This window comes from Oreochromis aureus, linkage group 10 (assembly GCF_013358895.1).
Source record: "Oreochromis aureus strain Israel breed Guangdong linkage group 10, ZZ_aureus, whole genome shotgun sequence".
In the NCBI taxonomy this organism is placed as follows: Eukaryota; Metazoa; Chordata; class Actinopteri; order Cichliformes; family Cichlidae; genus Oreochromis; species Oreochromis aureus.
The window spans coordinates 3,983,561-4,105,456 of NC_052951.1; the positions used below are offsets into that span (position 1 = coordinate 3,983,561).

A 121,896-nucleotide genomic window follows, 5' to 3' on the forward strand; every position below is an offset into this window, starting at 1 on the left:
TACCTGCAAGAACTGACGTGGTAGGCTAGCTTGTTTAGCCTGTAGAGGTCCGTGGATATGCCTCCCCAGGCCATCACAGACCTAAGACCAAACCAGTCATGCTGAACAACAGGCATGCTACCTGGGCTCTGTAGTGCCAGGCAATGAGCACAGGGCCCTCAAAAGGATGTCAGTCCAAGCTCATCTGTCTGTTTCTGAGTGTTTGGTCAGAGACATGCACACCAGTGGCCTGCTAGAGGTTAGTTTGTAGTCCTGGCAGTGCTCATCCTGTGGCCCTGTCCAGCTCTCTGCTCTTAAGACTGTCCTGGCAATGACACGTATCAATGTGCCATCCTGGAGGAGTTGGACTCCCTGTGCAGTCTCTGTAGGCTCCAGGTATCGCCTCATGCTACGAGTAGTGACACTGACCCTCGCCAAATGCAAAACCAGATCAATAACCCAGACTTGATGCTATACTCTGATTGAAAAGTGTTATGAAGTATGCAGTAATTATATATTTTAGCACAACCTATGAAAACAGATACTTTAGAACAGACTTGTTTAATCTGGCAAAATCTAACAAACAGACTTCTTTGGTGACCTTAAAACGAACTAAAGGTGGACTTCAATGGAATACAATCAACATGTTCTGGTGTCACATTATACAGTCACTTACACTTTATGTATACTCATATTTACAGGCACCATTATAAGCAAACCACGTGTCCAACATGGCTCCTCAGAGCAGACCTTAAAAAACGCAGACTAATTATTTGCAAACCCACACAAATGCAAGCTGCACTGATGTGGCTGGCTGTAGCTCAGGAGGTAGAGCAGGTCACCTACTGATCGGAAGGTTGGTGGTTCGATCCCTGGCTCCTCCAGTCTGCATGTCAAGTATCCTTGGGCAAGATACTAACCCCAACTTGCTCTCCGATGCGTCCATCGGAGTATGAATGTGTGTGAATGTACTTAGTAAGCACTACGTGTAGATAAAGTGCTTGTGAGAATGGGTGTGATTGGGTGAATGCGATATGTTGTATAGAGCGCTTTGAGTACTCTGTGAGAGTAGAAAAGCGCTATATAAGAATCAGTCCATTTACCATGACACCAGGCCTGCTCTCTCTTTTTGGGTTTACACTGCAGCTCTTTACAAAAACACCATTTATTTTTTCATGTTTGCATGACATGCGTGTGCTGGCTAAATGGGAAATGTTGTAAGGTCAGGTTGTATGTCTGTGGTGATGCACGATAAATCTGCTGGAAGCTGGTGGGTACAGTTCGGTCTCACAGCATTTACAGCTGTAAGCAAGCTGTGGAGCAGGAGATGGAAGGAAGGAGGGGGAATTCAGTAGTTGCATATACACAAACTCTGTAGGCTTCTGCAGTATACATGAGAGTCAGCTTTGGGGAGAGCAGGGTAGCTAATAGCAAACTGTTTCCACACACAGTGGTTACATGGCATCAATAAGCTCACCTTCCTTAGCCAACAGGAGTAAAGATTGCTTAGATAAGAATCAGTGTGGCGTCAGCAGAGCCATGAATGCTTTAGAATACGGATGTGAAGGGAAACCGTTCAAACACTCCTTTGCTCCTGTACTGTATTAGGTAGTGGCAGACAAAAGCTGAACTGGAGAGTTTTCTGCCCACATATTGAGCTGTAACATTAAATATGCTGTTCATATCTCATAAGCTGTTAGATCTCTCCATGAGACCTTTTTAAAAATAAACCTGAAGCTGTGTGCTTTCTTCCAGCAGTAATAATAGATCATTGTCTATAAATGGTTTATTTCTTCTGACACATTTCTTTATTTTGTTTAACTCAAAACATATTTAGTGCTGTTATTAATGTAACTTATTAAATACTTGTGAAGTTCTAGCACTTGGTTTCTTTCCCTGGCACAGGATAAATCACAGCATCGTTGTCTTGCCTCCATCTAGTGTTCAGAAGTGAAACTGCTAGCTGCTCCAAACCAGTGAGTAAATGCTGCTTAACATTTTATTTGGTTTTATAATAATAGTAAAGAAATCTTTGTAATCCAACAGCTTTTTTCTTCTTTGGAACTTTATACATAAATTATATGTTTCTTCTTGTAAAATGTACTGTGACAGGACAACAAGTCATTGTATCCATAGTGCCGGTCCCACACCAGGACAAATGGGGAGATTTGCATGAGAAAGGGCATGTGGCCTTTGTCAAATCAAACATGTGGACCATTAATAATTTCCATAGTGGATGTGCTGGGGCCCAGGCAGGGCTGGACTGGGACAAAAAATCGGCCCGGGCATTTTGACTAGAGACCGGCCCACCAGGTATTATAGGAAAAACCATAAAGCCTTTGAATGAAAACAAACTCTGTTGTCACAGTGATGTACACCGTCTTGTTGGTATATATGTATCAGTCTAATGAACTTAAAACCACACCATCCTCCCTATTCTGGTATTCTAAACAGTACCCGAAAGTAGACTGCTTGGTCGAGTTAACCTCCTGAACTATCTACAACACATGGTGAGAACCCGAAATTAAGACAGAGAAGACTAGAGGTGAGACATGATCATTACTGATTACTGATGACAGATTTAGATATATTTTCATAAACCATTCATTTGCCACATCAATAAACAGCATGGCAGGGCAAAATATTTTTTCTAACATGGCAACCTTTAAAAAGTGAAAGGAGACAGAAAGAGGTGAGAAAGAATAAAACTTCATCGACTTTTTGATGGCATTTTACACACAGTACTGGTACAGAATCTAGAAAATGTGGGAAAATAGTGGCATCATATACAGTACTTAGCTACTTCTGAAGAAATTATGATGGGACCCTGAAAAAAAATTACTACGTACAAAAATGGATTTCTATACATTTTACATCAGATGAAAACGTTTGTTGTAAGATTCAGATAATTATTTAATAAAAGCTAGACATTTTAAATGAGAATAAGAAAGAAAAGTATTTCTTTGTGCCCTCCTTTCCCTGTTAATGGAGGGGGAGAGAATGAGAGGAGAAGAGGCAGCTGTGCAGCAAAGACAGAATAACTCCAGCTTTGTGTCTTTTTCATTGTAGCTGAAGTCCGGGACAAACTGTGTTCCTTTTCCCCTCAATACGAAACGCGCAATATTTTCTCTGAATACGAGACGATTCCGTTTTTACGGGACGGTTGGAAACTCTAATAACTAACCTTATAAATAAGATAAAACAAGTTCAGCATCAATAAAATCATAGTACCCGCCCAGCAGTATATAAACTCCGTCATGCTAGCTAGCACGCAGTACGAGTTATTGTGACTGACTGTAAAAAGTCAGCATAACGAAAATAAACTCCACCTAAACTTGGTTTATATCTGACCCAGATAGACTGCAGGTCATAACTTCTTACCTGAAGTTCAGTTCACCGCCTCGTGTTTCTGCTCCTCCTGCCAATTGAGTTATTTTTACACGTCTCCCAGCATCTGGCCAATCCACCACCTTTCAGTGTTTATACCGTTACGGGGAAAAAAAAAAAAAAAAAAAACATCAGCCCATAAAAACGAAAAATCACCATCAGGATGGTGATGCCCGATGGCCAGTCCAGCTATGTGGCCAGTCCAGCTATGCTTCCAGGCACGTTAGTCACACATTGAAACAGACTGACGTGCAGAGGTACAAGGCAGCCCAGGCAGAGAAATGTTGCTTTTAGACTTTGCGACTCGTTTTATTTCTCTATCTGATAAGAAAACTATTCAATCAGATAGTTATTTGTGGTGAATGAAATACGGTTACAGTTTCACGAAGTTTTAAGCACCAAATCCGAAATCCACGAACTACAATATTAAAATCCAAGATTTTTCATTACTTTATACAGAAAAGCTTGACATGGTATGCAGAAAACAACAACAAAAACCCCCAAATACAAATAAACGAACAAAAAGTTTTGTAACTGTCAGTTTCCTTTTAAAATTCTTAGTGTGAACAACATTACACAAACAACCACGTGTGTGCGCATGCGCGCACATATTCGAACGTCTCGATCCCTTGTGATGCGGTAACTTTGCTTTGATCCTTCCAGACGTGGCAACTTTGCTTTGATCCCAAAACCCATAAATAGGAGCGCTCAACTATTATACTTTATGGCTTGACATTGACCTGACAGCAACTAAAACTCTTTCGAGAAGTTTTGAGAGCATTTTCTGACAGAAACCAAAACAAGTTCAGTTTTGTTTCTAAACCAATTCAGAAAACAAACAGACACATTACACCATGTCAGCCAACCCATCCTTCGGCTCAGATGAGCGTAAAATATCTGAAGGGACCATTTTGGGAGATCACCACATGGTAGAGTCTTTCCTTGGAGAAGGAGGCTTCGTGTTGTAACCAGGTGTCGCTAATACAAAAACAACCAAATTGTGGCTATTAAAGTCAACAAGAGCGACCCTGAAATTCTGCAACAGGCAAAACAGGAAATTTTCATCCTGGAGCAGCTGCAACGCTTGGATCCAGACAGGTGCAACATTGTTGAATGGAACGGCTATTTCCTCGATGGAGAGCGTATTTGCTTAAATTTTGAACTCCTCGATCAAAGCCTGTGGGACTACATAGGGGACCGGAATAACCAGGGTCTCCCAATAAGAGAACTGAGGCCAATTTTGCATCAGCTCGCAAATGCTCTGTTCCACCTGGGTTCTGTGGGAATAGTGCATGGTGACCTCAAACCTGCCAACATAATGGTTGTGAATCGCCATGAGTCTCCTGTTAAAGTCAAACTTATAGACTTTGGCATCGCATGTAACACTTCTGCAGTGATTACTGGTGGGACTGTGGGGACAATTGGTTATTGTGCACCTGAGATTATGCTTGGCACTCCATATGATGAAGCAATTGACATGTGGTCTCTGGGGCTGGTAGCTGTGGAGCTTGCTACAGGGTGCCTCTCTATCCTGGGGAAGACGATTATGATGTTTTGAAATTCATAATTGAAACCCAGGGTCAGCTACCAGATCATCTTCTAGAGTCTGGCTTGTACACTAATTGCTACTTCATCGAAGATAACTACAACGAACAGCGCTGGACATTTAAGACCAAAGAACAATTTCAATACGAGACAAATTATCAATCCAAGGAAACTCGATATATAAAACTTAAAGCCTCTCGATGACCTCGAACAACTACTGAAGGTAAGGCGAGGACCTGAAAATGGCCAACCATTATTTGTCAGGCTAATCAAACAGATGTTGGCCTTGGATGCAAATCAGCGCATAACACCCTTGGAGGTTCTGAAGCATCCCTTTTTCAACACTGGCCTCTCAAGGAGTGCCCCTGTACTGACATGAATAGCACAGGGGAGAAACCTTGTGGTCTCTCAGCAGCCTTCAAGCTGGAAAAGTCAAGGATCGCAAAATTCAACTCCAGTTTCCAAAACTCAGTTGAATATCCTCAAAAGGACATGTCAACACCTCAGCCAACCCATCTTCCTCTGAAGATGATCTTGAAATATCTGAAGGGACCATTTTGGGAGATCACCACATGGTAGAGTCTTTCCTTGGAGAAGGAGGCTTCGTGTTGTAACCAGGTGTCGCAATACAAAAACAACCAAATTGTGGCTATTAAAGTCAACAAGAGCGACCCTGAAATTCTGCAACAGGCAAAACAGGAAATTTTCATCCTGGAGCAGCTGCAACACTTGGATCCAGACAGGTGCAACATTGTTGAATGGAACGGCTATTTCCTCGATGGAGAGCGTATTTGCTTAAATTTTGAACTCCTCGATCAAAGCCTGTGGGACTACATAGGGGCTGGAATAACCAGGGTCTCCCAATAAGAGAACTCAGGCCAATTTTGCATCAGATTGCAAATGCTCTGTTCCACCTGGGTTCTGTGGGAATAGTGCATGCTGACCTCAAACCTGCCAACATAATGGTTGTGAATCGCCATGAGTCTCCCATCAAAGTCAAACTTATAGACTTTGGCCTCGCATGTCGCGCTTCTGCAGTGATTCCTGGTGACCGTGTTGGGGACGGTTGGTTATTGTGCACCCGAGGTTATGCTTGGCATTCCATATGATGAAGCAATTGACATGTGGGCTCTGGGGCTGGTAGCTGTGGAGCTTGCTACGGGGTGCTCTCTATCCTGGGAAGACGATTATGATGTTTTGAAATTCATAATTGAAACTCAGGGTCAGCTACCAGATCATCTTCTAGAGTCTGGCTTGTACACTGATTGCTATTTCATCGAAGATAACTACTACGAACAGCGCTGGACATTTAAGACCAAAGAACAATTTCAATACGAGACAAATTATCAATCCAAGGAAACTCGATATATAAAACTTAAGCGTCTCGATGACCTCGAACAACTACTGAAGGTAAGGCGAGGACCTGAAAATGGCCAACCATTATTTGTCAGGCTAATCAAACAGATGTTGGCCTTGGATGCAAATCAGCGCATAACACCCTCGGAGGTTCTGAAGCATCCCTTTTCAACACTGGCCTCTCAAGGAGTGCCCCTGTACTGACATGAATAGCACAGGGGGAGAAAACCTTGTGGTCTCTCAGCAGCCTTCAAGCTGGAAAAGTCAAGGATCGCAAAAATTCAACTCCAGTTTCCAAAACTCAGTTGAATATCCTCAAAAAGGACACGTCAACACCTCAGCCAACCCATCTTCCTCTGAAGATGATCTTGAAATATCTGAAGGGACCATTTTGGGAGATCACCACATGGTAGAGTCTTTCCTTGGAGAAGGAGGCTTCGTGTTGTAACCAGGTGTCGCAATACAAAAACAACCAAATTGTGGCTATTAAAGTCAACAAGAGCGACCCTGAAATTCTGCAACAGGCAAAACAGGAAATTTTCATCCTGGAGCAGCTGCAACACTTGGATCCAGACAGGTGCAACATTGTTGAATGGAACGGCTATTTCCTCGATGGAGAGCGTATTTGCTTAAATTTTGAACTCCTCGATCAAAGCCTGTGGGACTACATAGGGGGCTGGAATAACCAGGGTCTCCCAATAAGAGAACTCAGGCCAATTTTGCATCAGATTGCAAATGCTCTGTTCCACCTGGGTTCTGTGGGAATAGTGCATGCTGACCTCAAACCTGCCAACATAATGGTTGTGAATCGCCATGAGTCTCCCATCAAAGTCAAACTTATAGACTTTGGCCTCGCATGTCGCGCTTCTGCAGTGATTCCTGGTTACCGTGTTGGGACGGTTGGTTATTGTGCACCCGAGGTTATGCTTGGCATTCCATATGATGAAGCAATTGACATGTGGGCTCTGGGGCTGGTAGCTGTGGAGCTTGCTACGGGGGTGCCTCTCTATCCTGGGGAAGACGATTATGATGTTTTGAAATTCATAATTGAAACTCAGGGTCAGCTACCAGATCATCTTCTAGAGTCTGGCTTGTACACTGATTGCTATTTCATCGAAGATAACTACTACGAACAGCGCTGGACATTTAAGACCAAAGAACAATTTCAATACGAGACAAATTATCAATCCAAGGAAACTCGATATATAAAACTTAAGCGCCTCGATGACCTCGAACAACTACTGAAGGTAAGGCGAGGACCTGAAAATGGCCAACCATTATTTGTCAGGCTAATCAAACAGATGTTGGCCTTGGATGCAAATCAGCGCGATAACACCCTCGGAGGTTCTGAAGCATCCCTTTTTCAACACTGGCCTCTCAAGGAGTGCCCCCTGTACTGACATGAATAGCACAGGGGGAGAAAACCGTGTGGTCTCTCAGCAGCCTTCAAGCTGGAAAAGTCAAGGATCGCAAAAATTCAACTCCAGTTTCCAAAACTCAGTTGAATATCCTCAAAAGGACACGTCAACACCTCAGCCAACCCATCTTCCTCTGAAGATGATCTTGAAATATCTGAAGGGACCATTTTGGGAGATCACCACATGGTAGAGTCTTTCCTTGGAGAAGGAGGCTTCGTGTTGTAACCAGGTGTCGCAATACAAAAACAACCAAATTGTGGCTATTAAAGTCAACAAGAGCGACCCTGAAATTCTGCAACAGGCAAAACAGGAAATTTTCATCCTGGAGCAGCTGCAACACTTGGATCCAGACAGGTGCAACATTGTTGAATGGCACGGCTATTTCCTCGATGGAGAGCGTATTTGCTTAAATTTTGAACTCCTCGATCAAAGCCTGTGGGACTACATAGGGGCTGGAATAACCAGGGTCTCCCAATAAGAGAACTCAGGCCAATTTTGCATCAGATCGCAAATGCTCTGTTCCACCTGGGTTCTGTGGGAATAGTGCATGCTGACCTCAAACCTGCCAACATAATGGTTGTGAATCGCCATGAGTCTCCCATCAAAGTCAAACTTATAGACTTTGGCCTCGCATGTCGCGCTTCTGCAGTGATTCCTGGTGACCGTGTGGGGACGGTTGGTTATTGTGCACCCGAGGTTATGCTTGGCATTCCATATGATGAAGCAATTGACATGTGGGCTCTGGGGCTGGTAGCTGTGGAGCTTGCTATAGGGGTGCCTCTCTATCCTGGGGAAGACGATTATGATGTTTTGAAATTCATAATTGAAACTCAGGGTCAGCTACCAGATCATCTTCTAGAGTCTGGCTTGTACACTGATTGCTATTTCATCGAAGATAACTACTACGAACAGCGCTGGACATTTAAGACCAAAGAACAATTTCAATACGAGACAAATTATCAATCCAAGGAAACTCGATATATAAAACTTAAGCGCCTCGATGACCTCGAACAACTACTGAAGGTAAGGCGAGGACCTGAAAATGGCCAACCATTATTTGTCAGGCTAATCAAACAGATGTTGGCCTTGGATGCAAATCAGCGCGATAACACCCTCGGAGGTTCTGAAGCATCCCTTTTCAACACTGGCCTCTCAAGGAGTGCCCCTGTACTGACATGAATAGCACAGGGGAGAAAACCTTGTGGTCTCTCAGCAGCCTTCAAGCTGGAAAAGTCAAGGATCGCAAAAATTCAACTGCAGTTTCCAAAACTCAGTTGAATATCCTCAAAAAGGACACGTCAACACCTCAGCCAACCCATCTTCCTCTGAAGATGATCTTGAAATATTTGAAGGGACCATTTTGGGAGATCACCACATGGTAGAGTCTTTCCTTGGAGAAGGAGGCTTCGTGTTGTAACCAGGTGTCGCAATACAAAAACAACCAAATTGTGGCTATTAAAGTCAACAAGAGCGACCCTGAAATTCTGCAACAGGCAAAACAGGAAATTTTCATCCTGGAGCAGCTGCAACGCTTGGATCCAGACAGGTGCAACATTGTTGAATGGCACGGCTATTTCCTCGATGGAGAACGATTTGCTTAAATTTTGAACTCCTCGATCAAAGCCTGTGGGACTACATAGGGGCTGGAATAACCAGGGTCTCCCAATAAGAGAACTCAGGCCAATTTTGCATCAGATCGCAAATGCTCTGTTCCACCTGGGTTCTGTGGGAATAGTGCATGCTGACCTCAAACCTGCCAACATAATGGTTGTGAATCGCCATGAGTCTCCCATCAAAGTCAAACTTATAGACTTTGGCCTCGCATGTCGCGCTTCTGCAGTGATTCCTGGTGACCGTGTGGGGACGGTTGGTTATTGTGCACCCGAGGTTATGCTTGGCATTCCATATGATGAAGCAATTGACATGTGGGCTCTGGGGCTGGTAGCTGTGGAGCTTGCTACAGGGGTGCCTCTCTATCCTGGGGAAGACGATTATGATGTTTTGAAATTCATAATTGAAACTCAGGGTCAGCTACCAGATCATCTTCTAGAGTCTGGCTTGTACACTGATTGCTATTTCATCGAAGATAACTACTACGAACAGCGCTGGACATTTAAGACCAAAGAACAATTTCAATACGAGACAAATTATCAATCCAAGGAAACTCGATATATAAAACTTAAGCGTCTCGATGACCTCGAACAACTACTGAAGGTAAGGCGAGGACCTGAAAATGGCCAACCATTATTTGTCAGGCTAATCAAACAGATGTTGGCCTTGGATGCAAATCAGCGCATAACACCCTCGGAGGTTCTGAAGCATCCCTTTTTTCAACCCTGGCCTCTCAAGGAGACCATCCTGCACTGACATGAATAGCACAGGGGTATGAAACCTTGTGCTTTCTCAGCAATCATCTGATTGTTTGGGTTGCCACAACTCTAGGGAAGCTAGCAATTCTTTTGAAAAAAAGCCCAAAATAATAACAACAACAAAAACAACCAATGAATATGGTCTTAAACTTAGGCACAATTTGGCTTAAATTCCATTGATTAATCTCATGGAGCAGCAGTCAACTTACCATCACATCAGTCCTTCAATCAGACCTACAACAACTGTCTTCCTTCTCTCACCCCAACCGGTCGCAGCAGATGGCCGCCCCTCCCTGAGCCTGGTTCTGCTGGAGGTCTCTTCCTGTTAAAAGGGAGTTTTTCCTCCCCACTATCGCCAACGTGCTTGCTCATAGGGGGTCATATGATTGTTGGGTTCTCTGTATGTATTATTGTAGGGTCTACCTTACAATAATACATACGGGGGTCATATGATTGTTGGGTTCTCTGTATGTATTATTGTAGGGTCTACCTTACAATAATACATACGGGGTCATATGATTGTTGTTTTCTGTATGTATTATTGTAGGGTCTACCTTACAATAATACATACAGCCTTGAAGTGACTGGTGGTGTGATTTGCTGCTATATCAATAAAATTGAATTGAATTGAATTCAAGATGAATTCGGAACTAATTGGAAATAAATTGGATATTAATTAATTAATTTGAGCATTGTTGTTTGTAATTCTTTATAAATATATATAAATATAGTGCTACTCTTCTGCTGTTTAAATTGCTACTGTTTAAAACTGACTCGTTTATTCATACACTCGAGCATAAAAACACACACACACACACACACACACACACACACTGTACAGTACCAGTCAGTGCTTACATACTAGTTCTTTCCCCTACTTTTTCATGCTCACTGGTACAAATGCCTGTTACTAGAGCTAAATGCTATCAATGTACTCTCACAGTTATCGAACTGTACAAATGCATACAAAATAACGCTCATGTAAACATAACTGTGCACTAGTTTGCCCTTATTGCTGCAGTGTGTTTCAAATCACTTTGAATAAAGCTCAGCTTCTCTCAAGCTCTCTCTCTGCTCTCTCTCTTACACACACACACACATACACAGTATGTAACGTTTCAGCATCTTGTCTTGTAAGCTTTTAACTTTCTTCTGTCCAGCAATGCATATTCCAAACTTAAAGTCTGAATTGCTCCTCCTCTTTCTAGGTTCTAACAATATCTCTTCTTAAGATCTTGATTAAGACCAGAGTAAACTAAATGGATGAATGGAAACTAGGAACAATGTTCAGAGAGTAAAGTATCTCTTATTTTAAGTCTCATCTATTTAAACGACGTGGTGTCTGTTTTGTAAATCATCAACCTTTTACAGCTGAGAGGAAACAGTCAGCTGGAGGCTTCAGAAAGAGTCATCCCTAGAGCTGCAACCATAGCTGGACTGGCCATTGGGCATACGGGGCATTCGCCCGGTGGGCCGATGGTTTTTTGTTTGTTAGTTTTTTTGTAACGGTATAAACAATGAAAAATGGTGGATTGGCCAATTGGTCATGATCGACTCTGGGCTGGACCAATTACAGCCGATGAGGTCGAACTTTAAAGTTCCGTATTTAGGTGTAAAGGAACGTGATTTGTCCCGAACTTCAGCAAAACTAATAAAAAAAAAGACACAAAGCTGGAGTTCAGCCCGGGCATTTTGACTAGAGACTGGCCCACCAGGTATTAAGGGAAAAACCATAAAGCCTTTGAATGAAAACAAACGTCGTTGTGACAGTGATGTACACTGTCTTGTTGGTATATATGTATCAATCTAGAACTTAACTTAAACCTACACCATCCTCCCTATTCTGGTATTCTAAACAGTACTTAGCCGAAACCCAAAGACTGCTTGGTTTACCTCCTGAACTATCTACAACATATCGTGGAAACTTGAAATTAAGACAGAGAAGACTAGAGGTGAGACATGACCATTACTGAATATTAAAAATAATACATGACAGATTTAGTGATATTTTCATAAACTATTTATTTACTACATCAATAAACAGCATGGCAGGGCAAAATATTTTTTCTAACATGGCAACCTTTAAAAAGTGAAAGGAGACAGAAAGAAAGGTGAGAAAGAATAAAACTTCCTCACTCAAAACTTACCATCAAAACTTAATTTTGATGGTATTTTACACACAGTACTGGTACAGTATCTAGAAAATGTGGGAAAATACTGGCATCATATACAGTACTTACTCCTGAAGAAATTATGTTGGGACCCTGAAAAAAATTACTATGTACAATAATGGATTTCTATACATTTGACATCAGATGAAAACTTTGGTTGTATGATTCAGATAATTATTTGTTAAAAGCTAGAAATTTTAAATGAGATTAAGAAAGAAACGTGTTTTTTGTGCCCCCCTTTCCCTGTTAATGCCCTACCTGGCCCCCTGGCAAAACTTTGCAAGACCCGCCCCTGCACAGTTACCAGCTGTCAGCTACTTAGAAAAGGATCCTGCTGTTATTTGTCTCCCAGAAACAGTTCATAACTTCCCGTCAACCCTTCATCCCTCCAGCAAACATCAGCTGATACTAGAAATTAATATTAAATAAATTCTAACAACAGCTCATCAAATTTAAAGGTGCTTCTGTTGTTTAACGCGACCTCCGCTGGTTTGCTCTTTCTGACGCAGAGAGAAAAGCCGATCAGCTGATCATTGATCATTGATCAGCTGATCAGGACAAATCGCGTTGCTTTTCACCTCAACTTTAAAGTTCGACCTCCTCGGCTGTAATTGGTCCAGCCCAATCCATGATGACCAACTGGCCAATACACCACTATTCATTTATACCGTTGAAAAAAAAAAGAAAGAAAGAAAACCCCATTGGCCCATAAAAACAAAAAATCACGAGCGGCCCACCGGGCAAATGCCCAGTATGCCCGATGGCCAGTCCAGCTATGGGCCCAGGGTAACAATGACCGCCCCTGGGGTTTTGTGACATGTGGACATATGGAAGGTTTGTGTGAAGTAGTATTTTGATTTTGATTTGATATACCTTTATTAGTCCCACAAGGGGAAATGTCATAAGGCTGCCGACCTATTGCACGCAATGGCGGCGCCATCCTACCCTCCGACCATACATACATTACACAAAAACATCACATGGGGAAGACAGGTCAGAGAGGTATAACAATGGAAAATGCACCACATGAGGAAAGATAAGGAGAAAAAAAATAACTCCTCCCAGACTGAGCTCCAACAGGGAGATCAGTTTGAGAACAGAAAAAAAACACCTGCACATAGCACATGAAAAAAAAAGCACCTTGAGCAGAATCAGCCCATTTACCATAACTGCAGTCAAGTGTTTGGAATAACAATGAGTCATTATTCAGTATATGTTATCGTCAGTGGCCATTTTCTTTATTATTAGAAGTATAAAGCAATGTTGACTTTGAATGGAGAGACCAGCCTCTCTCACTTGTCTGCTGTGACTCTCCTTCCTTTGGGCTAATTTTCTCCCAAACCCTTTGCCCTACAAACGGATGCTTTTCACTGTACCTTCTATGGTTTTTCAAGTACTTTCAAAAATGTCACAAAAAAATTCTCTCAAATCCCTCCCTATTTATGTGTATTGGAGAGGTGGAGTGAGGTTAGAGTGAGACATGCTGAAAACCTTGCCTAAAATAATTCTCTTTAACCTGCTGCTGTGACCACAATTTTCACCCTACGGCCTTCATTTTACCCTCAAAATGTAGCTTCGCTTGCCTACAGATGTATACATTGTTAACTTGAAGCCATTTGCATCATGTGCTTCTACTCACTCCCTGTTCAATTTTTCCAACCGGTTTTGGAGAGAAAGAAAATAACCTCAGATTTTAACTCAAGCTCCTGACCTCGGTTTAAACACCACACACACCAAAATCCGCACATGTGAAGAGCAACTTGTCTGGATGCTCACAGTTTTTAAAGCACATCAATATCACATTCGGTTCTCATTTTATAAGGCATTTTGTGAGTGGAGTGCAATGCACTTGTCTCACTGGCATGACAGAGAAAACGCCTCCCTCATTTGAATATCATTTGTGGATTTGTTGGCCTGTGTCTGGCCATAGTCCCGCTCCCTCCTCCTAACGGTCTGTTCATGCTGTTTGAGATGTTTCAGAATGACCTTCATCGGCTTTAAGTCTATTTATACTAGGCCACTCAAAAACATCCATTTTGTTTTTGTTTCTTTCAGCTATTCAGAGGTGGAGTTCTTGGTATGATTCACATCGTTGTCCTGCTGCATAGCGCAAGTGTGTTTGAGCTTCAGGGCACAAACAGATGGCCAGACACTGTCTGTCAGGATTTGATGTTAGACAGAAGAATTCATGTTTCCATCAATTATGTCCAAAGTAGCCCCAGACCATCAAAGTACAACCACCGTGTTTGAGATTTGATGTTCTTTTTCTGAAATGCTGAATTTTTTCTTTTCTTTTCTTTTCTTTTGTAAAAGAAAGGCACCACAAAACAGATGAATCTTTTGTATCTCTCCTTAGCACAAGGGGTTAGCAGACTCTCCAGTCCATTACTGAGCCCAGCACCAGAGGTTTGACATCAATGAGCCAACTCATCAGAAAGCACGAGCCCCTCCACATCAGAGCTTTCTTTTATAGCTCACCACAACACACAGCAAAGTGCAGACCCTCCAACTGCCCCTCAGATGCCCTTAGCTGAAGTGGTGGGCCCCAGTTAATCTGAGCCTCGACTACTTTTGACCTTGGTCAGAAACTCAGATTAAAGAGGTCATGACCTTTACAAGTTTTTTACCACACAAAAACTTCTGGTAAACATCCTACATGAGATGTCTGCAGATAAGATCATGAGTGGACATAGAGAGAGGCCATAACAGCCCCGTGTAAGGTCAGACAACAAGTCATTCATGTTGAAAACAACCTCAGGGCGAGAAAGAAGGAGGAGGAGAAAATGGGAAAAAAAGCTCTACATAGTTGCTCTGACCATGTACCAATGTTTCCAAGCTACTGTGACTGAATCAAGTTCCTGCCAGAGGAGGAGATGGCTCCAGAGTAGAGCAGTATGACCAAGACACCTGTCTCAAGTGCTATCAGAGGGAACATTGTTTGTGCTACAGACTGCTGTCTAGCAGTCTGAAGCACTAGTGTTGATGAACGTGGTGAGACAGCCTGAGGCTGAGGGAAGGCACAGGAGAGATGTGCAGCCTCTCTGACTCAGCAGACGCTCGGGGTCGACGGTGTAACACTTAGAGCACACACAGGATACAAGCTATTCCTCTACACTGATGAGAAATGGAGTTTCCATCTCCGCCGAGCGTTAGTGGTGAGTATGTTTACTCTGGACTGGTGAGGTAAATGTTCTGATGTGTTGTTTGGGTATGAGATTAGTTTCAACCCCTGAAGGCCTCAGAGTAGTTAAGCCCAAAGGGTTTGAGCCGGACATCCGTAGTTTCAGCCCTGATCAGCTGTTATCCATGAGCTGGTAAAATACTGACCTACTTCCGATTGCTTCCCATGATGCACTTCTTCTTCACTTACCTCTTTTCACTCTCTGCGATGACTAGTTATTATTAATCTCTGCCTCTCTTCCACAGAGTCTGTTGTCCTGTGTCCCTCCCCTCATCCCTATCCAGTCACAGCAGAGACTAACCCTAACCCCTGACTCCCTGAGGCTGGCTCTGCTGGAGGTTTCTTCCTGTTAAAAAGGAGTTTTTCATTCCCACTGTAACCAAGTGCAGGGATCATCTGATGGTTGGGGTTTTCTCTGTATTATTGTAGGTATAGGGTCTTTACCTTACAATACAAGTATTTCCCTTGACATGATGGTTGTTGTGATTTGGCGTTATATGAAATAATTTTTTAAACAATATATAGTTTTAGTATTTGTTAGTTTGGAAAACTGTGGGAGCACTCTTAATTACCCAAAGAGAACCCACACAGACACGGGGAGAACACGCTAACTCTACACAAAGATGACACTAACAGCAGTGCCAACATGTTGCCCAATACCTACACTGATTTTCCTAAATCTTGCCGGCGGCATGCACATTCTCTTGTCTTCTGGCACCTTCACTTCCTTCACCTTGTACCACTGATGTCATAGCGCTGTGTGCGTGTGTTGTGTGCGTGTGTTGTGTTTGTGTGCGCGCACCTGTTTGTGCTCAGGGAGCAGAGGTGTGCGCAGTATGTAGAGCATCAACATGTATCTTCTCTCCGAAGGCTGACTCATCCCTATATGTCACGCAAACACACCCTCAAGTCTTGGCATCATTTCTTCTGTGTTTGCTTGTTTTCCTTTCCATCAGTCTGGCAGCAGAAGGTATCACGGAGGTGGATCGGTCTTAAAAAAAGATGCATCACTGGCAGGCTCACATGGTGAAGAAGTGAGGTAAATGCACAGGTGAGTCACAAGTAAACATGAAATGCTAACTTGTTATTGCTTTTTTTTAAAGTCTGTTGGAGTCTGTTGTTTCCCACAAGACGTGTAACACTAGGCCACAGCGCGTGGTCACTTATACTGTTCATTATATGTTTAACTCTTTCATCCACAAACACGTCCTCAGAGTTTTCTGCCATTTCTGCCACAAAAGTACAAAGCAGATAAATATTTGGTTTGTTTTCATAACGAATAATAGCAACACTGATTGTTCATTTCCATTGGTAGAATATTCAATGATCATTTTCAGATCGTTTTTATGCAATTTTTGCATCGACAGCACCACATTGTAACATAGTTTTCCAGAGTAATTTGTACGGTGGCCCTGAGAGGTCAAACGCACTCCAATGTAAGAAAACAGCAGCAAACAGAAAATTGACGCTAAACACACAAAACACAATAGAAGTTGAAAATGAAAACTTACAGCAGGAATAGAAAAAAATTCACAATGGAAGTTGATAAAAACACAAAAAACACACAAAGTGTTTTTGAGGAGACATAAATGTTAGAGAACAGCAACAGAAACCAAAACATGCAAAGAATTTCACAGCGACAAAGATGCGAATGTTGTGTGTTTGTATCGCATGCATCATATACTACTGTAGATACATGTTTGCTATTAGCCATTCATGGTTAGCTTGCCACTTCTGCAGCTGTTTCATCAAGTTCGTGTCTCCACAGAAACACTTGTGTTTTGTGAGGTTTTTACCCCTCAGCTGTAAAAGATTGATAGGGTATTGTCGTCACCCTGCAGTGTGGACACCCAAGTTTGTGAATGCGATAAATTAATAACGAGGCAATGAAATTAGATATTCTTACCATAGATGCATCTACTAAAGCTCTTGGACTAGTACCAGGAATAATACCATTGATATTATCTATTAGAAGGCTGAGGGGGCTGCCAGTATTTTTTATGGCGGGGTTTTGTGAGTTTTGCTGTGTCCTTTTGTTGTTTACAGTTGTCTGTCGACAACACAAAAACTACTAAACTAAAATTTTATGAACATAGGCAAAAACAGAACCCATAACAATATAAAGCATTGACCTTAGCAGAGGATGTGCTGTCCCAGGCTTTGGCAAGATGAAAATCTATTTCGATCATCGCTCTTTTGAACAGCACTTTTATTTGCCTATCCGGATAATGACTTTCTGTGATTTTGATTCTGTAACGGATCAGTGACAAGCTGTGGTAAAGACTATCAGCCCACTTTCACTTGGTAGTCTCTTGAGGACCCAGACAAGTAGGTACCCTGGCAATGAGTTAAGCAAAGATCCGCATTTGTGCCAAAAAGGGAGGAGGAAGAGACATGCCGTCATCGAGTGCTATCAGCCACACTCGTCTCTCACTGGTGACTCAAGGTTTTCCAGTGATTCACGTCTGCACAGAAGCTGAACGACAGGCTCAAAGTGTAGTGACTCTCCCCCTTTTTCTCACCACCTATATCCTCCTCTTCCTATTATTTCACTCTCCATTCATCTCTTTGTCCACATTCCCTTTCCTTCCTGTCTGCTAATTGTTGCTGCACCACACCATTTATTTCTCCACCGAGCCCACAGTAGTTCTCCCCAGGCCACCAATTTTCAGCAGCGTCTCGAGGCTCCTGTTGGGAGACCTCCAGGACGTTCAAAAAAAACAGCCCTGAACACACCCAGCTGTACCTGCAGGCCGGTGCAGCCCAAAAGGGGATTTCACCTTGCTGATGACGGGGAACACTCTTCCTTCCTGAACCCATATAAATCTGTCGGTGGGCTTCGTCCTATGGTCTAACATTAAAGCTGTTTTCCATGATATGCTGCTCAGCAGGGGAGGGAAAGCTGTTATTGACTAATATGAGCCGGTATAGAAGGATGACTTGTGGTTACTATTCACTGTTTCTGATTTCAAAGAAGATCAGCTGACCTCTCAGTGTTTGAACTGAAAGGTACAATATAAGAAGCTAATTCTTTTCAAGAGGCAGTGCATACAGTTTTCACCCAGTATTGCCTGATTTTTATGTGCTTTTGTTGCTTCGCCATTCTTGCCTTCTACTCGTGTTTTTATTGTGCTGTGAGTAAATAACACAGTGAGTTCTCTCCTCCAAGAAGAATGGCAAGAATGGGCTTGTACGGACGTTTCTCATCTGAGTGAAGGACCTCTGTCATCTCACACTCTGAATGGCAGAGGCTAGCAGCCTTAGGCTGTAATCAAACACACTCCCACAGGCATGCATGCACACACTGATGCACACACTTAATGCAAGCTTTGTGTTAGTGCAGTGTTGTAGCCCTGGGAACCATATGCATTTCCTGTTTTGTTATGAAAGGAGCCATAAAAAGAGTCATATCATTTTAAACATTTAATTTTCAAGCTTAGAAAAAGCAAAGGAAAAGCAGCGTCTTTACAACACAAACAGACTGTAATTTTTTAAAGTCAGAGAATAAATACATTAGCGTGTTGAACTTTGGCACCAGATCTTAGTCACATTTTCTTTCAGAGCACTTTGTACTACTTGAAAGCTAGCACGCTGTATGCATAGTTACATAGCACTGTTTTTTACGCTAGTCTGTCTGTTTTGATTACCGACACACCCATTTTTATTATCTTACATTTACTAATGCAACTCCAATAATTCATCCTTTGCAGAAGGCCAAAAAAGGGGACAATTTAGCACAGCAAAAATATAATGATGTGAATTATCTCCTGTAGATCGCAAAACATTCTTTAGAATTAACATTTTCAAATTGAACAGCAAAACAAAATATCTAACATATGTAACATTCTGCAGTCTAGATTGCCATTACTCCTTTATTTATCTGCGTTCAGCTTGCAGGACTGTAGTTTGCTCTACAATGACAGTCTTCCTGTAAGTTTCAATAACAGCAACAGTAAGAGCACAAGGTTACTCCCTCGAACCCTTAAAAAGTCCATCAGGGTTCTTCAGTTTTCAGGACTTCACAGTACTTGTGCAGCTTGTTACAGTATATCAGAGCACAGGGGGAAGCTGCTCTCCGGCTCCTGCAGGTAGCTCACCTGCCATGGAAGTCCCAGAGTAGCAGATGGCTCTGCAAAGGTGTCCATGTATCCCTGAGTGCAGGAGACCCACATCCCCGGCTGGTATCCCAACCCCTCATCCACCTGAGGGTATCTCAGAGGGCTGGGTGGATGATCACAGGGGGTGCCACAGTGTCCGTGCGAGACATAAAACTGTCCCTCAGTGGGATAACAAGGGTAGTGTGGTGATGGGGGACATGATGGCACTGTGTTGTCTATGTAGGCATGAGGTCTGTGCATGTGAGGCGCTGGCTGTGGCTGCATCTGTTGAGAGATGGATGCGTGCCAGGGGATGTAGCTCTGATGCTCCGGACAAGGAACTGTTAACCTGGTCTGCTCAAGCCGTGACGCCCCCATCACTGCAGGTCCCACTGATGACCTGTTGCACTCACGGTGGGTGCAGGGCTTACTGGGTGGATGAGAGCTCAGGAATACTGAGAGAGCAGAGATGCGGTTGATGGCTCGCTGTAGTGTGGCAATCTTGGACAGCCGTTTGCCACTGAGGTCATGGTTCAGGGCAACACGGAGGGCATTGAACGCCTGGTTGTAGTCCATAATGCGTTTTCGCTCGCGGACATTAGCGGCCATTCTTCGAGCTTTTGAGCGAACCGGTCGGTTGCGCTTCTTGGTTTGGCCTTCTTCTGCTTCACTTGGGCTGCTGGTTGAACTCTCGTCTTGGAATGATGCCTTGGGACTTCCTTCATCTTCGCATTGGACCAGCCCGCCAAGTTCAAGCTCTTCCTCAGAGAACTCGGAGCTCGCAACGCTGCTGCAGCTCATTGTGTCGGTAGTGTGCACACCAGACGAGACAACGTAAAATCTTCCTTCTTGTAGTGCAATTGCAGCGAAGATCCTTTGTTGTTAAGATGTGGTCAGCACAACGGGCTGTGAGCGCAGGGTTCCAGCACTCCGCCGCGCGCTCGCTGAGGTGCCTCGGCTTCTTTTGTGGGGCTGTCGGTGTTCGCTGCTGTGCCGACAGCCCGTGTATTCTCCTGCTCTGAGTCCCCTGGTGCTGTGTGATAACTTGTGCCTCAACAAGACAGGTTTACCTGCTTTTTAAAGATCTTGAGGTCACATGGTACACTCACCTGTAAAGAATGATGCACTCTCTCTCCCTCTTCAGGTTTATGGGCACCCTCAAGGCAAATGGCACTGACACGTCCTCCTCCTTCTACTCTGACTCTCCCACACGGGAGAGTTTCAACACTTCTTTGTAAAATAAAAGCGAAATGCTGCAGTTTGGAAATGGAAGTTTGCTTCATACCAGAGTTGTTATAGTTTTGCATTTTCTGATTGTTTTTTATTTCAATTTTGACGTTTTGTTTTCAAGGCAGTTTAGTTTAAGTTTTACTGTTTGAAACTTTTAACTTTGTCTTAGTTTCTACCAGCTTCAGTATTACTCTTAGACTTTAAAATTTTTACTGTATGGAGCATATGTCAGAGGTTATATTTAGGAAAATTAGTACAATAAAAACACAGAACTTTGTGAAAGCAGTTGACTCACAGTCTTGTAGACATGCAGCGTCTCAATAAGCACGTCCATCGATGCCTCATCAGACAAACTGTCATAAAATTTTACCGAACTAATAAATAACTAACTTACTGACAATAAATTCATTTTCCAAGGTCGCAAAATAATTTCAGTTGGTTAAAAATGTTTTCAAGAGTCTAGTTTTTATTTTTACTTTATTTAATTAGTTCAGTATCAACATCCTGGCTCATTTCATTCAGCTGTAATTCACTCTTCTTTAATCACAGGCCTTCAGTCACTCGGTCTTTCACCTTTACAAACAACAGCACGCTCAGTCTGATTGTTCCCCACAATGACTTCTTTCTCTGCCCTGTACAATATGTAATTTTACATTATTTACTAATGAAGGCATATTCATTATTCATTTAAATACATCTTCTATCAAATTAGTCTCACAGACCTTCATGACAAATTGCACATTTACCTCTTATATGCGCTTCCCCTTGTGTCAAGCCTGGGAAGTAAGCAACCTTCTTATCTACCTTGGGTTAGATTCAAGCTTGCAATTAGCCGTCTCTAGAGTGGCGATTCTCCTTCTCTCTGTATCTCTCTGCTCAGGCTTAAGGGCCATGTAATTTAGAGTAGCTTCCCTGGAACTTGTCCTCATAAATCAGGCCTGGGCAGCACTGGAGGACAAGAGCAGAGAGAGCCTGAGACTTCAAAGACAGAGGGGGAAAAAGGGGGCAAATATTTTACAATCAGAACCTGCAATTGGTGCCGGCTTAGGCTATCGATCTTTCAGTCTTTTGTGAGTGAAGATGGGGATCCATTTAAAGTCAGATGCAATGCTGTAATGCAATTTAATATTAAATACGGCAATCTTACTGCAGTTTGCAAAATGATTATAATGTATGATTTATTGTTCGAGGTAATGGACAAAGACAGTGGTTTGTGTCTCGTTTCTGATTCCCTCTTGCTTTTCTTTCCCTGAGTATTTAAATAAAGAACATACATGCTTGTATGTTCAAAGGGGTGGATGTTCCCTCGCTGCAAATTAATACAACACAGTTATTCACAGTTATGCTGTGATGAAATGTTTCTATCATCAGTGGTGTTGTTCCATCCACTGGACATGAAGCCTCAGTGAATACTTTGCATTTCTCATTTTTACGCGGTCTGATTTAAAGCCAGTGTATTAGATACCAAATGAAAGAAAATCCTTTGAAAGAATAGTACTCCATTCCTTCAACATAGTAACAGAGACCTTGGCAATCAATCCTGAGGAGTACTGCAGATTTCCTGTTTTCCTTTCATTTCATTCTTTATGTCAGATTTTAGAGTGGATAGTAAGGTCATAGTTACGCTTTGAGCCAAGTGCAATGGGCCATGTAACTAAAGAATAGACCCTAGTAGCAAAACACTCACCGAGGGTCACTGGGAAGCTCTGAGGTAGCGACCTTTAAAACCATCACAGCACAGAAGAAGGACATCTAATTATAGTGCTGTAAAAAAGTATTTGCCCCATCTTGATTTATTTTACCTCAGATCGTCAAATAAATGTTAATATTTGACAAAGATAACCCAAAAGGCAGTTTTAGAATTAAAATGTAATTAATTAAGGGAAAGAAAGCGACCCAAACCCTTTGCTCCTAAACCCAGTACTTGGTTGTGATATCCTTGGCAGCAGGAATACAGTCAAGCGTTTATGTGATCATTAGCAGTGACTTTCACTCATTACTGAGTCTTTCAGTTTTGGCCCACTCTTCTTTGCAGAATTGTCTTAATTCAGATACACTGGAAGGTTTTTGAGCAGAAAAAAACCATTTAAGCTCATGCCAGAGGATCTCAATCAGATCCAGACTTTCCAGACTTGGAAATGACTTCGTCACATACAGTCACGTAGGTTTTGATACATTTTTTTCCCCACATTAATTTCCTTTACATAGACAGAAAACCCCAACAATCAGACGACCCACCTGTAAGAAAGCACTTGGTGATGGTAAGAAGGAAAAACGTCCTTTTAACAGGAAGAAACCAGCGTAACTGTGCTTGGGGAGGGGTGGTTTTCTGCCACTGCCAGTTGAAGATGAAGGAAAAGAGAAGAGCGCAGAGGGAAATAGGACAAAAAACATAGACGGGAGAGAGCTAGATTTTAAAAATTATTAGTGGTACAATAGCGACAGTGACAAAGTGGGTGAAGAAGAAACACTGCCCCCAGCAGCTTACCCCTATTGCAGCATAGCTAAGGGATGGTTCAGAGTCACCTGATCCAGAAGTTACTATGAGCTTTATCAAAGAGGAAGGTTTTAAATCTAATCCCAGACATGAGAGTATGTCTCCCAAATCCAAACTGGGAGCCTGTTCCACAAGTAAGCCTGCAGTCTGAGAGCTAAGAGCTCTACTGGGACACTATGGTACTATGAGGTATTTAATATATGATGGGGCCTGATTATTCAAGACATTTTATGTGAGCAGAAGGATTTCAAATTCAATTCTGGATTTAACACAGAATCAGTGAACAGAAGCAAATGAGGGAGAAATGTGCTCTGTCTTTCTAGCCCAACCAGTACTCTCGCTGGACCAATATGGATCAACGGAGGGCTTTTTAAGGAACGTTTAGAACAACCTAATGAATATGAATTACAATAGTCGAGCCTAGAAGTAATAAATGCATGAACTACTTTTTCAGCATTACTCTAAGGATGATCCTAGTTTTAGAGCTTTTGCAGAAATGCAAGACGGCAGTCCTGCATATTTGTTGAATGTGCACAGTGAGGAAAATATCCTGGTCAAAAGGATTCCTCACAGAGGCCAAGGTAATATAATCTAAAATAACTATCTGATAAGACACCATGTTTTTAAGATTTTTAGGGCAAAGCACAAAAACCTCAGTTTTGTCTTTATTTAGAAGTAGCAACTTAGAGGTCATCTAATATAAAAATATTAATTAAAATATCACTTAAAACAGTATTTTCTATTCAGCTGGGTTATGTTTGGTTAATATGTTTTTTTCACTGAATATAATTGATTACATAAACCTGCATGTATGGTAACATGAAAAAAGTTTTGATATACATTGATTACATTTTTTTCTGCACAATTTGCTAAAAACAAGTAAAACATAGACATTTTTAAAAGTCTCAAAAACACTGTTGAGTCTTTACACCAAACCCATTTTAAACTAAGTATGTGGAAAATAAGAATGCATTTTCTTTGACGACTTTAAAGTCAACTTACACAAATACATCCACTACCATCCGTTAAAGGGCTAAATCACTGGTTACTTTGGAATATACATACATACATAATTGCCAGTTAACAATATAATATTAAATCTCACATATTTTATACCCACGTATCACCACAAATCATTTCAATAACAGGGAAGAAGCATACAGTATGTACCATCTATCAATGTGAACAGTAACATGGATACAGACGTACTAGGAGCTGTGCAGTACATTACTGTATTACAGACTGTGTTACTTTATAATGTGCCCACACTGTGACTGTGCAATGCAAAATGAAAGCTCTCAGTCATCCAGGTCATCGTAGTCTAAGGAGAGGAAAGAAATGCGTCTTGACAGCAACTTAAAGAAGTCCAGAAGCTTTTCTTTGTACAGTTTGCATACATAGATGTTTTTATGTATAGTTTGCATTTCACATGTCCATGCTTCATTTTAAAAATCCTTCTCACTTGCATGTTTTAACAGCATTGTGTAGATCTTAAGATTTTTGCACAGCAGACTTGTAACTTTGCAAACTTTTTTCTACCTTGGTTTGCAATTGACCATTCCTGTGAAGTTATAAAGTAACCACTCAAACCACTGTACTTACCACACCTTTCAAATAACCCTGCATACCTCCATAGCTTAAATGGTTTGAAAAGTTCAGCCCATTACTGCTCAGCTCCAAAAAGCGCACAGGCTTTATCGCAGGCATTGATTTATGGCTTCACAAACATGTCAGATTTACTGCTGTGGTGTAAAGAGCATGAAGACTACAGCCTCGGACTCTCCCCGTCCATTCATTTTTGACAGGTGACAAGACACCAGTAATTATCAGCCGCCGAGAATAAATCACAAGATTTTATCACGCAGCTCGCCGTGCCCTTGATAGAATAACAATTTTCAAGCAGGGGGAACCAGTCCAACGCTGCTGAACCTGAGATTTGTAAATCTCTTGCTCAAACCCCCATAATGACTGGTTGTTAGCCATTTGTTATTAGAGGTCTGTGTGCCAAACATTATAGATGTATATTTCCTAAGGGATAGTTAGGGGTAATAAGTGAGTAAAGTCCAGGCTCGCTAACCTTGGCTTTGCAGTGGTATGTTAATGCATGTTTTTGGTGTCTGCCACGGAATTTTCTCACCTCAATAAAAAGCCTCCTCTCAGATAATAACTTTGTGGTTATCTCGGCCCCTCCGCTATTTCTCACACCACTATTCCTTTAAGGATACCTCATTTGTCTGAAAATCAGTGTGATCAGCTGTTTACTGCCAATCTGTGGTCATTCGTGGCGGTAATTTCATTTGCCACACACTAATCCCCTTTATTGCAAAAATGCTGCAATCCTTTGGATTCCTTTCCTTCCACAATTTGGTAAGGAAATATTAGAAATTGGAAACATTAATTTTAAATAACTGTACCAGAAATACACACCTATCAACTTATCCTTTGCAGTAACATCTCATTATATTTTAAACACAAATTAACCAAGTAATATAACTCATAATCCAAGCATATTGTTGTACAGGTGGGTTTTATTGGTTTGAACAATAGATTTTAGATGGAAGGAATATAGCAAAGTAACATGCACATAAAGGCTAAGAAGTCAGGTTCGCCAAAAGAACAGCACATTATAGCAAAGAGATCAATATTATTCACTTCACTTCTCAATGGTTTTCATGTTGTGCAGCTGCACAACATGAAAACCAGCAGCTCAGTTTTTAGAGTTTGCATGTTCTCCCCGTGTTTGCGTGGGTTCCCTCCGGGTACTCCAGCTTCCTCCCACCGTCCAAAGACATGCAATTTGTGGGGATAGGTTAATTGGATAATCCAAATTGCCACTGAGTGTGAATGGTTGTCTGTCCCTGTGTGTTGGCCCTGCGACAGACTGGCGACCTGTCCAGGGTGTACCCCGCCTCTCGCCCTATGACAGCTGAGATAGGCTCCAACGCCCCCCGCGACCCTGGAAAGGGTAAGCGGAAGCGAATGGATGGATGGATGGATGTATTTATATATATTTTTTTTATGCTGATCAGGATATCTTTGTCATTTTTGCCCACTGCTAAAGGAGATATTCAGCCTGCTTAGAGTCACAAAGTGACGTCTTTAAGAAAAAGAAAAGAGAAAAAAGAGCTGTAGTCCGAGCTCCAGCCTGACCTGTGGTATAATCTGTCGGCACACGCTGAAGAAACATACCTGCGTGAAACACACATCCTTTGCTGATGTGATGAGACGGGGGCCTGCATTAAAGACTTTTTTTTCAAATATGTTACAAACAGTAAACCAAATGACACAACAATTGTGAATCACTCTGTCTGAAATTACTGGCAGTTACGTGTAATGGGGTGCGGTAATCCCTTTCAGCATACACATCTGCTATAAAATCTCAGTCGTCGGGTTGAAACGGGTTCGGGTTCTGCGTATTTCAGCACGCACAGCTCACCATTGAAAGTGTTATTCACTGGATATCTGTCACAGTGTTGGCTATAAATCATAGAGCCATGTTGAAGTTTACTCTGCAACATTAGAGACGTTTCCAGTGGTTTATCTCTCTCTGAAAACTTGAAAGTGTTTTGATTTATGTGGCGGAAAAATAACCCTCATAAAATAGAAGGTTGCTTATGGAGAAGAGTGCGTAGTAACCGGGGTTAATAAATATGTTGTCATCACTTTTCAGTGCAGTTATTCATAACAGCTGAAAAATGAGTAAAAGATCTGAGCAGTTACTTACTTAGTTATCATCGTGCAGATATAGACGTGATCAAGTTCACATTTGGCGAGTGTTTGGCCTGCCTCTGAGAGACGAGCAGCAGCCGATTGAGTTGTTTTTGTTAGAGTCGGGTCAGAAAGGCAGGCTGGTTGCCATGCCAGCACGTGTAATGTTTGGGCCACTAAAAAACATGCACTCTCTAATTTAGCCATAAGCAGAACATTTCTATAACCTTCCCTCAGTGATTTATGTCATGTAACAAAACCTTGCAGATCTGTCAGTACTGATGTCATGACATGTCTAACAGTTTCCTTCGCACAGGAATGTAGGAACACTTCCTCCCCTTTTCCTTGAATCATAATATGAATCACCGGCCTCGGTGTAAAACACTGATTAAAAAACACAATGCAATGAAATCATTGGATTTTTTTTTCTGTTAACTTATTTTCATGAGAAAGTCCGCTGCATGTTGAGTTGCTGCTTCTTTGAAACGCACTCTTAAGTGTTTTTGAGCCGAGGAGACCAATTTGCTGTTTTTGCTTGCTTTAAGATTTCAGCTGCTCAACAGTACGATACGTTCTTTGTTGCATATTTCATATGTGCAAACTGTTGTCAGTGAGTGACAGGTCTGGACCAGGAATCTTTCACTCTTCTGCCATGCTGGTGAAATTTCTGCAGTGTTTTGTTTGGCAGGCATTGTCTTGCTGAAAGCCTTACTTCAAAGCCTGCATATGTTGCTCAGCAATAATGGGACCTTGACGGATGTAGAAGTTATTCATGGAGTACACACAAGTGTGCATTTCCATCATGAATGAATGACTGAACTGTGTGCTAATGCTTACTCTCCTCTTTAGCCTATTAAACACATCGTCCATGATTTCCAGAGTCATTTTCAAATTTGGATATGTCAAAACAAGTGATACTAACCACTTCACCACAGTCCATGATAGGTTTCAGCAGTGTTCCTGAGCTCATGCAATGATTTCTACTGTTGAATTTTGTCCGTTATTAGTGCAGGCCCCCGGTCTACAGGCCTGGAAATCACAGCAAAATTATCGATTTCTTTATACTGTTTTCATTGAAATAAAGATTGATTTGATTTACCTGATTTACCCTTCAGTTTGCTCAGTTTATGTTTTATGCAGCATGCCAGCTGCATTTGAAATGGAGCTGTAATACAAATTACATAAATTGCTACAAAAAATGTTATTTTACAGGACAGAGGGCACTAAACTCTACACTTAACCATGATTCATGTTCCTTAGTGTTAGTAGTTTTTTTTGCACAAAACAAAGATTCCAGGTTTAAAAAAAGAAAAAAGAAAAAGCAGCGGCGTATGTTCATAGAGCATTCCTTCTAACAAGAAGTCAGTCATTATGCTGGGTTATCATTATAGGGTCCACTTGGAGTGTTGGAACATGTGGTCAAAGTTAAGAGTCTGAAGGATAGTTCCCACACAACCCACAGCAGTTAAAGTGAGGCTCTCTGACCACAGAGCATTACTATAGCTAACGAGTTGAACTTTACAAGACTTGGATAAGAGTTCCCAGAGAGCATAGGTGAATTCACCAGACTGATAGTATGAATCATAATCAACCCAGTGATGAGGGGGCGCAAGCCAGTGTACTTCTACTGCCTGTCCCAAGCCCAGATGAAATGGGAAGGTTGCATCAGACAGCGCATCGGGTGAAAAAACTAAAAGCTAAATCAAACATGTGATTCACAAACAATAAGATTTCCATACTGGATAGGTCTGGGTTAACAATGACCCTCTCTAATGCTGTTGACTATACAGGGTGCTGGAAGAAAGCCGGTAGAAGACTGTTGCTTAGTTTTCAGGTAAGAGCTGAGAGTTGAGAAACAGCCAAAGTGCTTGGTGTATCCTCTGGGCAGGGAAAAGAAGACAGAAGAGAAGAGACTTGATGGTGGCATGGTAAGTACAAAAGTATGAAAGTATGCAAAGGAAGAAGTCAACAAAGAACTGAAGAGTTAGGGAAATGAAGAAAGTAGACAGGAGTGTTAGGATGCAAGGTGTATACCAAAGAGATGAGAGGCCAGATGAAAAGGTCTATAGTGAGTTGTATGCAGTGTTCAATTCAATTCAATTCAATTTTATTTATATAGCGCCAAATCACAACAAAAGTCGCCTCAAGGCGCTTTATATTGTACAGTAGATCGCACAATAATAAATACAGAGAAAACCCAACAATCATATGACCCCTATGAGCAAGCACTTTGGCGACAGTGGGAAGGAAAAACTCCCTTTAACAGGAAGAAACCTCCGCAGAACCAGGCTCAGGGAGGGCGGGCCATCTGCTGCGACCGGTTGGGGTGAAGAAGGAAAACAGGATGAAAGACATGCTGTGGAAGAGAGACAGAAATTAATAACAGATATGATTCGATGCAGAGAGGTCTATTAACACATAGTGAGTGGCTGGAAAGGAAAACTCAATGCATCATGGGAATCTCGCAGCCTCACGCTCTATTGCAGCATAACTAAGGGAGGATTCAGGGTCACCTGGTCCAGCCCTAACTATATGCTTTAGCAAAAAGGAAAGTTTTAAGCCTAATCTTGAAAGTAGAGATAGTGTCTGTCTCCGAATCCAAACTGGAAGCTGGTTCCACAGAAGAGGGGCCTGAAAACTGAAGGCTCTGCCTCCCATTCTACTTTTAAATACTCTAGGAACAACAAGTAGGCCTGCAGTGTGAGAGCTAAGTGCTCTAATAGGGTGATATGGTACTACAAGGTCATTAAGATATGATGGGGCCTGATTATTTAAGACCTTGTATGTGAGGAGCAGGATTTTGAATTCAATTCTGGATTTAACAGGAAGCCAATGAAGGGAAGCCAAAACAGGAGAAATATGTTTCTTTCTAGTCCCTGTCAGGACTCTTGCTGCAGCATTTTGGATCAGCTGAAGGCTTTTCAGCGAGTTTTTAGGACATCCTGATAATAAAGAATTACAGTAGTCCAGCCTGGAAGTAATAAATGCATGAACTAGTTTTTCAGCGTCACTCTGAGACAGGATATTTCTAATTTTAGAGATGTTGCACAAATGGAAGAAAGCAGTCTTACATATTTGTTTAATATGTGCGTTGAAGGACATGTCCTGGTCAAAATGACCCAAGGTTCCTCACAGTGTTACTGGAGGCCAAGGTAATGCCATCCAGAGTAAGAATCTGCTTAGATACCATATTTCTAAGATTTTCAGGGCCGAGTACAATAACCTCAGTTTGATCTGAATTAAGAAGCAGAAAGTTAGCGGCCATCCAGGTCTTTATGTCTTTAAGACATTCCTTCCTGTTGGGAAGGTTACTTTTAAAATGTATTCCACTACAGATTACAGAATACATGCCCCCAAAATGTAGCTTGGAATGTATTCTGTTAAGTTACTTAATGTGAGTAACGTATTCTGAATACTTTGGATTACTTGATATATTGTCATGCTTTGAACTATGTAATGTACTATTGCTGTGTAATTTATTACTATTACCTAGCTAACTTTGTTAGCTGGCATTAGCTGAGGTACTGTTAGACTCGATGGACAGCATTAACAACCTGCTGGCTGCAAACAATCATGTGCAGTTCTGAAAGCAAAACCAACTAGATTTTTAAATCTTAATATAAATGAGTAACAGTGGGTGGACATCAGCTATAGTACATCAAAGATATCGAAGTGGCAGATAACTCTGTAGCTGCCGCAACTAAAGCAAGGTAGTTGCAGTAGGCTAACGTTAGTTTTTAAAAAAGAATTTACTTCCAGGTGTTTCTTTAGGTTAAAGGTGGAATCTTTTGACGCTGAGAGTAGCTTGGTTGCACGGTCAGATTTGGCCCATCCCTTTCTTCTTTAAATGTTAAGTGGTGAAGAAATGCATTCCTGTGCATTGAAAGGATGTGCAGCAGGTTAAAGTGATTAAAGACAGAAATGGAAACAAGGAAATGTAATAACAAGCGAAGAAAATGGAATGAGAAGATGTGAGAGTATTCACCTCTATGAAGAGGAAGAGGACTGGAAAGATCGCTGGTCCAAATGACCTACCTGTTGAACTATGAAAATGTCTATGAGAGACGGGAGTGGCATTTTTTTGACCAGACTGTTTAAGAGTGCGAGTGTGTCTGAGGAATGAAGAATTATAGTGGTATGGCTCATCAATGTAATCAAGTGGTAAAGCTGACAAGGCACAGTATGAAAGCACAATAAGTTGTTGGAGCTAGGTTAAGAAGAGAGGTGACGATCAGTGAGCATTACAGATGTGATGTTTGCTTTGATTATAGAGGTCAGACAGAGGTGCACTGTGTCTTTGTGGCTCTAGAGAGAGTATATGGGTACCAAGAGAGGAACGGTGGTGCTGCATGAGGAAGTCAGGAGTGGCAGAGAAGTATGTGAGGGTGGTGCAGGACATGTATAAGGGCAGTGAGGCAGCGGTGTGGTAGGAGTGACAGATGGATTCAAAGTGGGGGTTAGATTACATCAGGGATCTTCTTGGTGATGGTGACGGACAGGTTGACGGATGAGGTCAAGTAGGAGTTTCCGCGGGCTATGATGTTTGCAGATGACAATGTGATCTACAGTGAGAGGAGAGAGTCTGGAGGTATGCTTTAGAGAGATAAGAAATATAAGCTGGTTGAAAAAAGACAGGGTGCACGTGAGGTATACAAGAGAGACGAAGAAGAGAGGGTAGGTAGGGTGGAGTGGGTGGGGAGAAGTGTCCAGGTGATTTGTGAAAGAGGGTCAACAGCAAGACTGAAAGTTCAGCTTTACAAGATGATAGTGACACCTGCTGTGATGTATGGTTAAGAAACCAGTGGCACTGACAAACAGACAGGAGGCCAAGCTGGGGTTGGCAGAGATGAAGACGATTAGATTGTCACTGGGAGTGAGCAGGATGGACAGGATTAGAAATGAGTACATCAGAGGGACAGCTCAGGTGGAGCAAAGTTAGAGATGGTTTGGACATGCGCAGAGGAGGGAGGGTGGATGTATTGAGCAAAAGATGCTGAATATGGAGTTCCTGGGCAGGAGGAAAAGAGAAAGATGTCAGAGGAGGTTCATGGATGTAGTTTAAGAAGACATGCAGTGGGTTGGTGTGAACGAAGAGGATGCTAGAGATAGAGCGGCAGATGATCTGTTATGGCAAAGTGAAAATAATTGACATACAAATCTAAAAACAAATGCACAACAGCTGTCTTGTTGGCAGAGATTGTGCGTGTTTAAGAGTAAAGGAAAGTTATCTAGACCTCAGAGTTTTGTCATTATGTGGTCACTGGTAATTGCAGCCTTGCGGCCCTGCCCTTCACTTCAGCCCTGCAGAGGTCATAACCTTGTCTCACCTCTGGCTGTAAATCACTCAGTGGAAAAAGACGCTACATACACTACAAGTCTCTCTTTTTTTTCCAATCTTGAAAACAAATTCTTACCAGTAGTTTAAAAGATTTCTTTAATGTAAGCAAATGAAACATTTTGGATCTTATAACAATAATCAGATGTTCATTTGAACATTCAAATAGAATCTGCTTGCTGTAAGTAATTGTGGCAAAAATCCACAGTGACACTAAAATGAAGTGGGGAGAAGTGAGAATTGTTTTCTAAAGGGTCACCAGGAAGGGATCATTAGTGAAAATGAAGAATAAATACACTTTCACCATGTTGTTAGAAAGAATGGGAAATTCTGTGTCACACACATATTTTGTTTATTTGCAAAAAATAAAGTCTGTCCAGCTGTTTCATGAGTTAAATATTAAGTAAATGGCCTGTATTTATATAGCGCTTTACTAGTCCCTAAGGACCCCAAAGCACTTTACATATCCAGTCATCCACCCATTCACACACCCATTCACACACTGGTGATGGCAAGCTACATTGTAGCCACAGCCACCCTGGGGCGCACTGACAGAGGCGAGGCTCCCGGACACTGGCGCCACCGGGCCCTCAAGTACCATGAATGTGTATATTAGATGTGGAGAGCACTTGTACTTGTCTACATACACCACATCCTTATATTTGACAGGAACAAGAGGTTTGAATTGGGAAGAGTATGAAGTTATCTCTACATTTATACATTTTTCTGTTTTCTGAAGTAAATGTCAAAACACAGAACCTTGACTTGTAACAGTCTACAGACCAGGCAACATCCCATATATGTCTGAAAATTTTACTTTAATATATAAATATCTACATGCAGTCAGGAGCTGAGATCCTTGTCATTGCAGACACTCCTCTCTTTTATATTGAACACTTCATTTACCCATTAACTTTTAAACAAAGTTTGCCCTCTAGTGGCAAAAAGACTGCACTGAGCATGAAGTCTTAGAATTATAGTTTGGTACCAACAACCAGGTAACAAACTAAAATCACTGCTTTGACCTACTTTACTTTACTTGGAATTACTCACTAAAAACAGTAACATGTACTATTCTAAATTCTGAAAAGAGAAATGCTCCCACATGTACTTTAAATAAAATAGTTGCTAATTTTCTGTCAACTAATCCTTTAACATCTTGTTTCTTTATGTGGTTTGTGTGCAAATCTAAATTAACTAAAGCTTTTTAGGTAAATCTAGTGAAGTCAAAATGACAATATTTCACTCTAAGATCGAGCAGAGTACAGAAGAAGAAAGTGGCATGAAAAGAAAGACACAAGTACTTCAAATACATAAGGAAAGTACTTGGATAAACATACTCAGTTACATTCTACCACTTGGGTTTTGATCTGCCTTGAAATTTCATCCCATTTTTAGATTAAACTCTAACACCTCTGTTTCTATATATATATATAAACACATTACTTTCCTTAAATGTAAATGAGTGTGCAAAGTCTATATCTCCTTTCCTGAAAAGCTGTGTTGCTGCACTGTTCCAGCATTTTCTTTCTCCTACACATGAATTAAAATGAGCAGATTGACAGTGAAGTGCGCAGGAAGAAAAAACGTGTTCACTTAATGTTATTTTTTCTTTCTATCCAGCAGCTGTTAAGATAACTTAAGAACCTTTATAACGCAAGTAACAACATATTTGTACCTGTAATGTAATTATACAATTTAGTATAGTAACGTATTGCAAACGTGTTACAAACTGCGAAGGAAACTGTCAGACTATCACTGAAAACTGTAATCTTACAGTAAGATGCTAGCGGGCAGCGCATACATGGAACGCCATAACCAAGTGGCATAGTATGCAGGAACATCTGTGATGACTATGGCCTAAGGTCAAAATGGGACACACCCCCTAGGGTCGATGAGAATGACCAGCCTAAGATTCATTGTAACTTCCAGATACAAACAGACAAACTGGCAAAGTTAAGCTGAGGAAGAAGGCCCCAGTGATGGGGAGCAATGTCAAGTGACAGCAACATCAGGAAGAAGGAAGAAAAGAAGCTTTACAAATACCAAGGGCTAAGAGAGTAGTTAGAGAAGATGTGGAGGGTGAAGGAAGTCCCTGAGGTAATCGAAGCACTCTGGGTCTCCCAAACTGGGCAGGTGGTTCCAGCAGATCCAAGCAACAACATCCAAGATCTCTGTCCAGAAGAGTGCCGTCCTAGGAACAGCAAAGATACTGCATGAGCCTCTTGGGCCTCTTGCTTAAAGGACAAACAAAAGACTATTTATTTATATTTTTATATTAGATATTTTCAGGTTCAGACATACTAACACAGTCACATTAACAGCTGTATTTTGATATATTTCAATATATGTCCCAGTTCAGTTTCACTCGATTTCAATAAATGAGACAAATCCCCTTTGGAGTTGCGTCAGGAAGGGCCTCCTATGTAAATCTCTGCCAAATCAAACATGCAGAGCTACCCACTGTGGTCAGCAGCTGAAAGTAGTTTATTACTGAAGAGGGGAAAGTGGCTCAGATCCGAAGGATGAGTGAAGAGTCAAATGAGTTTTATGGTGTAGCAGAGGCAGTGCACTCACTGGCCCATCAGCCTGCAAAAAGCTCTGCTGTCAGCTGGATGCACAAAGCATGCTGTACAGCTGGTCTGTGGGCCACTCTTACCTTTGCTGTTGGTGGTGAGAGCAAATCACAGAGAAGAGCAAAGTTATAACATACAAAGAGCTGAAGTGAAACATTAAAAACAATGAAAAGTGTCTGCTGCAGCGTAAATGGAACATCTGTGCTTTTCATGTTGAGCTTTTTTGTTTTGCAGTATTCCCGTTCCCAGTGATTGTGAACCAGTCACCATTCATCAGATACTTACGTTCCACTGATGCATAGTGAGGATGTTGGAGAACTTCAACTTTACTCAGGCGGGACACGTTTGTAGGACCATAAAACCAGCTTTACGGGACAAAGTAACAGGTTAAGCGCTGAGCTTTGAGCCATCATAGTTACACACTCTCACAAATAAAATAAAAATAATTTTTTCAGGTAAAATTTAGCATTACATCTTAGTTTACTGACAAAAAATATGCAGTAGTCACTTAATTGGCTCCCACTTCAATTCCAAAATTGCCTTTAAAATCCTTTTATTAGTTCATACAGCTCTCAGTGGTTTGGTCTCCCAGTACATCTCTGACTTGCTCAGTGTCTATGACCCAGTCAGACCTCTCAGGTCATCAAGTGCAGATCATTTAATTGTCCCAAGAATTAGATGAAATAAGAGTCCAGGTCTTTGGAGCAGCCACCTGCTGACCTGAGGTCAGCTAAAACTGTGTCTACACTCAAAAATAAATATAACTTTTTATCTCACAGGCCTACACCCAGTAGCTGAGTGTTCTGTGTGTCTGTATAAACGTGTATTTTACTTCTTATTAAACTTTTATTTTGCAGTTTACATTGTCTGTTTTTTTAAATATATTCTGTGTTAAGTAGCCATATGTAATAAGGTCAGGTACCAAAATATCTGCATTGTCCACGCCTGTCATGGACAAACTGACAATGAGCATCTTCATTAAATCCCAACAGCAGCTTATTAATGCCAAAATAGGGTTTTCCTCTGGTGCAGCTTGTTGGCCCATGGATACAGTTATTTTTGCAGCTGACCTCATTAAATATGTATTTGTAGGAGTTTCCCTTTCAGACCCTTAAACAACACAAGATGCATGGAGACAATCGAGATATATTTCAAAGTGAGCTGAATGAGTTTGCTGTGTTTAACATTTTTAGTCAAATTATAGAAATCAATCCATAATGAACACAAGACCAATCATACAGCTCACACATCACTTTCATGTAGTGTGTTATTCTTCTCCTCTCAGAGGTATACAACACTGGAGCATGTCTAAATGAATCAGGACTGCATACTATACAGAAAGGAAAAATAGTTAATGTGTAACTTACATGCCTGGGCGGGTCAGGATCTGACGGTATACGTTGTTTTGGTGTTCTTCTCTACACATCACCCGATGTGTCAGCTGTTACACCGTCAGCTGTTATAATAAAGTAGCTGCTCCTCTGATCCAAAATGTGGATAAATCCTGTCTGCACTTAAACCGTCAGATAAAGCTCAAACATTACCTTTAACCTGACTGATTAATTAATTAAAAAGCAGCAGAATTGTGAAACAATCGCCTCAGAATAAGTGAGGGAGAGATGACGTCAAAGTTGGGGGGGGGGGGCATCTATCGTGAAAGAATGAGAGAAGACACACCCTGTGTGAAAGTAGACTGATGAAGATGGTCAGATAGGTGAGTACTAAACACTTTTTTCAGTTTCAAAAAAATTCACAAAAACGTTTTTTTTTTTTTTTAAATTTAAAATAAGCCTGCACACTTGCACATGAATCAGCTCCAACTTTGCACCATTAAAAAATAACATTAATATAAAATTGACCTCTGTGGATAGTTTGGAGTGTTTTTGCCTCATTATCTGATGAATATTGTGGTCTGCTATGTGATACAGACTTTGAATCACTTTTGGTGAGTAAAGTTTTAGCGTTTTAGTAGCCCGTTACTTAGCACTAATTAGCTGTGTGTTAGGAATGCAGCTTTCTAACTAAGCTAGCTGATAAACTAGCATGTTTTCTTCCATAAAAAGTAACTTACAAAAAACAAATAAATAATTAAAAACATGATGTTGGCCAAAACACTAAGGTGGAAGCTTCAAGGCTTATCTATAATGCTGGTTCAATTGTCATGTTGCAGAGTGTGTGTTAAAGTGAGAACCCAAATGCAGATACACTGAAAGATGGAGTTTGAAACAAAAGTCGAGCCATTTATTCGCTGATAAAGTCCTAAATACAAGGTAACTAAAATACACCGAGGGCTAATTAGGGGAGTGGAAAGGCCAGTTAACAAGAAACTGGTGAAAGTAATCAGTGATAACAAGACCGGGGAGGTAAAATAACCACAAAACACACAACGACTACAGAAATAAAGTTTGGAACTCTGTAACCACCTGTCACATGAAGGATGTTAAATATAGGTAGTTAAAGAGCTCTCTCTGCCTTGTAAACTTTTTTTGTTTGTTTGTTTGTATGTTGTTTTTTTGTTTTTTAGTTCTTGATACCTGATCGAAATTTTTGACTGTTACTGTTTCTATTGGTGGACCTAAAATAGTGTTGTGCTTTTTGAAGTGATGAGACTTTTTGCCTCTCATACAACCTCAACTACTAACAAGAATCATTTTTTTATTCTCAGTTAATCATTGAGGTCTGATGAGGACAGTTTCGAATTTCCAGACTCTTTTCACTAAGGATGAATTCTTATGTTTACTTATGTGCTTTGTTGTTCTTATGTTTACTTTTTGTATCACACATCAGTACAACCAGACATGATATATTAATATATAATATTAATCCCCTCCGCGAATCAATGTGGTATCCCTGGGATCCCAGGAGTGGAGCCTGCGGTTTAATTTGACTCAACACGGGAAACCTCACCTGGCCCGGACACGGAAAGGATTGAGAGATTGATAGCTATGGTGTCCAGGAGCTATGGTGTCCAGGGGCTTTTTCCCCCTGATAGGGTCTCCCATGGCAAATTGGTCCTGGGTGAGGGACCAGATAAAGAGCAATTCAGAAAACCCCAATGAGTGAAAGACCAAGGGAACAGTTCACTTTGCCTGGGATAGGGTTACCGGGGCCCCGCGCTGGCGCCAGGTCCGGGCAGGTCCGGGCAGCGTGCCCAAACATCTGGTGGTCCATAGGGCCCGGCTGGGGACAGCCTGAAAGAGGGACATGGGCCAATCCTCCTGCAGGCCCACCACCTGGAGGAGGTGCCGTAGGGGTTGGGTGCAATGTGTGCCGGGCGGCAACCAGGAGCGGAGGCCCTGGTGGACTGATCCCCGGCTACCAAGACTAGCAATTCTGACATGAAACGTCACCTCTCTGGTGGGGGAAGGAGCTGAGTTAGTGCATAAGGCTGAGAGGTACCGACTAGATACAGTCAGGCTCACCTCAAACATGGCTTGGGCTCTGGAACCATTCTCCTGGAGAGGGGCTGGTCTCAGTCTGGAGTTCCCCTTGGTGAGAGGCAGCAGGCTGGGGTGGGTATCGTAGGTTCCCCTCGGCTTGCTGCCTGTACGTTGGGGTTTCTCCTGGTGAATGAGAGGGTTTGTTCCCTGTGCCTTCGGGTCAGGGAATGGGTCCTGACTGTCGTCTGCGCTTATGCGCCGAGTGGTGGTTCAGAGTACCAGCCTTTTTGGAGCTCCTGGGTGGGGTGCTTGAGGGTACTCCACCTGGGGACTCTATTGTCCTACTCTAAGACTTCAACGCTCATGTGGGCAACGACAGTGAGACCTGGAGGGGCGTGATTGGGAGGAACGGCCTCCCTGATCTGAACCTGAGTTGTGTTTTGTTGTTGGACTTCTGTGCAAACCACAGTTTGTCCATAACGAACACCATGTTCAAACATAAGAGTGTCCATAAGTGCATGTGGCATCAGGCCACCCTAGGCCGCAAGTCGATGATAAATTTTGTAATCGTATCACCAGACGTGCAGCCATATGTTCTGGAGACTCATGTAAAGAGAGGGGCTGAGCTGTCAACTGATAACCACCTGGTGGTGAGTTGGATCAGGTGGTGGAGGAAGATACTGGACAGACCTGGCGCACCCAAACGTATAGTGACGGAGCGCTGGGAACGCGTGGCAGAGGCCCCAGTCCGCAAGATCTTTAACAGCATTCCGATGGAGAGTGGGGACATTGAGTCCGAATGGACCATGTTCTGCACCTCCATTGCCGAAGCCACTGCACTGAGCAGCGGCCGCAAGGTGGTTGGTGCCTGTCGTGGTGGTAACCCCCAAACCAAATGGTGGACACCAGAGGTAAAATTGCCCACCAGGCTGAAAAAGGAGGCCTATCAAGCTTAGTTAGCCTATAGGAGTTCGGAGGCCACTAATAGGTACCGTTAGGCCAGGATGTTGTAGGGCTGTCTTGATTGACCCGCCTCTGCAGTGTTGCGTGGAGATCAGGGGCGGTACCTGTGGATTGGCAAACCGGGATGGTAGTTTCTATCTTTAAGAAAGTGGACCAGAGGGTGTGTTCCAACTACAGTATAGGGGGATCACACTCCTCATCCTCCCTGGGAAAGTCTATGCCTGACAAGTTCCTGCCCCAAGTGGAGGAGTTCAAGTACCTCAGGGCCTTGTTCACGAGTGACGGGAGAAGGGAGATCGACAGAAGGCTTGGTGCTGCTGCTGTAGTGATGCGGTCACTGTACCGGTCCATCGTGGTAAAGAGAGAGCTGACTGTAAAAGCGAATCTCTCAATTTATCGATCGATCTACGTCCCTACCCTCACCTATGGTCATGAGGCCGGAAGGTTGGTGCCTGTCATGCTGGTAACCCGCAAGCCAAAATGGTGGACACCAGAGGTGAAGGGAGCCACCAGGCTGAAGAAGGAGGTCTATCAGGCTTAGTTAGCCTGTAGGAGTTCAGAGGCCACTGATAGGTACTGTCAGGCCAAGAGGGGCTCAGAGTAGAGCTGCTGTTCCTCCAGATCGAAAGGAGCCAGTAGGTGATTCGGGCATCTGATAAGAATGCCCTCTGGGTGCCTCCCGGGTGAGGTGTTCTGGATATGTCCCACTGAGAGGCGGCCCCGGGGCAGACCCAGGACATGCTGGAGAGATTATATCTCTCGGCTGGCCTGGGAACGCCTTAGTATTCCCCCAGACAAGCTGGAGGAGGTGGCCAGGAACAGGGAGGTCTGGGCTTCTCTGCTTAGGCTACTGCCCCTGCAACCTGGCCCCGGATAGGTGCAAGAAGATGGATGGATGGATGGATGGATATTAATATATAATATTTTTGTTTTTAATTTAGTTGCATTTTTAACTGCTGCAGCAAATGAATTTTCTAAATTCAGAATAAATAGAGTATATCTTATCTTATACAGAGATTACCATGGTTGAAACTTTTCTTGTGCCAAAGTATAATGAAGATTGGTAGAACTGTTTGTTGCCTGAGGGACATAATCTTGAAGCCTTTTCCAAAAATCACTGGTAGGAAGCTAGTTTGACACTCCCTATAGAACAAATGATCATGTCCAGCTGCAGGTTTCGTCACTCTCCGACCAAAATTATCTGAACCAGCAGCAAAAGAAGATCCAAACTACACTTCACGATTGCAAAACATTGTCATTAATTCCCTCTTACGTTTGCTGTTTTGTTTCCACCATGATAAAATCACACTTCCTGCACAGCTCTCTCTCTCTCAGTGTACTTCAAGACCAGTTTATCATCTCAAATCTCCGTTTTCTGCATTATTTACTTGCTTATTACGCACCAGTCTACCGTTGTGTACAGTGCTGTCGGCCGTTGTTTTTTGGGGGGGTTTTTGGTTTTTTTGTCAAAAATGACCTCCGACAAGAAAGATGTCTATGAAGGTTCTCAGTCATCCAAGTCATTGTAGTCTAAGGAGCTTGAAAAGCGTCTAGACTTGGTTAAGAGTCCCAGATTTAAACCCTACAGAGATCGAAAATGTGACGTCAAGGATTGTAGGTAGGAGTGGCAAGTGGTACTAGCGCACGCAGGCTTTCACAAAAAAACAGCCACTCAGCAATAAAAAACCCCTCAAAGAATGGCAAAAAGCTGTTGTATTATTAACTGCAATAGCTGGTCGCATGACAGCCACGGGAAGCCGACAGGTAAAGAGATCGGTTTTTATCGGATTCCGTCGTGGAAGAGAAATTGTTCAAGCCATGTTTCCGAAGTAACAAAGAGCCGACGGATGGCCTGGATTGCAGCCATTGGAAGACCAAATATAACGTTCCAGCACACTCCAGCTCACGTTAGTCTGCTCCAAGCATTTCCACAAAGGTAAGTCTTCTGTTGTAGTTATTACGTAATTTATCATAACATAATTGTTGATGCAGGTTACAAATAAGTCTTATATTGATTTGAATTGAATTCGTTGTGCTATGCTGCTTTGTTCACTGTTACTTTGCGGGCTAATGTTTGTTGTGTTTTGTAGGAAAACCAGCCTACAAAATGCTGGAATGTGATCCAGACTGGGCACCTCTATCAACCTGGGTCACACCGAGTTTAAAGCTGCTACCACAGCGAGATTTGATCAGTTAAGAGAGAGCGCGAGATCAAAACAGCCACAAAAAGTCCCGCATATATGTGCCATGTCTGTACTGAAGCAATCAAGTGATGAATAACTGTTTTCCAGTACGTTGTTTTGATATGGTTATTTATTTATTTTTTTTGCATTGTTGATTTGGTTTTCACCGAAGCAGCTAATAAAGCACAATGGAATACAATTTTGCCTCTTTCTTGTAAGATTCTATAATAGAATGAAACAATAACGCCAGTTATAAATAAAGACAATAAATTGAATGAATTACGAAACACTTATTTTTATTTCTATTAGATCTGAAAATGTTGTGTAATACTACAACCTGAAACGACAAATAGATTGCGTTGGCCTGTACAGGAGATAAAGGGAAAAAAAATTAACAACAGCTGTGAAATGGAATAGTCCAAATCACCAAAGTAAACTGGACCTGGGCTTGTTGCAGGTCTGAAGTTACTAAACATTTTGTGAGTGTATGCACTCACACTTAGGACCATATAATAATAAATATGTCCATGATGAAAGTTGGGCAGCACGCTAATGTCCTCACTCCACTCTGTATGCTCGTACGGGTCTGACCCTTTCACTCCATTGATTTTTTCCTCGTACTTTTTTTTTTTGCCTTTTGTCAAGTCTGTCTTTGTACGGACCTGCCGTGTTCTCTGTCGTTTTGTACATAACTTTTCTGGGGGCAAATAAAATGCAAGTATGGATTAAAACGTCTTGATGCATTCTCAATCATCCAGGAAAGTAAATCTCCAAAAGTTGAATCTGTTCATCTGGACGTAGCATTTTGTGGGAGAAACGTTTCGTCACTCATCCAAGTGACTTCTTCAGTCTCAGCTGACTGCAGGTTTCCCCAAACCTTATAAACAGTACATTTGCATAATGACTGAAACCAGCCCACTGAAGGAACAATGGGCTGTGAGGTCAGTTCCTTAATCATAATTATGCAAATTCCCATGACCATTGATCAACAATCACTGACCAAAACCCACTGATCAAAGAACACTGATCAATGGCCATGAGTACCATTCACAGAGAGTTGGGGAATGGCTGCAATCACAGCATTGTAAGATGGCGAAAGATGTACCCTTAGGCCCCCTCCTCGATTCAGAGATGGTCTTACCCTTTTCACGTAAATGGCCTCCTTGACTCCGCGCTCAAACCAGCGTTCTTCCCTGTCCAGGATGTGTACATCCTCATTGTTGAAAGAGTGTCCACTGGCCTGTAGGTGTAAATAAACTGCAGAGTCCTGGCCTGACGAGGTAGCTCTTCTGTGTTGTGCCATCCGCTTCGCTAGAGGTTGTTTGGTTTCCCCGATGTATAAATCCTGGCAATCCTCCTGCACTTAACAGCGTACATTATGTTACTCTGTTTGTGTCGGGGGACCCGATCCTTGGGGTGGATCAGTTTTTGGCGCAGCGTATTTTGGGGTTTAAAAGCCACAGAGACCCGGTGTTTAGAAAAAATGCGTCTCAACTGTTCCGATACTCCTGACACATACGGGATCACTACAGGTTTTCGCCTGGGCAGGGGTTGCCCTTCTCTCCTGGATCGACTGGAGCTTTCTTTAGGTGCCTTCCCAGCTTTGACAAAAGTCCAGCTGGGATAACCACATTTACTCAGGGCCTTCTTGATGTGCTGTTCTTCTGCCTCCCTGGCCGCTGTGTCAGTGGGGATGGTGTTTGCTCTGTGTTGTAGCGTCCTGATGACACCCAGTTTGTGCTCCAGTGGATGATGAGAGTCAAACCTTAGATACTGATCCGTATGCGTAGTTTACGGTACACGCCAGCTTTTAGATGTCCCCATTACTGATGGAAATCTCACAGTCTAAGAACGCTAACCTGCCACTTTTCATATCCTCCCTGATGAATTTGATGTGTCGGTCCACCGAGTTAATGTGATCCGTGAAATGTAGTACGTCCTGAGATTTGATTTTCACCCAGGTGTCATCCACATATCTGAACCAATGGCTTGGTGGTGTTCCAGGGTAGGATAGCAACGCCCTCTTTTCCACTTCTTCCATGTACAAATTGGCCACGATGGGTGAAACTGGGAGCCCATGGCACACCCATGTTTCTGCCTGTAGAACTGACCCTTGTATGTGAAGTAGGTGGAATGAAGACACAGTTCCAAAAGCAAACACACTTGGTCGATGCTGAGAGTGGTCCTGTTGCTGAGGTTGGTGTCATCCTGTAATCTCTTACGGACTACCTCCAATGCTTCCGTGACTGGGATGCAAGTGAAGAGAGATGTAACGTCGTACGAGACCATGGTTTCATCTGCCTTCATAATGACATCTCTCACCTTCTCAACAAAATCCAGGGTGTTCTGGATGTGGTGTTCAGAGCTGCCCACCAGCGGGTTGAGGATCAAAGCCAGAAACTTGGAGATGTTATAGGTGACCGAGTTGATCATGCAGACAATTGGTCTTAAAGGTGTACCCTGCTTATGTATTTTCGGTAAACCATACAGACTTGGTGTAGACTCCCCTGGGTACAGCCTGTGGTATGAGGTCCGGTCGATAGTCTTGTCTTGTTCTAACTGCTTCAGACAGTCTATGACCCTCTTCCTGTAGCCACTTCCTGGGTCTCGTTTCAGGGGCTCATAAGTATTTTCATCACTGAGTAGTGACAAGATCTTCTCATGATAGTCTTTCTGGTTAAGCAATACTGTGCACCTACCTATGGATTAAAACTGCAGAATTAATGGTTACCAATGCTGGAAATGCTAGCGCTTGATGCATTTTTTTTTTCATTTTGCTGCCACTCATACCTACAATGCAACGCGCGAAAGTCACGTGGTCTGTCGATCTCTATGGGAGTGTCCCCAAGAGGGTCATGGACCCCCTATTGATCCTCTACCTCTACTACCCAAGGTGTGAAAATGGGTGTGGGCCACAATCAGCCAAGGTTTTGGGTGAACCCTATGTGAAACCTAGCCCCACCCTATTATGTGATTTACTGAGGTCAAATGGCCGAGGATTGTGAGTGGACGTTAAGGCATCTGGGAAGGCTCTCAAAACTTGATTATAGATGGTAGACAGTTGGTGTCGTAAGCCACGGCCTCTGTTCAAAGATGGTCGTTCACAGTGGACATAGATAGCTTCTTTGACTCCTCTTTCAAACCATCTGTCTTCTCTGTCTAAAATGTGAACATTGGCATCCTTGAAAGCATGACCTTTGTCCTTTAGATATAGATTGACAGCTGAGTTTTGTGCCGTACATACACACAACGCGTTCAGTGTGTATGTAAATTACACGGCAATTTAGATCTGTAAAATTCAGAATTTCGTGCCATTTTTACACAACGTTTTGAGTGTGTAACAGCCTTAACTTGTTCATGTGGTGTTTTCATATAGATTCCATTGCAGCTACAAGAAATAAAACACTTTGAGATTTAATCCTAATTTTAGTTTTAAAAGTAGGTTTTTATTTTGCCATATATGTATCTGATATCCACATGTTGGTTTTGTTCCTGCGTTATCAGGCCCAGGATCAGCAGTACAACTAACCAGTCATGTTGTGATGTCATAGCTTTGGAATGTTAAGGGGAAAAAATGCCTTTGTTTACATAAAACCTTTTTCTGGAACAAATGGTAAGCATTTTAAATTGTTATCCAATATAATAAATATATTATCAAGAGCAGTTTGTCAAATTTTGTCAAGGCTAATTGACAGGCGGACTCAAGCGCAGGACTCTCAGAGATCACAGTTCAGTGCGTTTATTTACAATAAGAAAATATATTTACGATAATCAGAGTGGAAAAGGGGGAATGGTTCCAGGGGGGTTCCTGGGAGGAAGGGAATCCACACATCCAGTATTTACAGATTACACTTTCTCAGTTCAGTGTTAGGTTCACCACACCAGGAAAGGGAATCCAGTGATCTATGCGCAGAAAACACATGGTCAAAATCCAGACCATCAGAAGCAGAGCAAAAACACAGCATTACAACTAACTCAGTAGCTTAGTGATCCAGATGATCTACATGAGATTATCAGGAACAGGTGGTTGGTTAGCACAGATGTGTTCGGCCAGAGGCAAGAACCCATGATGAGTCCCGCTCTCGAACACAGAGACAAACAAACAAGCCAAGAAGGACTGAAGGACCATGACAAATTTAGGTTACTCATATTGGTTTGCTTGTGATAGTTTGCAATAACATTGGTTAACTTCTTGGCTAATGCTAACTAAATGCTCAGTCAATAGCTGTGTCCAAAAACCTAGGCTGCATCCTTCGGAGGCCCCATTTGTAGACCAATTACGTCACAGCCAGGCGATGAAGGCTGTCCCAATTTGAAGGCTGCTCCAAACACGGACGACAAATGCGTCCTTCATTTCCCCGAATTTGAAGGATGGGTCGGGTGTATCCTTCGCCTTCCCAGCCAATTCCAGTTTCCAACAATGGCGGCAGCTACTTAGTTTTAATAATGCTCTTATTATGCTTTCTGGTTCACAAAATAAACAAAATAAAATAAAGATATTTTCAGGCTACAATGTAGCTGTGTAAACTTCAAAAATCTGCTCAGTTTATCAAGACATCACATATTTGGAAAAGTGCTCCGACATTTTCAGAGATGTCTGTTACCCACCAGATCGATAGCTTCAAGGGTCACTAGAGCCGGCGAGAACAGCGGATTCCAGGCACATTGTTTTCAGACCTCCCGCAGTCTTTCACTACTCAGGTTAAACATGATATATAAGTCACTTAGATAAATGTTATTGTTTGGCTTTTTTCAGTGTTTTACTTGTTCGTGAGTAAATCGGTTTGGCTGAGATTAAAGTTATTAGATTAGATTAGATTAGATTAGATTAAATAAAACTTTATTGGGTGGGTTCGTCTGGGGTTTTTACACAGCTGAATAAACGTCAAACAGAAAACTGATTAAACAGAAGTGTGAGATGGTCAAGAATTTACGCCAGTGTCCTGTAATATTTTAGATAGCAACGAGCACACGGCTGAGTTTATTAAACTCCACTGAGACAATGGTAACCCAAATCTGAAGGCTAGATTGTCCCATTTTACCGCCTCGCACTTCCGGCCTTCTCGGTCTTCGAAGGACCCGGTCCACATAGACTGCGAAGGCCGGGTCCTCCGAAGGATGGGGCCTAGGTTCTGGGACACAGCTTATGTAATTGGTCAGTTGCAGTGTTGATCCTGGACCAACAATGTTACAATGGTGTTGGAACAACACCAACACAGAGATATCAGATCGTGCACCTTCCTTAAACTGTTTTTTTAAAGATACTGTTAGAGGATGGGATTTTTAACAATTTTGTGATATTTAGAGTATTGTAATAACATACTGTATATTGTAATTTATCACCTTTTTTAATGGCAAATTTATTTTGCAGCAAAATGAGATTGTCAAGCATATCAACACTGCTACTAAAACCTGCCATATATGTTTCCAGAAGTCAGTCTGCTATCAGTCTGATATCTGTCTGCAATTAAATGGGGTCAAGTTGGCAATTACATGCAGTATGTTTCAGATAATACAGCAATTAGCTGTGATAAATCACCAAATGTTGCTTAAATGTTGCTGTCTACATAGACAGAAGTTCACATTTAATTATTACTGGCTAGCAGTCAGTTAGGTTAACTTCTGTGAATTGTGCTCGTTGACAAAACCTAATTCAGACTGTTGATTGTTAGCCATCTGTCTGGATTTATAAATTAGATTGTAGTTATTTGCAAACCATCAACAATTTGATTGCAGTCAGACCAAATAACTGTATCGATACTATATCGCCATGCAAAATACAGCGATACATCAGTAAGGTTTGTAAATGCAAGTTTCACAAGTAAAGTTCTTCTAATTTTGTGTGGTCTGATATGATGAAGTTTGCTTTAAAAACATTGGTTCTTGTCTTCATACATTGTGTTGTAGTATTTTGCATGTACTAGTTATGAAATGTTCCCAGTCAGTCAATTCAAGAACATGAAGACAATCCATTAAACTAAACACAAAAACAAAATGCCAGCTGAACCACAGAACTTGGTGGATTAGGGCAGTACTCCAGTTCAGCCTCCACTCATGAAATTTTAAATGCCACTGGATGCCATTGTAAATTGTATCTTTAAATAACATTAAAAAGAAATTTAATGCTGCAGCAAAGATGAACTGTAATTTTGATAGCATGTAGCTATCTATAATTCAGAGCTGGGGCTGTAATATTAGCTTAAGAGTGAACCCTTTGCATTTAAATAACATATTTGCAGGGTAAGTTTTGCATGTAGGTGCTCTTGCAGATAGTAAATGAACAGTGATGGGAATCAGTCAGCTGCACCGTGGACCATGTGTGCATGCGTCTTCCTTTCCTCTCATTCAGCTGTTTTAAAACGACACCTCCCCCCTCCTTCCCAAACCCTGCTCCCGCTCCGAGTGCAGTCATTTCTAGTGCAGAGAAATGTCCCTGGTGACACAGAGGGATGACGCAGGCTCTCTCTTCTTTCTGTTTCACCTCTCCCCCCCACTAACATCATCTTTTTCCTCTTTTGACTCGCTCTCCCATGCTTTTTTTTTTTTTTTGCTCTGGCGCTCCCTCTTTCTCCATTTCCTCTTACTGTCTCCCTTTCCTCCTGCCTCTCCTCCTCCCTCTCTCTCATTCTGGCTCTCTCTCTCTCTCTCTCTCTCTGCTCCGGCACTGCAGTGCTGATTGTGATTGCACAGACACTCACACACACACACACACACACTCATTCACGCACGCACACACACAGAAGCGTAGCTGAGAGGCAAGGACTGCAGCAGCATGCACCAACCACGGCTGAGCTGCTCAGGGACTTGAGGAAGGAGAAGTGAGGAGAGAAAATAGTGGACTATCTCACACCAGCCTGCGTGTGCATCTTTGCAGCGGTAGGAACGATGCGTTTCAAGAGCGGACACCTTATGTTATCCGGCCTCCTCTGCACTGCCTCTGCATCCCATTCACCCTGCTCCTCCCACTCCAACTCTTCCTCCTCCTTGTGTCTACAGCATCATTAGACAGGACTACAGATTGACCGGGACTGGCGAGTGGTGGATGGTCAGGTTTTGCCCCGGCTGAAGGATTCTGCTATGCTACACACATATCACTGATGGTTGGATTGTAACTGACATTTGGAGCTAGACGATAACACGCTACCTGCGAGGAATCTTGGATGTGCGTGTCATTCTTTACCAGTGTTGTAATTGGCGCATTTCTTCTTTTTAGCCGGTTGTTTTTGCCATCTCTGAGACTGGCTAGCAGGCACTGCAGCATCAGGACCGCAACACCATGAATCGGTAGGGCATGAGGACCCAGGGGCAACCCGAAGGAAGGGCTTGAGTGTTTCCATTGCTACCATTGCTGCTGAGGTGCTTATCTTGATTTTTTTTCCCAGAAAAGTGTGCCTGGTGGGGGCTGGGGTGGGTGGTGACAGCACAGGTACCTAGGCCCCTGCAGAGCAGAGCGGGTGGCTCTTACGTAGAGGAGGTAGGCAGGACGTCCTGTGGAAAAGGGGGGAAGAAGGGCTGGCTCGAGCATTGGGCTCCTGATAGTGGCTATTTTTGTCTCCTATAGTTCAGTGATTGGGACAGCGGGTGGAAGAGAAGATGCTTATGGCCCGAGACACAGCGCGGGATGAAGCTCAAAAGCTACACAGGAAGTGGCTGAAGCACCAGGCCTTTATGGCAGAACTGGCCCGCAATAAAGAATGGCTGGCCAAGATAGAACAGGTGAGTGGAGGTGATCGAGGGCTGTTTGTGGAAAAGTGGGGGAGGGATGGGGAGGTCAAAGAGGCAGAGCACGTGAGCCAAAGAGAGCACGTGACAAAGAAACAGTGTTGATGGTGGGTGTGGTGGCAGTAAAATCGAATAGGTGAAAGTGGGTGACATGTCATCACTCAGCTTGGGGACATCCTGAATTACATTGTCAAGGTTACATTGCTATAGTAGCTGTGCTGTTTTCAGATTCACAGGTGGTGTGATCCCTGTGGTTCTTTTGCCTCTTGATGCAGACGTTTGACCAGCCTGCTCAGTTATGGAGGTTACAGTGAATCATACAGAGGACATTTAAACATGTGCAGCAGTTATGGATACACATGCAGAAAGTGCAGACACTGTAACTTCCTTGTATGTACTAATTTTATGTGACACAAGTGATATAGGGTCAGTTCACATCATTTTTTTTTTGTTGCTCTGCTTTCCCATAATGCTTTGCTTCCCTGAAATCCTGACAGAGCAACATCCCATCCATACACAATGTTTTTCAGCTTAGATGGGCTCTAGCCCTGTACATTATTTTTCCCAATAGCACATTGAAATCTGCTGGTTTAAGCCACCGGTACATTATATATGACATTTCAAATGTTAGCAGTAAATACAAAAAAGTTTGAATAAACTGTAGTTTTGCACATATTTTAGGTGCAGTTTTTGTCTTGACTACAGTATAACACTGTTTGATACTTAAATGATTTTATTGACTCTGACTCCATATGGACTGTGCATGTGTAGTGATGTCATTTAATGCATTCAGACTGATGACGATCCACAAACGCTGTGAACTGGTTGAATCAGGCAGTAGTTTGTCCCTCAAGCATCATATGAACATCAGCAAAATGTCATCCAGAAACTGCTGCAGTCTTCTAAGGGCTCCATTTTAAGTACTTTAATCACTATTTTTTCCATATTCTGAAAAAAAAGGAAGATTAATGAGTGGATTTCTCATTTCTTATCATACAAAAACCATCATTACTTTGTCTCTTATTGTGTAACGGGTGTTCTGGCAGCAATGTTTTTGACTATTTGATGTCCACACCTAAATTTGAAAGGAAGAAACAGATGAGTTGCTTCTATCGGATTATGTGAATATAGTCATCTGCAGTAGAAATAAATAAATAAGAGAAATTCAGACATTTACATTTCAATATATTTTAGTCATTCATTTTTATTGAATGCATAAAGAAATTAATTGCTTTTTAATTATTAGACCTTTTTTGTAGGATATACTGAAATATTAGATATTCATAGGGTGACAGTGTAATCAATTATAAGCACAGCCCTTGCAGACAAATCTTACAATGGTATAATGAGGAAATCCTCATTAGCCATCTTGGTTGTCCATGTGTGAAATGCATTTTAAGGTTCATTGTGCTATAGTCTAGACCCTCAGACTGAGACAGACACCTTAGCGTAGTTCAATAATGATGTAAACTAACAAAAACATACTACGACTTAGGCTACGTCCACACTAGCCCGGATAGATTTGAAAACGGCATTTTTGTCTGAAAACGCTTTGCGTCCACACTAGCGTTTTCAGTCGTTTTCACAGAGTTGCGCGTCCACATTGAAACGGCCCAAAACGGTTACATTCCCGTCCTGCACATGCGCAAAAGCAAGTGAGAATTAAAGAATTTGAAGAAAAGCTATCTGGAGCATGTACAGACTGATATTAAACTTTTTTATTGCTGTCAAAATTGAGAGCAATCAAAACAACTGCTGTATAATGCCCTCCGCTATCTTTGTTTAATTGGTCACATGACTGCATCACAACTAAAATGCGTCATTGTTTTAGAAAGTTTGCGTTTTCGATTGTCTACACTGCGATGGGACAGCTCCGTTTCGAAATGTATGCGTTTTCAAGAGCGTTTTCAAGAGCGTTTTCAAAACGCTGCGTTTTTCCTTGAGGAAAACGCCATCTCAGTGTGGACGGGAGGCCAAAACGAAGAGAAAACGATGCGTTTTCAAACGAAAACGCATTAGTGTGGACATAGCCTTACATTCCTAGTAATCAGACTTTTTGGAGATGTTGTTGATGCTGTGGACATCTTTTTGTTCCCAGGGATAGTTGGAGAATCCAAGCAGTCATGTACTGTGGTGTAGAAGTGCAGGACACTATTTTTTCTGATATTACCAGTTGAGCAGTGAACTACTGTAAAAATTTATTAGAACACCTGAGAAGTTTCTACAGAAAGACTCAATTAGTGTCACAACGCAACTCAAACGACTTAATGTTGTCAAATAGATACAACTTAGGAGTCGTTGTGGTATCTCTTTATTAGAAAGAAATTTGTTTAACAGATTACAAGACAGACGTTGACAGCTACAGCATAACTGAGATCTCCCCATAGAAACCCTGTGTTGGACCTTCACATTTACCTTTTTGGTTTGTATATTCACTGTTAGACATTTTATTGTATTTTTACAGTAACTTACTGGCAACACTATTGCCAGTAAGTTACTGTAATTACTGATCTACAGTATCTTTACTGTTGTGATGTTTTACAGTTCAACCACTTTACTGTAAACATATATTACAGTATAACAGCTTTACTGTAAATGTTGTTTGTGGTAATGCAGCGTTACTGTAAACGTGGTTTACAGTTAGAAAGACTTACCGTGATTAAGTTTTATAGTATCACTGTACTGCAAATGTGGTTTATGGTATAACACTGTAATTGTGTACAGTATAATTTGTTTAGACTGTAATTGTGTTTTACAGCATATAAAATAATATTAACATTCATATTCAATATAAGAACATTTACAAAAAACAATATAATTGAATAAAGTAGTCTCAGAATAGTGAATTAAACCAACATTTATTGTTGATAATTTTTTTTAACAAGAAAAACATTTTCAACTGAATAAAAACAATGTCAATAACCAAAATAAATAGAAGCGTGCATGAAAACTACACAGTCCTTCACCTTTCTGTGTCTGATTTTTTTAAGGAAAACAGTTTTTCATTCCACTAAAAACAGGACAAACCCACCAGCATGAACATTAAATAAACTATTACAATTGTAAAACAAAAATCATTTACAAAATGTAATAATTATCAGTGGGTCTCAGGAAATAGAAAGTGACATGGGATTTAGATTTCCGTTACCAGGATGGTAGTCAGCGTAGTCTTCATCACCACCTGTCAAAGACACATCATCAATATTCATGTTTGCTCAGGTTATTCACTTTTTTCACATCTGTCTGAGATCATTCATACTGTTGTATGGATGTGTGTACAGTATGTACAGTTAAGCCCATAATTATTCATACCCCTGGCAAATTTTGACTTAAAGTTACTTTTTATTCAACTAGCAAGTTATTTTTTGACTGGAAATGACACAGGCATCTCACAAAAGATAATAAGATGATGTACAAGACGCATCATTATGAAAAAAAAAATATTTCTCAGCTTTTATTTACATTTGAGCAAAAAGTATCATGTCCAGAATTATTCATACCCTTTACAAACTGTCACAGTCTCTAGGAAAATCCAAAGTTCCATCCATTCCAAATAGTCAAAGCTGTTCTAAAGCATCCTAATTAACCTGATTAATTGGAAATAGCTGTTTTGATCAACTATACAGGTGAAAACAGCAGCTCTCTGCAGGTGGTTTGTGGACAGTCATGGCTAAGACAAAGGAACTCAGTGAGGACCTGCAGCTGTGCATTGTGGCTGCTCACAAGTGAGGAATGGGCTACAAGGCCATATCCAAATGTTTTCAAGTTCCAGTGGCTACAGTGCAAAGTATTATTAAAACATACAAGATGTTCCGCACTGTGGAAAATCTCAGAGGACGTTGTCGGAAGCCAAAAGTGAAACCTGTGCTGGCCAGGAGAATAGTGAGAGAGGTGAAAAGAATCCAAGGATCACCACCAAGGCCATTCTGGTGAATCTGGGCTCTGCTGGTGGCAATGTCTCAAGGCAGACAGTCCAACGGACACTGCTGGGTTCCACGGATGCAGACCAAGGAAAACGCCACTTCTCCAGGCACTTCTAAGGCATGCAAAAGCTCATTTGGCCTTTGCAAATGCTCATCTGGACAAAGAAGAAGGTTTCTGGTCTTCAGTGTTATGGTCAGATGAAACAAAATTGAATTATTTGGTCACAATGATGTTGCCTTCATTTGGCATAAAATGGAGAAGCTTCAACCCAAAGAACACCATCCCCACTGTCAAACATGGTGGTGGGAACCTAATGCTTTGGGGTGTTTTTTAGCCAATGGACCAGGGAACCTAATCACAGTAAACAGCACCATGAAAAAGAGCAATACATGAAGATTCTCAACAACAACATCAGGCAGTCTGCAGAAAACTTGGCCTTGGGAACCAGTGGACATTTTAGCACGACAATGACCCAAAACATACAGCAAACGTGGTGAAGAAATGGTTAGCAGACAACAACATTAACGTTTTGCAGTGGCCTAGCCAGAGTCCTGACTTGAATCCAATTGAGAATCTGTGGAGGGAGCTAAAGATCAGGGTGATGGCAAGAAGACCCTCCAACCTGAAAGATCTGGAGCTCATTGCTAAAGATGAATGGGCAAAAATGCCTGTGGAGACATGCAAAAAGCTGGTCTGCAATTATAGGAAGCGTTTGATTGCTGTAATAGCCAATAAAGGCTTTTTTTTTTTCTATTGATTATTGAAAAGGGTATGAATAATTCTGGACATGATACTTTTTGCTAAAATATAAATAAAACCTGAGAAATATTTTTTTCCACAATGCCTCTTGTACATCGTCTTATTATCTTTGGGGAGACACCTGTGTCATTTCTGCTCAAAAAATAACTTGCTTGTTGAACAAAAGTAATTTTAAGTCAAAATTTGGCAGGGGTATGAATAATTATGGGCTTAACTGTATATAATTATCAGCTATGTAAAAGATATTATCATCTCTGTATTCTTACCTAGTTGGAAGTCCTCCAGAGAGCCGCTGGAGGAAGGTGGTGATCCGAGGGCTGATGCTTGTAACCTTCCTCTTTACGACACGACCTGTCTTGCGGCTTGTACCAAGTTTTGCAGGGCATTTTGTTCCCATGTCTGGATCCTCACAAAGAACCTTTTAACGGAAAAAAGGCTGCTTTAATTTCAAAATTAAAACATACATTACAGCAATCACCTACATGTTTCTGCAACTGTAGTCAAGCTATCACATATATTTCATTCTTAAATGGTGTAAGCTTTAATGGTGTAAAGTATTTACCTCTGTATCATCTCCAGTGTGATGGACGCTGACTCCTGATACTCAAGGTTGAAAATGTAGTATGGCGCAAAGAAGACAGCAAGGGTGCTGCCAAAGTCGTGCATCTGCTCAGGCTCATAAAATATCTTGCCCTCCAAACTGATCATCCAGCGGCTTGCAGACATAAAATTATTCCCTAAAAACAGACAAGAGTCCAATAAGACAATGTGCTCACCCTTACAAATAAGGTTTCCACAAGAATGCTGGATAGCAGGCCTCACACTGTGTAAAAAATAGAATCCACACGGTTTGCTCCTATTTCTCTTATTATTTATTATGTAATGAAAATTATGATCAATTACAGGAAAAAACTGCCTAATGTTTTGGCATTTTGGCCTGTGCTGAAATGTTAGGCTGTTTTTCCTGTTGGTCATTGTGTATAATAAATAATAAGAGGAACAGCAGCAAACTGTGTGTATTCTATTTTTATACAATATAAAACAGACAAACCCTGTTAATTAGCTGTGTGCTGATGTTTCTTCATATGATAACAAAATTGTCTTAATTCTGAACTACAAACACCACAAAATTTACACCTGTACATGGCTGCATGTGTGTGAATTTGACTTAACTTTAATTTGCAAAGAGCATGGCAACAACACAACAGTGACTGAAAAACATCTCAATCTATTATCTGTTTGTTGTATTATTAAAGAAGGATCTACATTGCTTGGGTTGTATCAAAATGGGAAAAAGTTAAAGAAAAACTATCTATAGATCAATGTTATTAACTTAAACCATGCAGACCCTGAAACACTGGAGGAAAAATTTTGGAGGGTCTGTCAAGCTGACGTTAAACCCTGAACAATGGCACTGCGACTAACTGCGACTAATTTACAGACCACTACACTGTCTTGCTTTTTAAATGGAACCTATGAAACAATAAACCACAGTTGAGATTAGAGCAGGCTAACCTGCATGAGAAACTTCAAAACTGGGTTAGATTGTTTTAGCAGTCTTTAAATTTCCAAAAAATGTTGTCTAACTTTATTCTCACTAAATATGTCTTTTTACCTGCTGTTTTGTCTTGTCTCTCAAAGAACTGAGGCTACATCACAATGTCAGCGCGGCCAGCAAGGGCAGGAGGACAGCAATGCACCACACTGGGCGGGAAAAGACAGAGAGACAATTGTTAATTTAATGTTGCATTTCTTTAACCCTTGAAAAATATATTTACATAAGTAAATAAAAGAAAAAAAAACACACAACCCATCTTTTCCAGAATAATTCATCTAATTGCTCTTTTGACCAGCCTAACACAGACGTTACATGGATTTCCTATGAAAAAGACCCTGGAAGACGTTGTATTAAAGGAAAAAAAACATGCTCCCCTTCCCACTTAAAAAAAAATAATAAATATTAAACTTAGGTTGGAGTTCCTCACGCCACCAACATAATCTTATATTAACTATTTAATGTTGTGTACTGCAGCCCACACAAAATTAGATAAAGCAGGCTAACCTACATGAGCAAGCTCAAAACTGGATAAGATTGTTTTAGCAGTCTCTAAATTTCCCAAAAAAGTTGTCTTTCTTTATTCTCATTAAATGTGTATTTTTACCTGCTGCTTTGTCTTGTCTTCCAAAGAGCTGAAGCTAAATGTGCCACTGTTAGCATGGCCAGCTTCTCAATAGTCATAGAACAGAAGCGCAGGAGGACAATGCACCACACTCGGCGTGGAAAAAGACAAAGACTGTGTTGCGCCTGTGTTCCTCGCCTCTCCCGTGGAAAATATATATCTAAATATATATTTAAATAAGAAAAGAAAAAAACACACACAACCTATTTTTTCCAGAATAATTCAGCTAATGTGCTATTTCGACCAAGCTAACACCGAGTTTAAGCCCCCCACACACACACAAAAATATATATGCTCTTAAAATGAATAAACAAGTATGTTAGGTAGGAGAGTCGTTTGCATTACCTTATGACGTCCGTTTGCAGTTTCCACACAGAGGTCCAACAATAACGAGGTGCAAAATCTTTTGTCCTCTCGAGCATATCCTAACGAACAGCTAACAAAGTTGGCCTGTCTTTCCTCTCCTGTCAATCACTGGATCACAGGTCATGTCAGTCAGGATATGGTTGGTAGAGGTAGGTAGGTAGGTGGGTGGGTGGGCGGGGCCAGCATGCATTCAGTGTGTGTTTCACTAAGTTGGGTTGACTAGTTCCCAGAAGAGTTCTGTACATGTTGCACGTTCAGTAAATGAGCAATTCAGTTACTGCTCGACTGAGAAGCCTCCGCCAAATTATTACAATATTCTTCACTACTTGTCACAAGTACAAAATTAAACAAAAACAGACAGCAGCAACAGCCTAAGTGAAATCAAGTCCCCTAAAAAGTCAAAACCATAATACTTTCACTGGTATCATACTGACAAATGGCATAGGTTGGAGGAAAATCTGGAAATGGTTAGCAGTGAAAGAGTTAAAATGTAATGCACTATTGCAACCAACCACTGAAAGAGTAAAAATACACAAACAGTATGATGAACCATTCAAATCACATAATACAGTAGCACTACTGCTAATGTGTTAACGGTAGGTATAACTACTACCGCAATTTTAAAAAATACAGTAAGTTACTGTAAATAACCTTAATATACCCATAATGCATAGCAAATTACAGTAATTAACTGTAGAAATGTTTTCAGGTAAGTTACTGGGCATTTTGTGGTATTTTACTGTGAAAAATACAGCAAAGGTTAACAGTGTTGTTCTGCCAAAACTGTACATTCAATCTTGACTTAGTGGGTTTAAGTCAGTGTTTCTAGCTAATAGTGGATGGTTCCAGCTTCTGGAAGGCAAACGCCTTTCTGCCACACCTCTTAATCTTTGAATTCAGGTGTTTTCAGTCCCATTTCCACAGGTGTATAAAATCAAGCATCTAGCCATGCAGCCTGAAAGAATGGGGCATTGAATTAAGTGAATTCACTGAATTCAAGCACTTAATTTGAGAATTCATTATTAACTGTTAATGGTGCGGCAAATCGGGGTGGCACGGTGGTTAGCACTGTTGCCGCACAGCAAGAAGGTCCTGAGTTCAATTCCACCATCAGGCCGGGGTCTTTCTGTGTGGAGTTTGCATGTTCTCCCCGTGTTTGCGTGGGTTCCCTCCGGGTACTCCGGCTTCCTCCCACCGTCCAAAGACATGCAGTTTTGAGGGGATAGGTTAATTGGATAATCCAAATTGTCACTAGGTGTGAATGTGAGCGTGAATGGTTGTCTGTCCCTGTGTGTTGGCCCTGCGACAGACTGGCGACCTGTCCAGGGTGTACCCCGCCTCTCGCTCTATGACAGCTGGGATAGGCTCCAGCGCCCCCCGCGACCCTGGAAAGGATAAGCGGAAGCGAATGGATGGATGGTGCGGCAAATCATTTATTTAAACAGTGCAAAATCACAACAACATATTGTAAGCTAGACCCTACAATAATACATACAGAGAAAAACGCGACAGTCATATGACCCCTATGAGCAAGCACTTTGGCGACAGTGGGAAGGAAAAACTCCCTTTTAACAGGAAGAAACCTCCGGCTGAACCAGGCTCAGGGAGGGGCGGGGCCATCTGCTGCGACCGGTTGGGGTGAGAGAAGGAATTTAGGAACCACATTTAATAACTCACCCACAGAGCAGCAGACCATGAAGTTGCCAACTTTCTGCTGACTCAGAGCCCCAAATCGGCGCTGGCGTTGACATCAACACAAAAACTGTGTGCCGGGAGTTTCTGTGGCAGAGTGGCACCTGTAGGTGTAATCCATAGGTACACACATAACAATTATTTGTATTTGTGCAGAAAACTTTGCAAACCTGTTAAAATTTAATGTCTCCTTTAATAACAATATTTGTCGTATTTGGTGATACCTAGTACACGTAGTTTTGATAACTAAGATAAGTCTTTTAATCAATCTTTATGTATGCAAATGTGTTATTTATTAGTGTAATGTCATTTGGCAGCTACACTGATAAATCAAACAATAATAACACAATATATGCCTTCTGGTACTGCAGTAACTAGAATACAAATATTATGTTAAAAACAGCACTGAGGCAGTTAAAGGATTAGCCTGGACATGTCTCAGGACCTGCCACTGCAATGTTTTTGTTCATTTTTAATTATGCTTTCATGAGCTGCTTTACAGTACACAAGCTGGAGGTAGAACATAAAGTGAGATAGTTAAAACATACAGTAAAATCTTGAACCATTTTTGATCAGCTTACATTGCAGTTAAATTATATATTTCGTCCACCACTGGGATATAAAACTGTTACATTAGAATGAAGGAATACACTTGATGTTCTGCCAACAGAGTTTATATAAGGATGGATATAATCATTAAGGCACAAGCATTGGTTTACAATGTCCCTTTTTGAAGTCTTAATTTTAGCATTTTGGCTGTTGCCATCTTGTTTCTGTTGGAGCCAACAAGGGGCCATATTTGGACGAGAGGCTTACACGAAGCAATCCAAACATTTGGTCTTCTTACTTGTATCTTTAATAAGACTAGTTTTTTGTACCGTGGAGCTTATTTTTGCTGTAAAGTTGAGCATTTTTAACATAAGAATCGAAGGGGTTGACTCATTTTTGGAGTCGGCTTCAAGTGGTTATTTGAAGAACTGCAGTTTATGTCTTGGCTTTATTTATTAGCCTTGTAGATTGCTGCTTGGTTCTGCCTATAATGTGAATCCACTTGTACCTCTAAAATGAAAACAGAATGAAATAGGATGCTGCTTTTCTTCCGAATCACTGCATTTGTTTTTAACCTTTCGTGCCAAACAGCAGAAAAACTGAAAGGACTGACACAGAGTGCAGAAGATGGCTGCTCCATAAAGACTGTCTAACATGTGCTAACTGCCTTGATTTCCTGTGTTCCCGACAGTGACAGTTTAATCTACCTCTTAATCTACCCCAATGCTATCTCTGTCATCACCTGAGAGACACAGAAAAAAGATGTTGCTGTGCTGGGACCGGAGAACTCTGCGTCCTTTTGGAAGGGTTCCTGTATCAGGCCTTACCTCTGTTCTCTCACATTACTTAATCAGCAGAGCCACAAAGATCCATGTCGGCTCATATATGTGGAGGAACTGTGGGTGTTTCTCTTTTACAGTGGGAGGACTCCTAGCTGACCTTGTGCTTTGCCTTGCTGTGGGCTCAGGGGTCAGTGGATTGTAAACAAACCCTGTGGAAGTAACAAGCTGGAGAACATAGATCACTGAACAGACACAAATTAAGTAACTAAAAATGGATAGTATATATTTGCAGTATATTTTTGCAGTAAGTTGAGGTGAATATAGATTTGTTTATATCTCATATTCACAGACAGTGGACATTGATAATATACAAGTATTTCCATATTTAGCTGCTCTGTTTTTTTAACAATTGAGATCTAAGAGGGGAAAAATACTTGGACAAAATTAAAATAGCGTGGTACCTCACCTGCTTCAGACATCTTAACATAAGTGATGGATGAATTTTTTTGCCTGCTTTACGTTCAAACTGCTTGGGTTGTTGAATCCAACATGGCGTGCTCGGACACAATGCTGTTTTTATTAGTACGGCAAGTCAGAAGTACCAATAGTGTCCTTATCCTGTCTGTGGCTACTATTTTCAGGAATTGTGCACCTGTTGGGAACTGTATTCAGTGACAGATTACATATTTTTACATGATGAAAGACTGTTCCCCACTATGTGGACAGTAAGGTTTCTGACTGTAACAGAGTTATAAGCTACTATTCATCATTCATCGGTAGGATCAGTTTAATGCTCGTTTTGAGTCAAAGTTGTTAATAATAAGAATATTTAAGTACTTTGCTTGACATTGTCATAGACTGAATCAACTTCATAACCTACAGTTTAGTCACCAGCAACACACTCAACAACAAAAATCATAATTTAAAGAACAGGTTCAACAGGAGTTTTGTGGAGTTCATGGGAAATACTGTTTTTGTTTGGACCATCCATTAATTAATTCCGGGCTTATATAAATAAATTTGGAATAATTTTATGAAGAGTTGGCTTTTTAACCTATCATCAGCATAGTTATTGTTATGTTATTTTGTTACCTACTAACATATAAAGTAGTGTTGCTGATAAATCATTGTGTCAGTGGCATGTGACTTTACAGAAAGGCAAGCAGAGACCACTTGCCCCAGCTCCCAAACACACATACAGAAACATCTTCCACGACTATTTAAGTTGGATCAGATTCAAACATACCATTTGTGCTGCCTGCCTTTCTGCAGTCCTTCCTCGCTGAAGAATTGTAAAGTGTTATTACTTATCTAGATAAATAAATATCTAGTATTTTATTAAAAATTGTACCCTATTGGCTGACAGCGACAATGGGTGGAAGAATTTTTCAAACCATATATTTAGGAAAAGAAGCAATAGAAGATCATGACAGCACCTCAGCAGTGTTGGGGAGTAATGGGAGACATGTACCAGCGTTACGTATTTAAAATACAAAATATGAGTAACTGTATTCCATTACAGTTACTTTGTTGAAATAAAAGGATTACACGGCGGTCTTTTCCTGTTTCATATGTTAGGCTGTCCCCTCTCTGTTTTTGGTAATTCCACGCCAGTGGAAACCCAAACAAAACACGCAATAAGAGGCTCTAATGCCTGTGTCTCAATCTTACGGCCCATGTCACCTCTACTTGCGGCCCGCATAACGACGTAAAGAAATATTGTTTAAAATTATTTTTCAAAAAAAAATTTAATATGAAGGCAATATGAGCAGAGTGTTACAGACATAGCCCTATACCCGTTATGTGCAAAAAAAGGAGAACTGAACAATACGAGTTGTCATCGACCAGAAACGGGAGCTGGAAGCATGTAAATATAATAAAAACCACTGCAGCCAAAAAGAGTGCCTGACGAGCCCAGTTGTAAGTAAGCTGTTAAGACTCGACTGTACACTGTGTTCTCGTTTTCCTCCGCAACAATAAGTTCTGTTGGAGCCTTTCAACGCTTCTCTCTGTCTCTCACTAGCAAAGTTGACCCAGACAACAAAGTAAAGCTAGTTTTCGGCTACAAGCCCAAACCCGACGTATTAGCCAGAGGTCCCTTTACTACGGTTCGGAGCTGCGGACCTTTTTTATATATGTAAGACTAGAAGACTATACGGAACAGTTTTATATACGAGATCACTGCAAAAAGTGCAGCCTTACCTAATGTCCACCCTACTGTTACTCATTTTATATTAAGATTTAAAAATCCAGTTGGTATTGGTATGGCGAGTAGCCTTCAGTAATAGTAATAAATCACAGCAATAGTACATTCATGTAGTTGTAAAAAGCATGACAATATATTAAGTAATCCAAAATATTCAGAATACGTTACTCTCATTGAGTAACGTAACGGAATACGTTACAAAATACATTTTGGGGCATGTATTCTGTAATCTGTAGTGGAATACATTTTAAAAGTAGCCTTCCCAAAACTGCACCTCAGTACACATAAAACTGTGTTATTGGAAAACTGTGCATAAAATATCAAAAGTAAAAATAATTATTCTGCAGAAAAATGTTCCTCATCAGTGTTAAATGGAATACTGCTGCATATTTTAACTATTAATTAATTTCATATTTTTTAACTATGTTATAATCTTAATCATCATCATCATATCCTGTAAATCGTTTTTGTAGTGGCTGTCCTGTGAGGACCATATATCTCTAAAGAAGTTGTTCATTAGCTCAGAAACAGGCGATTTGAAAATAAAAGTGCATTAAGATATATTAATAACAAAAGAAAATTGCTAAATTAATAAGCTTGAGGAGTTTGTGACATGGTTTACTGTCAGTATCTACAGGTGGATTAAAAAGTGTTAATGAAAAATGAAGGTGGAGTGTTGGCAAAATAGCTGGTTAACCGCTTTACATTCAGTCAAGTGATTTCTCATAGATGTTATTCTGAAAGTGCTGCTGTGCCTGCACTGATTAGCTTGCCTGTTTTTTAGACCAGATGCCTTCCCCTCTTCATTATCATCAGAAGTGTCTTAGCTAATGTACTAAAGGAATTGTTAATCTCAGTCTTCTTTACATCACACGTGTTGGTCAAAGTGGTTAGCAAGAAGAAACTCATCTGTTACGATGCTAAGTAACAGAAACTTGTTTACTTGCTTATGCTAGTTGTGTTTCAGCAAAAAAGTGCTGGTCATAGCTGATTTCAGAGCAGTGGAAAGAGAGCCAGTGGCAGCTTCCCACTCATGATGGCCTCCCATCAGTTTACCATTAAAGACTAGAGGTTTATCCACCCAGCTCATGTCACTGTTAAGGAGACTGACATGCCTATGAAACAGAGACAGCCACAGTTTCCTATGAGCACAACACAAGCCAAGTGTCGAGCTTTCCAACTGCAGCCATGAGATGGCAGTAATGTAAAGAATGGATCTAAACAGGCCAAAAGCTTTATGAAAGCACTGCCTGAGGATAAAGGAGAGACTGCATTACGTTCTTTTTAAATGATGTCTAATTTTAGATTTGACAAGTAAGCACTGCTTGCCTTGATTGTCCTGAAGGAAGCCTGTGGCTGGTGGTTTCATTTGACCAAGAAACATTTTATCCAAGATCAAGAGTTAAACAATATTTCATACGCATTTATTTAATAGCACAGTGTTTAATAACCAAATGTCAACAATGATTCTGTAGACTGTTTACTGACAGCTGGGCGGTCAAGTAGGTCTCATGCCGTACAATTTCAATTTTTAACTGGGTGCCTATTCTGCTTTGCAGTAGAAACTTTGTGGCCAAATTGTTTCTGTCGCTGCTAAAAACACCTGTTCCCACTGAGTATCATGGTATCTTTGATAGTTTTGGTTCTCTAGCTCTGTGAAAGAGTTATATGAGGCTCTCCCACATTGGAAGCCTAGCACAGAAGCAGCAAGTCTAGAAATTAAGCTAAGGTTTAATTTAAAAAAAGAAAAAAAACAACAACAACAGACACATGTCCTCTATTGGTCACAAGTTATTTTTGTCATCCTCCATCTGTTTTTACTGTTCTTGAATTTAGCAACAGAGTCCCTTCCAGCTTGTAATGTTTTTTTGGCAAGCTAGCATTACCCAACATCCTGTTTGGCCTTATACTTTTGTAAATATGCAAATATTAGTGTCATCAAGATTTTCATTTTTCACAGATGTTTATATGTTGATGTTGTGATTTACAGATTGTCTTAGCCAAATTTTGACACCATGATTAGAACTGTCACATTGTGTCTTCTGTTTGCTCAATGATATTTGAAAAAATGATATGCTTCCCATCACTGTTGCATACTAGTATCTACTTTAGTATAGTGTTTATTAGCCTTTACACGACTTCACTTTTACTTCTTAGCATTATGTCACTTTGTAATGAATTCATAAATTTGTTAATCACATTTCAGTTTGACAGGTTCAACATAGCCATGCTTCTTGTTTCTGTAACTGACTCAACAAAACCTCAAAACCCGGTCAGAGTTGACTGGGATCACATTGGTGGTTATCAGTATTCCTTGTTAAGCCAGGCTTCAGACTCTGCTAACTTAATCTATTTATTTTACTATTCATTGTGCACTCAGTTCTGCTGTTTTAGGGCTCTACAAACTATAAACTTGCTACAGATAATTATCAAAAACTACTAAGTCCATTCAGGATAACACTGTTACATGGCATAATGAAGAAGATCTGGAATAGCGTAAATTTTTGGTTACTGACTAAATATTCTTACTAATAAACAGCCTCCTAAAATCCATCCATTTACTTATTGTTTTTAGGGCTACATGGGGGCTTCATTAGGGATTATTAAAGTATTAATATTATTATTAAAGTATTCTGATTCTGATTGAGCCTAAATGAGCCTGGACAGGTCACCAGTGTATATTTCAGACAGACACACACTCACAATCTACTAAATCTAAAGACCCAGTGTACATCCAATTAAGAATCATCAGTTACCTTAAAAAGCTTGTCTGAACTGCATGAGGAAGCCAGACTACTTGGAGAGAACCTGTGCAGGTAAAAGGGAGAAACTCCATGCAGAAGACAGACCGAGTCAAACAGGAGGTTTAAACCAGGAACCTTCCGGTAACAGTCAGACTAATAGGTTTACTAAACTATGTTTCATCAGTTGCATTTCAACCAATGTAAAACACTCTTGGCTTACAGAGTTTGCACGGCATGGTATTATTCAGTGGTATTACCAACATACAGCTTACCTGGATGAGTGTATTAAACATACTCTCTCAGGAAAGAATATTTATTTTGCTTAGAACATATTTCCAGGATAAAAGTAGGTGAAAATGTGGAAAATGTGAAAGTCTGAATGGAACCTCGGGAATGTTCCAGATGAGGTTGTGTTTTTAACATAAGCCAATGAAAGATCATCAAACTGACTGTACTGACTGTTATTCTATGTGATAAAAAACCTACCAATAGGCACTAATTCATTTTCTGGCTTCTGTTCTGTTTGCTCGCTATTTGTAAAATAGATTTGAGAGGCATGTATAATCTTGTGTCAACCCTACATGCTCGTTACACTTTTATATCTGTACTACACTGGTTCATTTGATCCAAGTCAAAGGCTTGCACATGCAGGGAGCCGGTTTGGCTCTGTGGGTGAGCTGGTGACCATATGCCACACAAATGGAGTGCAGCGGCCTGGGTTCGGGTTTGATGCGTGGCCCTTTTCTGCATGTCTTCCCCTTGTTTATCTCCCTGTTTTCTTGCCTGGTCAACATGGCCAAGCTTTCTTTGCTTTACCTGGATTCACAAAACCTAAAAGTGGCTTAAAGCCATGCTTTTAAACCAGGCTTGCTGCCTCAGGATTTGCGCATTGTCACATGTACAGTAAGTGGGCATTTGACATGTCATTTCACTCTTCCTTTGCACAAAATTGACAGATTGAATGTTGTCTGCTACACTGAGTGAAATCGCTAGAGAAAATTGAATAAAAAACATAAAAAATAAAAGGCAATAAGAGTTTTGTTCCTGCAAATACATCAGTTAGTGATGTTGCAAAAGAACCATTAATCTTCTGAATTATTGAGTTAATATATTTATTTTATGACTTGTGACTGCTGTTCACCAGTCCATTACAGATCTAAAACTTGAAACATATTTAGACATTTAGGACTTCTCAGTCCATTCCTGTGTGGCATTTTCCATGGCCTATTGAAGGAAATGTGGCAATCACTTCTTTCTGTTGCCAGATTAAGGTGAAACTAATATTGTTTATGTTCTTTGTCACAAGTCACCTACTAATAGACTAGTTAGCTACACTACAGGAAGAGCTATACATTAGGAAAACATACAGTTTGCATGTTGTAAATTTACCGCATGACTTTATTCCTCCTGAGGTATGAAGCATATGAACCGACACAGAAAACAGCATAAATCCTGAACATAACCAGCTCCAGACTGGGTCTTGTGTTCAGCACAAGTTACTATGGTGATCTTGCTAGATTAAAAGAAACCACATATATGGCAAAGACAATTCTGGCTTTAGGGTCAACATACCTATCAAGCCAGTAACGTGTTTTGTAATACATCCATCAAACTGCTTTGTGTTAGCACCTCTAACTCTTTTACGGATACAGAGCGCACCTTTTTAGTCTGTATGGATACACATGTTCTATACATGCACAGCAGATTGCTTTCCAAAGGAAGACGTGATCTTCTTTGCCCAATATTTGGACAAATTATTGCATTTTTCTGTGTATTTGTGCTGACACAAATATTCAAATTAACTCAATCATTCTTCATATTGTATTCTCTAGCAAGGTTTCTCCATATGGAAACACCACTAGCCCCATTAACTAAGCAATCATCCAAGTCTTGACTTTTTTTCTAATTATTTACCTATTTTAGAGGTCGAGGGCGTCAAACTCAATTTTACAAATGGCAACAGTGGAAAGTGAAAATCACATTAAAACCCATCTCAGCCTCGCCTCTCAAACCTTATCTCAAAAGCCACTGAGCCATCACTCTGATGTACTCATTTCTAACCCTGTCCATCCTGGTCACTCGCAGTGAAAATCTTAACATCTTCCACTCTGCCACCTCCAGTCTTTTAGTCAGTGCCACCATCTCCAAACGTCTACCTTACAATAAAAAGCGCATTGAGGCGACTGTTGTTGTGATTTGGCGCTGTGTAAATAAAACTGAATTGAATTGAATAGTGATGATTTGCTGCACCATTAACAGTTAATAATGGAATCTCAAATTAAGTGCTTGAATTCCGTGAATTGCCACTTGTAGGGTCTACCTTACAATATAAAGTGCCTTGAGGTGACTGTTGAACAGAATAACAAATCTTTGTTTTTGTTCTCGCGTATGTTTCTTCTAGTCTTACATAATTTGTTTTACTGGCCTGAGCATGACATGTGGAAAATGTGTTGATACAGTGGGCAGACTGGCCAAAATTCATGCACTTTTTAGCCACAATTGTACAATAAGTAATTTTTTAAAGCTTCATTAGCAGCAAGGGCAGATAATAGTCCAAGTTGCAGAGCAGAAGAGTGTATTCACACCTACAGTGCATCGATCTGTGCGGTGTGAATACAGTGTTGTTTTTGCAAGTGGAATGAAACAAGCTCTTTAATCCCACCCACTTTTTAATTATGCTGCATCAGCTTTAAATGGAAGCCTGCAGAATTTGGCAACACAATGCTGCGTGATTTATTTGTGGTAGCCATTAAAATATGGTACTATGTCAGCCATGATGGCCTCCAAAAATTCACTTCACAGATACCCTTTGGATCCGACTGTGCCTGGGGTGTATGTACCATAAACCTTTGATTCTTTCTCCTCTCGATTCCCTTCTTCCTTTAGTCTCCCTTTTCTCATCTCCTTTGTCCACCCCCTCTCTGATTTCTTCTCCTTCTGCCTCACTCTGTGTGTCAGTAAAGCCAAGAGAAAAGAGAGTGAGAAAGACCTGCTTTCTGCTGGCTCTGCATTATGAGAGGGAGAGCGAGGGATGTGAGCGAGTGAGCGCTAGCAGCAGTTTAGCAGACTGTGCCAAGAGAAGGAATGCAGCACTGCATTATGAAAGCCATAGGATATAGGTCCAACTCTGTGAAAGATAAATGAGAGAAGCAGGATTTAGAAGATGCACCCCACCATACACATGGCTGATGTGATAATAGGACGGAAGTAAATAAGGAATGCATCATCCACAGCAAGCCAGAACAGGACGTTAAAGTGCAGCATTTTCTGTTGCTTCAAATCACGAAGGAGTACCTTGTCATAGAAGGAAAACACCTCCTACTCCCCTAAGTCTCACTGTAGTTGGAGACTGGTAATTATCTATTCTAGGGAAGAACTGACACAAAGGGAAGCACCACAAGCTTTGATCTCATTGAATCTCCTCATCCAGATCATGTCATGAACAGAGCTCAAAGATTTAGGGGAGAGAAGAGGAGTATGAGCGAAGGGCAGAACGGGGGTTTATCAGACTTGCCATATACCATTTTTAGGTCAGCCCGAGGCCAAACTTTGCTCCGTACACCTGCCTCTCTGCAAGCAGGGGGCTGCAGCCTTGGCGTGGAGCTCTGTCGTGCTGAGCTATTTTGGGGACAAAACCGAATTTAGCCACTCACTTTCTATCTGTTGTTCTCCCAGCTCCTTCCTGAAATACAAGAATGCATACAGACTTGGAAAAAGGATCTTTAGGTTTGTAGCTTAGTGTGTTTATTCAATTCAAAATATTCATTTGGTGAAATGAATCAATAAAAGATTCATGAAAAAAATGCTTTGAAAAAAGAAAGTTGCTTTAAATACATGTCGAGTTTAACAAAGTGGTTGACCGGTGACTGAGGCGGCTGTTGTCGTGATTTGGCGACGTATAAATAAAATTGACCTGAATTGAATTGACAGTTGTTTGCAGCATCGTGCAACTTATAGATTTCTGGTAGCAAGCAAGGCGAACCGTAGGAACCGTCCATTGAAGCAAAGCCTGACATTAAAGGAGTGCAAGAGCGAGAAGCAACAAAATCACTCAGCCAGATAATGACAGTGCCACACATAATGTAATTTTAATAAAAAAATTTCACGACTATGCACCGTTCTCTGAAAACCTACCCTAACACTTGCACGTTCTTTCTGCAGGAAGGTCAGGAGCTGATCCAGGAGAAACCTGAGCTCCGTTCAGTGGTGCAGCAGAAGCTGGAGGAAATTAGGGAATGCTGGTCTGACCTGGAGACCACGACCAAGGCCAAGGCCCGCCAGCTCTTTGAAAATAACAAACCCGAGCCGGCAGTGAAGAGCTACTCAGACCTAGACAACCAGCTCTCCCACCTGGAGCAGCAGCCCCCCCAGCTGGAACAGGCACACCACCTGCCAACCTTCAATGAACAGCTCCAGAAATTTCAGGCAAGTCTCAAGGCCCTCCTCTAGGTCTGAACATGTCTCTTAAACCAGCGCAACATAAAATTCAAACAAATGTTTTTAACATATCAAGAAAGCTGTAATTAATTATTATTGGTTAACACCACCTTGCATGTAGGTGCATATTTCCACTGAAGTGTGGAACCTTCTTGTATAGTTTGGCTTAAATTGCAACATTTTTCTGTATAGTTGAAAATTTTCAATAAATAGCCCACAGCGGTCCCTGTAGTGGTATGCTCTCAAACATGGGGTTCAGAGGCATTCAAAAATGCAGCAAACCTGTTGTATAACCCTGAAATGTTCTGTTAGGGAAACAGCTGATGTGCTGTGTTTGTCCATCCTTCATATGGCTGTCACATGACCTTTCCTTTCTATCTGGTGAAGGCTATGGAGTCTCAGATAGGGGAATTTTACAAGGATGTGGGAGAGCTTGGAAGCTTGCAGGGGCTCTGCCTACCCCAGCGAGGGCTGATGGCAGGTGACAAGGAGGTCGGCGAGCAGTCAGGCGAAGTGGAGACCCGTATAGTCCGCCTCATCGAGCCCCTGAAGGAGCGACGCCGCATCCTGCTGGCTTCCAAAGAGATGCATCAAGTCGCCCAGGACCTGGAGGATGAGATAGTGAGCCGTCCGAGTCCCTCTTCCTCTTGTTTCATATATTTTGTTTTAAATTTAAACACTGCTCATAAAATGTGCCAGTATGGTTGTTACAACATCATCACACATCATTGATTTTTCAGATTCAGAATTTGCAAAGTGAATATATCATGTCTTTGCCATCGCTTACGCGTTTGGTCTACGTTTGATCGTAAACGTGCCTTCTGAAATATTTAATAACCCCACTGTGGTTGTTTGCCAGCTGTGGATTCAGGAGAGGCTTCCCTTGGCTACTTGTAAGGAATATGGAAACAACCTCCAGAGCGTACAGCAGTATATCAAAAAGAACCAGGTAAGTCAGGGATGACTTTTGGCCATGGTCAGCTGAAATGTAATCTACACTCTGATAAGTTTGAGAACTTTCTCATCGGTTCTGTAGGCACTCCAGAGGGAGCTGACAGGGCGGCGGGCTCGTGTTGAGGAGGTTCTTGATCGAGCAGGAATCATTGCTTCACTGAGAACTCCTGAGGTGGAATTTGTACGTGAGGGGGCGGGACATGTACGCCAGCTGTGGGAGGTGCTGCAGCTGGAAACGGAGAGGAAGTCTGTGTTGCTGGAAGCTGCGCTACAGGCTCAGCAGTACTACAGCGAAGCAGCTAAAGTGGAATCCTGGCTGTCAGGACAGAAGCTCAACCTGGCCAGCGAAGAAAAAGGCACAGTATGTACCTCTGTAATATTCACACTGCTCTTTACTGCCATAGGTCATCATCAAAGTGATCAGGGTGTTTTATTTTTCAGGATGAGGCGAGCACTCTACAACTTCTGAAGACCCACCTGGCTCTGGAGCAAACCGTGGAGACATATGCAGAGACCGTGGGCATGTTATCTCAGCAATGCCAGCATCTACTGGAACTGGGACACCCAGACAGGTGTGCCATAATCCCTGCAGATTATCCTAAATTTCTTTTCCACATTCAAAGTACCAAAGTTTAACGGAAAATTGTTTTGAAATTCTAATTGTGTTCCTTTGATTTGTCTTAACTTTCAACAGTGAGCAGATCACCAAGCAGCAGTCCCACATAGACCGCCTCTATGTGTCTCTGAAGGACATGGTGGAACACAGAAAGACCAAGCTGGAGCAGCAGTACTGGCTCTACCAGCTCAACAAGGAAGTAGAGGAGTTAGAGAAGTGGATCACTGAGCGTGAAGCAGTGGCCAGTTCCACTGAGCTAGGCCAGGACCTCGAGGATGTCACGGTCAGTATATCAACAAGGTTTTAGTGTCTAGTCAAACAACAGGAACACATGAAGTGTTCTAGTCTCAGTCAATTCTGAGCCCAAACTTTGAACCATGGTCCTATAAGTAAGTAAATAGACATTATTCACATCCACTTGCATTTTGAATTTAAAAATTAAACCAAATCATTTATGTTTTTAACATGAGAGGTTTAAACAAGGTTTTTAACTAAACAAGGGAAATATACACAAAGTCCCAAAGTAGTTGAGCAGAAGACCTGCCTGGATGATGGAATGTCTTTATTTACCTTACAGGAAAAAAATTAGCACACAAGCTTTTGACAGGGAGTTAAAATATGCATGTGTTGTTTGTAGATAGATTTTATTGCCAAAAGTATTTGCTCGTCTGCTTTCACATGCATACGAACTTCAGTGACATCCCATTCATGATCCATACAGTTTAAAATGATGTCGGCCCACCCTTTGCAGCTATACCAGCTTCAACTCATCTGGGAATGCTTTCCATAAGGTGTAGGAGAGTTTATGGGAATTTTTACTATCCTTCCAGAAGCACATATGTGAGGTCAGACAAAGATGTTGGACGAGACGGCCTGGTTCGTAGTCTCCACTCTAATTCATCCCCATGGTGCTCTGTCGGGTTGATGTCATGATTCTTTACAGGCCAGTCAAATTCTTCCACACCAAACTCTTCATCCATGTCTTTATGGGCCTTTATAGCAGGGGTCTCCAACTCCAGGCCTCGAGGGGCGGTGTCCTGCAGGTTTTAGATATAACTGTGGGTCAACACACCTGAGTCACATGATTAGTTCGTTACCAGGCCTCTGGAGAACTTCAGGACATGTTGAGGAGGTCATTTAGCCATTTGAATCAGCTGTGTTGGTTCAAGGACACATCTAAAACCTGCAGGACACCGGCCCTCGAGGCCTGGAGTTGGAGACCCCTGCTTTATAGTCATGTTGGAACAGGGAGGGGCGTCTCCAAACTCTTTCTGAAAGCTCCTGATAGACAACACCATAATCACCCCTCCACCAAACTTTACATTTAGTAGAAACCATCAGACAAGTACCGTTCTCCTGGCAACCACCAAACCCTGACTTGTTAGATAGAAAACCATGATTTGTCACTCCAGAGAACATATCTCCACTGCTCTAGAGTCCAGTGGCGGTGTGCTTTACACCACTGCATTGCTCTGGGTGATGTAAGGCCTGGATGCAGCTGCTCGGTCATAGAAACCCATCCCATGAAACTCTCTACACACTGTTGTTGAGCTAATCTGAAGGGCACATGAAGTTTGGGGCTCTGTAGCGATTGACTCTGCAGAAAGTTGATGAGCTCTACGTACTGTGCACCTCTGCTCACCCTGTTCTGGGATCTTACCACTTAGCTGCTTCATTCGTTGTTCCCTTTCGCTGACTGTGGATTATTAAGTAGCAAGAAAATTATGGGCTCAAATTGTGGTCATAAATATTTTGTACTTGTAAATCAGTTTTTGATTTACAAATTTGTGATTGACATGACATTGACCAATCAGATGAAAGGAAGAAAAATGGGGTCAAAATTCGTACTTGTAACTTGAAACTTGAGTGCAGAGTTTCACATGTAGTTTTTGGCCACACACAAATCTTTTTTACACACACACAAATTCTTTTTACACATACAAATCCTGATTTACAAGTACAAAATATTTATGACCACAATTTGAGCCCATAGAAAATTTCACAACTGCACAGGTGGCATCCTAATGCAGTACCATACGGGAATTCACTGAGCTCCTGAGCTCCCATTCTTTCTCTGATTTTTGTAGAAGCACGCTGCATGCCTGGGTGCTTAATTTTATACACCTGTGGCCATGAAAGTTATTGGAACATCAGAATTCAATGATTTGGATGGTTGGGTGAATACTTATACAGTGTATACCATAAAGGAGACAGATGTATATTGTATTTCAACTTTGATCTCTCTTGGCTGACTACCACATGTTTGTCCACCAGCAGCCATGGCCATAGCTAGGATCATACGCTTGAATTGGGAGGGGTAAGAAAGCAAACTCAGTGGACTTCAATCTGCAATTTACTGACATCTTGTGGTGAAAACTTTACACCGTGTAACTTTCATTTGAGTTTGGAAAATTAATCAGCACAACAGCACCACCCACCTCTTTTTCATGTGTTCTTTCTGTCTGGGACAGCTAATCAGAGAAAAGTTGTCTTAAATGGGCTGAACTGCAGAGCGGCACCATGGCCTGTAAGGATTCTCTGGACGTGGTGCAAGAATATTTGGTCCAGTTTTAATCAGCTGCTCAGTCACTAAACAGATTTATTTAACAAACATGTTTTGCATTGATAGGATACACTTGGTTTTCCTTTAACGTGCAATGGAGACATTTTTGATGAGGAACTTATTTGTCAGGACGGGAGAAAGCATTCTGTATTTGCAGAGTGGAAATCATCCACTGCAGACAATATGACCGATTACATTACTTCTATATGAGAATAAAGAATGATTCATGTTTGTGTGAGTCTCTGTAGCGTTGTGTTGTTTATTTGCGTTTCAGGTCCTTCAGGAGAGGTTCACCAAGTTTGCATCAGAAACCAACAGCATTGGCCAGCACCGCATGGAGCAAGTGAACAAAATGGTGAACGAGATGATAGACTGTGGCCACTCAGACGCGGCCACGATTGCTGAGTGGAAAGACGGACTGAATGAGTCGTGGGCTGACCTGCTGGAGCTGATGGAGACCCGCAGACAAATGCTGGCAGCATCGCACCAGCTGCACAAGTTTTTCACCGACTGCAAGGAGGTAGGGTCAAATCAGATATCAGACAGTGACTCAGGTGTGCCCTGTTCTTCCTCAACATTACAGGTAGACTGTCTGGGCGTGAGTTGCAGCTTCTATTTTTAAAGCACTCATGATGACAGCGTTGTCCTGTGTTGTAGGTCTTGGCTCAGATCGCAGGGAAGATGAAGCAGCTGCCAGAGGTGAGGGCATGCCAAGCCAACATTACCAATCCAGCCACCCTGCAGAGACTCATGCACTCTTTTGAGCATGCCCTTCAACTTCTAGTTGCACAGGCAAGTTATATACTCACCAAACTTATGTTTGTCACAAAATACATTATACGTCATAGACAAAGCAAACTTTGACTAAAAACTAAGGCTAATCTTTTATTAATTAAACAGAGTGACGCATGTCTTTATGCAGGTGAGGCAGCTGCAGGAGAATGCTGCCCAGCTGAGGACAATCTATGCTGGTGAGAAGGCTGAGGCTATTATGGTCAAAGAACAGCAAGTGATGGATGCATGGAAGGAGCTGCTGAGCTCTTGTGAGGCCAGTCGTGTCCAAGTGACTTCAGTAACTGATAAGGTCCAGTTCTTCTCAGTGGTGCGTGAAAACCTAATGTGGATGGAAGGAATCATGGGCCAGATAGGATGGGATGAGCCAAGGTAAGGTAGCATATGCTTGTTAAGGTATGGCTCTCCTTTATTACAGTTTGGAAAAGATGCATTACAGCTTGGTAGACGGAGTACAGAGTGCATTTTTGCCTGTGTTCAGTTAAACCAAGTTTCTGTGGTCTAATATGGTCATTGAAGACAAAATGTTAATACTGTCTTCTGTGACCTAATTTCATATGACACCTGCTTCACCGTTTGTTTTTGTTTTTTATTGGGGGGTTTTCTCAGGTTGACACTCTAATCACTGCCTTTTTTGTCATGTTCCCAACCAGTACCACTGTGCAACTTGCAGTATTTTCATATTTGGCCTGAAATCTTCCAGTAGATGTCCACGTATCAGCATATGCATGAACATACAGCACTATGGGACCCACAAAGATGGCAAAACATATGCACATGTAGTGTGTTTCGATGCAGCTAACATTTTTATGCCTCTATAAAAATTGAGCCTTCCTCAACTTTTGATCCCCACCATCCTTTTTTCTCATCACTTACAGTGTCATTTTTTGGCACAATCCCTTGAAAATTATTTTTGTTTTCATCACTGGCTATAAGATCGTGTGCTCCTTGTCCACCTGTCTTTTTCTTCTTCTTCTTCTTCTAATTCTTCTTCTAATTCTTCGTCTTCCTCTTGTTCCTCTTCATGCAGTCTGCTAGTTTTTCTCATATTCACTTTGACACCCAATTTTTTTCACTCAGTCCATAGAGAGTGTCTGGTGCAGGGTAAGAATGTTTTCACACTCATCCAGGTAATAAATGAAGGCTGGTATGATACAGCCTGACAGTACTGTGTCCCTCCTTCTGGATCAGAGGTTCTTCTGAATTTGTTTGTAAAGTAAAAACAAATTCCGGTATGATATAATATGCCAATATAATATTGGTCAATCACTGATTTTTGTGTGAATCATTCATATACACGGCTAGTACATGAGACCCTTTGGCAATCTTTTGCTCTTTGACAGATTTGCTGCCAATAGAATCACATCACTAATATTGCTAAATAAGGAGAATACTATGGCTGTTAAACAACTGTTTAAGAACAAGAACTGTCAGGATTCCTTTTAAAAAATATTTTGTGATGGGGTTAATGTAACCAGAATAAACTGATCTGTGTGCCTCAGGGATCTGACAGCTCTGGAGGGGATGATGAGACAACACCAGGAGCTGAAAGCCAAAATAGACGGCCGCAGCAAGACCATACAGCAGTGTGCAGATCTCGGCAAGATCCTGATTGCTGCTGGCAACCCTGCTTCAGAGGAGGTCTGACAAAAAAAATATTCACACTGTTAATATGAGAATATATAAAAATCATACAATTACTTTATGTATTAATATGTTGCCATGAAACCAACCTGCCTGTCACTGCAGATAAAAGAGAAGTTGGACAGTCTTCTGACTAAGCAGAAGGATCTTGTTGAAAAATGGGACAAACACCAGGAACGGCTGCAGCGCAGTAAGTAAATAGAATACTTAATAGTGAATACTTAACAAAACACTCAAATGTTAAATGGGCCTAAACTATAAATGTTTTTCCCTTTGATGCTGCTATGTGCATTTAATATATCATGAATCATGCATGGATCTTACTGTTCTTTTCTGGTTGAGCTGACATTACAGATTCACTCTCAACACAATTTAATGAAAAAGACTAAAATCCAAGCTGTAACATAAATGATAAAATTCCCTAATAAAACATACACAAACATGTAAATACTACTGAGTATACATTAAACATGTAGTGAGTTGGTAACAGTGTGGTTGGTCTTCTGTCACTTCCAGAGCAAGAAAAATTCCAGTTTGCCCAGGAGACAGTAAAAGCGGAAGCCTGGCTAAAGGCCAAGGAGCCGCTGATCACTACCAGGCATCAAGAGGGAGGAGTAGCCCAAGCCCAAACTGACGAGGTTGAGCAGCTCATCCTTCGCCACGAGGCCTTCCGCAAGGCTGCTGTAACCTGGAAAGAACGCTTCAGCTCCCTGCGCCAGCTTTCTGCTGTAAGCTTGACTGTAGATAAATAATTAATCAGTTTGTCGGAGTCACAGTTTTTAAAAGAAAAGTGACTACGTGTTGTGTTTGCTTAGCAGGCATGGGCGCATACCATGAGTTTGCATCATCACAGGCTTTAATCTGTCTCGTGACATTAAGTGCATGTGGTGTACCCTAATCCCACTGCACCCAGTCTGCCTTCCGCGCTACATTGCTTAGTGTTTTGTCTGGCATATGTTTGAAATGAACAAATCACTAGCTTTACCTGCATTTTTTGGAACCATTGCATAAAATGTGGTTTTAATCGAGTTTATGTGGTGCTATTAGTTATGTAGCTAACTCTCTCTCTAGGCTGAGAAGAAAAAAGAGGAGGAGAAAAGGACCCCGCTCTCCAGCCGAAGGATGTTCCCGTTATCTTGCCTGACTCCTAGTGTTCCCTCAACCAGTGCTACCTCTTCTTTCCTAAGGCAGACGGTACAGGCCCAAATTGAACCCAAACCATTGCAGCCCAGTTTGGATCTGGGTGCCACCTCTGCAAGCCAGAGACTGTCTTCAGCACTGGCCAGCTTTAGTCCAGTTATAAATGGATCAGGCTACCACGGACTGGATCAGGGCAGCGGGAAGTTGATAGGTACTTCTTACCTTGGGATGAACCACCAGGCAGCCGGAGGTGGGAGTGACTCTGGTTTCTCAGCACTGACATCTCAGAGTGGTGGAGCAGACACCTCCACCTATCTCGGTTTGAACCATCAAACTGCTTGTAGCGCAGAAAGCTCTGGGTACTTTGGACTAACTACTGGGAGCATGGGTGGGATGCAGAATCATCTGGGCAGTGGCAGGTTAGGAAGTTCAGGTAACCTAGCTCAGCAGCCAGGCAGTGGAGGTATGGGAAGCCCGGGCTTTCTGTCTCAGCAGAATATGGGCAGTTCTGGATATCTGGCGCAACCACAAAATATAGGGACTTCCGGATATTTGGGACAGCAGCCAAATTTAGGGAGTTCAGGATATTTGGCACAACCGTCCAACATGGGGAGCTCTGGGTATTTGGCACAACAGCCCAATATGGGAAGTTCTGGGTTTTTGGCACAGCAGTCTAATATGGGGAGTTCTGGATACCTGGCACAGAATTATCAGAGTGCTGGCGGATTGGGTAGCTCAGGCTATCTGGCACAAAATCATTACAGCAGTGGAAGCCTGGGCAGCTCTGGATATCTGGCACAGAGTGGTGGCATCATGGACCCTAAAATGGCATATGCATGGCAGCACCTGAAAGCTGACTTCATGCAGCCTAGAATCAACCACATCCACAAGGCTGTAAACCCTCTTCTCGAAGCCAGCAGAGTGCAGCGTGAACAGTTTGGCGACATCCCAATGGCAGACATGATGGGGCCAGAGTCAGGGCTGGAGCTCCTCCACGGCCGCCTCCAGAGAGATCCCCGTGGCAGCCGCTCTGACCCTCAGATGGACCATCTGAGGAGAGAAAGGGAGTACAAGCTGGGCAGGCAGACCTCCAGCGAACAGGAAATTCAAGCGAGGCTGAATGAGCTTCCGCTGATTGTGCGGCAGGAGCGTTATCGGAGGCGCCTGGAGAGGCAGTCATCTAGCGAACAGGAGGGGAGCGGCAAGCAGAGGCTGCAGAGGCAGGACTCGAGTGACCTGGAGGGCTCTGCTAAGGAGGGCTCTGACAAACGCTCAGGGTATGTGAATGAGTGGTTTCTTTACAGTTTGCTCAGTCAGCACTGTCCAGCATGATCTTTATCATTTGGAGGTTACATAACGACTGTGTTTGCTGTGTGGGTGACTCATGTCTGCTGTCCCTCCAGGGAGAAGAGAAATACCATGGCAGAGATTGTAGAGCAGGTCCAGGAGAGAGAGGCCGCACATGTGAGTTAGTTTACATATTGCACACCACAGTATTGTGGTGTCAGTTTATTTTAAATTATGTATACATGCAATATTCTCTCTTTTGTTATCGGGTTTTTCAGGCACGAGGAGAGCCTTATCGACCTCCTAGCAGCCTCTCAGCACCTGTGACCCGTTTTGATGGACGTCCTCGCGCCCGAGACCGTCCCAAACCAAGGAGAAGGCCCCGTCCAAAAGAGCCTGAGGAGACTCGACGATCTCGCTCAGCCCCGGCAACTGGAGCCCCAACAACACCCCAGCCGCCTTCACACACTGCCCACAACGAAGGTTCCCTCTACCGGAAAAAGGCCACCAGCTCTGACCTTGAAGCTCAGCAGAGAAGCCCAAACAGGTAAAGAAGTCATGAACAGAAGACAAGCACCACCCCAGTAATAACAATTGCCTGTTTAATGGTCTGATCAAAGATTTGCAAACTATGGGAAACTGTGCAAACCAGGTCAAATAGCTTTTGGTTTCAGTCAGCAGGGTATTACGTTTGTGTTTGAGAAAGGAAGGCAGGTTGTCTAGAAGCAACCTTCATGCTCACTGTCGTTACTATCTTTGGCAAAAGTGAGTTGATTGTCTTCATTGAAGATTAATTTATTAAACTGACCTCAGTCGGATCCAGCCATCATGTTATCAATCCTATCAGTGTTAGCATGTTGTGTCATGAACTTTGAAGAAACCACAGACGGTTAGCTTTCAGTCCTTATCAGTCACACTATATATGTGATATGACACTGAGCGACAGTATAGTTAGATCAATATGTTTTTGGACAGTTAAATATTTTTGCCTCCAAAACCAGCAGAGAGGATTTTGCAAAGATTTATTTGCATGTTTGATTCCATTGGTTTGTCTCTGTTAACAGCATATTTGATTTGGGAAAACAGAGAGCTCGACAGATTGATTGCAAATTTCCATTGATTTTTATTAGTTATTCTAAATTTTAAATGTGCATTGTTTGAAACAAAGATAACTGATGTGACCCAACTTATCTGCAGAAATGCATTACACATCAGTCTATTAAAAGATGTCTCATTGTGATTTTCCAGCAAGTCCTGGGTGAACGTATATTGTGTCCTGAAAGATGGAAAGCTGACCTTCTATAAGGATGCCAGGAACCACAACACAACATACAACGGAGAGCCTCCTGTTGACCTTAGTAACTGCTCATTTGATCCGTCGATGGGATACAAGAAGAAGAAAAATGTCTTCATCCTTCAGTAAGAATTATTCATATTATTATGGCAAATTTTATTGCCAGTAACTGTGATTTCAAATTGTGGTTTTACTGAATTTATTTTGAAAAGTGTAATATGTCTTTAAAGGTTATTGCCTTTTAAAAGATTTTAAATTATTGATTAACCACGTGGCTATAAAATACATGCAAATGCATAAAAACTGACAAGTCCCTACTGATTTTCTGTGCAACAGAGTGAACGATGGAAACAACTTCGTATTTCATGCAAAAGATGAGGTAAGATACATTTGTAACTTGGTAAGGTCAATTAACCTCATGAAAAGACCAAAATCATCAATAAATGTATTTGCTCATTGTTCTGCAAAAATGATTTAGATTTAAGTAGTAATCTACAGCATTGCACCGGCTGGCTCCTTCCTTCATTATCTTGAAGATTACCTTAAACATGGGCACTAATTTCACTCAGATTTGCACAGGTCGCCCTGCTACCAGACTCAAAAAATGCTGAACAAATCAACTATTTACTCCAGTTTCAATAACATTTGTTTAAAAATACAGTGTCAAGCTGTTTTAGAAAATCCCTTTTTCAGGTAGATACTATATAAAGTTGTGGCTAGAAATGTACATTCACACTCACCTTGGGGATGAATGGCTTGGTCATTTTGGGCTTTCAATTCAATTTCTTGTTGTTATTGTTGTTGTTATTTTTTTTCAGGGTGGAACGATTATACAGCATACGTCTTTAATGACATTAAAAGGCAAAAATTGAGAGCACAAGTTTGAATGCTTTTGGATTTTTATTTTCAAAATTGTCAAAATCATACCTATAAGTTCACTTTAAACCTTTTAATGAGTGGTGCTGAAGACTACAGTGTCTTAACTTGATAGGTCAAGGACTATTAAATTCTCATTAGTGATCATGACTGGTTGGTAGATTCTCTTTACCAGCATAAAAAGGATTAGTTTGGCATCACTCTTTGGATTGACCGATACTTGTAACAACTGGAAAGTCCAAGGAACATGGTAAATATCTAAAAATGAGGATTGAAAATTTACACAAGCATTTCTAAACAACAGCACATTCCAAGATCATCAGTTTAAACAATTGTACGTAAATACAAGTTATTCAGATGTGTCTCCACTAGACTAATAGGATACTGACCAAGAAAGAAGCCCCTACTCCAAAATCAGCATCTTTAAACTCAACTTGAAGCTTGGAAACAATTGGGTGATCCCAAACATACATTAAAGTGATTTTGGAATAGATAAGCGGGCGGACACTAAGCTTCTGGAATGGTCTTCCCAAGGCTCTGACCAGATCTGATGTCCAGCCACAAAACCCATCTGGTTGGACTGCAGCTTGCTAAGGGATATTTAACTAAATATGTATATGAGCCTGTATTTATCATTTTGGATGTTCTCATCAGAGAAAATGTGTCATTTCTGAACCTAGTTGTTGTTTTTAAAGTCAATGAAGATGTATGCTGTATAATCATTCCACCCTGGAAAAAGTTCAAGAGTTCGATAAAATCATTAAAAGCCCAAAATTACCATAACATTCATACCCATGATGAGTCGATGTAAACGCCTGGCCACATGTGTATGTGGAACAACAGAAATGTTGGTTTTGGTTTGTTATTGGAACTTCACAGATAACAGAATGACGTTTCTTTCATTTGTATCCAACACATTTTCACACATTTTGATTATAATATTACCAGTTTGTCTCTTTTTAATCCCACTGGATTACCAAAATCACACAAGGACAGAATAGAGGAGCACGTTGGGTAAGAGACACAAATGCACCAGTGAGCGACACAGGAAATCATTCCTGCCTGTGGTTATCTCCTTGTACAACTCCTCCATCTAATGCACAGTACACAGTGCAATAGTTACACCCTTTTGCACACGCTCTGCAGTGAAAATAACAAATAACAAAGTTTTACAGGTTAGAGCAAAATGTCAATCATATATATTTAACCTCTGTAATATTCTGGATATTTATAACTGAGGTATTTGTATATATTAGAGCTATTCCTTATATTTTGTAAACTTTTTAATATATTGTGTTATTTAATTAGTTCAGTCTGTTACTGTTACTGTCTTGAAGCAACTGCAGCTACATAATTTCCTTAGGAAGTTTAGTATTTATGTCAACCCTTATCCCTCTGGTTACATACAGTCATTGTAAAAACAAAGTAGTTTTACATATAAGAACAGGACATAATAAAAATAATCTGTTCCATACTAGGTATTAAAATCAGGCAAATACAACCTCAGATGAGCTATAAACAAGTACACTGTTACTGCTTCCATATGAACTAAGAGGGTAGGTAGCAGCCAGGTCCTGCTAATCAAATGTGTTAATAGATTAATAGATCTTGAGCAAGTGTGAACAGCTCTATAAATACCGACGTTTTGACTGTTTAGACCATTTAAGTACATGTTAACACAAAAAGGGAAAGACATCAGTAATGATCTTAGTGAAATAATTACTGGTGCCCATCATTCTTGGAATGGTTATGAAGCCATTTCCAAATGTTTTGAAGTTGTTTTGCAGTTATGGGATGTGAACACTTTGAGTTGAGTCGTATCCCAAAATATTCTAGAGTCAAATATGAGCTCATGTGTCCAACCACTAAAGCCTGACTCAAATTGGGTCATGCAACAGGACAATGATCCCAGGAGCAGCCAGAAATAATCATCCACAACAATAACAGAGAATGATAAAGTCAAATTGTAAATGATTATTTCCAGTTACAGCAGCTAATGTGTTCTACAGGCTGCTGAATCATGAGGTGTAGTTTTTCATAGGATGGCATTTAGTTCTGTGAAAAGATTCACTTTTCAGATGAGATAATATTCTGTGTTATTATATATATATGTCACAAAAAATTGTGCAGGACCTTTCGTCAAATTTGTAATTAGATTACACTAGTTTTACACCTCCCCAAAATACCTAAAAATACAGATTTTCCTGTAACTTTTGTTTAGTTATTTTGGTCACATTAACCATCTCTGTCCCTTAGATCAAGTGTAATTCTAAGTAAATGAAATGAAAATACTTCATTTTACATTCTTGCAGTAGTTTGCATGTACAGGACCTAAATACTTCTTCTACTCTTGGTTCTGTCTTTATAGTTTGAACTCTTTCCACTTAGTAATTGATGGGTTCGGTTTGTGTGAATGAGGTGCGGCACAAAGCCACAAACCACTGATGTAATAAGAAGAGGTGCAACCTTCAGTCAGAGGCAAATTTGATTACATTGTTTCCCACCTGAAGACACTTTATTCAAATAAAGGAAATGTAGCATTTCAGCTGGATGGTTTGCATATATCTGCTGCAGGCTCAGATTTGGATGCGTAAAAATGAGATGTGTAAATCCCAAACCACACAATGAATCAAATGCAAAGAGGAAAAAGCGTTGTATGATGAGCAGACTCCTTATATAAGCTCTGTCTGATCCTGGTCTCTGTAGGAGGACCTAAAGGCATGGACTTCTACTATCACCACCTGTATAGCTGAACACGAGGCCATGGCCAAGTGGGATAAGCCAGGCACCTCATCTATGGATCCTGACCGCTCTGAGAGGAAGGAGAAGTCGGAGGGAGATGCAGACGCCAGGTCAGAGAGGTCCGAGCTTGTAGAGGGGGAGGAGAGGTCTGAGAAGGAGAGGTCAGAGAAAGGCGACGGCTCTGAGAAGTTAGACACATCTGAAATTGCTGACAAGCTGGAGGGTGGGGCGGGGGGCTCCAGCACATCTGGAAAGAGCAAATGAGAAGCTCTTTTTTATTTTACTGCTACTCACTGACAAACAGCATAGGAGGCAGGGATGGATGGAGAGCATGTGCAGTTAGGTTTGCAGGTCCTCGGTCACACAGCTGGAACACACCGAGGCCACGGTCCTTTGATTGACTATTGTAACTGTGACAGACTAATCTCTCAGCCTCTCCCCCATCACCCAGGAAATACATCAGTGCTTGCGGTGGGCCACCTGCTGGTAGATAAGAGGCCGGCCGCGTGGACAAACAGGCAGACAGACTCCAACAAATGGTCCCAAGAATTAGTCACTGTCACTTCCTATTGTTGATCGTTTAATCTCTCAGATTCACAGCATCTTTGTTTATGTATCTTTGACTGATAATGTAATGCTCTGTCTATCTAGACAAACCTGAGAAGTGGCGAATGAAATGTTTCTCAATAGTAAAAAAAGAAAAATGTTTTTGAAGCAATATACTTTTTTATGTTTCCTCTTTGTCGGTGAGAGAAATGGGGGAAAGGAAATAAGAAGTAATGTAGAAGCAGCTGTAAATTCTCTCATTTTTTTGTCACATCCACGTAAGCTTACTCCAGGCAGTTGTGCACCTTAAACACTTGACACATCTGTATACTAATCATAGTGACATTTAATCCCAACACATGGCTAGCTTTGACTCATCTTAATATAACGGAATGCTTGTGTTACCAACTGACTTCACTGGTGTCATTTCCACAGTTCTTTTTTTCACTTCTTCTGATTCTCATTATGATTTATCCGTAACGATCCGTGTCCAGAGGAGAGCATCCCTTCAAATTCTGATCCATCACCCCAAGGCATGTTCAAAGTGGCAATGCTCAAAGTAACACTAAGCCTGAGACGATGCCTTTGTGTACATGACGAAAATTCAGAACATTGCATGAAATAGTCTTAGTGCACCTGTTAAACTTGCCTTTATTTCTGTGTTCTTGGCATAAATCAGGCAGCACTGAAATTGCAATAATCTAATGTGAGCGGGTGGGTGGGTTGTATTTGCTGTCATAGTCGACTTCTCAAAATCCAGAGGGTTGTTTGAAAAAGCAGAGTTGTGTTCTCTCTGCAGTAAGCATGAGAGGAAGAAGCCAAATGGCCCTGCTGCTGTTTGTACTGTATCACTGCTATTTCTTTTCCACAGAATGTACTGATTTCAGGTACCCCCCTCGCCATAATGTCAAAACCTGAGCAGGTGTGTGAGAGACGAGACCTCTCTGTACCCTTTGTCCTTCGTTTGACCTTCAAACCAATTGGAATCTATTTGTCAAAGACGAGTTACATGTAAGTCATGAAGTGTATAGACCTATCTTTGTATGTGTACCAATAAAACCTGTGCTCAAATAAAACCATACTCTGAATCGGTAAAAATTAAAACATTTGTATTAATCCACAAATAAAAGCAGTCATCACTCAAATATATTAATGTTTATTACATTTAAATACAAATTATGCAAATTAGGAGTCACTATTAATTATCACAGTGTATATACAAGTACACCAGTATCTAGATGTATTAAATACGTTTTACCGGGGAAGAGCAGCAGGTGTACTGTAGGTATGCTTGTTGTATTTTTATACACATATATTTATTCATATGAGACTGAAGAGTTGCCCCGTGTAATATTAGCTGATTGAGTAGCCAGTGTTACTGTGGGAGGTGTGCTCAGTTTATGGATTACACACACAACAGGATCAACTAGCCTGGGCAGTTCACTACCTGCTGCTCAGGGAATCAAAGTATTTTGTCATCACAGTGATTATTTTGTTTTATAAAATAGTGCTTGTTTGTCATATATGTGAGTTATTTTTACACACGTAGGGCCAAATAGTCTTTACAGTACTTATTTTGGAGCCAATGAGAAACTGAGAATCTCCTGACATTTGTGCTGTGAGAATGACTCGCAGCACAAATCTTTTTCCATACTGTCGAATTGCACTTCTTCAGTTGTGTAAAATGACTTCTTAACAGTCTTCCTTTCTGAAAACACCAAAAGTCCACTTTCACATTACAAGATTGCGAACAGAGACGTTGTGCTACAATGTGAATGTTCTTTTGTTTTTTATTTGTCACACACTGTTTGCTTTTACATAAGTGCCATGTCATGAAATCTGCTGGAACAGCAGGAAACAGTTGGTCCTTTAATCATGAATAATGTTTTGTTTGACCTGACACTCGTCTGCCGTTGCAATACATATTCTCAGTCCTCTAATTAGATGCTATGGTATTTTCATGTGGCTGTGATTGTTCTGATTCGTGGCAGATACTTAGCCTGCCTTACCATGTGCATTTGAAATGTTTGCTTCCCATTACTTTTATGAAACACATAGGGGGAGGGGGGTGGGCGGGTATTTTCCACTATGTTACAGCAGTCAACGAACTAAATAGGCAGCATAAACGTGACTGAAGAGAAAAAAAATGTGCAAAAATCTGTTTCCTTCATTGATTGATGGTCTTACATGTGTGTATGTCTTTGTTACCTTACATTAAAACTTGCTGCTATGACATTAAATAAACCTCCAAACTTGCTGATGCAAAACTTGACGTGGAATTGATGTGGACACACGCATACCCGCACACACCCACTGGCACCACACACTGATTTCAACTACAAGATAAATGAGTGGTTTATTACCGCCTTTCTTCTCAGAGTTGAGCTGAAAAGCCAGAGCATTATCGTCACAAGGTAGCAGCAGCAGTAACAACTTCATATTCTCCATGCTGAAGCCTTCTAAGGTTGTGTAACAAATGTGGTGGTTGTAATTTGCATATAACAGTAACATACAATAAAGTATTTATGGATTATGTAAACATGGCTGAAACCTTCATTAAACATAGGGTTAGTCTTTGAGTGTACTGCGCTCCTCCTGGGAAAGAGCTGCAGGAGCCTTCATACTGACACTTTGCTGCAAGAAGGAATCGTTGCTGAAGGGCTCCAGACTGTATCCATACTGAGAAGTTATCCAAATGCTTTACATCTTCTTCTGTACACACAGTAACCAGAGTACCAACAACAACAAAAGATGTATACTGTATTCTTGGCTTTTTCTTAGAGCAACCAACTAAAGGTCTCCTATCCAAGCAACATACGGTGCATCAAAAAAAAAAAAAAATGGACAGATGTGAATAATTAATGTGAGTAAAAATAAAGGTCTGTGCAATTTTTTTTGGCACTCAAGTGCAGCCCTGTGCACGGTGAGAAAGAGCAGCGGTGATGCAGGATCTGTTCTAAAAACATCCATGTACACGGTGCAGCACAAAATCTGCACAATTCGATGTATATTTGAAGAATGTAAAGCTACATCTGCCAGTATGTATCTGTGAAAATATGAAATGTGGTTTTGTCTCATAAAATCTGTTCATCCCTTCATTTTGCTATTGTCTTTTTTCCCCCCTCTGTAGGTGTGAATACATTTTTTATAGATCTTCACGGCACATTTATATGTTATATGTTATATATAATCTTTTCTGGAATTCTGACAGAGATTGGATGATTCCTTTCAAAAATAAATCCTGGACCTCTTCTTGTTCTAAGATACTTGATACATATTGACTCTGTTTGATAAATTGCACTAAAACAATGCATCTTTTCTCTTATACATTATTACAATGCAATTATATTTTAAACTAAAACAAGACTACAGTAATGATTCAGCAGACACTCTTTCAGGTAGTGTAGTTTCACCAGAGAACTTGCCCTCTGTGACATTATAGTCTAGGAATGAGGAGTGGTTAAATGAAATGGATCTTGACCTTTGCTCCACTCCTTCCTCTTCGGTCTGTACCTGGGTGATATACAGCCTGTGACAGGCAGCCTTCAGGTCCTTGGACACACATTCATACTGAAGGAGGACATGCTGGAAATACTAAATCTATATATACATCTATATCTGTGCACAGACTGAGTGTATAGTTATTGCTCTGCACTGGGCTCTCCTCTTTATTGTATGCTGTTGCTAACCAACAAAAAAGGCTTTTGGACAGTTCCTCCTCTGGTATAAAGGTGTGAAGAGGTGGTTTCAAATACATCTGCTGAAAGAGCCATACACTAATCGTTTTAACTCTGATGTACCAGCAGGGCTTGGGCCAGTCATGGCCCAGTATGGAGTTTATATGATCTGAATGTTAGACCTGAGGCCCCAAAAATGAAGACGTGGTTATGTTTGGTTATTTTTTATTTAGTTTTGAAATAAAAATTCATATTCAGTTATTTTTAAAACTCAATATAGGATATTTCAAGATTTTTAAGCTTGTTTATCTGACTTTTTAAAATAATATTAGGCATAAGGTAGTTTTTCCATGTGTTACCACAGCTCTGTAAATAAACCAGATGAAGTGTCTTTCACAATTATTATATATGTTCTCAAACGTCTTCTTCTAAAAAGGTGAACTCTACAATCCGGCGCTGACGGCTTCACGTCATTTATTCCTTACCTATCACAGCGGGAGAGGGGGCGTGGCCTCGCTTTGCTAAGACGAACGCAGTTTAGCCAGCTAGCGAGTTAGCTTCCTGAAAATGGCCAGCTGGGGGAAAGTTGCAGCTCTCCTGAGGGGTGTCTTGAGGAGCCCTCGATCTCTGAAAACCTTCGCACAGTACCGTACTGTCGGTCGCGGTATTGTGGCTTCTGTAATTGGCACCGGGGTTGTCTGTTATTACCGGTATCATGTAAACAACAGGACTCTGCCCTTCGCCGTTTATGCTAAGGAAGAAAAAGTAAGTGGACACTTCAGAAAGTTCCTGTCGTCAAAATTCACCGCAAACGGACAGTACCGTTCATATGCCTGTCTGTGTTCATTTAAAGTACGATGTTTCGTAATTACAAGTACAAGCGACACAATAATGTTAGTTGGATATCTACAAAAAGACCGTCCAAATTCATAGTGTCAATTAGTGCCCCCTAGCGGTGCTCACTGAAACTGTTTGTACTTATACACAGTGAATCTGTTAGTCTTGACTTATTAGATATAATTTAATAAAATAAAATTCTAACAAACCACACATTTGTCCAGTTAATCATTAAACATATAAAGGGAGGTGCTGTTGAACATGTGTTCTGTAGTTTACATTGGTGTTTGTGCACCTTGTGCTGTTGCAGGAAGATGCAGCTCCGCAGATGTCTGCAAGGAAAATCCGCTTCATCCAATTCGCCTCAGTCATCCATGAAGAGGAGCCCTACATGACCCCCAGAGACTTCCTCTTCTCTGTGATGCTGGAGAAAGTTGATCGTAAGCAGCTCATACAGCATACAACAGGTCAAACAGCTGATAGCCTTCCATAATCTACATCCCTGTTCTTTCTTTAACAAATATATACAGGGTGTGATTTCCCAGGTCGAGTGGTAGATTTCCCTTTGCTAAATACTTTTTCATCCCCAGTAGATTTAAAAAAAAAAAAAAAAAAAAAAATTACTCATTTCATATACAGCCCTCACAATCTGACACTAGAGCACTCATCAGGATCAGACTCAACTATCTCCAACCTCCTGTTTTGTTTTGTTTTTTTTAAATTGCACCACAAAAATATCCAGCAAGTATGTATCACGTATGTCAAAGAACAGTGCCCTTACTTTGGAGCCTTATTGAGTATCACCACAAGTCAGATACCAGAAACTGGACCGTCTGTGGTTCGATCCCCAGCTCCTGTATAGTGAATTTTTCTAGTGCAAATATAGTGAAACCTAAACTGCTCATGTTTAGTGTGTTTAACTCAGGGGTCGGCAACCTGCGGCTCCGGAGCCGCATGCGGCTCTTTAGTCCTTATACTGCGGCTCCGCGTGGTTTGGGCAAATAAATTAGAAGTATTTAGCTGAAGTGTATTTTATTTATGTTAGTTCTTTTTAACTTGTAGTTCTAAATTGGAAGATTATTGTGATATTGAAATATAAAAATAAAATTATATTCTATTATTTTTTTCATCGCTCAAAATAAGCGGCACACTCGGGGAAGCCGGTATACCCGCCGAAACGCCGTGCATTTATAGAGACTTTCAACCCCAGGTAGGCCAATTATGGATCTTCGGATCCACATTATGTCAGCAGCTGTTCTCCACCGTGAACTATGTTAAAGACAAACACCGCTCACGCCTCACAGATGACAGCTTACAGTCCTGCGTAAACTGACTTTGTAAAGCCCCGATTTGCGGACTCTGTGCGCAGAGGTTAAGGAGCAGAAGTCCCATTGTAAACAAATCACGGCAGACCCGACGATGTTTCCATGAGCATGCTTTTGAGCATCTCTTTATTGCTTTAGTGCTTTCATGTGTCAGTAAGGCTGGACTGTACCATCTGTACGTAACCAAACCCAGACACACCTCCCAAACATTTCAGATCAGTGTGGCCGTGCAGCATTATGAGGAAGACTGAGTGCAGTTCTGACTGGTTGTTTGAAGAAAAGAGAGAGGGAAGAGGAACCTCCATGTTCCCACAAAGCAAAACAGAGTAGTTTGTTGTGTGCATGGAACAACTTCACGTGTGCTTCTTGCCTTGTGCCTGTTCTTGAATAATTTTTTGCTGTTCTGTTATCAACACATCTTCTCTGGTTTTTGCAGGAAAGCTGCAAAAGAGAGTTTTAACCAAACAGGTACATTAACTTTCTAGCATTGTGCAACCTGCAGACCTCGGCCATTTCTTTAGGCTAATGGTTCGTTTTATCCCGGCAGGATGTGAACGGTATGCTGGTGGCTGCCTCTAAAGCTCGTGCTGGTAATGATCTCTTCAGAAACTTGGGAGACAACGGTAAGTTCTCAAAGGGGACTGCGATGCCATACCTTTTAATTGTCAGGTGGATCATCTGTTTAAATCCTCCCCCCAATTTCTCTATAACACCAGAATGATTACCAGCTCCTTTTATCATTTTTTAAGGTGTTGTTGAGCAGTAGTTCTCCAGGCTTTTCAGAGGTCTTTCAAAGGTTTTCTTTGGACATTGGCTGCTTTTGTCAGTCATTTTTAGGCCAGGAGAAACGTTTTTACCCCTCAGCTGTAAAAGGGTGATGGGGTATTGTCAGTGAGTTTGTGAATGAACAAGGTTTAGGATTTTAAAATAGATGCATCTATTAAAAATCTCAGTAGTTTTGGAGGATTTGTCATGGTTTGGGGCTGCATGTCAGCCATGGTGTTCATTTCACTGACTTTTTTTCCTGATGACAACAGGACGATAACTAGATAAAAATAAATGCACGATGATAAAATGTGTTGACACTTTCCTCAATGATTAAAAGTGAGATGTAAATGTTCTGGAGAGACAAGATCCAATCAGAAGTAATCTTGGCCAGTAAGGTTACAATGTGTACAAACTCTGGTTTCACCTTATGTTCTGCATTTGCTTGCATGTTTGCACGTGTCAGTAAATGGCCTATTTCCCATTTTCCTTGCAAAATATAAAGAAAATGAGAGGTCCACTTTAACCTGTCACCAGACCTAAACATCAACAATCCACCTTTTCATGTTTAATGATAATCCTCTTTGTCAGTGTGTGTCCCCCTGTTGGTTATCTGAAATGCAGCACAGTGTATTTTGTCTGTCACAGGTTTGATATCCTACACAGAGTATCTGTTCCTGCTGTCCATCCTGACCAGTAAGTCTCTCCAATAGTCCGAGCTCTTGCAGGAGATATTGTGCTGAGTGGTTTGCTCCATTCTGGACTGTACATTTCTGATATTCTTTGTCTACATTGTTATTGCAGAGCCGCGTACTGGATTTGATATAGCCTTCAAAATGCTCGACATTGATGGCAACGAGCATGTGGACAAAAAGGAGTTTTTGAAGGTAAGAGCTGTGATGTGTTAGGATATGCTGACAATAAAAGCAGCAGTAGATTATAACAGATCATAATGAAGTAGTAAATTTATGGGAGGACTTATTATACAGAAATATTTGTTTTAAATATCTATGTGCACTTAATTTCAAACTGTTGCCACTTTTAACGCTTCCTCATGTGCTACAACTCCTGCAGTTGTAAGTATGAACCAAGGCACCACGTGAAGGTGAGGAGAGTTGTAGCTGCTCGAGTCTGTCTTATCTGTCGCTGCTTGAGTTTAGTGGGTTTATTTAAAGTCACCTGACATTTTTTTTCTTTTTTCTTTGACTTTTTCAACCAGACAGAGAATATTTGTGTAGCGTTCAGGCTTAGAACGATGTTAGACTTGGGCTTTTGTTTTAGACTGCATGTTGGCACGTCCTTCACCTTGTTATAGTTTCATGTTGTGACTTGGTGAACAAGCCAAAGGCATTCAGTGAAAAGTAGAAGTGCATGCATTCTCATCTGCTCGGGTTTCTATCATGTGATTACATGAAAGCCACATCTCTAACTTGATAGGTGAACTGTACCATAGCTTTATATTTGTTTTGACTTGTCTTGTGACAGCTCTAAAGAGAAACCCCTTTTCAAATATGCTATATATATACACCTGGTTTTTGTTTGTTTGTTTTTTGTATTGTCTGTTTGATAATGTAGGATGTTGTTCACACTTGGACAACCAAACATTTTCAATACAACTAGTTATTTTGATTAACTGGTTAATTAAAATTTTATTTATTTCTTCTTTTTGTTGCTGAAGCTCAAGAAAATCATGGGAAAAACTAAACTGCGAGCCCCTATAGATACTACAGAGGTGAGTGTTCATTGGTTGGTGGGCTAGTTAAAAACATACAGACTGATAACACTGGCGGAGGACTAGAAAGAATGATCTGTTTACAGCTGTTTTTTTTCATCAGTATTATGGTGTCATTTCTGTCACTTCACTTTGAATGTTAACACACACGATGTTGTTGAACACTGTCTGCATGTTACCCAGAAAACCACAGAAGAAGGAGAAGGTGTGAACACAACACTACAGGCCTACTTCTTTGGGAGGAAAGGGGACAACAAGTTGCAGTATAAGGACTTCAGCCGGTAGGGATACCCCCTAATAATCACATATGTACTACAGAGCATATGACACTTTTTCATAATTAGCAGCTTTACAGTGTAAAGTTTCTGTTTTTTTGAAATCTCAGACATTTTGAATATTTTAATCTCACCTGTAAGGGATGTAGACACTCCCTAAATCCTTTGCATGTAGAAATACTGTTTGAACATGTCGTTAGGCAAAGGCAAGGAAAAGAACAGCAAAGCTCATATTAGGCTTGAACTGCTTTCTTAAAAAAAAAAGGAGAGAGAGAGAAACTTAAGTTCTCCATGTGTTTCAGGAGCACAAAGGAGTGTTGAGCTCATACGAGATATGAGCGAGATATTCGTCATCTTTCCATCTATGGTGAATATTTCTTTCAAAATAAGACACACAGCTACAACACGGGAAAAGACCCAGGGAAACAGAGTTAACGATAAAAACCCTGAAAACCATAAGTTTCACACCCGAGCCTAAACTCTCACAGCCCGGTACCAAATAACTCACGGACCAGTACCAGTCCATGCCCCGGGGGTTGGGGACAGTTGGTCTAGACCACAATACTAAATTTTGCTCTACAAGGGCCTGATATCCTCTTCTCAGAAACTACATCAGGTAAAAAGATAATTCTGTGTTTTTACATTCATCAGGTCCCCATCAGCCCAAAGTATCTGAGTTAGTCAGATACTTTGATATAGTTGTGAAATTACTTTATGTTATATGACCAAATGACCAAAAAATCTATACTTCACACATTACAGTCACCTGTGAATTGTGATTAATTATGAGCCAGATGTGCTACTAAGCCACTGATGTTCTGATATAAATCTATGTATTTTGTGGGGTTTTCCCTGTTCACCTTTTCAGTTTCTCTTTACTTCACTGGTCCACTTTGAGTGGTCCATAACTAGAAAGGTGCTGTGACGGGCCAGCCAATCCCTAATGGAATAAGGATATAGCAATTATGATTACCTAACTTTATGTAGCTTTATTTGAGGCTGAGGATACCACATGACTTCACTGTGCTGAATTTGTCTTTACTTCATCACTCCACTGTTAGTTTTTATGGAATTGCACATTTTTATATAATAGTTTTCTTTTTCTTTTTTAAACTTTACTTTAATTTGAATATCAAAATGTTGGACTTCACTGTGTGGTCTTCACCTGTGTCTCTGGCAAACCTCAGCAGGAGAACCCTGGTGGGTCTTAAAGGATGAAATTTTGTGTAATTAGTCTCTGTTGTTCAGGTTCATGGAGGACCTACAGGCTGAAGTCCAGGAGATGGAGTTTCTGCAGTTTTCCAAAGGTATGGACACCATGCGGAGGGAAGACTTTGCAGAATGGCTGCTACACTACACCAATGCAGAAGACAATGAAGTCTACTGGGAAAACATGAGGAAGAAGATACCTGCGGGTCAGGTACAAGTGCTCTTCCTCCACTCGGTGCCGTCAGAATAGGATTTGTTGTGGCCTAAATGTCAGCTGTTATGTTTTCTTTTGTAGAGTGTCACATTTGATGAGTTCAAAGCCTTCTGCCTGTTCACCAACAACCTGGAGGATTTTGCCTTCTCAATGAAAATGGTCACAGAAGCCAACCGTCCTGTGGGCATGGGTACGGTTTCTCTGGTTAGATCAGTCTGTAGTTTTCTTCCAATCTTCCAGGCATAGATGTTTTTTTTCTTCTCCCTACAGCCCAGTTCAAGCGAGCTGTGAAGATTGCCACAGGCCACGAACTGTCCGAGAACGTGCTGGACACCGTGTTTAAGCTTTTCGACATGGATGGAGACAACTGCCTGAGCCACAAGGAGTTCATTGGTGTGATGAATGACCGAGTACTACGGGGTCTAAAGGTACACTCCCCATCTTCTTAGACTGTGTTTTGTGTCCACAAAAACACTGACTTTTCTACTTTGTCACCATGTTTAAGTGAAGTGAGTGCCTCTCTCACCTCCATGTGTTAAATATAAAACTGTGAAAGCCTGATGTGTAGATACAGATGTAAGAGACTTATCAATGAACGTCAGTGCTCCTCTAACTGCAGTGTAGATCACACTGAAGTACACAAACACTAAGGCACACTGTTAACTCGCTACGTTTAAAAGAACTACTTGCAAGTTTATTTAAAAGGGCACATGAACATATTAGACTAGACTGTTAGCTTTTGGTTGCCAAGGCCCATCCGTCTGAGGGTCTGTTCCAGTTGTTCATTTTGTTTAGGGAGTGAAGTGACGCAGACGTATCTGTGCAGCCATAATAAGAAGAAGTGTTTGAATTCTCTGAATACTAACCAAGGCGCTTCAGTGCTTGCTTGCTGTCCCAGAATTTATAGCAACAAATCATCCGACCATTTCTGAAAACAATCAACTAAAACAATAGTGGCATACATCTCCAAATGTTAATTAGAAGCATAACCTGCTAAAATGTTTTGAATTTTCAGCAGCAGCCCGTTAACTCCACTGCTGAACTCTGAACGTCGCGCTGCTATAAGAAAATCTGATTCTATTGCTGTTTTAAGGATCATCATTAATCATTTTTTTACTTTTACTCAGCTGGCCATAAATTTACTGAATAAAGCATCGTGTGAAATGGTCCTTAAGTCCATTAACTGGATCTGCTTTCAAAATATTTTGGCTTCACTGTTGTACAGACAGCCGAGGTGACGATGGAGCATTCCAGCTCTTCTGGCCAGCCTAGGTCAACTTTTATTTTTAACAGACATGAGTGTGTCTTATTTAACTAAGGGTTGTATTTATTTCCCTTAAATAAACTGATTCTTATAATGAATAGCACTCTATACAACATGTCACATTTATACAAGCACTGTCTTCTATGCTTTTAAGTGCTTACTAACTACCATTTACACACTGATGGATGCCCAAGGATATAGACTGGGGGAGCCAGGGATCGAACCACCAACCAGTAGATGACCTGCTCTACCTCCTGAGCTACAGCCACGCCTTAATTAGCTAACCAAAGCGAGTTAAAGTAGTGGGCACACTGCTCAACGTGTTTTTACATCCTAATTGATGTGCCTGGGATTACACATACTCTTTTTTTTTTTTTTTTTTCTTAATAGAAACAACTGTCATCATTTGACTTTAATCATGGCAAAAATACAAATTGTTTATTAGCAATAGATATTTTACATATCACTCCTAGGCTGCATGCTAATGCTTGTCTCCCAGTACGGTTGATGTGATCCGCAGTGTCTTGCCCTCAGGTGCAGCCTCAAAATGGCATCTCTGGCTACTGGAAGTGTGTGAAGCGGGAGACCCTGAAGGCAGCTCAGGAGGCCCTGGGAGACGGCGGGTGTCCCATCTGAAGCACTGATATACACCGTGATCATGCTCACCACTTCTGTCTTTCCTTCAGTTGTATGAATGAAATGAATAACTGCATGTAAATGAATCTAGGTTTATACCACTATCTTTGTAAAAGTATGTTTACAGCTAAACACATTTTGGTTTGATATTAGTTAAAGCTCTGTGGGTTTGTTTGTGGTGTTTACAATATTACATATTATTGTTTGGTCAAGCATTTTATATCATGTATGGCTGATCACTATTAAACATTCACATGCACTTAGGGCTGCAGTCAGCATTTCCTGTAAAAGTGACATATTCATGAAAGTGAGAATCCTGGTTGCACTGAACAGTGTAACAGATTAGAGGATCCTGTCATGAGTACACATATTTCTCATTTTCTGTGCACAGTTTGACACTAGTCAGAGTGATTTATTCTCATGGACACAAATGCAAATTTTCACCAGTCCCAAGAAGCTGGCTTGGTTTTTACATGTACGTTTTTTTTTGCTCCTGAGCATTAATGTGGTTACCAGAGATCAGTCGTGTGAGTCAATAGTGGGTAATAGCATTTTACAGCTGAGTGCACACATCTTGAAATGAATATCGGGCCTCCAACTTTCAACAGTAACAGACCAGCTTCTATTTACTTAAATTCTGGGGTAACCAGCGGGGTGTACTGTAAAGTTAATGGTTTAGCTATGTTGAGCTTAAACTCAATTTTTTTGTCACGTAAATGGCTTTTCTACCTGGCTAAATCAGCATGGTGTTATGTTTGGAGTTTCCCTTTAAAATGGGTTGGAAGCCAATATTACAGCATGTTTTAAGCACAATATAGATCGTCTGCTGGAAAAATGTTTTGTTTACGCAAATTGTACCTTACTAAAACCACTCAATGAAGCATAAACTATGCATTCCATTGTCATGGGAATGTGCACGTATTAATTTGGAGATTCAGAAAACATGTTTTTTTATATATTTATATACCCGAGTCTAATGTGCCAAGTCTCACTTACCCTGCTGAAATTACAGCTATTAAAACACATACCAAGAATACCTGTTTAATCAAAGCAACTTCACTACTTTAATGTTAAAATGTATCCACTTTGAAGCTCCAGAACTCCAGCTGTCACATTAAAAACAAACAGCACCAAAGAGCACACTTGGCAATTACAATTATTAGTTTAAATGAAAATGTTTTACCGCATCTATGCACTGAATTACCAGCAGTGTTTTAGTTTACTGTCATATTTTTCTTTATAGATTTTATTATATTATTCTTTATAGATTTTAAACAACCAATGTATTATTGGCTGATAATGTCTCTGTCACTCAGCGATCATTTTACAGGGAAGAACAATCACGATGCGTAAAACACACCTTTTCCATGTGTGTGCCCACAGAGCCTGAAGCAGAAAGCACAGCCCAACAGATAATACCACCATTGTGTTACCAGAAGCCTAGACGTGTTGATTTTTATTCGTAGTACACCCCTCAGGCTGTTCATACTACTGCAGCCAGGACACCTAAGTGCATGTAAATACACATTGTTGTTCAGTGTGTTTACAACCCTGCTAATAGTGGTTTGTGGGAAAGATTCTAATTATGCCGGGGAGCTGGTGTGGGATTTTCCTTTTTTTCTGTCAAAAATATTTATCTAATAAAGTTTTATATAAATGCACAACTGAGGCTTCAAAGGGTCATTAGTAGAGAAGCGGCAAAATGACTAAGTTTTAACTACATTGTCATTTATTGTAGAATTGACCTGTTAAGATCACATGAATATGTGGGTTAACCATTGAAGATTGTGATGCTAATAAATTTACCATACATAGAATTCAAAAAGTAAATAGACAAAACAAGCTTACTTGTATGATAGAATAACTAATTAGTGACTGATGCCAGGGTTATCAGTGAATACAGCATACACAGCTACAATACAATAAAATTACATTGAGCATGAAGCCATCTTTGGTCTTCTCATCACTATAAACAAATACATAGAAATTTGTATTGTATCAAAAATAGAAATTACATAGCCATATTGAAAGAAAATTCACATTTTTGACACACAATATAAAGAGAATAACAAGTGATGTATTGTAGGTTTACATTTTTTTCCCCTTGGCTTTAAGGACCCAATGGTTTTAACATTTTTTGAACATTCGTTTTTTTAAAGAATTGCATCATTCTGTCAAACCATGTAAAAAGTATCCTGCATCTGTGTCAGACAGGATGCAAAAAACAACAACAAAAAAGATCAGATTGTCATTGTTAGGGGGGGAAAAAAACAAAACACAAAAACAGCAAAAAAAAATTTTTAAAAAAGAAAAGTGTGTGCTTTTAATCCTGGGCTTTTTGAAATGAGGCCTTTATCACACTAGGAAAAAAAAAATAAATAGATTTTTTTTTGTTGTTTTTTGTAAAAAAGGATGGAGAGAGATTGGGTCGAGACTTGATTCGGTCACGATGCAGCCCCGACGCGCAGACGTCTCCCTCCTCTCGTGAGTGAGTCTTGTCTCGAGTTACCGGTCTTTGTGTAGTGGTCCTCCTGGGCTTCAGAGTTATTCGGCTCTTGGAGGCACACATGATGAACTACAGCCAAAGTGGACCTCTGCTTGAGATTATAGGTAAGTGCTTTCACTGTGTTTTAATCCACTGTGGAAAAAGAAGAAAGCCATGTAAGAATATCAAACAGCAGAGTCTTTGTCCCACAGCTCAGACCTGAAATTGAGATGCATCTAATACATACAGGTAACTCCACATTCAAAAATATTCTCCTCACACAGTAACATCAAGAAGATATCTGATATAATTCTAAAAGAGAACAAAGAGGCTAAAAACACTACAAGGCTCATGTAGATGAATTTTTAAGAAACAAAGTTGTGCCACAGATGGTGTGCCCCCACAGAGCCCTGCTCTCAGCATCATGGAGTCAGTCTGGGATTACATGAAATCTCCAACGAGACATCAGGTTGTCTAATGCCTAACATACACTAACACTGAAATGTGGTGCCTTCTAACATCTAAAGACAACTTGTCAGAAGTCAAAGTTTTAGTCATGTATTATTCCATCACTTTGGATCCTGTCTGAGCTCTGGCCAAGTCATATGAGCACCTCAGATCTGATGATGAGGGTGTGCCACAACTTCAGCAAAACTATCAAGTCGTCATGAGGAGATTTCAACCATTTCTAACACTGAAATCACTAGTGTAGCAGTTTACACATTTGCTTATTTCAATTCCAGCCAGAGACACAAATACATTTTCGGGTTGCATGTGGCATAGTGACACCTCGTGACAAGGAAGAGTTGAAAGTAACTCAACAGTGTCACTGAAATCATCAGAGAAATTGGTTGGGCAAAGTTAGCACCTACAATTTTTTTTTTTTCCCCCAATTTGGTCAAAAAACAAAACAAAAACCTTGTCTGACATCTACAACCAAAGATATTCTAATTTCTTAGAATAGTGTTGAAGAAATATAAGAAATATTAACACACAAATTGTTTAACAAATGATGATTTGGGCTGCAGTTACCCTATTTAATAAAAGCACATGTGAAACCATATGCCTGCACTTGTCTGCCATTTTTTATTTATTTTTAACTGCTTTTGATAGTTGCTTTAACACTCACTGATAAAGTTCAGCTATAAAACAAGGAGGTCTGCTCCTCTCAGGTTTTTCTCACCATTCACTGCCAAAAGGATGGAGGGTCAAGGGTCGTTCTCCTTCTTTACTGTCACATCTCCTTCTCCAGCTAGGATGGTTGAGATCTCACCCTGCATGAAGGCCCAAGGCACAGTGGATCCGGCCAGGGGGCAGCGCTCTCCGCTGGGGCAGTACACCTCTCCTCCTTGACCTTGGCTGCGGATGAACCCTCGGGTGCAGGGGAAGCAGAACTTGTGGTGCGGGACTGAGGGACACTGGACAAAGTGAGTGTCCTCCAGGCGCTCTCTGCAGAGGGTGCAGCAAAGCAGGGTGCCTGGGGTGCTACTTGTAGACTCCCCAGTGTTTGTGTTGTTACTTTGTCCTCCAGTGCTCAGACCCTGCCCTACAGCTGCCTGGGAGACTGAGGTGGAGGGAGTCGAGGGGCTGCTGCTTGTGGGGCGCCCAGCTGAGGAGTGGGCTGTGGACATGCTGGGGCTCTCTCTGGCCATGTGACTGGAGCTCAGGCCATCTGCCACTCCCATAAGTGCTGAGATGGGTGAAGGCTGGTTGTGTAGACGAGGTGGGCCCTCTTGAGGTACGGCCATGCCAGGAAGAGGTTCCATGCCTGAGTACGTGCCCCGGGGCCAGGGCTCCCTCACAGGGTGTTCGGCCCTTCCCTCACTCTCTCCGTTCTCAGAGCCTGGAGAAGCCTTTCGGCGCCTGGTTGTGCCCTTGGCTGGTCCGGGGCGTCCAGGAGCTGCCAAAGACAGCACTGGGTCTGGCTGTGGCAGAACCTCTGGGATTGGGGGCTCTTTAAACATACGCACACCATCATTCAACAGCTCAGACAGCCCACGCCAGTCTCCGGTCCCTTGCCGTTTCTCATATTCCACGTAGCGCAGCCCAGAGTTTACTGCCTTACCAGCATCTTTGGCAGAGTCACGGAACATCTGCCTGACCAGATCTGGAACTCCTGAGTAGATCATTCCAGAGCCAGAGGGATACTCCGCGAACACCTTCAGCTCAAACTCCGGAGTAGCGCTAGCATCAAAGGCCAGAACACGCCCCATCAGATTATGGTCTTTCCTGAAGCGCACATTGAAGGGGACACAGCTGCTGAGAGCTACCAGCACATCCCGAACTGCTTTGGGACGGTTAGGCCACCCTTCCACTCTACTACGAGCCACCTCATTCAGTTCAGCCATTACTTCACTGTTCCTCCACACTGCCGGATCTATGCCCACTAGAGTAGAAGTGCTAGGTCCCATACCCAGCGACACAGCCTGTCTTCTGCCACTGTCGCTTATTATGGGGCCAGCTGAGACGGCAATAGGAGCGGCCCCAGCTCTCGTGCTTGTTAATGGGGTTAAAATGCCATGAGAAGCTGTTGCTACTAGCCCCTGAGCTATCAAGGCATGGGGTATGGTGTTATGAAGACTAGAAACTACCCCAGGCATAGCCCGACGAGTGTTCGGGCTCTGTCGGCTGCCCTCTGACAAAGCTACATCTTCAGCTCTGTGCAGACCATTGGGGAGGCGAGAAGAAGCCCCATACTCACCCCTCCCCCGGTCTACACGCTCTCCGTGATGCCGCCCCGCTTCAAGGGGCCCAGCAGAGCTGGGTTTGCCCTGCTGTGGACCGGGGGACCTGCCGTCTAAAACTCCGTGAGTGCTCTTCAGCTGCCTGGCAGTTTCAATGAGGAGTTCTATCCGGTCTGCGCCGTCGTAGTTGACACAACCCCGGCATACAGCTTCGCTGAACTCCCACAGCATAGCCCAAGGCATCTTGGGCAGGTCGCAGAGGTAGCACCATTGCCGTCTCGAGGAAGACTGCGAGGCGGAGGACATGTTGTTTACAGGCCCTCGACCAAACTTTCTTCGGAGGCCTACACGTTACGGACTACGTTTTGCACCGATTCTTCAGTCCTCCGACACCATTCGCCACATACCGCGAATTTTACAACAGAAACTAACAAAAAACTAAGTTCAAAATCCGAGTATTGGCGGTAACATTTAAAACTTAACGACGTCTTCTTTCTCGTTTGTTCGTGTCAGCCTGTGTGGAAGGAAGTAAAATGTTATAAGACACCGGAAACACCTACGCGGCCAGGGCTCAGAGCACTATGGGAGACGTAGTTTCTCTTTAAAGCCATTGTTTCTTATTTTCTAGAATTTGAATATTAAACTTCTTTTGAGCAACAAAGTAATCAGACCACATAGAAACAGAACAGTTGTAAACAATGATTAAAGGGGAAAATTCAGAGGGACTACTTTACTGGCGACAAGATACATAAGTAGCGGAGACACTGACGCTAGTCGGACACGTTTTTCCGTGAAACCTCAGTTTAACTGAGCTGGTTTGTTTTGGGATGGGAGACAGAAAACATGGCTTGTGTTGCGGTTAATCAGAGGAAAGCCAGTGTCGGTGCTGTAATGCTGGAGACATATTATGAGAAATATTATCTCATAACATATATATACTCCACTTCCTGCACAGACGTGAGAGTTTTCAAACTCGGCTTCACTGGGATGATGAGAGATCACATAGCGATATATATATATCTATATATTATAGGAGAATAACTCTGGAGAATAATCTTATAAGGACAATACAAATATGTTTGCAGCGAACAAACCCCAGGATATATTTTTCTATACCCATTTCTTGAGATGTATAAAAAGTTACAATAATGAATGTTCATTTTACCTATGCTCAAAGTTCCAAATGATGTCAGTAAATAATCTTTGTGAGCTGAAAGCTCATCGTTTTTTCTGTTGTCAGTGAGAGTGGATATTCCTATTATGGTCTCAGGTACACAGCTCTGAGTAGCAACCTTGCCCACCTACAGGGCAGTTAGGACAGGCAGTAAGAAGAAAGATGCACCAGGTTCCTTCAACCTAGCTGTCTGAGGGAACATTACAGGAAGTCACTCCTTCCCACCGCTATCAGACTCTTTAATCATCCACTTGGGTCAGGTCCACACACGCAGAACAGGATTAACCAAATTTATACCCATATCTCTTCACTTTATACAAGTGCTTGTATATTTGCTGTTATAACAACTAGCCCCCCCCCTTACAATCCCCAGCCAGCTGAAGCCGATCTTTTCCTGGCAGGTGTTTCTTCCCGTTAAAAGGGATTTCTTCCTTCCCACGATCATCAAGTGTTTGGCTACAAGAAATAGTCTGATTGTTGTAGTTTTCTCTATAATATTGTAGGGTATTTGACTTGGTGCTTTACACTGTAAGTGTAAACTGGAGCAATATGAATAAAACTGATTTCACAGAATGCATTTTATTTTCAAGAATGGATTTGAAGAAATTATACAACACAAACAATCTCTGATTATGTGACACTGGTTAAATTATTAGCAACATTATGGTTACTGTTGGCTTTATTTAATAACCAAAAGACAGAAGGTGGGGGGCGATCAAACATAGTGTTGTGAACATACAAAATAAACAAAAATTTGAAGAACATGGTAAAAGTTAAATAAATTATTTAAAAAAAATTATAATTTAAGTAACATTTTCTAAAGCACGTTAATCCTAGGTATTGTCAACACAGCTTTAATGGTACGTGAAACAGAACTGCAGTATACTCTATCCAAAGACAGAAAACATTACAAATGGTTTCAAGGAAGATTTAGTTGGCATGGTGTGTAGTTGAGAAACACAGCTTCAGTGTATAAGGGTAAGGCCCACCTAGAATATAGAGGCCAGAAGAAAAACTTTAATCATAAAATGTAGAAAATGTCATTAAGCGTTCAAATGTACAACATACCAAGAACCACGTTGGCTTGTTGATCTACATGTTAAATACTTACTAGGGTTTTTCATCTGATAATGGTTCATCATAGCTAGTGCTTCCATGGCATCATTGATGGATTCCCACTCAAGCAGGCCAGATGAACTCCGCTCACCTGTCGTGTCACATGACATTACCATACTGAATAACACTTCTGTGTTAAAAAGCAGTTAGGACACAACAGCACAACCAAATTATGAGATAACTTTAGTGACCAAGTTACAACATATTACTCACTCTTTCCAGTGAAAAGTTTCACACTTGTGGGCCTCTTGATTCCAAGTTCATCACAGACCTGAGCACAGAAACGCGTTTCAGTGAATATGTGAGATGGATGCAGTGTTGCCAACTCGTCAGTAAGGAAAATCGCTATTGGCTGTCCTAAAAGTCGCTAAATGGCGTAATCTCCTAATTTGCATAATTGGTCCTACCGATGTAATTGTAACAGACGCTGTAAGAGAGAGAAATAACATTGTGGAAGAGACATAAAGTGATTTCAAAAAAAAAAAAAAAAAAAAAAAAAAAAAACACACACACCCTAAAAGCATATAGAATATATTTAGAACTACAAATTAAAATTTCTCTTAGCAACTATTGTTTTCAATAATTCCAACCCTCCTCCTTTATCCGGACTTGGGAACGGCAAAAGTGACCCGAAATAGGCACTCTGGTGGAGTTACTGTTTTGGTGTGTGTGTCTTTTTAACTAGTTTTAAACCTTTTGATCCACAAAAAGTAACAGTAAAAGAAGAACATTTTTAACCATTAACAATCAAAATGGACATAGCAAGCCTCACCAGACAGCTTCAGTCGAAATCGGATGTATTTAGTTAAGGCTCTGCAAGGACATCCAATTTCTAAGTTTGCAATGATTGGAATGATGTACAGTTACCACTGCTCCCCCCCCGCGTTACAGTCCAGGGTTGGAGCAGTGGCTTCACTCATGTGCAATTCATTTGCAGCTTGTATGCGTAGGGGTGAATATCTCGTGCTCTGACATCAGCTCGGGGCGACTGCTGCGTGAGGACTACCTGCCGCCTGTGAGCGTTTTCGCATGGGTGAGGTGCCCACAGCAGCACCAGCTGCATGTTGAGAGTAAGAGCGATACGTGCTTTGACGTGAAAAAGTCGTCATAAGTCTCCAATAACACCAGAAAAAGTCGCCAGATTTGTTGCTAGTCGCTTTTTAGGAAAAAGTCGCTAAGGGGGTCTGAAAACTCGCTAAATATAGCAACAAAGTCGCTAAGTTGGCAACACTGGATGGATGCTTTTGGCCATCACAGATAGCAACCTTTGTTGCTTTTTTTTTTTTTACCTGATTAAAGATCTCAGCAGAGATGTCGGGTTGTGCATTAAAGAAGTGCAAGACATTGCTCGGATGCTGAATTCGGTTTTTAGCCGCCTGCTCTGGTGAGGTGAAGCGGTTGTTGCGTGATCCATGGAAATCTTTAAAGCTGCTTGTGTTGTCCTCTAATTGGTAGCACTGTCCTGGCACAATAGCCTGTTGCTTGGACACACTGAAAGAAATAAGGCCAGAGGTCTTGCATCTGTTTTGTTTTTTTTATTTTTTTTAAAGGGAGAAATTTATCTCAAAAAGTCTGTGCTGATGTTTCTAAATTGTTTCGGAGAGTTGTTCTTACCATACATTGAGTTTCTGTCCAAAAAGGAAGTTATTGTTCAAATGAGTAATGGCCCTGTCCACAGAGTAACAGTCTCCCATCTCCACCATTGCTGCTCCAGGTTTACTCTTCATGAACTTGACCTGAAAGAAAAATAGACCAAAACAATATTACCCAGCACTACACACAGTATTTAAATATGCAACTTCTTATGATGACTTTTTTTTCAATGGGACTTTACCTTTCTAAATAAACAAAAAAGACCTTCAGATTGTCTGAAGGATGGACTTGAAGCAAAAGGATGTTAACTTTATGCCCGTCTTTCTTCCACTTTCAGCATCAACAGTAAGCCACACCATCACATAGTGGGCTCCATTTCTAAGCTTCTAACATCAATAACCAACAGGCTTTTTTGCTATTGGTAAATGGTAAATGGACTGGTTCTTATATAGCGCTTTTCTACTCTTCTGAGCACTCAAAGCGCTTTACACAACTTGTGCATTCACCCATTCGCACAAGCACATTGTTGTAGGTGCTTTCTAAGTAACATTCACACACATTCATACTCCGATGGATGCATCGGAGAGCAATTTGGGGTTAATATCTTGCCCAAGGATATCTGGCATGCAGACTAGGGGAAGCCAGGAATCGAACCACCAACCTTCCGATCAGTAAATGACCTGCTCTACCGCCTGAGCTACAGCCACCCCATTGTTAGCAATGTTAGCAAACAAAAACAATAAGGTTAGCCAGTTGGCTGCCTTTGGATAACAAGCAATCTGTCCCTCTTAGCAGGTAAGGTGTTACCTACCATTAGAGAAATGAAAGCTTTATCCAAAAAAGATCATCTGGGCAAAGTGGAATTTGGCTGTCAGTGGAAAAAAACAAAACAAAACAAAAAACACTGGCGGCATTCAGTGCTACCCCTCGGCCTCCTAGCAGATACAGCTAGAAGGATATTTAAGTTTATACATCAGTTTCAAAATTCTGCATCGCCTTGTTCTCAAGTGATCGTATTCAAAAAAGGGTTTTACTTCCTCCGAGTATATACACTTGTTTATTTACTTATAGTTGCCATAGTTTATTTAATCTAAATGTTTAGTAGAGTTTTCACTATGTTTCAAGATTATTACACAACCAAAATGGCCGACAAGTTAGTATCACGTGCTAAGCGGTCACATGTCTGCAAAATATTATAAACGCCCTTCACTTATGGGGTCTAACAGCAAAACAATGACTTGATGCTTCAGTCAGCTTTCACTTACCCTCTCTACATTGCCATACAGGCAAAAGATGTTGAAGACCTTGTCAGCATTGATCTTAGAGGGCTCCAGGCCATACACCATAAGAACTGGAGAGTCAGCGTGAGGACCGTACTCAGGCGGTGGCGGTCCATATCCAGGACCGTAGCGCTGGTTACCCCGACCACGCCCACCCATGCCTGGCCCCATGCGATGGGGAGGAGGGGGGCCGTAGCTGTCATCGTTGTAGCCATGATAACCTCCTTGTGGTCCACCTTAAGATGAAAAAACAAGCAAAACAAAAAACATAATTGTAACTGATTTTGAGCAGTGTTCATTTTTCTACATGTCACACTAATTTGATTATGCGATGTTTACCATAATCAGGTGGGTGATCACCCAGAAGAGCAGGCTGCCTCTGCCGTTTGTTAGGATTGGCATTGGGATCTATAATAGCAAAAAAAACGTTGCCCATCAAACAGCTTCTTTACCACGTGTCTCAAAGGTACCTTGCGTGGGCTACAACATGCTAAGGGACATGTTTGTGCATGGCATGCAACTGAAGGGCCTGAAATCTTTAAAAAGTGTTCAAACATTCTGCAGGTTTTACAGGTGACATAATGGAGATTTTTTTTTTCCACAGTGACTTTGAAAGAAGATAGCTTTCAAATTTTAAAGTCTTATATCTGCCATTCTAGTACAAGCACACACACCTTGTGAATTGTTCCAATTGCCTTCACCATCAGCATCTGTGCAGGTACACATGACACACGTCAAATCCAATAAAACAACATGAAAAAAAAAAGTAGCAATCTGGCAACACTATATAAAGACATTTCATCACATGCTGAGTTGCTTGGAATAGAGACATTAAAACAGAAAATCAAAGAGTAAAATACGCAATGTGCTAAGAGCAGCACCTGCTGTTTTATTGAAAACTATTTGAATATCAATATACATTTATTACAAGCCAGGACACAGATATAACATGAGGAGTGAAAAAACATCAAGCACTGAAACTAATAACATGGTGAAAAATTAAAACCAGAGAGGTCAGCTGATTTAACGTCAACAAAAAGTAAGAACAGATTTATTTTTGTTCAAAGAAGGCTTTCCTTCAGCTCACTTCACCAAAACTCAGTAAATATTCTTCTTAAACCAGTATCTGTTTAGCAGGCACCTCTTCCTTAAGGTTAGGGTAGAAGTTGTTTACTCCCTATGCAATTACTAAACCATCAAGTTCTCAGTAATAATTTTGTCACTATGTGCACATCATCCGTGGTAAACAATCATTTCCACCACCTGTTTGTTTATTTACAGGCTGCAAATGGAGGTCTTCATATGGAGGCTTCATATAGGTTGTTCAGCTTGTTTAAAACCAAAGTAGTGCCAAAATGGGGAAATTTTGAGTGATTTTTTGAAAAGACTACATATGTAAAATGCTTTCAATGGTGCATTTAAACCTAAACATCAGAACATCTGGCATGGCACTCAAGCACACCAATAATCCTAGTGTCAAGGACAGTTTCACAGTCACAGTGTTGGCCATGTTGGACAGCTACATTGGCCTGACAGAAATATTTATTCTTAGTACTTCACTCATTCCACATCTGTTAAGTGAACTAGAATTAATTTGGCTATATGCTTGTTTTTTCCCCTTCTTCCACTGCAGGCGTGTTCTGTTTTCAAAGTGCAGTTGTTGCATATGCAACAAAAATGACAAAAAAAACTACTACAACTAGTCTAAAATCCAATCCTAAGCATACTAAAAATAATTTCTCAAATGTGTTGCCTCTGATTGCAGACCGTGAATTGAAGGCACGCCTTGTGAAAAACTAGCAATGTGAGTTGAGAAATCTGGAAGGAGCTACCAGATGTCAAGTCTTATTTTCCAAAAATAAGCAACAATATATATATTTGATTAAAAAAGAAAAGAAAAAAGAAACTTGGTTCCATTACATCCTTACAAACCATCTCCCATGTTGTTGTGTTATTATGCATGATAACCAAATTCCACATATAAAAAAAACAAAGAAAGATCTGCCTTGTTACTCACATTTGAAATTTTTATCTCATACTACAGTCTAAAATGCTTTGAAATCGACTGGACTTTGTGAAATTTTGTGAAGACTTCTAACCTCTCATCACCTCTCATCCAAAAACCAACTATACACACACAGGTCAAGGTCAAATATTTTCTACAACTGCTCAGTTCATGTGTTGTATGTACTGCAGCAACCTATAATTGTACTCTTTAAAATGAATTACGTGACTATTACATAAAAGACATCTCCATCTCCCAATTTAAAACAACAGTATGCGATTTCTCCCCACAATACTTTTGAACTGTTAACCATGAAGTTAGATTATTCATTTATTTCAGTACTTACAGCACCATACATGGAGCATGGGACACAGTGAGAAGAAAGGGGGCAGTCTTCAGCAAGGATGCTACTCGCCAATCTCTGACTCCAGCCTCAACTCATTCTCCCTCTTCTTGTCTTTTCTTTCTTCTTTCCTTCCTTCCTTGCATCTCCACCAGCAGAGAGAAAAGTACATCCATGCGTCCATGTTGGGTTTTGACTTGCTGCCGCTCTGTTTTTGGAAATTGTGCTATTAGAGGCTCATTTCCAGCTTACCGTGCTCTGACCATAAAGCAGGACATATGCACCGATTGAGAGTGGGCTGTCAGTCCACAGACACACTGAGCCAAACCTGCATCACACGGGAGGCGTTAAAGGCATCACTATGGGCCAGTGCAGCAAAAAAAAAGGAAAAATGAAAACAATGCAGAAACAACACAAGAATAGCACAAAGAGGAGGAGGGAAATGGGAAGGAAGGTACAGGAAAAAAAAAAAAAAAAAAAAAAAAAAAAAAAAAAACAGAACACCAGAGTCCATAAATGCAGAAAGCTTTGGGAAAGATCTGTAATCTGTTTGCCTCTGTGCTTGTATGCTTGATAGGTGTCTGATGCTTGTGTCTTCATGGGCCCCCCCATGGATATTTCTTCTTGTGTAAAAATGGCACTCACTTGATGTCGTTTATTTGGTTTAATAGCTGTCAGCCACTTGCAAAGTGAAAAAAAAGCATTCAGTGCTTGACAATAAGTCACTAGAAATATGATGTGCTGTCATAGCAGTTCAGCTGTATGTTGCCTTGGATATTCGGCTCGCTGTGTTGTCATGTTGTGTTCGGCACAGGAAGGTAGAGATGAGGAGTATTAGCATGGCCTCTTTTTTGTATACCGCCCCCGTATGTGGTGTCATCTGTTCCCTGGTCAGGCTGAGTGTGTCTGAAAACTCCTTTGTTGCTTCCTGTGGTTGTGTTAGGGTAAGCACATCCCAACAGTTGGGAGGTGTGGTCGCTATGACCACACAGATGACCCCCACCCTCATCATCAATGTGTTGTGTCAAAGTAGGGACTCCTCGGAGCTCTGCAGATGGCATGTGCTGTACTGGTATAGTGATGGTAGTAGATGCTTATCAATCTACAACATCAGTCTGTAGTGGATATGCGGGGTGTCTGTTCGCATGGCCTTCGAGTATTTCTGTCCCTCAAACTGAAAATGGCGGCTACTGCCCACCATCAAAAATGAAATGGATTCCCATGTCAGGTGGTGGTGATGAGCTTGGAATAAGGGAGTACCGAGTTGAGGTTGTGTTCCGGTATTTGATGCCCCACTGTGTCCGACGTACAGTATGCCACAGAGCAGATTTACATTAGTTGTGGTTGTGGTTGCTGTTGTGCTGTAGAAGCCGCTGTGTCTGCTTAGAAGTTGAGGTAAGCCTGTATGATTCTGCACAGTGAGGACACAAGGAGTACACCTCTAGGTCGTAAGGCAGCGCAAGCTATACGATATCAAAAACTTTCTTACGAGGATATGATGTCACAAACTTGTATGAAATTTGCAATGTACATGTTGTGGTTCTGGCTGTGTATAAGACAAGTAACTACACCTTTTACAGTGTCTAGTGAAAAATATAAATTCTCCATCAGACAGCTGCACCAAAGTAAAGCATGTGCCTGTGATCAGGTTTAAAAAAAACCCAAAAAACAAATGAACAGAAAAAGCAGCCGTAGGGTCTTTGTGATCAAGGTGAATTGTCTTTTTCCAGCTACCGTGACATCTGAACAGCCAAGAGTATTAAACTGGTCACAGACTTGGTAGTGCAGCAACACTCATGTTTAAGCATGAAAAATCTTATATAATTACCCAAAAAGGTAGCCATTTTCATTCTACACCAATTTTGCTAGAGCTGGTCCTAATATTTTGTCCATCCTTCTGAGATACTCAAGGTACACAACACATTAGGAACACTGAACTTTGGAGCTTTACTATTTATTTGATTTATTTCATGAAATGCTAATTATCTTGGGTTCCACCACGATTATAACACATGAAATCTGCATTTAACCCATCTTTAAGCTCACATCACTTTCCATAGTGTTAACTGTCACTTTGTTTTTTTTGTTAAAAGTGATCATATACTCGACACATGTGAAAACGATTCATCGAAAATTAATTAAAAAATTAAGTCTCACACTATAACACCAGGGCTGTTCGATATAACGATATATATCTGATGGCGATATGAAAATGCCTATTGTTTCAAATTATGCTATCATTTGTTTCGTGGTGTCACAAAATAAACTGTTTACAGCAATATTTTTTCATCGTTTTGATGGTCACTGTAGAATTTCTTAAAGTTCTCTCTTTCTCTTATATTTAATATAACCACACTAAGGACGGACATGCGACTTTTTTATGCGTTGTCGGTAGCAACAACAACGGTAAAACCATCGCATGGCTCAGCCGTCTGCTTGCTTATTTTCCATATAAACCTTTCACAATAAAGCTGAAGATCCTGTTGAGATTTTTCAAAATAAACTGAATCACATGAAATAGTATGCAGAGTGTTTACGGATGAGAAGCTAAAAAGAGCCGTCAGGTGCTAAAAAAATGAACCTCAGGACAGGCGTTTCCCCGCAGCACGCCGTGTAATAAATACTCACAAAGGCTGTTTCAACTTATGTAACACTCGACTACAGGTACACAACGCCACGCTGAAAACACTTCACCCAAGTCGAATTGCGAGAGATTCACAAAATTTACAGAAAATTTAAAATTTTTGTGATAAATATTGTTGTCGCGACGATAAATGTCTTATATTGGGATATGAGATTTTGGTCAGATCGCACAGCCCTATATGACACATACTGCCTCTGCTGTCAATGCTAACACCCAACAACCTTCCAGCCTGCGAAGTCTGGCCAACATTTGAAACCCATCATCACACGTCTTCTACAGATCCAACAAGGACACTCAGTTGGAAAGCAGGAAGCTTGATTTAATTCTGACAAAATCTCCACTATGTTTTAAAGGTTAACTGGTGTAACAGCCTCTGCTGTGTTCACTGGTTTACAGTTGGCAGAGATGTGAGATTGTGCAGCTGTGACATGCTCTACAGGGAATGTGAACCTATGTGAAGAATGGTGTGCCTGCTTATGCTGCTGTGATGAGTGCAATGGGCTTTTCACATGCATGAACCTATAATTAATGTCAGCTGCCCCTGAGGTTGCTCCTCGTGCCCTTACATTGTGCCTGCTGTGTGGCGAGAAAATGCACGAAGACTGTGAAGGCATCGCAGGAATACTGCCTCTGACAGGGCTAAGCTGCATGGTCAAAGAAACCATTCGTCTGTTATCAAAGGCAATACTCCTGGAGGCAGAGAACCCTAACCATCCCATACAATGCCATGAGAGGAAAAGAGAAAGAAAAAAAGAGGGAGGGACGGGCAGGGGCTACACGTTACCTTGGCCACTCAGGTTGGGATTTGTGTAGTCCCATGTGTCCTGGTCATTCTTGAAGACATTGAGGCGTGCTGGCTATAGAAAGGATGGCAAGATGAAAATGATTTTCTTCTCACAAGCACCTGATATCAAGACTCGAGCAGTGGTTATGTTGGTTAGACACTTACCTTAGCATATTCAATCTTTAGGGTGCAACAGCCGGAGTAGATGTCTGCCCCGTTAAGAGAGGCTTTAGCCCTCTGGGCACTCTGGACCGAATCAAATGTGGAAGCAGTGAGTTAAGGGGAGGTCTGACTGCATAAAGGTTTAAATGCTCATGTAGAAACATACTGATGTTTCTGAGTGGGAGTAGTAAAAAAGAAAATGATCTAAAAGGATATTCGACCATGGCCTGAACACCGTTTTTTCTGAAGATGACAATCCTCTGTACAGGGCCACAGTTGTTACAAATAGTGTAGAGTACATCCTGTAGGGTTACACAGACAGATTGATACATCGCTATAGTGAGAATACTTTATGTGACAACATACATTTCACCTTTAAAACACAAACACACAGTGCTTTGACAGCTCTTACCCAAAGTCAAAGAACTAGATTTTTTAAACGGCATCAAAGGGGAAAAGATACTGATAATAGTAGTGACGAGTATTGTAGAGACCAGCAAAGATAAGCAGTGGAGCAGGACCAGATGTATGAAACAAAAACAGATACAGGTATTTTTAGGCTGGATGAGAACTTACAACATATATCTCAGTATTTAATGAGATGTATAAGGAATAGATCACAGCAGCACAAGTACTTTCATTAGAGCAGCTGGAATCATATAAAATAATATAATTAGAAATAAATTTCAGGAACGTTAATACAACCAATTCACATATTTCTTTCTGATTTTTTTTTAAACATTACAATACAAACTCTTTTCACTAAGCTGGGGATGGTTAACATTCTTTAAGATGGAATGATGTGAAGATCTGACTGGGTCTGTAGGATACAGGCATGGAAACTAACCAGCATGTACAGCTGTAGACTGGTCAGCGACCAAGAGGCAACATCTAGAGCAGAAACATTACATTAATAAAAGGTTAACTGCATTTACTCTAGCTGCCACTGATTACAGACTCGCAAAATTAATAAATAAATAAAGAAATATTTTTATAATTTTACAGCCCTGATTTCCATTACTTGTAACATTTTAAATGGATTTCGGCTCCAGGTGATCCAGGAGAAAAGGACAACAGCTACCTAAGCGAAAACCTGTAGTTATCCCGTACGTGTCAGGAGTATCAGAACAGCTGAGACGCATCTCCGTGGCTTTCAAACCCCAAAACACGCTGCGCCAAAAATTAGTCCACCCCAAGGATTGGGTCCACCGACACAAACAGAGTGATATAGCGTACGCTGTTAAGTGCCAGGAGGATTGCCATGATTTATACATCGGGGAAACCAAACAATCTCTGGTGAAGTGGATGGCACAACACAGAAGAGCTACCTCATCAGGTCAGGACTCCACAGTCTGCTTACACCTACAGGCCAGTGGACACTCTTTCAATGATGAGGACGTACACATCCTGGACAGGGAAGCTGGTTTGAGCGCGGAGTCAAGGAGGCCATTTACATGAAAAGGGAAAGACCACCTCTGAATCGAGGAGGGGGCCTAAGGGTACATCAGTCACCATCTTACAATGTTGTGATTGCAGCCATTCCCCCCACCTCTCTGTAAATGGTACTCATGGCCATTGATCAGTGGTCTTTGATCAATGAGCTTGATCAGTGGTTGTTGATCAATGGTCATGAGAATTTGCATATTAATGATCAAGGAACTGACCTCACAGCCCATTGTTCCTTCATTGGTGCTGGTTTCAGTCATTATGCAAATGTACTGTTTATAAGATTGGGGAAACCTGCAGTCAGCTGAGACTGAAGAAGTCACTTGGATGAGTGACGAAACATTTCTCCCACTGAAGACACTACGGACATCTGGACACTACGTCCAGATGAACAGAATCAACTTTTGGGGATTTTCAATGGATTATCTGACTAGCATTATCAGATACCTGATATCTAAAAATGAATTCACTGAATGATCTGTGGGAATATACAATACGAAATCATAAGAAGATACTTTTACATTACCGTGGTAATGGGATAGATGGGGTTTATAATTGTGAGCAGCAGCACATTGTTGACGCTCCGAGTGTCATCCGAGTCTCCTGGTCGGGAGATCTTCTGACTAGTTGAGTAGTTGATGAAGGCAGGGTGACCTGCAATGTAAACCTGGTTCTCTGCTGCATAAGTAACAGCATTGCAGGAGCCATTCATGTCCTCATACTCCACCAGGGCCTGCCGCTTCTTGGGCATCATAACTACAAAACTAGACATTAAGTAAGAGAAAGATTTATAGTTCCCACACTGAACCATGTTTCATAAATAAAGGCACAGGCAGCCTATTAATCAAACTACACAACTTGAATCTACTTATAAGCAAACTTACTTTGCCTATAACTTATCAAACTTATAAACTGAGTTAGCAAATATGAAATTAACAAGAACCGACATTTAAATCAGCTCAATACCTTGTTTTTTGTTAGTTGATAATATTCTGTGGGACATACGGGAGTGTATGGTTGACATCAGACATGTTCATCAATCTCAGCCATTGAATGCAACAAACACGATAGAGAAGCTTCATTTTAAGTGTGTTCAGTTTTTACCTGATGGTGCCAAACTCTTGCAGGGCTTCCACCAGGTCAGCCTCCATGACACCGTCCACCAAACCCCTGATGTGCACCACCGGGGAGGGGAGCGGTTTGTGAGGGTCATCGTAGCTCTCCTATTTAAACAAAAAAAAAAAAAAAAAGGAAGGAAAGAAAGAAAGAAAGAAAGAAAGAAAGAAACGCAAGATAAAGTTTGCTGGGACATAAACAACACAAAAATAGCCAATCTATGTCAATCAGCCCTTTAACAATAACTGCACTGGGGATTTGCGTTAGAAACTGACATTAAACTGCAACAGTTATTTTGCAACACTAACTCTAAAACGTGTCTTCTATCTGTACACACAGTGAAATCGCGTGTCAGTAAACAGCTACTTCATATTACACAATAAACCTGCAATTACTGTCGTTTAAACGAAATCTGACCCTACCATTGGCTTGTTTGGTTTAGCTAGCTAGTTAGCTACTTCATTTTGGCTAGCGGTGAGACAAGCACTACTTTTGTTACAAACTATATTTGTTTCTTAGATAAACAAAACTAGCCCATTTAAGCATACTAAAACACCAACTACCGGAGTCAGAAGGAAACACTTGCCGTTGTCATTCCTCCGTCTTCAGTTTTCTGTCTTTTCGTTGCTCTGCCACCTTCTCCGTAGTATCGGCCCGCAGAAGCAGCCATGTTGTCCTGTCCCCTGTGCCGGCCTATAGAGATTGAAAATGTGACGTCATTGAGGGGTAAAACCGCAAAGGATTGTGGGAACCCAAGGCATACTAGCGCACGCAGGCTTTCAATTGAAATAAGTTACACAGCGATAAAAAGAAACAAAAATGCCAAGAACCTGTTGTATTATTAACTGCACAAGCCGGAGAACGACAGCCGCGTGAAGTCGACGGGAAATGCGTTTGGTTTTTATCGGATTCCGGCGTGGAAGAGAAATTCTCCAAGCCATGTCTCCGAAGTCACGAAGAGGCGACGGATGGCCTGGATTGCCGCTATCAGAAGACCTAATATAACGTTCGAAAACACTCCACCTCACATGTTAGTCTGCTCCAAGCATTTCCACAACGGTAAGTGTTTTGTGGTATTTAATACGTCTTATATGGCGCTGAACAGAAATCATCACGCTATGCTCCTTTGTTTATTGTGGCTCTGTGTAATGTTTGCTGTATTTTGTAGGCAAACCAGCCTACGAAATGCTGGAATGCGATCCAGACTGGGCACCCTCTCTCAAACTGGGCCACACAGAAGTTAAAGCTTCTACCACTGCTAGATTTGATCGGTTAAAACAGAGATCGAAATCAAAACAGCCACGAAAAGGCCCGCGTTCCTCTGGGGCAGAGACAGCTCATGCAGGTGAAATCCATCCAGGTAAAATTGTCAATGTACATAAATAAATACCACTTTTTCCACATTAAGCACTGTCTTATTTTTGCACTTTCAATGATCTTGTCTTTGTCTGTGTGCATGTATGTCTTTCAGCACCAGTCACTACGGAAACTACAGCTGAGAGCCAACCACAGCAGATAAATCCAAAGCACCAGGATGAAGATCTGCAGGAGTGTAAAATGTGTTCTCAAAGGTTACAAGAAATAGCACACCTTCAAGAAGAAAACCTAGTGTTAAAAAAGAACTGTCCAAAAAGAAATTAGACATGGAATTCTTGAAAGACGAGAACTCTAAAGTTAAATTCTACACAGGGCTGCCTTCTTTTGCTTTACTAATGGGGTGCTACAACAAATCAGCCCGAGCTTGCCAGACACTGACAGGAAAATTTCCCAGTTTCAGATGCTCTTGCTAACTCTCATGCGTTTAAGACTCAACCTTCCGATTGCACATATTGCACACCTCTTTGATATTAGCCGGACAACCACTTCCACTGTGTTTAACATTACTGTAAATGTGTTGTACGCTCACCTGAGTCCATTGGTGCACTGGCCTGGAAGACATTGCATACAGGCCAGTATGCCACACCAGTATGTAGAGATGTTTGGTGACCGGGTGACAGTTATTATTGACTGTTTTGAACTGTTCATAGAGAGGGCACAAAATTACGTGCCATGGCGGAGACATATTCAACATACAAAAGTAGACACACAATGAAATATCTCATTGGGATCACACCACAGGGGACCATCTCTTTCATTTCTAAAGGATGGGGAGGGCGTACAAGTGATAAACGAATAAGCGGAAACTTCTGGCTTTTTACAGAAGCTTTCACCGGGGACATAGTGCTCGCAGACCGGGGTTTTGATATCAGGGAAAGTGTTGCCTTAATGGGTGCCACTTTAAAAATTCCAGCATTTACAGGGGTGCAGATCAGCTACAAGCAAAAGATGTGGAGGACACACGAAAACTGGCACATGTCAGGATCCATGTTGAGCGTGTTATAGGCTGTCTACGGTCCAAGTACACTATCCTAAACGACACCATCCGTCTAGGTTTTGTGGTGCCATGCGAAGGTGAGAACATGACTTTGCTGGATAAGATAGTTGCTGTATCATGTTGCTCACAAACATGTGCCCAAGTGTTGTTGTAAAGCAAGCAAGTGATGAATAACTGTTTTCCAATTTGGTCTTGTTTTGTTGTGCAGCTATGTTTTTAACAAAATGAAATAATAATGCACAACGGTATATTATTTTGCCTTTGTCCTGTAAGCTTGATAGTAACATGTAAAACTTGTCAGTTATAAATAAAGACAGTCCTGATGAATGACTTGTGCAACACTTACTTTATTTGTATTGGTTCTGACACTGTATATTAGTACAGTCTGAAAAGAAAGATTGCGTATGGACATAAAGAGATAATAATTTACAGCACAGCTGTAGAGTGCAGTGGTGTGAGACACATTTATTGCAATTTTAACACGTTATAATAATTCACTGTGCGTAACAGAACAACAGATAACAAACCATAAAGTGCAGAGTACAGGAAGATGTGTCCACCTTAATGTGACACTAAACATGAAATCACAAGAAAGTCCTTCAATATAAGAGTTGTCTCAGAATGTGTGTAACTGAAATACTTTGATTAGTTTTCTATGCAAGCTTTTGTCTTTCTTTTTTTTTTTTTTGTCACGGTGACATCCATGTAATGTGGCCCTTGTGAAACACTGGTTTCTGGATCACTGTAGTGATTGGCCAAGAGCTCAGGCATCACAACTTTGTAGAAAAAAAAAAAGCGACAGGCAACATTTTAGTCCACAAGTCTATATCTGGCATCACACGTGTAACAACACAAGCTTTTGTTGTCCACACAACAATGTCACAAAAGTGTGACTTTGTAACATAGATCTGTGTTTGTACCTGCTTGTAGTAAATGTGTGTCTTTTTCAACTCAACCCTTCCATCTTTTAACCCCAAACAAAACCTGTCATCTTCACAGGCCTGCAGGAGGTTGTTGTTGCGGTGTTTATATGGGCATAATTTCCACACATCCTTCACCACAACATTCACATTTTACTGGCGCATCAGGGGTGGCACCTAATTCTGGGAATGCGGGGTTGATTATGAAACCACACTTATCAACTTTAAGTTCTCTATGCACCCTTTCCTGTGAGGTGTACCACTCGCGTGCTGTGTTTTCATTGTCTCTTCCCACTTGAATTGTTGCGGTTCTTGGTTGGAGAGCTGATGTGACAGTTTTTGTGGGTAGCACACTTTCTTTACAGTTGACAACGCAGGACTGGCAGTGGAGGTGGACACAACCGCATGTATGTTTGACGCAGTGATTCTTCCTGCTCGTGCTGTGTGCCAAAGGTCACATTTGTGCTGCTCCCTGGTTTTCTCCTCCAGTGCCTCTGCCTCAGCCTTTGAGACAACGACACAGTGCTTCAGACGTTCACAGTGCTGCAGAAGGACAGATAGCTGACAGCCCTTCAACTGTGGGTCAAAGATGCGTAGCAGTGATTTGGGGAGGACACGAGGCTGGACAGGGTCAGCATATAGGTGGCAGAAGTCCTCCATAACAGCGCATAGGCCTGACCGGTTTTCATGCATGAGATCTGTGAGAGACTTTAAATCGGCCAGTGTGCGCACTTGTAGTGAGCTGCCACCAGTGCGAGTCCGGATTTTGGGTTTAGGAGAACAGTCACTTTGTCCAGCACTACATGATTGGTCGAGTGCCCTTTTTCTTGCTGCACTGGTGGTGTAGTCAATTGTGTGGCCTGGTACTCCTTGCACTCTCTTGATGTTGGAGGGCATAATCCAGTAAGCTTTGACATCTGTCGGCGTGATATTACCTCGTAGACGCACAGTAGTGTCAACTTTGTAAAGGAGAGCCGCTACATGCACACACTTCTCTGCCACACCAGCCATGCATGTGCAATGTGCACTTTCAACGTCCCCATTAGATTGCAGAATAACCCAGGGCTGAAGAGGCTTTTGGCTGAGGCGCATGGGTGATTTACCTGAAACAGTCAATGCAGAAAAACATGTTTGTGAGGACAGAATGTACAGTAAATGTGTAGCTTTGCATAAATGGTAAATTGTCCTGGCAGAATATTGCGTAAACTTCTGTTATTACCATGGTACATAGACAACAACATATTTTTATTCACAGGATATATGACAGATTTTTGTCTCAGTGATTGCCCAGTACGATTACAGCATACAATATTATTATCACTGCTACATTTCTGTAATGCATACCATATATTCTTTGCACTACTAATTAATTACCGTGAGCTAAAAGGTCCTATTTATAAACGGTTCACGAATGTGTATTTATGAAGACGATTTGTGAGACAGGTAAACTTACCGTTGTGCGTACGATGGTCTTGTGCTCAACACGGTGCATTTCAGGTCCTGTACCCATCCGTCCGTGAACTGCACCTGGGCCTGTTGCAGTGACCTGAAGTTACTAAAAACTTCATGAGTGTATGCACTCACTCCAAGAACCATGTAATTATAAATCTGAGCGTGGTTAAAGTTGGGCAGCACGCTGATGTCTTTTGTCCAGTCTGTGTGCTCGTAAGGGTCTAACCCTTTCACTCCTTTGATTTTTCCAAGTACCTTTTCTTTGCCTTTTCCTCGAGTCTGTCTTTGTACGGACCGGCATTGTTCTCCTTCGTTTTGTACATTATTTTTTGGTGAGAAAAGAAAAAGCAAGACGGTATTGGAACGTGAGAAAAACGTTTTGCGGTGCTGCAAATGCTTGCATTTGATGCGGTAATTTAAATGTCCTGCCTTCACCTCCCGGCATGCAATGCGCGAAAGTCACGTGGTCTGTCAATCTCTATTGCTGCATTCCAGATACGTGGGAAAAAACGGGATGGTATTTCGATAACAATCAGCAACGGCTCTATTTTCAATAAACCACTCTAGACTTCCACCGTGTAACTCCGGAGACTTCCTTTTACCATAAAAAGTCATATTTTATTCTGCATGTGAGACGATGACTCGAATGACTAAACATTTTTCTCTCTGTGAATGTCCGTTCGACATTTAAAAAAATGTCGTTTCGACTAATGTGTTATGAAGCTTCTTTTTCCCATGATGACCTTTGAATGCAACGACAAAGTGGCTCGCGCTTAGCATGTTCCTATTGGTCACTCTTGCCTGTCAATTATTAATGTCATGACAGGAGGTGGAGTTGATCCCTTTGTTCATGTTTTAGAACCAATGATTATAATAAAAACGCTTTAATTTAGTTTGATTTTAATCTGCAATCAAAAAACAGCGAAAAACAGAACATTTCGTAACTTGAGCCTAAACAGTTGTAATTTCACATCACTTCTTGCTTTCAGCACATATTTAATATTATGAAATGATGGTGATTGAACAAGAGCAAGAGAAGAAGAATTTTATCTGGCTGATTGTCTCCACAAGATAGATATTCTATTATACAAGGGGGCACTGGCCAACCCCTAAAATTTGCTGCCTACCCACCAGTGGGTGGCAAATCAAATCAAATCAAATCACTTTTATTGTTACGTCACATTACTGGTACAATGATACAGCAAACGTTAGTGAGATTCAGAGGTGTCAGCAAAAGATATGGCATATATGAACAATATGGAGTGCATAGTGTTGAAGTTCCGGTAAGTGAGAGTGAGGTGCCTATGAAGTGTCACTGTTCAGCAGTCTGGTGGCTTGATGGAAAAAGCTGTCCCTCAGTTTCCTGGTTTGGGACCAGATACTGCAGAACCTCCTGTCTGACGGAAGTAGTTTGAACAGTTTATGACTGGGGTGACTGGAGTCTTTGATCATCCTCCCAGCTTTCCTCAGGCACCGCTTCCTGTAGCTGTCCTGGAGGGAGGAAAGCTCACCTCCAATTATCCTTTCAGCACACCGCACCACTCTCTGGAGAGCTTTGCGGTTGTAACCGGTGCTGTTGCCGTACCACGTGGTGAAGCATCCAGTGAGGATGCTCTCAATGGCACAGCAGTAGAAGGTCCTGAGGATGTGGGGGCTCATGCCGAATCTCTTCAGTCTCCTGAGAAAGAAGAGGCGCTGCTGCGCCTTCTTCACTGTTTGTGTGAACTGTGAAGAGGCGCTGCTGCGCCTTCTTCACTGTTTGTGTAAACTGACAATGTGAGATCCTCCGCCAGATGTGCACCTAGGAAACGGAAGCTGCTCACTCTCTCCACAGCAGCGCTGTTGATGGTGATGGAGGTATGTGCTTCTCTACACCTTCGGAAGTCCACTATCAGCTCCTTTGTCTTCGTGATGTTGAGGGTGAGATGGTTCTCTTGGCACCAGTGTGTCAGGGCACTGACCTCCTCCCTGTGAGCCATCTCATCACCTTTGGTGATAAGACCCACCACTGTTGTGTCGTCCGCAAACTTCACAATGATGTTGGAGTTGCTAGTGGCCATGCAGTCATAGGTGTAGAGTGAGTACAGGAGAGGGGTCAGTGCACACCCCTGTGGAGCACCAGTGTTCATTATGACGGGGGATGAGGTGATGCTGCCCAGTCTGACCACTTGGTGTCTGTCAGACAGGAAGTTGAGGATCCAGCTGCAGGGAGAGCTGCTCAGTCCTAGATCCTGCAGTTTCCTTCGAGGGAACGATGGTATTGAATGCTGAGCTGTAATCTACAAACAGCATTCTCACATACGTGTCTCTCTTCTCCAGGTGCGAGAGGGCAGTATGCAGTGCCGGGCTATGGCGTCATCATATTTGGTCTATTTGGGATGTTTTCACCTGTTGTGTTGGGCCAATATTAGTGTAAGTATCTATCTAAATTATCGATCAAAATAATTCACATGTTCAGTACTAAAAGTTCCAGATGTGTGCATGTTGTAGTCATAGTGGTCACTGTTGAAAGTTCAGCAACAGTAAACTGTGTTATGAAATGGGCGGAGACAAGATGGGGACTCGAGACATTTATCTGAGCTACAGGACTCACATTTTCTGCTTTTACATACAAAGATGCTCTAAGGGAAAAAAGACAATTCTCTAAGTCCAACAACAATATTCAAATTCAGCACATTAATGAAAAAATTGATAGAAATAATCAAGCAATTATAAAATGAAATTAGTGGAAGGGTGAAATTTGCCCTTTTCACCAGTTAAGGTCTTGGATTTGGAATGAAAAGATGTGTGAATTGAAAAGAGCATTTCCTTCATTAATATCTCTGGATGTTAGGAACTAGGTTGCAAAGTAACGTCCTCATCAGAAAAACAGAGACAGCACAATAAAGTGAATGAAGGCGGATAACAAAATGAAAACAAATTGCAACAAAAATGCAATTAGAATTAGAATTGTACTGCAGCAAACCACACCACGTTAAGAGTAAACAGAGGAGTAAACAGTAACACATTGCACAATCATTATTGTGTATCTGTGCCTGGATTAAATACTGACATGTAGCTATATATATATATATAGTAATGCCCTTTAATAACTATTAACCTCATATACTTCATCAAATAGTTACTCTGATTCTTAGTCATCATATCGAAAATGAGAGATTTGGATAGGTTGTTTGGCTCTTGGTGATTGCTTT

The 121,896-nt window shown here is 41.4% G+C and overlaps 5 protein-coding genes and 2 long non-coding RNA genes across 10 annotated transcripts in view; 2 read left to right on the forward strand and 5 right to left on the reverse strand.

Moving 5' to 3' along the window:
* Positions 1–3,398, reverse strand: part of LOC120442193 — a 10,182-nt gene extending 6,784 nt beyond the window's left edge. Inside the window, exon 1 of the long non-coding RNA XR_005614559.1 lies at positions 3,361–3,398. This is a non-coding gene — a long non-coding RNA (uncharacterized LOC120442193). The remainder of the gene's footprint in view (positions 1–3,360) is intronic.
* A 15,442-nt stretch (positions 3,399–18,840) lies between these two features.
* bhlha9 (basic helix-loop-helix family, member a9) lies at positions 18,841–20,649 on the reverse strand. Its single transcript, XM_031742654.2, has one exon. The coding sequence runs from the start codon at positions 20,302–20,304 to the stop codon at positions 19,447–19,449; it is 858 nt and encodes a 285-aa protein (XP_031598514.1). The 5' UTR covers positions 20,305–20,649; the 3' UTR covers positions 18,841–19,446.
* Positions 20,650–48,427: 27,778 nt separating this feature from the next.
* Positions 48,428–85,236, forward strand: sptbn4a (spectrin, beta, non-erythrocytic 4a). Its single transcript, XM_031742655.2, has 20 exons — positions 48,428–48,731; positions 48,937–49,091; positions 68,461–68,724; positions 69,124–69,357; positions 69,596–69,685; positions 69,773–70,051; positions 70,132–70,262; positions 70,385–70,589; positions 73,144–73,389; positions 73,527–73,661; positions 73,792–74,033; positions 75,164–75,302; positions 75,411–75,495; positions 75,822–76,033; positions 76,377–77,722; positions 77,849–77,909; positions 78,011–78,279; positions 78,981–79,151; positions 79,363–79,405; positions 82,609–85,236. The coding sequence occupies exons 2-20, from the start codon at positions 48,969–48,971 to the stop codon at positions 82,906–82,908; spliced, it is 4,575 nt and encodes a 1,524-aa protein (XP_031598515.1). The 5' UTR covers positions 48,428–48,731; positions 48,937–48,968; the 3' UTR covers positions 82,909–85,236.
* LOC120442167 lies at positions 52,047–56,431 on the reverse strand. 2 transcript variants are annotated; one of them, XR_005614535.1, is made up of 5 exons: positions 56,306–56,431; positions 55,396–55,484; positions 54,343–54,517; positions 54,047–54,198; positions 52,047–52,278 (listed from the first exon to the last, which is right to left on the reverse strand). It is a non-coding gene; the product is annotated as an uncharacterized LOC120442167 (long non-coding RNA). The 2 variants fall into 2 exon arrangements; XR_005614534.1 differs by lacking the exon at positions 56,306–56,431 and adding an exon at positions 55,943–56,057.
* A 2,138-nt stretch (positions 85,237–87,374) lies between the features above and the next one.
* On the forward strand, positions 87,375–96,785 carry micu2 (mitochondrial calcium uptake 2). 2 transcript variants are annotated; one of them, XM_031742657.2, is made up of 12 exons: positions 87,375–87,632; positions 88,015–88,171; positions 89,466–89,497; positions 89,577–89,652; positions 90,443–90,490; positions 90,599–90,681; positions 91,473–91,526; positions 91,710–91,807; positions 93,050–93,221; positions 93,306–93,414; positions 93,495–93,652; positions 95,023–96,785. In XM_031742657.2, the coding sequence occupies exons 1-12, from the start codon at positions 87,435–87,437 to the stop codon at positions 95,122–95,124; spliced, it is 1,287 nt and encodes a 428-aa protein (XP_031598517.1). In that variant the 5' UTR covers positions 87,375–87,434; the 3' UTR covers positions 95,125–96,785. The 2 variants fall into 2 exon arrangements, with proteins under 2 accessions (XP_031598517.1, XP_031598518.1); XM_031742658.2 differs by having other exon boundaries at positions 88,015–88,144.
* Positions 96,786–96,831: 46 nt separating this feature from the next.
* LOC116322559 (interferon regulatory factor 2-binding protein 1-like) lies at positions 96,832–100,942 on the reverse strand. Its single transcript, XM_031742656.2, has 2 exons — positions 98,793–100,942; positions 96,832–97,762 (listed from the first exon to the last, which is right to left on the reverse strand). Exon 1 carries the CDS (start codon positions 100,597–100,599, stop codon positions 98,818–98,820), a length of 1,782 nt encoding a protein of 593 aa, XP_031598516.1. The 5' UTR covers positions 100,600–100,942; the 3' UTR covers positions 96,832–97,762; positions 98,793–98,817.
* Positions 100,943–102,030: 1,088 nt separating this feature from the next.
* hnrnpl (heterogeneous nuclear ribonucleoprotein L) lies at positions 102,031–119,198 on the reverse strand. 2 transcript variants are annotated; one of them, XM_039618077.1, is made up of 15 exons: positions 119,181–119,198; positions 114,543–114,649; positions 113,945–114,063; positions 113,367–113,604; positions 111,611–111,696; positions 111,398–111,494; positions 111,233–111,305; positions 106,131–106,166; positions 105,796–105,864; positions 105,442–105,692; positions 104,198–104,319; positions 103,873–104,074; positions 102,797–102,854; positions 102,579–102,674; positions 102,031–102,456 (listed from the first exon to the last, which is right to left on the reverse strand). In XM_039618077.1, exons 2-15 carry the CDS (start codon positions 114,624–114,626, stop codon positions 102,398–102,400), a joined length of 1,590 nt encoding a protein of 529 aa, XP_039474011.1. In that variant the 5' UTR covers positions 114,627–114,649; positions 119,181–119,198; the 3' UTR covers positions 102,031–102,397. The 2 variants fall into 2 exon arrangements, with proteins under 2 accessions (XP_039474011.1, XP_031598512.1); XM_031742652.2 differs by lacking the exon at positions 119,181–119,198 and having other exon boundaries at positions 114,520–114,638.
* Between the last annotated feature and the right edge of the window lie 2,698 nt (positions 119,199–121,896).

Excerpts from the sequence above, each read along its gene's own strand:
- bhlha9 (XM_031742654.2), bottom strand. The coding sequence starts at position 20,304 with ATGAGCTGCAGCAGCGTTGCGAGCTCCGAGTTCTCTGAGGAAGAGCTT.
- sptbn4a (XM_031742655.2), top strand. The coding sequence starts at position 48,969 with ATGCTTATGGCCCGAGACACAGCGCGGGATGAAGCTCAAAAGCTACAC. Across the intron at positions 69,358-69,595 it reads AGGACCTGGAGGATGAGATA|CTGTGGATTCAGGAGAGGCT; the intron begins GTGAGCCGTCCG and ends GTTGTTTGCCAG. Across the intron at positions 77,723-77,848 it reads GGCTCTGACAAACGCTCAGG|GGAGAAGAGAAATACCATGG; the intron begins GTATGTGAATGA and ends CTGTCCCTCCAG.
- micu2 (XM_031742657.2), top strand. The coding sequence starts at position 87,435 with ATGGCCAGCTGGGGGAAAGTTGCAGCTCTCCTGAGGGGTGTCTTGAGG. Across the intron at positions 87,633-88,014 it reads TTTATGCTAAGGAAGAAAAA|GAAGATGCAGCTCCGCAGAT; the intron begins GTAAGTGGACAC and ends GTGCTGTTGCAG. Across the intron at positions 93,415-93,494 it reads CAACCGTCCTGTGGGCATGG|CCCAGTTCAAGCGAGCTGTG; the intron begins GTACGGTTTCTC and ends TTCTCCCTACAG.
- LOC116322559 (XM_031742656.2), bottom strand. The coding sequence starts at position 100,599 with ATGTCCTCCGCCTCGCAGTCTTCCTCGAGACGGCAATGGTGCTACCTC.
- hnrnpl (XM_039618077.1), bottom strand. The coding sequence starts at position 114,626 with ATGGCTGCTTCTGCGGGCCGATACTACGGAGAAGGTGGCAGAGCAACG. Across the intron at positions 111,697-113,366 it reads CCATCTATCCCATTACCACG|GATGTACTCTACACTATTTG; the intron begins GTAATGTAAAAG and ends GTAACCCTACAG. Across the intron at positions 111,495-111,610 it reads GGTGTTCAGGCCATGGTCGA|ATTTGATTCGGTCCAGAGTG; the intron begins ATATCCTTTTAG and ends CACTGCTTCCAC.